Raw genomic sequence first — 144,179 nt, forward strand, 5'->3', positions numbered from 1 at the left:
TCAGCAAAAATTCAACTGGACTGTTATCCCTTCATGAGAGCCTATTGGAGAATTTCCTGTCCCCTTTCTCATTGCCTCCTGCGGTATGGAATGGAGCAAGGATGATCATTGGGCACCCCAAATCTGCAGAGTGTGCCAACTCCCTGGAGCTAATATAATTCTGTTGCCTAAAGTCTTGGCAGAATGGTATCATGGAATTTTTCATTGTTATATTTTGATTATCGTTCCTAGAGTGGATACAGGATATCCATCCCAGTGAGAAGTTATACCCCAGAAGGATGACAAATTCAAAGCTGGAATATGTTTCAGAGGTCAGTTACATTGTGAATGGGAGGCTGAGACCTATGATGTAGGTGACCTTCCCAAAGTCATTCAGCAGGGTAGTGAGAAAACCAGGAGGCGGCATTAAAACCTCTGAATTGTGAGCCGCTCCAAGAGGTTGCCTCTTTGTTCGGCGCTTTTATTCATTTTATAAACTTTTGAAATTTTTAATCAACTTTGGCCTGTAATATGGCCTGTAAGTAACTCTGCAGGATGGCGTGGCACAGTGTACAGTGGTTAGAGAGATGGGGTAGTGGGCCTGGATGAGCTGAGTTTCAGGTTTGGTTCTGCGACTTCTTAGCTCTGTGACTTATAGCAACTTAAAAATCTTCATACATCATTTGTCTGTAAAATGGGGCTTGTGAATGGTTTTATGCACGCTCAGCATGGTGTCTAGGATGTCTGATTTTTTTTTTTTTTAAGCTGGAATTTGTGGAGAGTATCAGACGAATAAGAAAATATCTTTCTAAAACATTTGTGTTGAGGGGTGCCTGGATGACTCAATTGGTTAAGCATCTGCCTTTGGCTCTCAGGTCATCTCCTGAGATTGAGTCCCGCCCTGGGCTCTCTGCTCAGTGGGGAGTCAGCTTCTCTCTCTCCCTCTACCTCTCCCTACCCAGCGTGTGCTCTCTCTCCTGCTCTCTCTTTCTCTCAAATAAAAAAAAAAATAACAAAATCTTTTAAAAAATCAATAAAATATTCACATTGAATAGACACAGCATTTAAAGATCCATTTACCTCCTGGCTAGGTTGTACAGAGAGACGCTGCGTATCTCAAGTGTTGTCTTGAGGGCAAAACAATCTAAAACCAGATATTTCAAGCTCTAGTGCTTTGCATATCTACAAGTACCCACGTTCTTGCATGTTACCTACATCTGTAAATGCCCTTGTGGGATGGAGTTTGAGATGGAGATGGGACCATGTATATGGGAGGCAGAAAGATTGAAGAAATACATTCTGAGGTGAGATGGCCTGTTTTCAAGTCTTATCTCTGCTAATCGCTACCAGTACAGCCTAGAACATCTTACTTAATTCTAAGCCTCAGGTCACCTGTGTAAAAATAAATGCAGCTAGTAATAGAATCCACCTTAGGGGATTATGGCGATAACGAAGTGTTAGTAGGTATAGAGCCTATCACTTGGCACCGGGCACATACTAAGTCCACCCAAAATGGTGACCATCAGTATTCATGTTTCAACTCCTTGATCCTTCAGATATTATAACCACAACCTAAAGACCATCAGGATTTTTGTCAAGGATCACACAGCCAGTTAGTAGTAAAACCAGAGAATTACCCAGATTTCCTGCATAGGAAGGAGATTTAGTATCACTTCTGGCCAGAAAAGAAAATTCAGCCTAAGAATATGGTAGAGTTGATCAACAATCTCAAACAACAATGATCTCTCTCAATTCTAAAGAGTACCACAAAATGTAGGAGTTTTCATGGATAGGAAACGTTTTTTTTTCAAACTTGCATAAGGCCTGAAGAACTCTCTGGGAAGGCCTCAACCTCATGAATTAGAGAAGTAGGCTAAAGGGAGTCCCAAAGATATTAAATAATATTATAGTATAATGGTCCCCTCAGGGGAATCTTGGTTATAAAAGGAAATAAAACATCTCTTGTTGGTAAGAAGATGGGAGTCTCCAGAGAGAAATAGAAGTCAGATTCTGTACAGCCAGGGCTTACAGATTCTTTGTTATGCAGAGTTTCTGAAGAGCAGAGGACAAGAAACACGTTTCAGTTTCTTGTACATCAGAATAGCGGTTGTCCCTGAAGCCAGAAGGTTACATGGTCCATGACACTGCCATCAGACGGAGCTTCATAAGACCGACAGACTTTTCTTGGTTAATGGGACTGCTGCTACCAGGACACTGGGGGCTGTCGTCATAAAGAGTGTGGCCCCGTGGTGTGCTGCAGCCACTCACTCTGTTCTAGCTTCTGGGGGCTGATGGTGCCCATCTCTTCTCCAGTTCATGCTCAGACATCATGTGGGTCACTTGAAGTCAGCCTTGGTGGGAGAACTAAACGTCGTGGACATTGGTTGATGCTACAAATCAGGGGCTCTTCCCCTCAAGCCACTGAGACTATATTTATTGCTCTCTGTACTGAAACCACCCTAGTCAGGTAAGAGAGAGACAGATGGGGAGGGGAAAGAGAGAGAGAGAGAGAGCGCCACTCTGTCTCAATAGGCAGCCTGGCACGATTCATGTGTTCATTTAGAGACGGTTTATTAAAAAGTGCGCTCCCTGAAATGAAATCTGAGCCATCTTTTCAAACTTGAATTCTCCGTGGTTTATGAATCTTATCTAAAACAAAACAGCAAAACAGCAAAAGCAAAATCACATTTGGGACAGCGGTGCTAGCCCGCTAGTAAAGTGTGTAAGAGGCAGAAACAGAAGACACTGTACGGGGGAATATTCTAGCTCTCTACCCTCAGGGAGCCCCGACATCTGCTGGGGGATGTGGATTACAGCTTAAAAAGAGGCTCAGTAAATGACCTGTGGTGTCCCAGGTTCACATAGAGTGTTCTAGACAGAGTCACAGGGGTCATGAGGATGGAGACTAAAATGTCTCCTTCATGATCGACACAAGGCAAGGAAGGACATTGCCAGTTCTGCTTGGGAGCTGAGCTCGGTTCTGCTACACTGGGACAGCCTGGGCCTCCCACCAAGCACAGAGCAGCCAAGGGGAACTGTTGTTTCCTGCAGAGCCCCCGGGCCCCCAGAAGTGGAGAGAACTGAGCCAGCAGGCCAATGCCTTCTGCAGACCCCGATCAAACGGACATGCCATTAAGCTCTTCTTAAAGATAAGGGACAAGGAGAGGCATTACTTTAATGGAAGTTCCCTGTCTGTAAAACAATTCATGAGGAGGGGGGCCCCCTCCACCCCCACTGTCCAATGACAGGAGAGATCTTATGGGCATTATGAGCTCAGGCTCTGGAGAGAGACACACACACATTCAAATCCTGGTCCCTGACTTGCTCTTTATTGACCACACATGGTTGCATAAGCTCTCTGGGCCTCAGTTTCTCCTGCTGTAAAGTGGGTTAGCTAGCTCACTGTGAACTCAGTGAGGCACTGCGTGGGAAGCACTGTGCCGTATACATCCTGCCTTTAGATCAGACCAGAGGTAGCACAGCTTGGGGTGCAGGCAGCTTGTCTGGTGAAGGCCTACCCCATGTCTCAAGGAAAGGATGTTCACCGTGCTTCAAGCTTGAGTCAAGGTAAAAAAAAAAAAAAAAAAAAATCCGATGATAAATCAGAGAAGAGTAGCAAGTAGCTTCTTTTCCTGTGGGGCTCACAGCTGTTGAGTTGAAGAATATTACATTATCTCCAGGGTCGGTGTGTCCTTAATGTCAGATTTCAGGAGGAGATGGACACTTAACAAGTTGGATTGTTCTAGAGCCTCACATCCTGCCTAGGAAAACCATCGTTTGGGGCACCTGGCTGGCTTAGTCAGTGGAGCATGCGACTCTTGACCTCAGGGTCATGAGTTTGAGCTCCACCTTGGTTGTGGAGGTTGCTTAAATAAAACTTTACAAAAGAAGGAAGGAAGGAGAAGGAAGAAGAAGAAGAAGAAGAAGAAGCAGCTCATCCTTCAACTTTCTATGAACTCAGCCCAGGGTGTGGATAACCGAGCGTTGGCCCAGGCAAGAATGAGAAATATACCTTCATCCTCGATTCACTTTGAAGCTTACAGTTTAGAGCTTAAGTAGGATTCTATTTTGACGCCTACCTAAAAGAGTTCACGTGGTGTGCGTGTGTTTTCTCTTTTTAAAATCTTAAAGACCTCATTCCTTGCAGCTTAATGGTGTCCAACATGATTATTCCTTTAAATGTTAACGTGATGTACCTAGCTTAGCCCGCATCATTTCAAACTGGAGAAACACGGACTCACATCTCCGTGTACACGTCTGCGACTGTGGGCTGGTTTGCCATTCTGAGGCCGGTCACTCCCCTCCTTGACGAGGGACAGGAGCGTCGAGCAGAGAGGGCGGAGGGTTGCAGGAACTGGCACGTGCAACTCCCTTCTCTTTCCCCTTCCCATCACCTCCAGCTCGGCTCCTTAGGTTTAGTTCAAGTCCTCAAAGAGCGTGTGACTCAATCAAGCCCTTCCCTTCCACGGGTCCACGGGTCGATTTTCTAAAACAGCCAACACATTATCATGTTAAATATCATAAATCAGTGGAACCGCTTGGACCCAAGGTGAGGAGTGCAGAGCTATAGAATCCATGTGGGAAAAACAAACAAACAAACAAACAAACAAACCCCAAAACCCCACCTCTTTAGCTACATTTGTATGGACCACTGACAAGTATTACGAATCAAAGTAGTGGGGGAGTGGGGGATTTCAAGGTAACAGAGTCTACGGATCCTGATAACGCTGGAGTTGACTTTTTTTTTTTTTTTTTTTTATGGAGGGGAAAAAAAGGAACACTGTAGTCCAACATGGTCTTTTAAATTGAACCATTGTTTCCATTGTATTTGGGAATCCCTGGGCCCCCCCTTTTTTAATACATTAGAGAGAGCAGTTTATAGAAGATGATGATTTTTATTATAAAATATTGATTAACCCCGCCGCCCCCCAACCCAGGCACGACAGAGAGGATTGCTCGCCCGTCTGCCCAGGGTCACAGCCGCAGACTCAGGGAACTCCAAGGCACGTAGGGTGGGATACATTCAGAACCGAATTTTAATTCTATGCTTGCAGAGGGGGAAACACCAGGCGGGAAGGATACAACCGTTCTTGAGGCATTCCCATCATCATTCGCATCCACAGTGAAAAGCAATCCATCTTTTGATCACGGAGGTGATTTCCCGGGTATTATTTTCAACCCATTGTTGAAACAAGTACCCGCTCTCCACATTAACCTGCGGGGAGGAGGTGCACTGCTCCCGCAATTTAAGCCGCATCTTAGAACCTTCCGTGTAATTTACACATTTCAAGTTTGCTAATGGTTTCTTTATATCAAAACTACCGCAGACAGAAGATCTTTCTTTGAATCTTCGCCTTGAAAGAGACTTTGAAAGGAATACGTGAAATCCTCCACAGGTGCTGCTCGAGAGAAAGGCGAGGTTAATCTGTGACTACATTAAACAGAGCTCACTTTGGAAGAGTCCCATCGCAGAAACCTAATGACAAAAAGCAAAGAGGATATCGCATTAAAATTCAAATTTCTTTTTCCTCCAGCGCTCTCAGATGAATGCCAAGAAAATACACTGAACGCCAAAGAGATAGATCCCTGTGTATTGGAGCAATATTACATAACAGGTAATGAAATTTCTCATTTTCCCCGTGTGATAGTCCTGTTCTGTAATAGGCTCACGGGGACCCTGGGGGACAAGGGGGGGATTGAGCGATGTTCTGGTTCCACAGACCTTTCCCGTCAGAGCAGCTTTGTTTAACATTTTGATGCGGCTCTGCTGAGTTAAGAAACCATCCAGGAGGAAAGCAGCCGGAGAAACAACACAATGTTCACGTTGCTTCTGCTCCGTGGCGCGGAGCTCATTCTGTCCATGGGTTGCAATGGGACTGCAGGTGCAGACTCTGGGGTGAGAGGGGTCTGTGACCCGAAGCAGGGCCAGTGAGCCGTGGGGCCAGAGCCCAATCTGATCCGCAGGCTGCCTCGGAAAGCAGAGTTCCCTGGGAACTCAGCCGCACCCGGCCACATCCTCGTGTATGGGGGCCTTCACCCCGTAACACCAGGGTTGAGTCGTTCCAGCCCGCGGGGTGGCTGGGTGGCCTGGAAGGCCCCAGATATTTACGATCTGACCTTTTACAGAAAACATTTGCTGAGATCAGGTCTGTGCTGTCAAAATTACAGACGTGGGGAGGTGTTTCCTCATCACCCATAGTGTAGGGAGTCATGCAGTGGGTTGCTTTTGATGGCATATTCCCAGAGCTTTATTACCCTTTATTGGTGCCAAAGAAAGGAGGGGAGCCTGGCGAAGGAGGTGTTAGATTTAGAGCAGAGCATATCGCTCTAGATGCTTTATCACAGAAAGGGCTCAGGCAGCAAGCAGAAATGGGGATTTAAGGACACATTTGTCTGGGGAGAAAAGTGACATTTAGAGTTTCTTTAAGAAGCCAGTTGATTGTGCTGGGAAAAGAAAGTCCATTTAAATGAGTTAATTCTACTTGCTTTGCCAGGTAAGTGCCCGAATCTTTGATGATTTTATTTATTTTTTTTCTTCTCTAAAGGGCAAATGATAATTTCCCTCCACGAGCTGTGAAATGTGTACCATTGCCTTTGGGTCACTGCCTTTCACATAATACCGTGACTGTGCTTTTTAAAATGGATTTCCCTTTATGTCATGATTAAATGGAATGCTATCTATGAAACACAGGATTGAATCCTACCTTGCTGCTGTTCACTCGCCGAGTGAACTCCGCGCATGCCTGACGTGTGCATATCACTCATTATCTAACATATGCATTATCATACGTATTTATTCCTTTGAGCTCACTGGTTGCTTCTTTCTAATCTCCTCTGCTAGCTACTCCTAGTCTTTCAAAAGTCATAAGGTCGAAATACCCCAGGCTCAATGTCGAAATACTCCGTGGACTTCTCTGTCACCAGTTCCTTTGATGATCTCATCGGGTTGGACATTGAGACTCATTTATTTACCGAGGACTCGCACACGTATGCCTCCCAGCCAGAGCCTCTCTGGCCCTCCACGGCCCCGTAGCCAACTCACGACCCACCATCTCCACTTACACTCAACACATCTCAAACTTAACATCTCCAAAGCTGGAGCTGCCAATGTGATCGTTAATTTTAAATATCAACTTGGATGGGCCTTGGCACCCAGATACGTGGCTAGACATTATGCTGAGTGCGTCTGTGAAAGTGTTTCTGGAGGAGACTAACATTTACATCAGTGGACTTTGAGTAAAGCAGATAGCCCTCCGTATATAATGTGGGTGAGCCTTATCCAGTCAGTGGAAGGCCTGAGAAGAGGGTAAGACTGACCACCCTTGGGTCACCTGGGGGGCTCAGTGGTTGAGCGTCTCCCTTCAGTTCAGGGCATGACCCCAGGGTCCTGGGATCCAGTCCCACATCCAGCTCCCCGCAGGGAGCCTGCTTCTCCCTCTGCCTATGTCTCTGCCTCTCTCTCTGTGTCTCTCATGAATAAATAAATAAAATCTTTAAAAAAAAGAAGAAGACTGATCACCCTTGAACAGAAGGAAATTCTATAGTGGACAGCCTTCAGGCTGGAGCTGTAGCATCGGCTCTTCCCTTAGTCTCCAGCCTGCTGACCCTCCCTACAGATTTTGGGCTTCTTAATCTCCATAATCGTGCAAGTTGATTCCTTAAAATAACTCTGTGTGTGTGTGCGTGTGTGCATCCTTTTTGGCTCTGTTTCACTGGAGAACCCTGTCGAATGTACCAATATTTCCCCTCAAATACCCTGTAGTCTTCACTGATCCAGTTAAGAGCAATTCTCTTCTTCCATCTGTCCAGGTCAAAAAACCCTAGAGGCAGCCTTGAATCTGTGCCTCATAACCAGGCTCCATATTCGCACCCTTCCCTCCATGCACTCTGATCTGACAGTGGCCAGAGCGGGCAAGAGTCAATGAAAACCTTCCAATAGTTTCCCACGGCACGTGGACCCACAGCACGTGTCCTTACCGGGGCGGGCGAGGTCCTCCACCCTCCGATCCCTCTTCCCTCCCAGGCCCCGGCTCTCCTTACCCCCTCTACACACATACACATACTTCGCCCCAGTCTAAATGACTTTCTAGAATATTCCAGACACACTCCCGCCTTTGACTTTGCACTTGGCTGTTCCTACGGCTGAGAATGCTCCTCATCCAAAGAGCCACAGGCCTGGTTCTCTTATCTCCTTCCAGAAATTGCTCAGAGATTACTTTTTCTAAGAGGCCTTCTCTGTCAACCTGATTTAAAATCATTCCCTACCCTGAAATTTGTATTTTCTCTCTCCCTTCCAGGCTTTACATTTCTCTATAGCATTGACCGACCTCTAACATACCATGTAATTCACTCTGTGCTTGTTCTGCATGCATTTAGTATTATGATAAAAATAGATAAATACTAAAATACATAAAATAATAAGGTAGTACTTTGCAGTATATCATGATCCATTTCTGCCGCTCCCCTTTCATTCCTCGCCTCATTCCCTATTGAAAAATTAATCCCATGAAGGCAAGCCTTTGGCCCATTTTGTTCAATTATATCACATTTTCTAGGATAATATCTAGAAAAAAGTAGCTGCTTAGTAAATAATTACTGAATAGACATCTTTAACTACCTATTGTATGTGTGGTTCTTTACTAGGAGGAGTCCTATCTTCCAATCGTTTATAACTTGGTTGTGCCTACCTTAGGTTTTTCTAGAACACGGGGGGCGGTGGGGGGGGAGGAAAGCCTTCCTCTGTGACTGCAGAGAAAGTGATTAGACATGTGCGCAGTGGAAATAATGAAGTGTTAATGTCAGGCAATATTTGATCACACAAGGAAATGCTGGAGTTTGGGGGGGGCGGGTAAAGTGATAGGGGAGGAACCTGGGAAGGGAGATGAGAGTGGACTTGTGTTCTCAAGTACAGGCACAGCTTTCATAGACCCAAAGAGTACTTTCCAGAAGAGGCGTGGGATAGAGTTAGGACTGAGAACCCTGGGCCTGGGTGGTTATCTTTGTACCTAGATCTCGTTTGCCCTGAGCCAGAGGAATTTAGCCCACTTCCTTCACCCCTTGTGTGACAGGTGCAGCAGAAGGCCTGCCGAGCTAGCAAGGGGGAGAGAAGGCAGGCAGACCTGGGGGGTGAGAGGGGGAAGAATGCGTCAGGTTTGACGACTTCCAGCTGCCTGTGATTCAAAGGGGAAGGTGATGTACTTGGTGGGGATGGAGAAGGAGGGAGGAGTCACCTGTTTGCAGCGGGGGTGGGGGGGTAGTCGTGGTCACACGGGAGACCTACTAACTCACAGTGACCGTGCAACAACCGAATCAGCCTTCGAAGCTGATGGCCATGCCGTCTGAGCCCTGGACTTGAGAATTTGAGGGCTCTCCGGTTAGAGGTGCTAGAGCAATGCCAGGAGAAAAGGTAGGAATTCAGGGGAAGGAAAGGAGAAGTCCAGGACACAGCTTTTCGGGCTACACAAAGCCTGTGGTCAGGAGGAGGAAGAGGAGCCAGCAAAGAAAACACAACTGGGCAGTGGAGCAGGTGGAGAAAGAAACGTGAGGAGGGGCACCTGGGAATCCCACTATCGGTGTGTTGGAGCGTTGCGCAGCACTGGGTTTCTAGAGGACGGGAACCCCGATACTCATGGGCCAAGAGCTTTGGGAAGGTGTCTAGGGACACTGCAGAAGAGCTAACCTGGAGGGCTGGCGACTCTTCCTCCGAGGAAGGAGGGAGGGCAGGAGATTATTGTCTCTGTGTTAAGGTCAGAGACTGGCGTCTGCAGGAGAGGAAGTGATTTTGTCATTTGGTGGTAGCAGAGGGACCTGAGCTGACATCTCTAACCCCGCTTAGGAGGACGCTTGGTGCACAGGTGTTGCTCCAAGGCACAGGGCCTGGAGGTGTGATTTTTATCCCGAGTGCTTAGAAAATTAGAGCTGGATCGCCAGGCTGCCAAGGGAGGTCATTGATTTTTCCCATAGTCGGGGGCCTCTCCCCTGCAGCTGGGAGGAAATGGAAACAGCAATCCTCTCATCACTTGGAATCACCGCACATCTCTGGTGGATTTTTCTCAGCAGATGTGGCATTAATGTACATATTCTCACCAGAATGCAAGTCGGAGAGTAAATTTCACTGACATTCTCGACCTCCTTCCCTTCCTCTCTCCAGCAAACCTCCTAAAGTCATTTGCATGCTGGAGCAGGTGGGCTTTGAATGCCGCTCCCACAGTGGGGCTGTGACACCTGAACATTTGTTCAAAATCAGTTTGTACGTGACCCCAGCTGAAAAAAGGGAAGGATCAGGTAGGCATCTATTGTTGTGCTCCAACTTCTCCTTGCCATGCTCCAGATGGACTGGAATTACATCTTATTTCATTCTTGGGATTTTGATTGGCCGTTGACTGCTCTGTCTTCTGTGAGACCCAAGTGGGAGGGACCTTCCCTTGTCCTCTGTGCCCTCACTGAGATTAGACTCAGGGTTTTCCCATATCCCACTCGACCCCCAAATCTGGTCCTATGAATGGAGACAAACAGTGTTGACTTTACTATTGCTTTCAAGAAATTATAACATAAGAATACATGATGCACGAAACTTCCAAAAATTACCTAAAGAAATTCTCTGCCATTTTGTGGCTTGGAATTCTTTTCTTTTTTTCCTTTTTTTTTTTTTAAGACTTTGTTTATTTATTCATGAGAGACACACAGAGAGAGACAGAGACACAGGCAGAGGGAGAAGCAGGTTCCATGTGGGGAGCTCGATGTGGGATTCGATCCCAGGACTCCAGGATCATGTCCTGAGCCAAACGCAGATGCTCAACCACTGAGCCACTCAGGCGTCCCTTAGAATTCCTTTCTTCCACAATTCCTCTTTTGAGCAATCCTTTTCGGAGCTGTGGTAGCTCTAACTCCTTCTTTGATCACACCTTCCCATATTCCTTTTCTTGGTAGAATAATTTGGCTATCTTTGCTTCTCCTATTTGCAACCTCATACTTACCACCTTGCCTAGTCAACAATCCCTTTAGAAAGTTCAGACACAAGTGACCAGTCTTTGTTGCTGAAGTTATATCAGATTTTCACTTACTATCGGAGCACAGGGCAGATAGAGGAATATGGCTCTCATGCTCAGGTGAAAATCACACAATTTTGAGAAAAGCAGTCATAAAAAAATAGTAAATCTATGGATTCTTGCAAAGGATTTTTTTTTTTAGAAGCCAAAACATTTTCCTTTTTTTTTTTTTAAGATTGTATGTATTTATTCACTTCTTTATTTATTTAGAAGGTAAGTGGGGGGAGGGACAGAAGCAGAGGGAATATCCCAAGCAGACTCTGTGCTGAGTGTGGAGACTGACGTGGGGCTTGATCCCACAACCCTGAGATCATGACTGGAGCCAAAATCAAGAGTCGGTCAGTTGACCAACTGGGCCATCTGGGCGCCCCAAAGCATGTTATTTTTAAGACTGTTGGGGAAGACAGATCTGGTGCTAAGGCTCAAGTGTAGGGATCAGTATTTATAAAAATGATGGGGTCTCGCCAGAACGTAGCAAGATTGAGGTATGAAGTAACTCACAAATGCAAATGCACTTTTTAAAGCAACACAGACCAGATGCCTTCTGTAAAACATTCTCCTATGCAGAAGGGCCTGGGGTCTGTAGGAAGCAGAGATCACAGAATGCACAGGTAGCGATCACATCCTTAAGTGACCACATCCGTGATCCACACTCGCCTGCTATGCTGACCTCTGGCTTCCGGTGTGCCCGTGTGTCCATGTGTCATGCCACTGTAGTTGGTCACATCAGTGTTCATGTAGTGGGTGCTTCTGTCCTCTCCCTCAGTTTACCCTCCAAGGTCAGGATGCCACACAGTGATCAATGTGCAAAAGAAGTTTTCATTACGATGGAGAGAAACTGCGGTTATGAATGTGCCTCTCGGGTGGAACCTTGAACTCTTTACTTTAATGCTAGAGTGGTGTTTTTCAATTTGTGGATCATGACATCCATCTATGGAGTTCTAACCCCTTAAAAAAGTGAAATAAATGAAAATAGCAAATATCGGAGTGTCTTGCATGTAAGAAGGAGGTACGGTTTCGTAGAAACTTTCGTGTACAGTGGGTCATGTGTTTTTTACTTACAGGTCGTGGCTGAAAAAATTGGACCAACACTGGATAGAGTATCAATTATGCGTTTCCATAATCTGCAATATATTTTGCCTTGTAAGTATGAAACAGAGGGTTTTTTCAATGCACAAAAAAGACCCTAGCAAGTCATGAAATCAGTGCAGTGGCTCATGACCAGCATTAATAAAAGCAAACAGAAAGTATCAGAGTGCTTTTATGTAACTCTCATAAGACTTTTGTTTCCACCATGCACACGCATGTAAACCCATGAGCCTACTGGGACATGATGTAAAATGTGTTTCTTACTGTGGATCATTGTCAAATGACCCGTAAAGCCACCATGATAGAGTGTTCAGAGCAATAGGCAGTTATACTCAGAGAACAGCCCAGAACTGGCCACGGACACCATTTAATCTCTTCAAGCGAGCTGCAGGGAAGACGGGAAGACCGTATTCAGAAGGGCAGCCAGCACACAAAAGGGTTGAGAACCATTGTTGTAGAGAGAAAGGGAACCTGAGAATCAGAATGACCTTTCTGACTCCACCCTCCCCAGCTGGAGTTGACTGATGAACACGGAGGAGATTCCGACCCCTTTTACTGCAGTGCTAGTGAATGTTGAAATACCCCATGTCATTTTCCGGGGGGTTGACGCTAAGACCGAATTTGGGGTGCAAAATGCACGTGAGGGTCAGCACTTGCAAAGGAGGGGAGGACGGGACAGAGGAGTCCAGGGTAAGGTAGCCCAGCAGAGGCTCGGGGGGTGGGGGGCTCCTACCTGCGGCATAAATGGCAAGTCCTTTCTACCCAGTGCCTGGACTCTGTCATCAGATGCAAGTGTCTGCAGAAGGGGGGCCCCCAGGATGGGGTGCTCTGTGCAGCTGAGGCCAACCCTGAAGGAGCTGGTCCTGGAGGCCGTCTGCTGACCACGCGCCCCAGCAAGTCCCTGCTTGAAGGATGTCTGAGCAACACACTTCCACTGCCAACAAAGCCATGTGGTTGTCTGCCCAATCTCGGTTTGCTTTGATAATCTGGAATGACGTTAGTGAATCTGATTCCCGTTGGTTCTGCTTTTGCTTCCCTGGGACAGTCCTCTCCTTGGACCGGCCATGAGAGGCAGGTAACTGGACAACTCTCTATTTAACTTCTGTACGACTCTTACTCTACAACATACACTGACCTCCTTATTAACTATTGGGAACTTTTAAGTAGCTTCGGATACTTTGACGATAATGCCACTTTGGTATAGCCGGTTAAGAGATTTTGCAAGGTCTTGAAAACCCATTTTTGTAAAAATGCATAAAAGACCAAAAAACTGGAAGTGCTAACTTCTGGTAAGAATATCTGAAAAGAATAGTTGTTCTCATACCCTCGACTGGGTCAAAGTTACAAATCCTGAAGTGTGCCCAAAGTGGCTAATCTTAAGACACAAATGGATACTTAATGAAATAACCTCAGTCTATAATGTCGGGGAAGTAAAAGAAAAAGAAAGACAAAATTCTATTAAACACTGGTGAGGGGGTGTAGCTAGGTGGTGCAAGGTGTAATTAAGGATTTTTAATATTATTTAATCCTTCGAGAATTAAGTTCCTTTCTAGTTTTACTTTCAAATGTGCTTTCAGAAATGCATAAAATGTGGAAGTAGAGCCCTCCTGGAACCAAAATGAATGATTGACTGTTTGAGTGATTCTGGAGGCATACAAAAAAATATCCTTGAGTCCAGAGGAGGGAGATGTTCATTGGGATGTTGGGAATTAGGAAGACCATGTAACATTTGTGATGCTCCTTGGAAAATTGGTAATATGGGGGTTCTCCAGCAGAGATGGCCAGAAAGGGAATGTGTGAGTCAAGTCATCGAGGCAAGAAAGAGTATCATCCACCCAAAATGGTGATACCCTTGCCTCGATGACTTGATGAAGGGCTGCATGGTGAACGATGAGGTTTGGGTGGGCAGAGGGCACGGGAAAGGACACACAGTAGTGAGAATAGAGTCTCGCGGGTCAGCTGGAGTCTTCTCCAGAAGATGCCATTGATGGTGTTCAGAGAGCTTCAGCACAATCAGAGCTATGCTTGCAGCACATTGCTGGGTAGGTAGATCCATTTGAATTATCCAAGAAGAATGACTTCAGGATGGTGGACAATTCAACATCAGGTGAGAAGCCTGGCCTGGGAAAAGCAACAATGTTTTGGAGCAGCTCCAGCAGCACTTAGGAACTTTCTAGAATGTAAATTTGCAGGCCCCACCTCATATCCATAGACTTTATATTTTGGCAGTTGGGGCCCAGGACCCTTTTCAAGCAAAATTTCCAGGTGATTCTGATGCATGGTGGAGTTTGAGATGCTGTGGCCCACCGAGGGTATCAGAGAGGGTCCAGGGTCAGGGTGGAGAGGCCAGTCCAAGCTGGGAGCCTACAGGCACATCTGTTGGGCCAACCCTTAAAGCAGAGTTCCCATGTCATCACCTCAGTGCGTAATCTGGGGCCAGATGAATGCAAGATTCAGGACTCCTAAAGATTGAATAAAAGACCAATAGATAAGAGATCAACCAGGGAACAAAGCAGGGCAGCAAAAACTCACGAAAATGTCAAGAAATATCACCTCGATGAGAACAACGTTCAGTCCCAAGTGCTGGAATATGTTATTCTCTGAAGTTCTACGTAATATTTAAATTCTGAAAAAAAAAAAAAAAATAGAGGGCAAGCCATGTAATATTTTTTTTTCCCCAGAGTCTTGCTGTCAGCTGTGGAAGTAAGTCAGAACCTCTACAAAAACCCAAATCATCTCGAATCAGGGTTCATCATCCCAACACGTCCCTGCACCTTTGCTGATTTATTTATTTTTTTTGTAAATATATTTTTTATTGGTGTTCAGTTTGCCAACATATAAAATAACACCCAGTGCTCATCCCATCAAGTGCCCCCCTCAGTGCCCGTCACCCAGTCACCCCCACCCCCCGCCCTCCTTTGCTGATTTAATGACACTCCCCTGAGGTCCAGTATGGGGACTGCGGACTCCCCGCTGCAGTACTCAATGGCTTGAAACAACAACAACAAAGTATCTGTTATGTTTCTGAGGACGCAATCTCCCAGGCAGGGCTGGGGTGGGGCAGGGCTTGTCGCTGCCTCCCCCTGCTTTAGGCTTCAGCCTTTGGAAGCTGGGGCAGGACACATCTGAAGGCTCGTCTACGTGCCTGGCATCTGGGTTGGGGAGACGCAAGGCATAGCGGCCTCTACGTGGTCTCTGCAGCACGGTGCCTTCGCAGTGGTCTGTTTCTCGGATCGTGGCCCAGGGCTCCCAGGTGTCCCAAGAGAGACAGCAGAAAGTCAGCCACGGAAGTCACAGAGTATCGCTTCCCTGCATTTCCTTCATCATGAGCAGGTCACTGAGGTCTCATATTCACGGAGAAGGAAACTAAACTTCTCCAATGGGACAAGTGTCCAAGGACGTGTGGATAATTTTTAAACCATCCCTTTTCTTTTGTATCTGCCAGCTTCTTATATACTCCCACATTGTGGCATTAATGTCTTCATTGATACGGTCTCCAGCTTCTAGCTTACTGGCCGACCCCTGGTTTCTGGCTCTTGTTCCTGTCTGGTTTGACACTGTTCAGCAGACCTGTTTTATTGAGTTGGCTTTACGACCTCCTTCTCCTGTTCTGAAGAGTGATTTCTGACAGAAATGTCTCTGAGCAGGTGAAGGGATACATCCTGTGACATTTCCTCTCCTCGGAGCTCTCAACAGGTGAACAGTTGAGAAGGGAGGCGGGGGGGGGGGGGGTGTTGGCAACAATCCCACACAAGTTTCTGAGATTATCCAGAAGCTTCTGGCCTCACAGATTGGGGGCCCGAGGCTGGAGCATCTGGAGGGAGAAGCGTGGAGGTGCAGATCTGCTAACGCCCTAGCACCCTGCAGGTGTGTGTGGGTGCTGCTTACGCAGAGGTCCCTACCAGGCTTCCAGAAGGGGCACAGTAGCCCTAGAACTGACTAATCAGTCTCTGCTTGAGGTGATGGAGCTAGTCAGGGTCCAATTTATTCCACACCCACACAAGCTCTTTATTCCTCACACTGTTGATGTAAGTGGACCGAGAACTATTCACATGAAACACATTTAGTGTGGAGCAAGGAGCTCATCAAGTCCAGCTCTCCTGTGATTAGCAGTCCTCGTACCTTAGGTGGGTCTCCCGTAAACAGAACATAAACAGCCCGTTCAAATTAAGAGCTTGTTGGGAACCCACATTACTGTAACTGAGATTGCAGCCGCCTCGGAAAGGAAGTGAAGATTCCATTCTTTCCCTGATGTTCATGAAAGGGCTACTTGGCTGCTGAGATCTCCCCGTGGAGAGAGTCTACTGTATTCTAAATTGTAAGCTGACTTCTACTAACAGACATTGGAACCAATACCCGCGCCCCGTGGTTCAAAAGCAAAGGATGTATTGAGGCAGGTTTGGTGCGGTGCTGCCGGGGAGTCACACCACAGAGACACAAATGGATATTTAAACGGGAAAACAAAAAAACAGGGGCGCCTGGGTGGCTCAGTGGGTTAAGCATCTGATCACAGCTCAGGTTGTGATCCTGGGGTCCCAGGATCGAGCCCTGCATTGGGCTCTCTGCTTGGCGGGGAGCCTGTTTCTCCCCCTCCCGGCTTATTCTCTCTTTCTGTGTGTGTCTCAAATAAATAAATAGAATCTTTTTTTTTTAAAAGATTTTATTTATTTCTTCATGAGAGACACAGAGAGAGGCAGAGACACAGGCAGAGGGAGAAGCAGGCTCCTCACAGGGAGCCCGACATGGGACTCGATCCGGGGACTCCAGGATCACAACCTGAGCCAAAGGCAGACGCTTAACTGCTGAGCCACCCAGGCATCCGAATAAATAAAATATTTTTAAAAATTTTTAAAAATAAAATAAAACAGATAACGTATCCATGTGGAATGTCATCACAGATCAAGACAGAGAAAAGGAAGCTTTTTTTTTTTTGGATTATCACGTAATAACATTTATTTAATGATCTTTTGCATTAAATGCTTGTTTTTGTTTTTTAGATTTTATTTTCATTTGTTTTTATTGAAATTCGATTTGCCAACATATAGTATAATACCCAGTGCTTTAAAACAACCAGCTGTCTTTTTTGGATCTCCTAAGACCGAGCTGGTAGCAGGAGGCGTTTTCAATGGCCCATTGTGGGGGAATGGGGTGGGGGTTGGGGGTGGAGACTGTGCAAATGTTGTGCTCAACCAGTCTGTCCTGGGGTCTGGGCGGCTTTGCTTTTCCTACGTGGACTGTAGGCTGAAAAGTGGCTTATTCATTGATAAACAAAGCCAAGTTTGTGAGCAGGAGATGATTCTGTTCAAAAAGCTAGAGAAGAGGTCAGAACCTACCAGGATTAAACTCACTAGAGACACATGCTGAGGGCTTATTCAGTGGCCCCCGGCCCCTCCTACAGAAGTTCACCTCATTCCCCCCAGATGTGTGAGCCCCGTGCTAGCTTGGCCAAAGGCTGGCTGTGTGGGTGTGGGGAAGAAAGAACCGAAGGTCCCAGGGAGCTGTGCTGTAGAAATCAGCCACAAAAGCTCACCATAGAGCAAAGGACATTGCACACAATTGCACTAAATGTTTTTTGTTTTTTTCTGTTAAAAATATTAGAGACCCCCTTCGCTCAAAAAGCTACTTAATGTCTCAATTCCAGGGAAGGGGAGCTCTTCCTCCCTTCACCTCTCTCCTCTGAAACCCCAGCGGACCTTCAAGCTGCAGGTTCAGAGAGATCTTTTTTTTAAACTTATTCTGTTCGAAGCAGGCCCAGGTTTTCCAGACTGGAACCTAAAATCTAGCCGGGTCCAGTGGGAATGGGGTCGTGCAGTGGATGGAGAGCACAAGTGGCCCTGTGTGCGTCGCCGGGCGGCTCCCTCCATGGACCACATTGCATCTTGCATGTCTCTTCGCACAGTCCAGACCCCCCCCAGTTTCTGCCTCTCCTGTGGTCCTTTTGTCTGTCTGGAGTGAGCTCTGGAAACACCCTGCGGCCTTGTAAGCATGCACGCAGGAGGAACGGCACTCTTTCTCACCAGGGACGGAGGCTGTCTCATGCTGGTTTCCAGAACGTGCCCTCGGTGGTGGTGGTGGTGGTGGTGGTGGTGGGTTGTTGCTGAGCTTCACACCATGGACTGGACCCCCTTCGAACACTGTGCTGTGGACTCCTGGCCACCCTGGCCCTTTGGAGCCACATCTAGGGTGGGACGCTTCCAGCACCAGACCCAGCCTTCAGAGGCTGGCTGTTCCCCTTCTCCAGAGAGCAAACAAGGATGATCAAAGAAAACCACACTTGGGGCTCTTGGTTCCTCTTTTGCCGCTCTACCTATTAGAGGGTGTCTCCTTTCCCAAGAGATGTAATTTATTTATTTTTTAAAGATTTTTAAATTTATTTATTCACAAGAGACACAGAGAGAGAGAGAGGCGGAGACATAGGCAGAGGGAGAATCAGGCTTCCTGAGGGAAGCCCAAAGCGAGACTCGATCCCAGGACCCTGGAATCACCACCTGAGCAGAAGGCAGACACTCATCCACTGAGCCACTCAGGTGTCCCCCAAGAGATGTCGTTGAAAGAGAAAGTCCAAGTCCCACTGCCACTGTCCGAAGGGGCCCCCTCAGACCTGGCTGGGTTGTTTGGGGGCTTGGCCCTAGGGTTCTCACAACACCCTAATATATTAATAGAAACGCCCACAAAGACCACATGTTATTAATGCCCTATGGTGTGTGCACCAACGTCCTCATTTCCTTCCATACTTTCTGCTCAGTCCCTGGGAAGGTTTGAGTGAGCGGTGCGTGGAGGGAGGCGAGGGGGTTCTCACTCCCTGGCCCCAAAGGAATTATAGGGAGGGCTTCTTTTGCTGCAAATCTTATTCTTCCAGCTGGGGGGAAGTAAATCATGCTAGAAATAGTACCTCTTGGATTTCTCAAATACCTTCTTTCAGAATGAACCTATTCCACATCGTTAAAAGGAGGCTACCAGTTACTCTTCATGAGTTGGAAGTGGAGGCTTCAGCTGTTCCCCAGACACCCTCCTCATCATCTTATTTTTGTGTGACACTCCTGCTTACCCTTATTTTGAAGCCCCTCTGTGGCTCCGCCAGAAACTGTGGCTTTTACAGCAGGTTTCTCCGGCAGTGGAGGGGGTCCATAGCTCCCCCAACTGGGTCTAGCTTTCAATTCGCTTCCACTTTCTGACTTGAAGCACTAGATAACCAGCCCCAGCCCATTTGCAATTTTTCGATTCGCCTCGCTGTTGTTGTGGGGTGATCCATCTTGGTTCTTCTGTACTGTCATTTCCACAGCGCTTGTGGGGGAAGAGAAGGAAGGCAAAGATGTGAGCTCAACTTGCCATCTTGAATTGAAACATGGAAAGGTTTTTCAAAAAATAAATATTTGGGGGCCCCATTTCCACACCTGATGGATCTAAATCACCACATGTGCTGCCCAGAAAAAAAAATAACCTAAAAGAAAAAAGAAAAAAAAGTTTCAAAGCCCCCTGGCAATTGGGAAGGAGGCCCTCCCTTGAGCAGTGACTGGACCCCAGACCCAAGGGATCAAGTCCCCTTTCCCTGCTATCGCAGGTCCCACAACAATTTATATTTCCTTTTTGCCCACCAGGACATTTCATTCTTTTGCTCCTTTAAATGTGCTGATCAAATGGCCTGTATTTTGTACCTCATCTTTTCCCTTTAATGAATTCTATTCATTCTTCTTTTCTGTCTTTGATGGAAAACCTTTTTAGGAGCTTTCCTGCCTCCCGAGCTGCCCGCCTACAGGAACTTGCATAGGATGGGCACTCAATAAAATGCTATTAAAATAGCCTTGAATTACATTAGAATTCAGTCGGGTTACATAGACTCACATAGTGGAAGAAGAACAATTTTATCAAATAACTAAAAAGTTATGGAAGACGAAAGAATATACTTGCGTGCTAATTAAAGATAAGAAATTGAATATTTCTTAAAATGGGACCGTGAGAGCACGTTCATTCATTCTCTGTATTTGCCATTTCAACCTCAACTTCGTAGGCCGTCTCTAATTCTCTCCTGCGCCTTTACACCTAGCGCGGTGCCATAGCTCAGCAAGGAGCCACTGTTCCCTGGACTGTGACATCAGTCCAGCTGTGTCTCATGGAGACAATTAACCTAAGGAAAAGTTTATGCGTGGGGACCATGTGCCACCATCCGCTGCATTAGCTGTGTGGAGCCGAATGCCCCAGGATGAGGAGCACAATCCTTTGGATTTCAAATGTGGTAACAAAGACAGAAATAAATTCACAGTCGGTGAAGACAAAGCCATGTTTGTTCAGACGTACGTTTCAATTGCGTCTCCTGGGAGAAGCTTACTTTCTGCAGCAAAACAGAGAAGGCCTCGAAAGGGGGCTCAGGTGAATGAGCCTATATGCTAATTTACTAATTAGCTTCAGGGACTTAAATTTTAGTCACCCTGACTGCAAAGCTCGATGCTTCCCATTGTGCCAGATGCTTTCACAAATCAAACCCTGCAGACAGGAATGATTTTTCTCTTGGGGATGAATTTGATAAGCTGTTATATTACCTTCCACATTGCAACTAACGTCTTGGGGTTCCACAGATCATGTAACTCAGGACTTGCTTTGCCAAGGTAGGGCTAGGGTAGCCAATCAATGCAACTTCAACATGTGGTAAAGACTTACTCGGTTTCCAACTGGAATCTGAAGTCCCAGAGGCAAGAACTTGTCTTAACTATTTTTAAGAACTTGTCTTAACTGTTTAACTACGGCGCTAGCTAGCTGAAGGGCCAGGCAGATAGGAGGTGCAGGAAGAAATACCTGTTAAATCATTGATGAATCATAGATGAACAAATGGGGCAAGCTGGTTGAGTAATATGCTAACCAGAGTTTCTGTCCACAAAAAACTTACAAGCTAGTGCAGAGATTGAAGACTTAGGTGTCTGCAGGGAAGGGAGAAATTAGCCGGGGAGGCGGAGTGACGATATGAAAAATCAATGGTCAGAAATAGTCAGTCTTTCTCTGTTTTCCTCAGATGTGTCGTTGTAAGGTCGCAATACAAATACGTGTGCCAGGGCGCCTGAGTGGCTCAGTTGATTAAGCACCTGCCTTCGGTTCAGGTCATGATCCTGGGGTCCTGGGATCGAGTCCCATGGCAGGCTTCCTGCTCAGCGGAGAGTCTGCTTCTCTCTCCCTCTGTCCCTCTGCTCTGCTTATGCTCTCACACCTGCTCTCTCTCTCTCTCAAATCAATAAAATCTCAAAAGAAAAGAAATATATGTGGTAGCAGAGATTACATTCCCAATTTGAAATTGAAAAATCAAAAGAAACATTTTAATAAGTAATTTATTACACTTTAAAATTCATATTTTATCATGTGTTTTTGTTTAGTAAATCATTATGCTTTGGAGTAGAACATAGAAACCTGACAGTTTTTTTTGGTTTGGTTGGGGTTTTTTTTTGTTTGTTTGTTTTTTGTTTTTTGTTTTTTTCTGGTATAAAGATGACAATGTCAAATCTTGTGTTTTGTGCTCAACCTTAAGCCCTTTTACAGGCAGTGACATTTAGTTTTATTTGGTCTCATAATGAAAAACAGCTGTTCACAAATGTAGGGATTCTAAATGTGGATAGATTCATGCACAGCAATTTTTTTTGTTGTTGTTAAAGTAGCTACTCTCGAGATGTTTGTGACATTCTGCTCTTCTCACATCATCGTGTTTGCTTCCAGTGTAGTGTGGTGCCAGTGTCCATTTGTAGCTTTTATCCAAATGATGAGTCATAAACCAGAGTGATTCGAACAGTCATTTCATAAACTCTAGAACTGAGAGTTTCTTTGCCGTTCGGTCTTCAAATCTACAGTTTTGGAAATGTTTTGCTTTTGTTGCAGTGGATGGATTTCGGGGAAAGAAACTCCTTATGAAGTTACGTGTGAACAACTTTGTAGAGTCCAAAGTGTTTGGGACGGGTCAACGTCAACCTGAAAGGTTAAACCTGTCTTCTCTCTGTGCAGGTGAAATGTGGTGATGTTTTTCCTTGGATTGCGTTAGTATGTCTATTCTTTCCCCAAAATTTAATAAAAATCTCTTTGCCACCAGGACAAAGCCAATTCCTCTGAGCTCCATGTTATGGCACTCTGCCACACATAGTCCAGCAAACATAAAGTGTGTATGGCTTTAGGTGGACGGTGTTCACATTATTACATTTTAAAAGTTTTAGTTCTCCCTGGTGAATGAGTTGACAAATGTCTAAATGCGGTGCCCTAGAAAACTGTTACCATCTTGGATTTAGGTTCTGCAGCAAGTCCAGTGTTGACTGTGGCCATTCCAGAAGCCAGGTCTGCAGTCCAGCTTTCTAATCTGAACCAGTGTACAATAATATTTTCAAAGCTTATCTCAACACAATAAATATGCCTTGTCCTGATATGTGTAGCTATCATAGGAATGATACACTACGTCCAAAAGTTTTTATCAGACTTTGGTCCTGTTGGAATTCCAACTGAAGGCATGAAGAAATACAGCTAACTGGGAGATAGTATCTGTGTTCTCATCAGTTGTAAGAGGAAACAACATAAACAATCTATCTATTTCCTAGCAATTGTCCTCAGCCTTGTTGTCAGCATTCTGGGCAAAATGTTTCTGGTCAGATTTATATTCGTAAGTGCTTATTTCTGTTTTATACACTGGTGTCTGTAGATACTATTATAAACCCACCATATGAAAAGGTTTTGATGCCTGGACAATTAAAAAAATATTTTATTTATTTATTCATGAGAGACACACAGAGAGAAGCAGAGACACAGGCAGAGGGCGAAGCAGGCTCCCTGCAGGGAACGCAATAAGGGACTCGGTCCCAGGACCCCAGGATCACGACCTGAGCCAAAGGCAGGTGCTCAATCACTAGCCACCCAGATGCCCCTGGACAAATTTTTTTCTCACTTAATTATAAAATTGTGTCTCACAGCAACATTACTTAATGTTACTGACATTAAAAAATAAACAAATTGAACTTTTTAAAAATTTTCATTTGGCTTTTTGTTGTTGTTAAATCATACTCCTTCCAGTAAAACTTACCCTGCTTCATGGAAACCAAAATTAAGGCTGTTGCTCACATTTTCCCCTCCTCCCTTGGGATCCAGACTGACCTGGTGTTTGCCCACAAGGCAACTGAGTGGCACGGTGGACCCCTTCTCTGGGGATCTGGGAGTATAATGACTCATCTCTCCATGGCTATTGTCTATTGATCTGATGGCTTCACCATACCTGAATAATGATATAATACTAAACTACACCTTTTTATTTTTAAAGATTTTTATTTATTTATATGAGAGAGAAAGAGAAAGAGAGAGAGAGGCAGAGACATAGGCAGAGGGAGAAGCAGGCTCCATGCAGGGAGCCGATGTGGGACTTGATCCCGGAACTCCAGGATCAGGTTTAGACTGAAGGTGGCACTAAACCACTGAGCCACCTGGGCTGCCCTAAACTACACCTTAAATGCATTTAAATGGGTCTAGACTTCTCATGTAAATGGATACAGAGTCATACCTTAGCAACTAAATGTACCTCCAAGTCTTGAACTCTGTGTAGTTTCAGTTTTATAAATATGTTTTTTAAGACTTATTTTAATTTCCTAAAATGGAAAATTTTAAATTTCATTGTAAAAAATAATTTTGAATGAATATTTTTTCTTTGTTTTGGAATAAATATTTGACACTGATTAATTATAACTTGTACTGTAGAAGAAAAATAACCTTTTGGAAAATATATAATAAAATGTTAATTTGTAAAATGTTTTACATTTTACTCTGCATTTTTAATGAAGATGTGTTTGAATTGTATATAATTGTAAAAAAGTAAAAATAGATCTTATTTTTAATCCTTTAGATCATTGCTGTCTGTAAAACAAATTATGTAAATACTGATTATAACAATTCATAAATGATTTCATTGAAATGAAACCAACAAAACAAATTTGATGAAATAAATGTAAATTTGTATGTAAATTATTTATGTCTTTATTTTATTATTCATCTGAATGTCATGGTTGCATCCACACATATCCACACACGTGTAATGATAATTATTAAATTCAGTTGCCATTGGTATTTTGATGACTTTGCCTCTGATAGAGACCATAGCTTTACTCTTATTTTTAAAATTTGTTGGGATGCCTGGGAGGCTCAGCGGTTGGGTGCCTGCCTTTGGCTCAGGACATGATCCTAGAGTCCAGGGATCGAGTCCCACATCGGGATCCCCGCAGGAAGCCTGCTTCTCCCTCTGTCTGTATCTCTGCCTCTTTCTTTGTGTCTCTCATGAATAAATAAATAAAATCTTTAAAAATAAATAAATAAATAAATAAATAAATAAATAAATAAATAAATAAATAGAATTTGTCATCATGATGGTACAGTGGTTAAAGTAGAAAGATAGAACATAGTCTTCCAAAGTTAGCTTGAATTATGACTTTTGAATATTTAGGCATGTGGTACACATGCCTGCATCGGTGCACCTGCCCTAGGCCCCAAGGGTGTCAGGAGCAGGTTGTCAGATGTACCAACTTTCCTTCTCAACATGAGAAGCCTCCTCCAGCTGTCCATCCATCCACTCCACCAGCAGGCATGCTCCTTCTCTTCAGTCTTCATATGGTGACCCCTGGGTCCCTTGTCTCAATTTCAGAGTCACTTCCATGGGATACTCTTCCCTGGATCCAGGCTCTGTAGGATTACCCTGTTTCATTTTCCTTCTATTTTGTATCGCTACTCAATATTTTCAAATCTATACCTTTGTTTATTTTCTTTCTTTTCTATCACTAGAATATAAAAATTCCCTAGACCAATTAAGTCAGGACTTTGGATGTAGGGCTGAAGGGACAGTATTTTTCTTAAAGTTCTCTAATGTGGGACACCTGGGTGGCTCAGCATTTGAGCGTCTCCCTTTGGCTCAGGGCGTGATCTCGGGGTTCTGGGATCGAGTCCCTAATTGGCCTCCCTGCAGGGAACCTGTGTCTCTCTCTCTGCCTGTGTCTCTGCCTCTCTCTGTCTCTTTCATGAATAAATAAATAAAATCTTTTAAAAAAAAAGTTCTCTAATGTGCGGAGAGGGTTGAGAAGCACTGTCCTGGGGCTACTCTTGCTTGACCACTCAAAGAAACACCAAAAGAAATGTCCAGGGAAGCCTTGTTAGGGAACATGGAAATAAATAAATACATGAAAAGTGACTGAAATACACAGCACCAGGGAAATGGAGATGTAAATCATGGCATATTCATAAAGTATAATAAATGCTCTACATCAGTAAAAATAAATTACCTTGAGCTACATAAATCAAGATGGGATAAATCCCCCAAACACAAGTATGAAAAACAAGTTAGGGAAAGATAGGTGCGGTATACAGCAGTGTTTATTAAAAAGGTAAGAAAGATGCAAACAATGCATCATTTATGGATACACACACTGGCAAGTAGATTCAATTAAAAAAATTCCTAGGATGATTAACATCAATTTCATCAGAGTGGTTATTTCTTGAAAGGAAGACCTATTAGGATCAGGAAAGGGAAAGCAGGGGTTTGATGCTTTGTTTAAATGTCCCATTTAACAGAGTTTATTCTCTATGCTTTTCTGTGTCCTTGAAATAGGCTGTGATTTTTTTTTTTTTATGTTGTGATTTAAAAGCGCTAATTTCCCAGTGTTTTGGGAGGTGCTGCCGAGCTTCGTGATGACTTTTGTGACTCTTTCGGGCTTTTCACGTTTTGTGGCGGCTGTTGTTTTACCTGGCTCCTAATTCCATCTTAATAACTGAGAATACAAAGAAAACGTGAGAACCATCTGGGTCCTCTTAGCACTTCCTTTAATAAAGAAATTTTGTCCCTGCCATCTTGGGTACTGTTGAATCCTATTTAAATACTTCCATTCTCTGGAAAGTTCAAAATATCATTTTGAATCTCTCGCTCAGACCTCACCCAATTAATCCATTGGCCCATCTATTCAATGAGTACTGGTTGAACACACTTAAAAGGTGGAGATGTGGGTAGTATTTTATTCTGGGACTGAGACCCTGGTCCTCAGTCTGTCCCACCTTCAGGTCTGAAATTAAAATTTTTAAAGGTTTTTATTTATTCATTTGAGAGAGAGAGAAAAAGAGAGAGAGGATGAACACAAGCAAAGGGGAGGGGCAAGGGAAAGGGAGAAGCAGACTCTCTGCTGAGCAGGGAACCAGATGGAGGGCTCGATCCCAGGACCCTGAGATCATGACCTGAGCTGAAGGCAGGCGTTTCACCGACTGAGCCCCCCAGGCGCCCCTTGAAATTAAAATATTGTTTCTGTTGTGTCAGTGGCAGGTTTATTTCAAATAACTCAAAGGATTTCACAGTTAGAGTATCTTTCATATTTATCTCCTCACTCATTTCATGACATATGATTTCACGTCCTCAAAGCTCCCCCACCCCACACCGCCAACAGGGCAGTGTGAACAGGAACGTGTGCAGAGCCACACCAGAGTGGACCGCCAAGCAAGGGGTAGTTGGCACTCAGTGCCTCTGCTGAAGCCAAAGCTCTGGCTGTATTGAATCTCCAGAGAGCCTTGGAGATTTGTTATGATTTACAACCATTCAAGTTTCTGAAGGCCCAGGATCATGTCCATCCCTTGTCCGCACACCTGTCCGTCCATTCCATGATTCAGATTTTCATCTACAGGTGACTGTTTCACATGGTGGGTTTACTTGGTATCTATCACCCCACTGACTTGAGACATTTAGATTATTGGATGTTATCTCCTCCTTGTCTAGTTCTCAATCTGCTTAGCTTTCCACTAGCTGTGAGTACATGCTTTCACTGTATTTTTAGCTTTCAGAAATATGTGGAGAAGGAACACTTATTTAAAAAAGAAAAATCACTCAGATCCCAGTTACTCCCCAAATTCTTAATTTCATTCTCCCACCCACCCCGCGAAAGAAGCTCCCCGTCGTGAGCCGTACAAACCTTCCTAAAGAGAGTTCACGTCCTCTTCCCGCAGCTCAGCGAGACACCCGTGTACAAATTAGATGGAACCCGTGAAATTACAGTTCTACGAGGGGCGAGGGATGATTCAAGTCAAAGGCTTACTTTCTATTCACGTGTGAAAGAAACAAAACTTTTCGGGATTAAATTGGCTGGAGGGAAATGTCATGCCAGCATGTGTAAAATGACAAGGGACAGCTGGCTAGAAAGGCATAAATCAGAAACCAGCCTCACCTCCTCGTTGTGGAAATTGCCACCAGAATGCTTATAAATAGCTCTCTCTGTTTCCCAGCTCAGTCAGGAATAGCAGTGGGTATTGGGATGAAAGCCGCCACTGTGGACGGCTCAGAAGCAGGCCCAAAGGCTTCCTAAGAGAAAGCCTGGAGATGGAGCTCTCTGGGCAGGAGGCACCGGGGCTGTCAGGACTTGCGTATTAGGTATGCCTGGGGATGGGGGACCCGCTGGGGCCCGGGGCGAGGGCTCTAGGGTTGTAATGGCTCAGTGTGCAAACTGTAGAGTCTGGTTCCCTGGCAGAGGTATCTTATAGGGAACCCAGAACTCAGAAAAGCAGACTCCCAGACCAGCCCATGAGCCAGGCTGAGCTAGCCCGAGATTTCTTTAGATCCCCAATGATTGGTTTCCTACTTTTGGAGACCTGGTCGGGAGATCTATGCTCATCCCATATTCCAAACTTACAGTGCTAACTTCGGCTCTTGAGTTCGACTGAACCCCGTAACCACTCTTCCTAAAGCTTGAGGGAATGTTTATTTTTAGGTGAGAGACATGGAGTCCCCAGATAGTTCCAATCCACTGGACTTGGTTCTCTTTGATGGGTGAAGCTGTGGCTCACCCATCATTCATTTCCCTATCCCCCTAACTCTGCATTTACAGTGAGTGCTCATTAAATGTTGGTTAAATGGCTTTTGTCTTCTCTGCCGGGCACCTGGGGACATAAGCATGGGTCGGAAAAGGGTGGCTCATGGGCTGGGCTGGGGAAGGAGGTTCTGTGCTGGGTGCACGGTTGGCTCCCTTTGCAGCCATGCTGACTTCAGGGACAAGGAGGGGTACAAACCTCAGGAAGGAGGAGTCAGGGGAAGGCAGGTGAAGGTCACCGCTCTCTGTCTGTGCACCTCATTGATCATAACGCAGCTCCAGCCAATGAAAACCCCAAGAATCCAGAATCTGGGACCCGGCAAAGTCAGAAATCACCCTGTCCCACACTGGAAGTCCCAGGGAAGGACGTGTTCTTTCTGTTTTGTGATGGCTGCAGAACAAAGCAGAGACAAATGACTTCCATGCACGCTGTGGGCTGGTAGGAAGCTGGGAGCCAGGGTTGTGGGCTGCGCGTGGCTCTTTCTGGGCGTCTGCAGTCATTTTCTGGGCGATGCCAGCCCATTTGCTGGGTGAAGGGATAAAGGGAGTGCCCAAGGGGAGGCACAGGGCTCTTCTGCCTCTAATGTCCTCTGGTTGCAATTTATCCTTCCCCTTGTTTCTTGTTGAAGACCTCACAGAAAGGTGGCCCGGGCTGGCACATCCAGGTCGCACCTCCTGCCCTGTGCTGGGGGCTCCCATCCTCCCCTGGCACATCCATTTCATCTTTGGTGTTGGCAACCGCTGAGCAAAAGCAGCTGTCTGCTTTGCTGACTTTCCTTCCTTTGGGCTGCCGACATATGTACTGCTTGCCATTGCTCTGGGGCAAAACGTTTATGTTTGATTAACTCAGTTTTAAAACACACCATCCGTGGAGGCGCTAATTCTACTGGATTTATCTGCCAAGTCAGGAGCTTCCGATGACGAGCGTGGCTGGAAAGTCCGAAGGCTGTGTCCAAAATCCGAGGAGAAGAGAAAAGGCAATTAGATGAGATTTTTATTAGATCTGACCCAAACGGCAGGTTGTCTGTTTAAGGGGTACAGATCATTCTACGGGAGTGCTTTTAAGTGGTGTTATTCAAGGAAGAGACCTCATCTGTATTCAGATTCTGACCAATTATGTTTTCACTCAGTTTATCTTTCTTAGATTTTAAATACTTTTCTCTTAAAAAAAAAAACAACTTTTAAAATGTAGTTTCATAATGTCTCAAGGACTGCTGCTGTGCCTGAAGCCAGAATAGAACACACAGAATACATTTAAATGAATTACAAAGTGTATTATACTCTGAAAATCAGCATTAAAATGCACATTAATTTTTGCGGCTCTTAAATACTTTGGTTGCTGAGGAACTGCCTCCATTCTATAATTGAAATAGCTCTTCAGATGCAATTTAGTTGCTGATTGGTTTTTAAGTATTTTTAAAAGCTAACAGCTCAGATAGAAAAAGGTGGTATACCCTTGAGTTTTAAATAGGAACACAGATGTCATCGTGCCGGGGATGCATTAGGCCGCTGGAAAACCACATGTGTTGCCTACAGAGAAGGGATGCTCCTCCCCGAAGGTTGTCACACCGTTAGCTGTTCAGGAGAACGCAGAGTTGGCTCGATATCAAATATAAGCTCTTAGTTACGAGCTAGTTTCTCCCCTGAGTGAATTTATTAACTCCACTCCCAACTTGCTTCTCCAGCCTTCTGCTCCCCGCCCCAACCCCGTAAGGCTCATTGTCAGTTTCAAGAAATGTCAAGTAGGAAAAGAAGAGGCAAGACCCCAAAGCCAGTCTATGTTGATATTCACTGGCCGGTGGATATCTACAGGTGACAACTGGGAAGAGGTTGAAAGAGAAAGCCCAAGTCAAGCAATGGAATACTCGTGGATTTTATTTTTTGCCTAAGCCACACAGCAAAAAGGATATTACGAGGGGGCTGTGTCCCCATAGCAACACTCAATAACTTCAAGATTGAAAAAAAACTGATCTAGGGATTCTTAGCTGTGTGCCTGCCTCCTTGAGGTGAAGAAGGCTGTTTTGACTTTGTTACAGCAGTGACGGCTTGCGCTAGAGAAAGCATGGGGGTTAAAATTAGTCTCATCCCTAAATTTCTCACTCACTGAGGGATGGTGGGCAGCTCACCCAGGTTCTGGGGCTCTTTCCTCTGTAACAATGGTGTTGCTAATGTGAAAGGAGACATCACGATGGAGCGAGCAAGCCTAGCTAAGAATATCTTTAAAAAAAAAAAAAGGGTCAGGAGGCCATAAGGGAGGAGGATTTGTGCACATCCTCATCGGAGAAACCATGAACTTTTTAAAAACCTTCTGGTCAGCTGCAAGCCCTCAGCCTGGACTTCACTCCATCCTCACCATGACTTCTGGATCAGCAGCAGCCATCACTTTGAAAGGAGCCCATGAGACTCAACAAGTTTCCATCCCTTGTTTGCGCAGTGCCCCAAACAATCCAAATTAACTCAGTTGTGATCCCCATTTGGCAGAGAGGACCTGAGTGAGACCTGCCTTTGTAGCCTTTTGCCTACGTAACTCAGCCTCTGCCCTTGTCTCCCTTAGACCATTAGTAGGATTTTTACCCAAGTCTGTGTCTTCAGAAGTGCAATTATAATTGCCAAAATAAATGCCTGTAGGCGTAAAGGTTCAGTGAATCCTTTCTTGGTCAACACGGATATGTTGTCAGGATGTTATAAAGTTGGCATGTAAAATAATAATGCTTGAAAACCAGAAACTGTACAGTGCATTGCTAGGAGGGAGTTCTGGGGATTAATATGTGGAGGAGGGCTCTGGTGAACTCACAGAAGGGGAGCCTCAAATGCCTCTGGATCCTCTGATGACTGCATCAAATCCGCCCGTAGATAGAGTAAGGCCAAAGGCAGGCCTCCCCAAGATGAGTCACTTTGGCATAGAGATTATTTTGAGTTAAAAGCAATCAAGACCCAGCAGATTCTGGAAAAGCTCTTTCCTGCCCGCTCAACTGCCTAAAAAGACTTTAGGTAGAGGACCTGCTCCAGGAAGAGGGCACTCACCACAGATAACTGCATTATGGTAGGAAGCAGGTGGGGTGGCCCGAAGGAACCTCGCGAGGCCCGTTCCATCAAGGCCCTCTCTTTGTCCCGTGGCTTCTGGGTGGCCCAGCAAACATCAGTTTACCAAACGCTTGCTTCTTTTTCATTTTCCTGGGAATTGCATTCTTTCCCTTTGAAGTCCCAGACCCCTACCCCCTTCTCCTTAGTTCAGGATGGCATCTATGCCTCATTTTGCCTCACTGTGAAATTTCCATGTCTGTGGATTCCCAGTAGGTACACTGTTAAATTGGATTTTCTCCTGTGAACCTGTCTCACGTCAATTTGATTCTTACCCTAGCAAGAAGGACCTAGAGGGGACAAGAATTCTTTTCCCCCTGACCTCAGGAATTGATCCAGATTCAAAGTCAGGTTCACCGTGCTCTCTGAATTCGGTCTCTGAGTTTCAGATCCCAGACAAAAGTCGAGGAGATAAATTGTAAGTTATGGAAGAAACCTGCTGTTTGTACTTCATTCTTACCTATAGCACGTCAGGAGAACAGAGGTAGTGACGACAGCATCTAACTACCATGGTATTATGTGCTCAATTGAATACTCATCAGTTAATTAGCTTCTTCCTAGATATTCATTTTAATCTTCACAAAAACCCTCTAGTTCCTCTATACTATCTAGGAAGATAGTATAAAGATCTCCTTTCATAAACAGGGAAACTGAGTCCTAACGAGGTTAGGCAATGTGCTCAATCTCATATAATAATATCTATTGTACTATATGTGGCAGCGACATATGGTCGGCCATGACTTCTTTAACTTAAAGAACGTTACGTCTCATGGCATAGATTAAGAATTCATCACAAACCATATCTCTCTGTTTCATTCCCATGAGCTATAGTCTCCCCTGAATGCCATGGGTTGTTCAGAAAAGCTATCCAAGTGTGAAGGAGAGAAAGGAGAAGAGATTTCAGGTCATAGATTCCTCTTTCTGCTGTTTGTGATACGCACAGCCATGTCTAGTGTCTTCGCCCTGTGAAAAGGAAGTTACACAAAGAAACGTATCCTAAGTCCATGAAGAGAAAAGAAAACTCACTACGGTTCAGAAACCTGGTGAAGAGACGCAGGAATGGATCACCTTCAAGTGGTGGGATTATCTAATTCTCTTAAACAGATCATTATCTAAATTATACTGACAAAATCTGAATAAAATATGCAGAGACACCAACAGCACCTCCTCCGTCAAAAGCTCAAAGGAAGTTTAAAAAATGAGCACATTATCGTCTATTTTCCTTGAAAATATATTGATGGCACATGGAGAATAAATTTTAAACAATTCCCCTGTTTCTGCATGTGAAATTCTCTCTCTCCCTCTCCAGCTGAAGTCCTGCCAATCAGGTTGCTTTCCCTTTCCTAATCATGCAGGGTCTGTAGGCTTTAGGAAACCAACAAACCAAAGAGTGTGCAAAAAGGGTGGGAATAGAAGGCTGTGGGATCTTTATAAAAAGATCTCCTTTCTGATAGAAATATCTCATCTTTTTTTTTTTTTTTTTAAGACTTATTTATTCACGAGAGATACAGAGAGAGGCAGAGACACAGGCAGGGGGAGAAGCAGGGTCCCTGCAGGGAGCCTGATGCAGAACTTGATCCCAAGACCCCAGGATCACACCCTGAGCCAAAGGCAGACCCTCAACCACTGAGCCACCCAGGCGCCCTTGAAAGATCTCTCCTCTTATGATGGAAGACCCCAAGGCCTTGCTAGACATTTGCCAATATTGGCACCACTACAAGATGTAACACACCCCAGGAAAGTGCTAGACAAAGTGCTATGAGGCTATGATAAGTATTTTTCAGCACTCTGGTCCCTGGCGCTGAGCTCAGGTACCCTCCTTTGGATCTGCCATGTGCTGTCTGCAGCTAACTAGCGGTTGTGTGGAGCCCCTGGAATCCTGCAGAGTCTCAGGCGCTGTTGTTCGTGTCTGTAGCCGTCAGAGCCTAGGGCTGGGGAGACATCTCCAAGAACGGAGTGGGGGTGGGGTGGGGAGATAGAGCAGAACTGACTAGCCCAACCAAGGGAGGGGCCAGGGAGGACCCCCCAAATGCCCAAACATCTGCCGTCAGGATCTGAGCTCAGACAATCCTGGAAGGTCTATTTTCTATGCATGATAGGGCGTTCACGGTTTAACACAGTTTGAAGGGTTTAAAAGCTCAGTGTGTGGCTGGGCTAAAATAGATCTGTGCAGCCAGATTGCCAGCCTGGCATTCAAAAGAGAAAAGAAAGAAGAAAGAAAGAAGAGAGAGGGAAAGGTGCCTACACCGGGGGGGTCCAAATGCAATAAACCCTTGGCCCACCTGCTGCCACATCCAGATGTTTCCAAGGAAGATGCATGCTCTTCATCGTGGGTAACATGCACTAGGACTTGGCTCTCTGGAAATCCAAGAGATTGCTTGTGTTCCTGTCAGTGGTTTCCTTCCTGGCCGGCTCGCTGGTGCCTCCTAGAGACCTTTCCAAAATCATCTGGTGCCTAGTGCCAGGGCCCCATCCCTAGAGACTCGGATTTAATGCGTTTGGGGCTAGCATCTTTTGTTTGTTTGTATTCTTTTTTTTTATTCTAAGATTTTTACTTATTTATTTATTTAGCTATTTGACACACAGAGAGAGAAGGAGGAGGAGCTGGAAAGGGAGAGGGAGAAGCAGGCTTTCTGCTGGGCAAGGAGCCTCATGAAGGGCTCCAAGTCGGGGCTCTGGGATCATGACCTGGGCCGAAACAGACACTTAACCACCTGAGCCACCCAGGCACCCCTGTTTGTAGTTTTTCAAAATTCCTCAGTTGGCTCCAACGTGCAGCCAGCGCTGAGGAATGCTGCTACTGACTTGAAACCATCTTTTTAAAATCTGCCTCCATGACATTTTCTTTGGGAGATGATTAAGGGCCTCTGGTAATTTGAAGGGGGACGTCAAATCCCAGCTTCAAAGGGGCTGGAACAATAGGCTTCCAAAGAGAAACCCTGAGTGTTGCCCAATGTCTTAGGTGCGCATCCCTTGCACCACCCCGCGCACCATCCTGCGCACCTTCCCGCACACCTACCTGGGCACCATCCCACGTACTTACCCTCACACCATCCTGCGCACATACCCGCACACCTACCCCGCAGCTACCCGTGCACCATCCTGCACATCTACCTGTGCACCTTTCCGCACACCTACCTGGGCACCATCCTATGCACTTACCTGCGTGCCATCCCGTGCACCTACCCCATTCTGTGCACCTACCCCTCCCCACCACCAATTTCAGTGAAGCAGAAAGTGGAATGCATCTTCCCATCGCTGTGTGCTGGGCAAGGCAGGACCAGGCAGCATTCCCGGGGAAGCCACCACTGCTGTCGACTCCCACAAACCCATTCGCACCTCCTGTTATCTCGGCCACGTCGGCTGCATTCTGTGAATTGCCGCAACCATATGTGTTTAATGGTTTAATGGGTGCTTAAAATGTCTCTGAGAAGGATTACAGTATGGTTTGGCATTAAAACGAGAAGTTACAGAGTCCAAAGAAAGACAGAGGAGGCACAAATTTGGTAGTATGGAAACAAGGATTTGTCATGAAAGGAATGTCTGTAATTCCTTACGTTCTTGCAAAGTGGCAACCAAGTGCTTTCTGGAATCTCAAAGAGGGCAACTACATGCAGGGAGGGTCTTCTTTCCCTGGACCGTGTGCACGGCTGCCTGTCAGACCAGCCAGGCAAAGGAAGTCTGAAAACAAATTCCAGAGAATAGTGGAAGGACTTTTATCCTTTTATGTTTTGTTTTTTAAAAATACTTTTAGGGCCCCAAATGACAGCATCGTGGAAAAGACAATCAGCGATGAGGTCAAGACATGATATAAATCATCATTTCCTGAATGTGAAGAAATCTTAGAAATTTCTGTGCATGCATTATTTTTTTCTTAGTACCACATACAATAATTGAGTGTCTTATAATCAACTGGTATCTTAGATTTGATGAAACCACAGGGTATCAATTCTCCGCTAGCCACCATACAGGGCGAGCATTGTTTCCTGGTAACTCGGATGTTCTGGGTGTTAGAGACAAACTAGAGTCCATGGCAGGACTGGTGCTTTCCTGGAAAACCAATTTTTAAAGATTCACAATGTAAAAAATGCTGTAAAAACTGAGTAGCGTGTTTCCCCAAATAAGGTAACGGGACCTCCTCAGGCATTATATTCCCCATATATAACATAAAGGCATGGGGAAAAAAAAAAGATTTCCAAAGACCCATTTCCATCACAATTGGAGGCAAGAAAAGGCCCAAATTAAGAGGAATGGGGCCCAAATGAAGAAGGGACAGACACAACTCTAAAAATGTCTTGTTTGGAAGAACCAATCGAAGCCCCCTCCGTTTCTGCTGCGGGGACATGTTCATTGCTTGTTCACTGAGCCAGCTTGGGAGTGAGTGCATGCATCCCCATGCACCCCGATGACCGGAGAGAGGTGATGAGCATGAAGCAGACTCCCTCCATCTTTGAATTTTGGGGGAGTCAGGGGGGGAATTTTATTGCTTCTGTGGGGACATGCAGCAGGCAGTTCTTTTCAAATCAGAATCTTACTTGGAACAGAAATGAGGTCCCTACCTACACAAACAGGCAAGCAAACCATCCCGAGCCCCGTGTTGGTGTCCACTCTTCACCCTCTGCCATCCCCAGAGTAACAGGGATCATCTGACCCATCAGAGAAGTGGGGACGCGGTGATGTTCGTTCTTGATGAATCCCTGGGGAGCAGCATCCAAGGAGGTTCCTGTGCATAAAGGATATGACAGCAGAGCCCGTGAGTACATAAGAAGGCAGCATGATTAAGACTGAGAGAAGGAATCGGCATCCAGTGTTCCTGCCAACAGCAACTCAGTCCCACCAGGCGGAAACAAGTAGCCACCAGGTTCAACGGGATTATGCTGATAAATTGCTCCCGACTTGCCTTGTGTTTGAACAAACAAACAATGAGAAATCTGGATTCCTGGGGAGACCCCAGCTCAGCCCAGTGGTAAATTTAGGTGTTAAGTGAAACCTTTCACTAGAACTAGTAGGGCAGTATGCATTTAATGGCCTTTAAAAAAGATTCTTTTCTTTTCCCTTCAGTAAAGTAGTCTTTTCTTTTTAAAACCGTATTTGTTTATTCATGAGAGACATGGAGAGAGAGGCAGAGACACAGCAGAGGGAGAAGCAGGCTCCATGCAAGGAGCCCGATGTGGGACTCGATCCTGGGACTCCAGGGTCACACCCTGAGCCGAAGGCAGACGCTCAACTACTGAACCATCCAGGCGTCCTGCAAAGTAGTCTTTTCATTTTTGATCACACCACGGTCTTTCTCCTGGGTTTAAAGGAATAAAGGAAGACTTTGTCTTTATGAAATGGCGTCACAGTCCCTGGGGAGGGTTTCCAAAAGGCACAGCCCTGTGCCCAGAAGAGAAGGCTGGTGGAGAGGGCACAGTGACCCGGGCAGCGAGAAGGCTGGCCCCTCAGTTTCCACGCCTCATGCCTTGTGGCTTTCTCCTTGGGGGTCTGGGCCCAGACAAAGGCCCCTCACTGAATGGGTGGCAAGTGTCAATGACTCAAGAGTCAATGACTCAAGTGAGTCAAAACAAAACACATCTTCTAGATTTTTTTTTTTTTCTGCACGGGAGATTGAATTAGCCATAATCCACTCCCATTGTGCTTCATCACCCCATCTACTTTTGCTCCTGCATGATTTGCCCTCAAATCAGCAACGACTATTTTGATCTTCCTGGATATCTTATCATTAAACATTATTGTTACTAATAGAAACAAGGCCAATTGTGGGGAGATGGTTTGCTAATAGTTGTTGCTAACGACATCTTTTAGGCTCTTGGGAAGAGAGAGGGCCAGGGTGGGAGTACCACCTGTGCTTTTATACCTGGACATCATCCTTTAATTCTTTTGTATTCTCTTTCCCCCCTGGAGAAAGCAGTCAAAGGAGCCAATACAATCCATGTACATGCTTTGCTAAAAATGATGCTATTTGTGGGTGTGTGTATCTGCTCTGAGGAGTGGCCGTGTGGGTGCATATTGAAAAGTTTCAAAGAACGTGTGCCAAAGAGGGATTGAGGCAACGGGTGGTGAGTGTCTGTGATTTCTTTACACCAGTATGTGTCTACGGTCGATGCATATTTTAGTAATGAAACATTACTATAAAAACAGAGGGTGGGCCCCCTAAGCAAATTTTAGAGAAACCTTGCCCTTGCTGATTTTGAAACAGGTAATCACCCAGGTGGTGCATTCTGGAAGCCCCAATTCCATGCGGGGCCTGAGTAAGTGGGGACAAATGAGCAGAGACCGTGAACCCCACTCAGTGCTGGACTCTATGACAGCCCCTCGGCGAGCGCACTCGTGAGGCTCATTGTCTAGACGGGGAGATTACGGTTGCTGATTTTTGTATTACGTGTCTGATGGTTCATGTGCTAATTATATCGAGCAGTGAGGACACATCAGAGCGGTTTGCAGATATAGGCTGCAATGTTGGGTGAGGCCTTATCCAATCTTCCACTGACACTTTCTGCATGGAGCAGATACCACCAGATACCTGAACGTAAGAGTGGCAGGTCTTTCGGTCAAAGAAAAAGTCCGGGGGGAGGGGGCATGCAAAGCCCTGAATTTTCTAGTGCAGTTTATCTGATTGGTCTCATCTGGTGTGGCACGAAGTCACTTTAAATCTCTGTTCAAATATCTGTCTCTAAATTATTTTGCAAAGCTGTATTTTGTGTAAGGGATAAGGACAGGCCTTTCTAAGAAAGAGATTCACTCTCAATCTGGACCAAAGATCAATGTTATCAAAGATTGGGACTAAGGCTTTGTAGGGCACCTGGAGATAAGCAGTGGAAAATTGTTTATAAATAAGATATTGATCAGAAGAGTGAGTAGCAACTTGGAGATTGGTCTGGGAAACAGAAAAAGCAATCCCTAACCCAAAAGGCAGGGTAATGGCAGGGCAATTTTTCACCAGTGGAAGTCAGACACATAGATGGAATGCTCTGGCAGAGGGAGAGACGCTCCTTCAGTAGCCTCCCTGCTTCTGCTTACACCCTGCGAAGAGGGAGGCTGAGGGATGAAGACCTGGAAGGAGGCCAGGAGGCCATGGACTGGCCCAACCCACCAAAGCGGCACCTCCCAAGAAACGCACAAGGAGTTGAACTCCCGTGACATTGGCTGACCTGGGTAACAGGTGGCAGCTGACGATCTCCAAAGGATGAAAGAAAATCAGGGGGTTTAAGAATTTCTCTTTAGGGCACTGTCAAGGGTTATGAGACGTAAAGAACTGGGAACAGAGCCAGCTACGTGATGCGTGGGACCCAGTGCAAAATGAAAACGACGCAGGGCCCCTTGTTCAAAAAGCAGAAAAAAGTGTCACTAAAAGCACTAAAATGTAAAGCTGGTTCTCTTCCTCCATGGTCTCTTTCTCTCAACTTCTTTTTTGTTTTGTTTTGTTTTTTAAAGATTTTACTTATTTATTCATGAGAGACGCAGAGAGAGAGAGGCAGAGACACAGGCAGAGAGAAGCAGGCTCCCTGCAAGGAGCCCGATGTGGGACTCGATCCCAGGACCCCGGGATCACGCCCTGGGCCGAAGGCAGATGCTCAACCCCTGAGCCACCCAGGCGTCCCTCTCTCAATTTCTCATGTTTTTTATTCATATTATTATTATTATTTGCTGTTGCATGTTGATCTAAGTAAAGAAAAATTAAAAAATTTAATTTATCAGCCTGAGTTGCAGCGTTCATACTCTGCATGCCAGGTTTAAATGCAAATATCCATGCATTTAATTCACATGCAGAATCAGCAAGGTTACCCAGTTCACCTTTCATAGCTTATAGATTCACATGGGTCTCTTTTTTTTTTTTTTTTTTTTAAATCTTAACCAAACAGCATGAGGTGGGGAGAAAGCAGCCTCTGATGTCTAGGAACTGGATTGCACGCCCGCAGCTTGGTCTCTGTGTCATTGCTGATGATGGAACACCTACACCTAAGCCGTGTGTTCTGTTGGACGTAATCACACAGAATGTGCCCTCGGGCCAGGTCACCGGGCAGCCCACCCGGTGGGCCCACCACGGCCTGCTGGCCCTCTCTTACCCTGTTCCAGCTGCATGCACACCTTCTAGCAACACTACCCACCATTAGCCTAGGATGGGCCACTGAGTGCGAAAGGCAAAGGAGCTCTGGGGCCATCCATCCTTTTCTTGTGTGGCATCGCTGTCCACCTGTGCGGCTGCCCATCCAGGGACCTGCCGTGCGTGGGATCCCTCAGATCCTCTTATTTCTCCGAATGCCGTGCTTTCATTGTGCACTGGAAGCCGAGTTCTTTTGCACACGGAAAGGACGGCCTCTCGGGGCTGTCCGCAGCGTTGCTTGCCCCATCACAGATGCAGCACGCTTGCCTTGCTCTCACGCGGAGTCTCCCTGAAGTCCACTGATTATAGATCACCTGGAATCCTGTGCTCGTGGGGACCCTTGAACGCTCATGTCGGGGGTGGCTCAACAGCCAACGAGAGCCTGTGGGGCGACAACTTTCTGCTTTTGCACTTGCACGTCCCATCGGACCTCCGTCAACAAAACACCAGTTCAAAGACATTGGTAAGAACTCCAGGACGTGACAGCAGCTCAGTACCCGAGCAGGAGGCTCTTCCCCGTGGGCGCCACGCAGAGGCACAAGTTGTCTGCCCAGGAGGCTGGCTCTGCCCGGTTGGACGGAAGGGGGGCCATGGAGATCCTGAGGAGTGCTTAGTGAATTGAACTCAAGTACTTATTCTTAACTTTTTTGTTCCACTTGTCATACCTGAGGCTATCAACCCATCCCATCAGTAACAAAGAACAGTGCCATCCATGGGGGAGGGTCCCGTCTTGTTTGGGGAGATCCCATCTCATCCTACTCCATTGTAAGAATCGCCATCCTAAAAAATTCTTGACTTTATCTTTTAAAGTTCAGCTAAGGGCAGCTTGGGTGGCTCAGTGGTTTAGTGCCTGCCTTTGACCCAGGGCATGATCCTGGAGACCTGGGATCCAGTCACATATCAGGCTCCCTGCAGGGAGCCTGCTTCTCCCTCTGCCTGTGTCTCTCTCTCTCTCTGTGTCTCTCATGAATAAATAAATAAGATTTAAAAAAATAAAATTAAGCTAAGATAACATCTTATTTGGGGGTGTTCTTAAGTGTGGAAGAATTATGATCGTGGTTTGATTTCAAAGCTATGACCAAAGTATCTGTGGGCACCCAACACAGCACATTTCAATTCTTTTAAGCCTTAACATCTACCACTTAATGAGGGTTTGTCCAGAAATCCTAAAGGCCGGGCATTGTTGATGAGCTGTGAATTCAGGGATGAAGCTCCCCGAAACCCTTCCCCATGGGGCTCACCCAACCTAGAGAGAGCCTGCCTCTCCCAAGGAAGGTTTCCGTTCAAGACAGGAGCGGCAAAGCTCTGGCTTATAAGTAAGAGACAGCAAATGTTAGACACCTAACTTGAAAAATAATTTCATTTTTACCAAGGACAGAAAGGAAGATAATATTGACCATAACCTGTGAGATCTGCTCGCCTTTGGCGAACAACGTCGCCCTCCGATCACGTGCTTGGTGTGTTGCCACGATGCTGTGCATCTGAGCTCACTCTTTCTGCCACCTGCTTACAGATTCTGTAACTCCAGGTCAGCGCCTCCCAACAGAAATGTAATGTGAGTCACAAAGGTGATTTTGGATTTTCCAGGAGCCACATTTAAAAAGTGAGAGGGAATAGGTGAATTTCATGTAAATGTTCTATGTAATCCAGGGTACCCTAAATATTATCTTTTCAGCATGTAACTAATATAAAAATCACGAAGGAGATGGGTACCTTTTGTGACATTCTACCTGGTGTGTATTTTCACTCAAGCACAACACAGTCCAGCATGGCATGTTCCAGATGCTCGGAAACTGCACGCGGCCAGCAGCTGCCATAGTGGGCAGAGCCAGTCCACGTTCAGATGTCATATAGCTATGGGGTCTGGATGAAGTGACTGCCATTGTTGGGGGTTCTAGGCCAAGAGAAGTGGTCACTCAGGTTCTGGAACAATGACCTGGATACTCAGTTTTCATACGATTAGCTACACGGCTCTGTAGGCAATGAAATTAAGATTCTTTTTTTTTTTTTAAAAGATTTTATTTATTTATTCATGAGACAGACAGACAGACACACACACACACACACACACACACACACACACAGAGGCAGAGACACAGGAAAAGGGAGAAGCAGGCTCCCTGCAAGGAGCTCGACATAGGACTCTATCTCAGGACCCCAGGGTCACGACCTGAGCCAAAGGCAGACACTCAACCACGAGCCATCCAGGTGCCCCACAAAGTTAAGAGTCTAAGGTAAAGTTTGATCAAGAAAGTCAATGTGTTAACACAAGGTGAATACCTCAGTCGAAGATCAGGGCCAAGGTCCGGGAACCCAAGATGGGTTTGAACAATGGAGGAGACCCAGTAAACCCAGGGAGACAGACCATTTCTTGCCTCATGGACTTGATGGCTCAACCAATCATATATTCTTTGGGGGGGAGATTTTGCTCTTTCCGGGATAGTAATTTTTGTCACCTGCTTGGGCCACTTCACTATGATATTAACCTGGATCTCCCAACCTGGTCATCTTTGAACTGGGGACGGGAATCCCTTGACACTCCCCTAGCTCCACACCCCTTTCCTGACTCCCCAATTCCCAGTATTCTCACAACAGAAATTTGGTAGTGACCAGCACCCAGAAAAGTGTGTGCCCTTTGCGGAGCTGGGGATTTGGAGCCTGCTAAGTCCAGTGCTCCAAGCAGAGAAGTAAAGCCCCATCATGCAATTGCGTCCAATTTCCATTTGAAAATTACTCTGCAGGAAAATGGCACTGAGCCTGCTCTTCTTTTTGCCAGCTGATTCTCTAGGCTTTCAGGGCGGGACTTTTGATGATGCAGGAGAGCCCGGGGTTACGTTGAGAGAGAGAGAGAGAGAGAGAGAGAGAGAGAGAGAATGAGAGAGACTCCAGATAAAACCAGGACATGGTTTACATTTCACAGCTGACAGACACTGCAGCTGAGATGGAAGAGCAGAGGACAGACGGGGGGAAATGGGTTGGATTATTGCATTAACCCACGGAACATTCTGAGCGAAGACTTTCATAGGGTAATCAATAATTCAGATTTAGCCGCTTGTTAGTCTGGCCAGATGACATTTATTTTAATAGGCACTCTCTTGGAGGGGGGGAGTAATGAAATTTTATTTACTGCATCCTTTTTTTTTTTTTTTTTTTTTTTTAGCACACAAATGCCTTTGCTTATTTACCTATAGTTTTGTAGTTCTGCTCCAGCGTCTTAAGTCCTTCTCTGTTGCACAAATTTCAGAAATCCTAAGACCTGGGACTTTTGTGCCTCTGTTAGTCTCCACTCCTTACTCTGCCTCAAACCCAGCTCTGCGCCTGCTTTGTCGGAGGCACTTGGGCTAATTGAATTGTGCCCGACTCGCTTTGCTCCTAGAAATTTATGATTCGCGTTACCTTCATTTTATATTTTTTCTAGGATCAGGTTTTCTCTCTATGAATCTCTGGGCTTTTCCCCCTTTTTTAAATAGGCTTACCTGACATTCGTTGCTAGATTTTAAGGATTCTGAGGTTAAAGATAGGGTCCTTAATTTGCCATTGCTATGTTCTTCCAACTTCTGCAAGCAGTTCTCCCATCTGTTGTTCTTTCTGCAGATAGGAATGGTCTAACCACGGTCTGAGGGCCATATCTGCCCTCCATCTGTTTTTATCAATAAAGCTTTATTGGAACAGAGCCATGCTCATTGGTTTCTGTACTGTATCAGGCTGATCTCACACTGGTATGAGGAACTGTCTAGCCCACCAAGTCTAAAGTGTTTACTCTCTGGCAGTTTCCAAAGTTTGCTGGTCTCTGCTGCAGACTTACATCCCATTGGTCTTCCTTCTATGCCTACCTTAGAATGAGCTCGAAGCTAGAACATTAGGGTGGCAAAGGGGAAGAGGCACACTCATCAAGCAGAGGTGGCTCTGACTCCCGCTGACTCTGCAGGGAATTCCTAAGCCCAGGACCTGGATCTCATCATTCACAGAATGGGAACAGTCCTATCAATCGACCTCACAGAGCCCTTAAGATAATTACCTGAAATAAGTTATTCAAAGAGGCACAGCACGATTTTGGATGGAGAAAATAAAATAATCACCATCAAATGAATGGCTTAATGATAATGACAAGGATAATCATCACCATTAGCAACTGGAGCCTCCTGCACCAAAGGGAACCCTCAAATAGAACTCTTTCTGGAAGTACTTTCCAGAGAAGCCCATCAGAGCAGAGAAAGAGTTGCCATTGAAAGGTTCTGTAGGAAAAACTATTCCTGGGGCCCCAAGCCTCCTTCTCTTCACCACTGCCAGGGGGGAGAGAGGGGAAGGTCCTTACCTTGGTCAAGGCTAATGGCAGCCTCGCCATTCTGAAGCACACTTGATACTTGGTGTAAATAGGCAGTGTTCACACAAAGCAAAATTCATTGTGGCTGTCTCTTTGGACCTTATTCAGTTAGGTGCTACAGCCTTGAGTGTCGCTGGAGGTTTCTTGTCACACTTACCTTTTCCTGCAGAATCATAGTGTGACAACTGGTTGTTTTCACTTCAATCTCTCCAGCCTCAGCAAAGAGAACCAGGTGTACACACTCCACATGCACTAGTTTTGGTTGTCTGTTTTGTGAGTTTTCTTAAAACCCCTTTCTGAATACCCACTGTATTATCTGGGCTCTTCAGAGAAAAAGAACCATTTGGAGATATAAGTCTGTATCTATCTATCATCTATCTATCTATCTATCTATCTATCTATCTATCTATCTATCTATCATCTATCTTTTATCTATCTATCTATCTATCTATCTATCTATCTATCTATCTATCATCTATCATCTTTCTATCCCCAGAGTTTCTATTGATTGGAAAGATTCCTTATTCTGGAGCTATTAAAATGATGATGTAGATGCATAGCAATAGGCATTATTCTTACTTTACTGATAATGAAGAAAGCTCAAAACAAACTGTGGTATGACATGAGCTTTCAGGCTGCTCATGACAATGGAAGCAGCACAGAACAGTGCAAGGGAAAGATGTTGGCCAGTGCCCCAACCTGGCTCTGGTGGTGGTGGTGGCTACTTGGGGCATTTTGTGGGAAGGGTCCTGCAGATCCTTCTGGGGACCCCAGTGGGTGAAGCGTGCACATGCTCCTGTTCTCCATGGTTTGCCAAAGCAGAGAGGGACTCTTTCTCCAAGCCGACAAGTTCTTATTTTCTTCCAACTCAAAGACCTATTTTTTTTCCAGGTAGGTTCTCTTTTCTACTAGTTGTTACTTTCTCACCCATCTGAGGCTCTTTTATGCAAACAAGATATTCAGCAAAATAGTTACTAAATGAATTCGTGAGAATGAATCCCCTTAGGTATTGATCACCACTTAATTAAAAAAAAAAAGATATGTACTTCTTTTCTATCTCAGTGTAGTTATGAGAGGGCATCAAATATTTTAAAAACGCTTTGAGTATTTCAGAGGAAAAATATGTACAATGTATGTGGAATTGTTACTTCTGGTCCCAGGCGGGGGGATGGGGGCAGGGGTATACCTTCTGGCAAGCCTCGGATCCCTAGCATCCGTTTTCTGTTTGTACATCAGTATTTTCTAGAATCTTCACCTTCTCCCTCTTCCTCTTCCATATATTATGAGCTCACCTTCATATCCACCTCACAAATCTCCTTTGATTAGAGAATGAGGACTGTACTGATATATTTCACTTCAAGGTACAGCTCTGTGTGCTGGGAGGTACAGCGGAAACTTTGCAGTGTAGACATTACACTGTGTTCTCTTTCCTCCAGGGAAGCTCTCGAATCTGCAAATTTCCAACCCTTGTAAATGCTGTTCTGTATCTGTAAGATTAGATTGAAAACTGGCAGATATCAGAGGCCATGTTCTCTGAGTGAGCACGGTGCAAAATATTTAATCCCTTATCAATAAATACCTGTTGATTGATTTTATGAGCTGAATCATGCATCTCTATCCTCAATTCATATGCTGAAGTCCTAACTCCCACATGACTGTATGTAGAGACAGGGCTTTTTCAGAGAAGCAATTAAGTTTAAATGAAATCACTGGATGAGGCCCTGATTTGATGGGATTAGTGTCCTTATAAGAAGAGGAAGAAACTCCGGAGTTCTCTCTATCTTTGCACAGAGAATAGGCCATAACAAGAAGGTGGCTGTGTACAAGCCAACGCAAGATGTCTCACTAGACACCAAATCTGTTGGGTCTCTATCTCAGACTTCTGGGCTCCAGAACTCTGAGAAATAAATGTCTGCTATTTAAGACTCCCCACCACCCTGTGGCCTCACATCTGTGGCATTTTGTTGTGGCAGTGCAAGCAGAGTACTATAATTGGCTCATCAATTAATTGAAAGAAATATTTTAGGTTAATTGTGAGTAAAATTCTTCTAAATGCAATGGTGGGTTGAGTTGGTCTTTTCTTAGAAAGCCATAAAATCCCAAAGTCTTGAAAACTGGACAGATTTTACTAAATTTCATAGATCATGAAAGAGCACATAGACAAAATTATATAGAAACTTGGAGAAAAAGATTGTCTAATACATACCTAGACATAGAATGTTGAAAAGGAGTGAACAGAAATCAAAAGGCACAAGATTTATATACATGTGCAAATATGTTCAGCTTCATTAATAAAGATACACAAATAGCATAAGATAGTATCTAGGAATATTTTTAAATAAGCTTTGTAATTTGCTGACAGTTTCATAGAAAAATTGAGAAAACAGTACATAGTTCTCATATATCCTATCTCCAGTTGCCTCTATTACTAACATATTACTACAGTGTAGTATGTTTGTCACAATTAATGGACCAACGGTGATAAGTCACTGTTAACTAAGTTAACTAGTCACTGTTAACTAGCCATTGTTTATTCAGAATATATATACATTTTAAGTTGTATGATTCATAAACTTTAAAGAGTTGATGATCTCCAGTGTCAGTGGAATATAAAAATTAAATGTGTGTACCTTTAACGCAGCAATTGCACTTGCAGGGATTTCTCTGACACCTGCACTGACCCAAGTGCGGCAAGTTCTCTTCAACAACAAAAAACATAAACCACCTAAATGTTGATCATAGCACATGGATACAGTCTTTACAGATAATATTTATGTGTAGATCTACACATAGCATATAAATCTGGGTTCCAAGCTCTATGTTAGCAAAGTGATGTCCACACTCGTTGTTAAATGAAGACAGTGTCAAGGGCAAAGACAAAAACTTCCCCTGACTCTCTTAGGGTCCCTGGCTGTGTCTGAACATTGAACTGACAAAGACAGCTGGATAGGAGAAAAGCATACACATGTATTTAATAAAAGTCTATGTGACATGGAGCCCTCAGAAGGAAATGAGGACCATAAGAAACAGTTTAATCTGAGTGTTTTCATGCATAGTGGACAGTAGTGGAGAGATGGTATAGAGCAAGACCAAGAGCGTGAACTGAGTGTAGTGAAGAAAGGAAATGTAGCAAGGGCTCCATTCATATTCCAGCACCCCAGCATCTCGAAGATAAAGACACCTCTCACATGACAGTCTTTGGACCTGCTTCAGGGGAGAAGGAAGGGAAATATCAGAGTGACCAGGATCCTGCTTCTGCTGTTTACTCAAACTCCTTCAGCTTAAAATACCTCATATGCTGAGGCACCATATTCTGGGTTGGCATGTTCTGAATCCTGTCAATGGCAAGTTGCCAAACAAGCATATAGTATAATTTCATTTGGGTTGGACGAAGTTACATATACATGGGACTATAGGTAATTTCTTCTGTAAGGTGTCCTACCTGTGCCTTCCTAGAAATTGCAGGGCGGTGCAGCATCGCCAAACCCACAGGGCTCCCAAGAATAAACAGGTTGAGGCAAACATTCAAACATTTCATCAGTGACATATTGTAAACAAAGGTAGAAACTCAGACAAAAAGCAGTAGGGCTTTATAGGGTACATAAGGTAAGAAACACAGAAATAGTATAATAAATGTGGCACGTGCTTCTGGAAAAGCTCTGAAACTTGCCTGTGGAAGGGTTGTGGCTCCCTCTTCCTGAGGCGGAGTGAGGGGTTATATGAGATATGCGAGAGGCTGCAGACCTTGTGTGGATGGTGGGTCCCCAATCTGGTGCCCTCGGTTGTCCTTTGGTTGGGTGTGTTTTCTAGACTCCTATGCTGCTTGGCTCAGCTGCATATGCTCGTGGTTTTGCAGATGAAATTGCATATGAGAAAATTGGAAACTTGTGTTAATTTAAGATCATTCTCCAATATCTCAGTTCTACTACATTTTGCATTTTCCAAAGTGCATTTTGAAAAGAAAAGATACAGCAGAACTGACTATATATGAATTTATATACACGGGGTGGAGATGGGGGTAACTCCAAAATCTGCGTGTATTGATCGACTCTGACCATCTTCTGCTCTCCACCTCCAAATATTTGGGGGTGAGTTCCTCCTAAATCTGAAACTGGAGGGTTTGTAGGCGCCCTCTGGAGGCCAGGAATTTCAGCTAGGCCACTCGCCCTGAGCTAGAGCCAGGTACCCAAGGAACGAGTTAGGGAATGTCAGCAGCCAGAGCAGGGTAGGAGGGCAGGCAGCAGAATAGGGGAAGGAGGGCAGGATTGGTCCTGGTAGGAGGGGAGAGGTGTGCCTTGTACCTGGAAAGTGATGACGATACGGAGCCAACCTCACCTGGCTGGTGTTGGAAGCAGTTGGGTGCTCTCTTACAGATCTGCTCAGGGGGCAGCCCTGGATTTGCTTCTGCAAAGGGGGCCCATTCTTGGGGACTTTGTGTGTTAATCCAGGCCTTATTAGTTGGGTGACAGATGAGTGCCCTAGGGCTGCAGAAAGCAAGTCCTTGGTTATAAAAGTGATTGCACACTTTTACTGCCAAGACAAGGTAAATGCTTTAAACCAGGTTATTACATTACCTCTAAAGAAACACTCCCTGTGAATATTGAAAAGGTTTTCCAGTGTGCAGTTCAGATGAGCCCTTTTAACTGTTTGCCACCATGAGCAACTCACTCACGGTCGGTCGGTTGGTTGGTCGGTCAGTTGATACCCAGCATGAGTCTCTAGCTGGGGACCTGTATGCCTTTCCCTAGGGATGCACGCCACCCTTTCCTGCCCGGACCAGGGCAGTTTCTTCAGTGGGCTTCTCATGACACTCTTGTCTCTCCAAAGTCTGTTCTGGGCAGTAGCAGCCAGAGTCACCTCTTCAACATGAAAATCTAACCATGCTCCTTCCTTTAGGAGTTTTCTGTGATTTCTGGAATAATGCTCACTTTCCTTGACTCTACTTCCCTCTCCAACTCATTATCCTCTAACCTGTCCTCACTCCCTGAGCTCCCAGCCACCCTGTGGCTTTTCTGAAACTCAAACACTACAAACTTTTTCTACTTCTGGCCTTTACGCGTTTTCCTCTCTGGCAGTGTTCCTTCTGAGTTCTTCACCGACCAACTGCCCTACCTGCATGCTAACTTATGTCACACCTGCCCCGGGAGGCCTTCCCCAGCACCACCTGCCATTGAAAATTGCTTCCTCTATGTATCTGCTCTTTCATTTATTGTCCGTCTCTCCAACCCCCAGTGCACACACTCAGTGAATGTCCCAGGGGAGCAGGGATCTTATGCAGGTGCCGAGTAAATATTTGTGAAGTCAATGGAAGGAGGCACACCAGATGTTAACAATGGTTAACTTTGGAGGGGGTATCTTTGCTTTTCCACTTGATATTCCTCTGCATTGTTCGTTTGGCAACAGGAACACTTTTTTTTTCTATTTTTTGGGCTGTACGCTTTTGATATTTTGGGTTCAAGATCTCAACCCCAGAGGAGTTCAAGAGCTCATTCTCTAGAAGGGGTTAGACAAACACGGCAGGGTAGCAGAAACAAAAGCAAACTTAGCCACCAAGTGGTGACTCCAGGCAACTGATGGAGACACCACTGGGGCAGAGCAGGAAGGAAGGGCCGGCTCTTGTGGCTGAGTCCAGCTCCATGTGGGCTGCACGGGGGACCTGGACCTGAGCAGTACTGAATGCACCCAGGGGAGTCCATATAGCCAGCACCAGCACAGACCAAACAGGAGACAGAAGCAATAAAGCAAGGTAGAGGGAGTCCACAGAGTCCTCTCATTTAGGGCAGATTCTCATGTTTTCTTTGGAGTAGTCCAAACATTAGCCAGCTATCTCTTTGAATACAAACAGTGCCAAATTTAGTGTCCCTGAAATATCGCTCCTTGACCCACTGACGTTGGTTTGTTATGGTACTTTGTTGTGATACATTATCACAGACAAGGGACACCAATTTTTTTAGATGGAAGATGTCATCTCAGGGAAGCCTGGATATTTGTACAACCATTAATATTTGTTCTTTTCTTCCATCGAAGGGATTTCATTTGTGTGTTGTGTTTACCTTAGTGCAATCAAAATGATGCTATAAGTTATTTTTTTAAGATTTGCTGCCTTTTTAATAAAATGATGATAGTAATATAAACATAATTAACATTAATTGAGTGCTTCCCTCAGGCCCTGTGCTAAGTGCTATGTATATTACCTCTTTAACCCTCACAATTGCTTAATGAGGTAAAAAGTGCTGTACCCTTTTATTTTCTTCACTTTTCTACGAGAAAACGGAGGATGAGAAAGATTTAGGAACTTACTTGATATTTCCAGGGCTTTGAACACTCAGATCAAACTGATGAGGGAAAGCTTAGTCTCCGGGCTCTACTTTTTTGCAAAACTAAACTTTTCAAACTGAAATGGAAGAAAGAGATCTATATGTGCAGATTTAAGTCCTAATTCATGGGATCTCAGACATTTTTTCAATTTGTGGATTTTTTTCCCCATGAAATCAGTTTGTTTTGGAAGGCACTAATCACATGCCAAAAATGCTTCTTGGTCCAGAATGCAACTGATTTGGGACTTTTGTATTGGTTTGATTTGGGCATAATTTTATTAACAATTATTATAGAAGTAATAAGCTCATGATAAAAATACCCAGCAGGTGTAAAAGGGAAAACACTTCCCTTCATTCCAACCCTACTTCCAAGAGGTGACTACCATTAACAATTTCTGGCGTGACCTTCCAGAAATTACTACTCCTTTGCACATATACGTAGATGAATATATACATATCTTTGCAAATAAAACACAAATGGACTTATGGTATAGTTAGTTTTCTACAGCTTGTGTTGTTCATTAAAAACATGCACATGACTTCTGACTCACCAATAAAAACTATATGCATCTGTACATGCAAAAAATTCATCACAATTCATTGATTATAAGAGAACAAACCTGGAAATGACCAAATGTTCATTAGTTAAAGATTAAATTAATTATATTACATAAGATGGATTACCCTGCAGCATTAGACAACTTATATATGCCTTGAATTGAAAGATGCCTTTTTTGTTTCTTATCCTTTATTATAATTCCTAAGTCAGGTAATGGGAAATACACACATTTCCCCACCACTACCTTGCCAAAAAGAGACCTGCTTATCACCTATATTTCTGAGGCCACGGTTAGGGTTATTGCTAGAAATCTGTCTCTTAAACAATAACTCAGAAAATTTCCTTTGCCAACTGCAAAATAAACATCTCTCTAGGTGCCTGTAATGCACAAATACTTGTTTTTCTATGTGCTTCCATGGAGAGCAAAAACATGGAAGCATTAGTTAGGAAGGTGTTTACTTGCTCGGCTCCAGCTCTTTTTCCAGTGCCTTTCTCACTATTCTGTAACATAAATTAAAAATATGAATAAAACAAAACATAATAATAAAGACACTCAAGTAAACTCTGATCTAAAAAAAAACTTGATAAATTATTCAGCGAGTGGGTATCTTCTCAAAGTTTTGAAGAGGTTGTAAAATTTTATTTCTATAAATGCAGCACTGGAGGGAGGTTTTAAAAGTTTGACAGTATTCTCCAGGTATTCTTTACAGGAAAGACTGTCTGGGCATTAAAGCCCCTTCACCATGTTGCCACGAGTGTGGCTTCCCAGTCTTGATGTTCCCTGATGTTCTCAGCTTTGTTCCTAAAGTTCCACCTTCAGCCACAGCTTGTCAACTATTACTTCAGATGTAATGAATGAAAGGTAGGAGTTTCTGACAACACTTCTGGGTTATTATGTAAATTTATCTCCCTTGGAGTGTTTTTCTTGATCATATAATTATTTTGGCATCATTGGAGCCAGGCATGTATTTAAAATACTGTAAAATAAAATAAAATAAAATAAAATAAAATAAAATAAAATAAAATAAAATACTGTTTAACTTGCTCAGTTCAGGGTGCTGGGCATTAACTGATGGCAGGGACCTGAAGCCTCTGCTAACTTTAGTTATTGAGTTATTGAACATTTTGGAAGGTCCACAGAGTCACCAGTGAGAAGCCAGGAGGACCAGGATGTCTGGGAAGAGTGCGTGTTGGAGATTGGAGAGTGTTTCAATACTTTAGCAGACGTTACAGCTGTTTTGGCAGATAGCCTTGATTATGCAACAAGGAAAAAAGACTGATGAGGTCAGAAAACAAACAAACAAACAAACAGTAATTGGAGCATTGAAAATTTTCAATTGGGCAAGCATTTATTGAGCAACTACTGCATGCCAGACACAGCTAGAACTCTATGGACTGGACATAGGGTGATAGCAATGACTCAGATGAGCACCATCTTGCCTGCCTGATGCCTGTGGTCTAGAGAGAAAGGAAATGCAGTACAAATGGAGAGATTTATTTTACTGGGACTCCTTAGTCTGAAAGAGGGAAAATCTGAAGGAGAAGTTTTTTCTTGCATGATGGGGAAGGACCAGCTACCATCCATAGCGATTAAGGAAATAAATCCCCTCGAGAGACATTGCTGTTATAATGAGGGCCCTGGCCCAGGCTGCTGAGTTAGCTTGGGGGGTGCCCCATGGGACAGGTTGGGCCTCCCCACCCCCCGTTTCCAGGGTGGGCCACTGCCCTCAGACAGCGGGGAGGCCATCTTGCAGCCAGGGCCTTGCAATTTTGTCCCTTCTCCCTTGCTCTGTGTAAAGGAAGCACAGTTTCTGAGGCATTTGTACCCAAACCATGGACAGGGCTGAATAGTCCTAATATCCGATGCAGTGACTGGAGACGAGCTTCCTGACGGAGGTGTCTCAGAGGAGTTTCCAAAGGCCCTGACCGACCCCTCAGCCCTTGTGCAGCAGCAGGTGAAGACTCGGTCGGAGGACCCCTGGCCTCAGCAAGGGACCTTCTGGGTTTTGTGTGGCGCCCGGATGGAGTACACATAGCAAATACCCATTGAGTAAACAGGCCGTGTTGCAGAGAAAATATCAGACTGTCTTCCTCCTCGTGGCCGCTCCCTGATGTGTCACTTTGTGAAAGCTGCTTGTTTTGTGGAAACAAACACATTTTGGCTCCTTTTTGGCTCAGCACAGCCAGTGGAAAAGCCAACTTGAATCCCATTCTACTTCATGAATCATCCCTGCGATCTGCCAGCCGCATTCTGGCTGAGGACACTTGTTTTAGGAGAAAGAGGTGTGGGGTGGAAAGGAAGCATGTTGATTCTCAGATCCTAGGCCATTTGTAGTGTTGTCGGAAACACAATGTTTTGACTGAAGAGCTGATCACATCTGAGATGGGTGTCAGCAAGACAAGATAAATATTGAACTTAGTGGTGGAATTTAATAGAACCAGAGCTTCAAGGATGAGCCACTTCAAGTTATGTTGCTATAAAATTGCTCTTCCCCCAAAGCTCCTTTAAATAACAGAGATATGGAATCAGTCTAGAAATTTCCACTGTTTACTAATGAAGATGTATAAAATATGTGCTTCGTATGTGGATGGTTTTAAACTAGATATGAAATCCTGCTGGCCACTTGGGCATCTCATAGATGGGAAGAGGAGAAGTATACAACATGCAACTTGAGCTGAATGTCATGAATGCCAAGATACATTTTGGGAACTTATTATTCTGAAAATGTATGTTTTTCTCTACTTAAGAAGCATATTTTATTGAAATTATAATATGTGTGACTATTTAAGAGTTCAGTATGACTACTTTTAGCTTCACAGTACTGGGATTTTATTAGAATGGTAGAAAATATGAGAATTGACTTCTCTGATGGACTGCCATAAATATAATGGCCTTCTTCAATTCTTTGGCTGGTCTACCTGGTACATGTGACCATACAGGTGCCGTGTTCTTATGCCCACCTTTGTAGTTCCAGTGCAGAGCATGGGCCTGGCATGTAGTTGACTCTCAAAACATTTTTTGTTGGATGAGTGAATGGATGCATAAACAAAAAAACAAAAGCGTGAATCTGACACTAAGAAAGAGGTTCTAGGTTTGATAGGTTTGCTTGCTTTATGTTGTCTCCCCACGATCTAGAGAGATTTAGCCTTTGGGTTCAAAGATCCAAGTATTTCAAATTAGGAAACCTTATGGAGGTATTAGTTTTCTATTGCCACACAATACATCATTACCAATGCAGCAGCTTACAGCAACACAATGTGTTAGCTCACAGTTCTGTGGTCACATGCGCAGCATGGCTCACTTGGGTTCTCTGTTTTCAGAGGCTGAAATCAGGGGTGGTGTCCCAAGAGAGCCCTCACTGGAAACTAGAGTCTTTGTCTCAGCCCGTGTGGTTGTGGCAAAATCCAGTTACTTGTGGTTGTAAGACTGAGGTCCCTGTTTATTTGTTAGCTGTCACCTCCTACTTCCAAGCAATAAGAAAGTCCTTCTCCGATTGACTTACTTCACTCAGCATAATATGTCACCTGACTTTGATCAGCCTTAAAATCCAGCTTATTAAATACACACACACACACACACACATACATATACACACACTCACACCAGAAAACATTGGCCTACAATGTTTTATGTGGGACTTGGATTCAGCTCAGAGTCTGTACTTAATTCTGTCATCATGTCTTTACTGATTGGGGAGCTATCTTCCTCTGTATTGTTATTTGCCCCCATGCAAGACCCCATGCATGGTTCACCTCCTTTACAAAGCCTTCTTGGATTACTGAGCCATGGTGGGCTCTTCCTCTTTTATGGGTGCTGCCTTTGGTACAGTTTGTCTTCAGATAACTTATTAGACAACTTAAAGTTCTTTGTGTAATTTAGTTCACAGATGATGTTACAAATGCCTAAGGAAAGCTAGGCCATTAGTGTCACCAATTAGTAACCTGGAATCTTCCTTAGAGATCGCTTGTCTAAATCTATATGTTTAAGATGCAGAAAGAGTCACAAATGCGTTACAAGGTTCATCCAAGTCCTATAGATAGAGCTCTCCTTTATGTCTTCTATGGCCTTTAATAGTGATTCAATAATGATTTTAGAAAGAAGAAAATGTGATATGGAGGAAAGGAAAGAGAAAAGGAAGAAGGAAGAATGTTGTTTTTTTCTTCTCTAGATTTTCTATTTGTGTCTCCTATGTGAGGAACCATGTAAGTGGTAGCTCTTCCTTCCTGCATTGTTCCCCTGGAATTATGTTTCTCAAATGTGTACTCTGAATTGTTCCAGGATTCATATACCAGTGGGAGCATACCACAGGGCTCTGAGGGCATTGTGCAAAGATGTTGCATATGCGCAAGGCACTTTAAAGCTTTTTTACATCATAAATTAATGCAGAATTTGTATTCTTTGTAAAATATGTCTCCTTAAATTAAAAATATAGAACAAACAAGAAGGCTAGTATTTTCCCTCACCATGTCAAGTAAACACCATGGGGATGGGGCCAAGTTTTCTTCCATGACCTCGCCTATTCCCAGACAGAACCATTGACACAAACAGATCTGCTGTGGGTGTTCTGACTTATAGTCTTTCAGTTAGGGTGCTTTATGTATGGAATTTTTCAGATCAAGTTTTATGTGAGCAGTGGTTTCAATATCTATAAGAGATTAAAGACTATTATGTAGGCCAATGTTTTCTGGTGTGTGTGTGTGTGTGTATGTGTGTGTGTGTGTGTATTTAATAAGCTGGAGTTTAAGGCTGATCAAAGTCAGGTGACATATTATGCTGAGTGAAGTAAGTCAATCGGAGAAGGACAAATAGTGTATGTTCTCATTCATTTGGGGGATATAAATAATAGTGAAAGGGAATATAAGGGAAGGGAGAAGAAATGTGAGGGAAATATCAGAAAGGGAGACAGAACATAAAGACTCCTAACTCTGGGAAATGAACTAGGAGTGGTGGAAGGGGAGGAGGGCGGGGGGTGAGGGTGAATGGGTGACGGGCACTGAGGGGGGCACTTGACGGGATGAGCACTGGGTGTTATTCTGTATGTTGGTAAATTGAACACCAATAAAAAATAAATTTATTATTAAAAAAAAGTCAGGTGACATAACTGGAGTAAGTGGGGAAAAAGCATGTAAAACACAGAGATTCTGGTTGACACAATAGAGGTAACACACAAGCTCATCTGCTCTCTCCCAACAGTTCTCTATAGTGATGTGATCACACGTTCACGGGTGCGTGTGCACACACACACATGGATGCATTCAACAGGAGAAAAGAAGATAGAATCACAATTTTGGAAAGAAATTGAAGAGTAACTGGCTTAGCAAAATGAAAAATAAAAGCTTAAACTCAAACAGGCAGTTGGGGGAGCTTCTAAACAAGCGTATTCAGGTTCTTGGAACCACAGAAAAAATTCAGGGTCTGGAGGCATCACAAAATGATGGAGGCTCAGAACAGGAGGATTTAATGGAATTCTGAATGAGAAATTAGACTCTTCAGACCCCCTGCCCTGTCAAGCTCAGTTTAGTGACTGCCCTTCTGCTATCCTGACATTAGCAATCTATTGGGGGTAACTGTGACCCAAAATGACTTTAGATGTGAGGATACCAGACACCATACTGAAAACAGGAGGATTGAGAGTCTGAACACATAGAGTTGAATTCAAAGCTCTGAATTCTTTCCCACTATTGTCCAGAAGTTTATTACTCAGAGTTATATCCCCCCAACCCTCAAATAAGAGATTGGTGGATTCCATCTGGAAAATTCAGGCTAAAAGAAGTAACTGATTGATGGCCATCTCTCCATGAGTGTCCACTGAAGGCACCCACAATGACATGTATCCAGTGACATGGAATAAAATGCTTCCAAGGAGCATTTTAGTGCCACACTCTTAAATATGAAGAGGCACCCATGAATCACCATTTCGTGAAAATATTGACTATAGAAGACAGAATAACGACCAACAAAGAAACTTTGAGAAAACAGAGACAGGCCAGTGGGACATTCCAACAGCAAAAACAAACCTTGGAAATTAGAAATATAAAAGCAAAAATAAAATTTAAACTACAAGCTGGAAAAAGTAACATTGAGGAAGTGTCTAAAGTCCAAAGGAGAGTGGGATGGAACTAGGAAATATGAAACAAGGTGGGAAGATCAGGGGATCAGTCTGGCAGGTAAAATACTGTATGTAAGACTTTCAAAAATAGAAAAAAGGGTAGAAAATCTTTCAAGAGCTAATGAAAGACAAAAACACCAGAACTGGAAGACATGAGTGTTTAGATGGGAAGGACTGCCAAGGCCATGACCTACAGCTCCAGGTGGAGGAGCGGGAGAGGTACAAACACCTGGGCAACGAAATGGTTTTGAGGACAACAATTCAGAAAAGCCTTCACAATTCTGAGGGAAAATGACATATTTTATATACAGCTGAAATGTCTACCAAGTGTAAAAGTAAAAAAAAAGAAGTGTTATAGTGATTCAAGGTTTTGAATGATTATCTCCCACATATCACCTCTCAGAGAGCTTGGGTTTACACTTCGGGTGTACAAAGATTTGCAAATGAATTAGTGACGATCACATAAGAAGCCAAGTAAATTGAAGCCATGAGATAATTATTAACTTCAGCGAAGCTAAAATGTTTTTGAAGGAATATTTATACATTCATAATATTTATTTATCTGCCCCAAACCATGACATCTCTATTTTGGGAGAATAATGACAGTGGAGTATATGTATGCATACATATGTGTACGTGCATGTATGCATGTGTATGTGTGCATGAGTGTGCATGCATGTGTATACGTGCATGTGGGTGTGTGTGCGTGCATGTGCCTACGTGTGCGCACACACACTTGGTAGACAGGGCATGGCACTTAGGAGGGCAGGGCCTTCATATCCAGGATAGAAAGCCAAAATCTAAATCTCAAATACATCAGCACGTAGAAATATACAGGGAAATACCAAAATAAATTGCTAAAAGAGTATGAGTGTTAGCTTCTGGCAAACAGAAATTAGGACATAAAGTAGGATATAGCAAAGAATTTTATTTTATTATAAACCTTATAGGTCCCCATGGCTATGTAACCTAAAGATTTTGACAAAAAAAATAAAAATTAAGAGCAGAAATATAAGGTTTCAGATTAAAAAAAAATATTGTTCATTGAACATACTGGCTGCCCCCCCCCCCCCCCCCATTGATGTTTCCTGTTTGCTATAGAATCGGCCACATAAGTGTTTGCCCTTCTGGTCCTTTATAAGTCTGTGTCAGGCGCGGAGTGACATCTTAACTGCCTCGTAGGGAGACGATATGGGAAAGAGATTACACGGGAGTCTCGCTGATACCAGTATTGATGGACCCAATAGTGTGGGGTTTTCTGCATGGACACTAGACTTACTCTTTCTCTTCGGGGATTATCTTACTGCGCCTGGACAGGAGATCCTTTCAGATTGCTTCTGCTTTAGAAATAAATTGGGATCCGGGCTATTTTCTTGGCCTGACTGATTCAACGCCAGGTTTACCCTCTGGTCTACTTTTGTAAGCCTCCCACGTTTCCAGTTTTTCTTGTGACATCTAAGCTCTCCAGGCACAGTGCCTTTTGCTCATAAATCCCTATTCTTTTGCTATTAGCTTAAAATTCTCTCTTTCCTCTTTCATATGCTGTTTTATTTCCTTACTTTCCTTCCTTCTTGTCATTTCTTCCCTTTTACCCCTCCTTATACCTTTGTCTCTTTTTTCACCCACCTGCCTCCATCAGGATGGAGTTTTTAAAATTAGTTTTGCAGAGTGTTCTGATCATTAATTTATCATATTCCTAAATACTTACTCCAACAGAAGCTATTCTTGTAGGATGGGTTCTAGTCCATATATTTTATATTTTTATGATATCCAATATAAAGAAACAATTAATTTTTTAGTGGTGAGAGCTGCAATAAGTATTTGCTTTTCCCCCCCACCATATCTGTACATTTCATTTCTTCTCATCTTCTCTAATAGCTGGGCTGGCTTCATGGTCCTAGAACAGAAGATAGCCCTAAATATTCCAGTGCAAGCACCTTTTTTTTTAAATAAACAGCAGAAAAGGTGACAAGTTGCCTATGATTTCCTTTCAATTAAGTACCAAGCAAGCCCCATGACAGTTCTCTAGATTTCAGTCAATATAAACAAAAAAGAAAAAGAAAGAAAAGGAGAGCTTTCTAGTACCGTTTTTGTTTTTTTAGGGAGACTGATTAAAGCTATGACATTATATAAAGATCTCAAAGGCCTTTGGACGATGCAGGAATTGAAACAAGCCAGTGCAGTGCATGAAGCCCCCGCTAAAATCCATGGCAACTGGGACAACATGAACAGCTCTACTGTCCCTGACTCGGGGAGTCGGGAGGGAAGTACAATGTGTTAACCAGGGGATCCCCTATTGATAGGGCTGAAGGGGTGGATGTGGGCAGGTATGAAGACGTCAGACAGGACTGCATCTCAGTGAGTGACACATTATCAGAGCCACCTGTGTCACCATCTGGAACTCGGGCCTGAGACATAGTGACCCATTCTGGAGAAGTCAAGGAGGGATATTGAGTTAACACTTGGCTTGGCCCTAGATACAGGCCCTGAGAGGGACGCTGTGGGGGACGAGGAGGAGAACTTGGGCAGAGCATCAGGGCAGAGCATTTAGGCAGCTGTGGATATAAGAAGAAGGTGGTCTTTACTTGGAAAATCATCTTTAGGCAGCTGTACTCCAGGTAACCTTGAGTCCTGGGGAGAATAATTTGCATGCACCAAGGAGAGGGCTTCTCTAGACTTATGGGGGCCAGGGAAGGTTCATCTTAGGGCACCCTGGAGGCCAGGTGGGAGAGTTCCGGCACCTGGTTCTGGGGTGGTGGGGAAAGTTTTGGCTTCTAGCAGGTGTGGAGGCTACAGAGGTGCTTCCCACTCACTTAGGCTTAGCTGAGGATGGTGAGCAGAGCCAAGCCTGCACTGGGGTGAAGGAGGGTGTGAGGGGGCGGGAAAGGGAAGTGGAAACTTTGCCTTCCTCAATTTCAGGGCCTTGGGGATGACAGAGAAAAGTGGTTGAAGCCAAGGTTGAGGATTTGAAGAAGTAATTATCCCTGTTTTCATCACTGTCGTTGGAAGCGCCCTGATGTACTCAAAGTAATTCATGATGGTTGATGCTGATGATTCCTGGCACAATCCCACTGGACTTTAGGTTGTGGTATTCTGGCCAACGTGCAGCAAACTGTGCCAGGCACATCCCAGAAAGCTGGCCTCCTAGGCCAAGTTTACAAGAGACAGACCTCTCATCTCCCCTTCCTGGCTGCTCGGGGTAAGCATCGGAATCTGATCTGCTGCCAGCAACCTGATTCCAGGCAGAGAAAAGATGTCCATGATCTCATAGGCACAGTTAGTGGCACACAGGTATTTCCAGACATTTCCACACACCTCCTCGCCCACACACAAGAGAGTATAACTTTACTACGTATCTACGAGTCAGATATCCCCAGATTTCAACTAGAGCTCTGGAACATGGCTCCAATCTAAATTGAGGAAATAAAGGCCATGCACTAAAGTCATTATACTTTGTACCTAAGTTGTTCACACAGAGCCATTGACTGTAACTCAGTAAATGCTTAACAAACTAGCTCTTGTACCCACAGAAGAATAGAACACTCTGTTGAATGTAGACCCAAACAATGGGGAATGCAAAGCAATATTTGAATTAATGTAGCGTGGCAGGTTGTATAATATAAATATATGCAATTAAGAAAACTTTAAAGGTTTTCAGGATGCTTCATTTTTTACAGGTAAAGAGAAAAGTAGATAATACGTTTATGCTTATCCTTCTATCAAATACAGTTCAGTTTTTAAAAGTTTGTGTGCTAAATGGATGAGCTTCTCTTACCTGGAAAATTTCATTATGTGTGAAGCTTTGTTTCCCAAGATGACAAAATGAAGTGTTGCCAGATATATTCTGATTACTTGGTTTTCCTTTAAACTGCTTCTTATATTCCCATCTATTCTAAGTCTTTGCCCTGCACAAGAATTTTCTCCATTTCATCTTTTTTCTTGGTTAAAAGCAAAATCATCAATAACTTTAGATGAAAACTGTTTGTGGTAGCACGCTGAGATAATCTGGCTTGAAGGCTCTGATTGATTTGAGTCTGAAGAGAAATGCAAACTGCATCAATTGTGTCTCCTCTTTCTCTGGAGCGAGTGTCCAAGCGCCTCCTTAGAGCCTCCAGCTTTTCTTCTGGCACCTGTTGTTTCACACAATTTTATAAGCTGTCTTCTTCTAATAGTTGAAATTATATTTCTGCAGTGCTCCCACAAGCAATCAAAGCAATGCTGCGGCTCAGTCCCAAAGCCTGGGCCTCATCAGAACTGTGTCCAGTACCGAGATGTGATACGGGATGGTTATTACTTTCTCTCTAGTCTGACAGCTGCAGAGAATCTCCATAAAAGGCAAGTGCAGATGCCAAGCGGTGGAACTCTAGAAATAGCCACATGTAATTTAAAAATTTTATTGCAGATAATGTGACCCTACTAAAACTTTGCTTTCTGATGGTGCCTCGACTTCCAGACGCTTGGGCTCTAGGATAAAAGGGTTATTTGGTCTTTTTCTGCAGGTCAAGCTCTCACCAGGCATAGGTCACACTTTTGTTGTAAGATCTGGCTGTCCTCATGGAAACATGTTCACCCTTTAAGCATTAGGGTCTCCACTTAATCTTTATTTTATTGTGTTCCCACATAGCACCATATGATATCATGAAAATACAGAGAACTCAGCAAGCAGAGCTCTAACAACAAAATTGACTCGTGTGTGTGTGTGTGTGTGTGTGTGCACACGCACACACATGTGTGTATAAAGGATGTCAAGGGGTACGAAAAGGGCAGAAAAGGTAATTTGATGCCATGGAAAATGAATTAAAATTCTGGATGCTTCTCAGTTACTCTTAGGAATTCATTCTGAGCTTCAAGATTTAAAGAAATTCTCCAAAGCTTAGTGAAATAAATTTCAACTGTATTGATTCTGAGATCATCTTCTTGTTGGAGGGTAGATCTAAAATGAGGTTATTCCTGGGGCAATTCTAGTTAAACGTGTGAAGTTAGCCATTAGTTTGTGGTGTCCCAGACATGTGTCCCAGACATGTTTATCTGAGCAAGGTCCTTCACTGCTCATGGGACTGGGTCCCTGCCTCCCTGCCTCTCAGGCAGGAATGTTCTCCAACCTGCTTTCTTCTGCTCATTCCCTGTCAAAAACCTAACAGTAGGAGGGAGGGTAAAGTGTCTGATCACAAAGAAATGTCAATGACTAAATATCATTTGGAACCTCCCTACACCCACCCCTGGGTATTTCCAATTTCTTAGGGCTCAGAACTTAAGCCTAGGAGGTCAAAATTTGTTGTGGAATTTTGGACAAAAACCAGCAGTTGATTGAGTGATTTCTTTTAATGATGTTGTTGACATCATTCAGCATGTTTTGCTAACTTAATGTGGATTTCCATGACTATGGTAGTTTACTTTGGATGTGAGGGGTTTAGATATTGGGGTTGATTTTAGATATTGGGGTTCTTTGGCATATTTTCTTTCCAATTTTTAGAGACTATCACTTCCTCTATAACCTCAATAATATAAATTTAGCCGAGGTTTTGAAGTGAATACTTGTGTCCACATCCCCTGCCGATTTCATGTGTTGGAGCCCTACCCCTCGATGTGATGGTATTGGAGGTGGGACCTTTGGAAGCCAATTAGGTTAAGACAGTGTTATGAGAGTGATGGGATTAGTGTCCTTATAAGAAAAGGAAGACCAGGACTTATTCCCTCTGTGCTCTAAAAGCATGGGGAGGAGGCAGCTGTCTGCAAGCCAGGAAGAGAGCTCTCACCAAGGTCCGAATCTTCTACCATTTTGATCTTAGACTTCTCAGGCTTCAGAGCTGTGAGAGTTTAAATTTCTGTTGTTTAAGCCACCCAGCCAGTATTATTTTGTGATAGTAGCCCGGGCTGACTACCACAGCTGACCTACCGGGCCTACTTACCTCAATTCTGAATAGGTTTCCCCACAGGAACAAAACCCTGTAATCTGGTGAGCTGAGGAGACTTGGCACATGATCTATCATGCTTGATAATGCTACGAAGATGAAACTAGGTGTGACAGAGGAGGTAATCCAATTCATAAATAGGAACAATTGGAAAGAGTATTGTTAAAGGTCACAGTAGAGGGCAGTCCTGGTGGCTCAGTGGTTTAGTGCTGCCTTTGGCCTAAAGTGTGATCCTGGAGACCCGGGATCGAGTCCCACGTTGGGCTCCCTGCGTGGAGCCTGCTTTGCCCTCTGCCTGTGTCTCTGCCTCTCTCTGTGTGTCTCCCATGAATAAATAAATAAATAAATAAATCTTTTTTAAAAAAAAGGTCATGGTAGCATACATGTAACATAAAATTTGCCGTCTTAATCACGTTTAAATGAAGAGTTGGGCGGCATGAAGTGTATTCATATTGTTTGCTATCATTGCCACCAACCATATGCAGGACACTCTTCATCTTACAAAACTGAAGCTCAGTACCAATGAAATAATAACTCCTCATTCCTCTTGCCTGGTCCCGGGCAACCATCATTCCTTCTGTCAATGAATCTGATTAGTCTAGGTACCTCATAGCAGTGGCATCATACAGTATTGGTGTTTTTATGACTATCTTGTTTAATTAACATAGGTCTTCAAGGTTCATCCACGTTGTGCATGTGTCAGAATTTTCTTCCTTTTAAAAGACAATATTCCATCATCTGTATATACAGCATTTTGTTTATTCATACATCTATCCACAATACTCGGGCTATTGCCACCTTATGGCTCTTGTGAATAGTGCTGCTATGGACAGGGATACACAGACATACCTTTGAGACTGTGCTTTCAATTAGTTTGACTATATATGCAAAAGTGGAACTGCTGGATCACAGAGTAATTCTTTTCTGTATTTTTTGAGCAGAAAAGAGCATTTGAAAGTCCTTTTCAGATCACAGACAACGGCACTGCAGGTGTACTTGTCTGTCTGGTCTCTGGGCATAGCTCTGTGGCTGACAGCAAGCCTCCTTTCTGCATGATGGCAGAAAGGTGAGTAGAGGCCGGACATAGTGATTATTCTAAAAAGAACTGAGAGCCACAGAATCATGGACAAATAAAGTTAAGATGGTACTTCTACAGTTTGTTTGATTGACCTGTTCTTCCACAATTGTCCGTACTTAACAATAGCATTCTTTTTACCCAAAGTCACACAACTAGAGAATGAAGAAGCAGGGCTCAAGCGTGAACATCTTGTTTCTGGTAGTGTCTGTCTTTCGTGATGCGGTTTCTTTATTCTTAGGGTTATAGAATTGGAGGATGTTGACTTAGAGACCAGCTAACACAGTGGTTTTCAAGCTTTTAAAAGTGGAGACATCCTTTGTTCAAATACAAATTTACACAAAGATGCCAGGGTATCTTACATACAGATGCAAGGCATCTTGACTCTTCCTTTATCCAAACCTGGGGAGAGCCCTACAGGTCTCCAAGGAGGAGTTTGAAACTCTCAGCTCAACGTTTTCATCTTGCAATGAAGGAGAAAGGGCTTGTGGGCCAGGGGAGTGGGTTGAGGTTATTTCTCCAAAACTACTAGAATATTGTGGGCAAACTTGACCTAGGGCGTACCCTTCCAGGGGTTCATTCCTTAGCACTCTCACCACTATGCAATGCTACCTAAGATTCAGTCATCCTTGCTTTGATCTAAATCTTAAAGAAAGGAGAATGCCACTCACTGAGCTTTTAATTGCTAGTCATAAGGTAAAAACTATATTTTCCAGAGAATCTGGTTTCACACTGTTGAAAATCTCTAGTGAACACAGGGGACATTACATTTTCTTAGACTTTTGAAAAACTGGCATTTTAAAAATATTTAATAGTGATATTGTTGTGTATATTTAAAAGACAGACAGAGAAACGATGGAAACTACTTTCCCATCACCCTGTCACTAGAGCTGCTAGAACTGGGCAAACCGAGGTCCCCTCAATGCTCTCACTTACAGCAGCAAGAGGACACCATGCTTGAAATTCTCAACATGCAACTATCAGCTCCCATGTCTTCCTATAGCAAGGGAAGATTCAGATGCCTTCATGTGATGCTTCCACTTCAGGGTCCTTCTCTGGGTAGATACTGAGAATGAAAAGTCAGTTAATCCTTTTGGGAAGAGTTTATCTTTCTGTTAGTTTTGCTGGTCTTGATTTGTCCACTCACTGTCATTCTTCCAGACAGAATGATGACCCCAGTAGAATTCTGAAAGTTCTTATAATCAAATATCCCTGAAGCCTGCACATCCCAGAACATTAAGAAGTATTAAAATAATAGGTCTCTGTGACTTTCCCTCTAGGCAAAAACCGAGCATTCTTTTCATTTAAGAAATAAAAAGAAATATTGCCCCTGAAGTTAGGATTAGGGTTAGGGATGCCTGTAGGGATGCATAGATGGGGAGAAATGAGGCCTCTCTGCTGCGGTACACTGCTTCTCGCTCCCTCTCTCACAAGGCTTTCCCCCTACTGAGGCAGCAATCCAAGCAATGAATAGGTTCTCAGAGTTAATGGTTGTACCCATCCATCTGCTACTTTCTCTACAGATTAGAGTTTAGTGCAGAACATTATGGTGAAGAAGGGTTGTCTTTCTTTCTCTATGGGCTTTTATTTCATTTTTTATGTGAGTAAAAGGCTTTTAGTTCTCCATGAGTCTTTGGGATTTGCTTCCTCCTTTTCTCTTCTCCATTCTCCCATGGGTGGGTGGGACACTGAGAAGGTGACCAGGGCGGGGTCACAGTAAGGAAGACAATCATCCTACTTCCTAGATCCTTGAACCTAATTCCTTTATTCTCAGCCTAAAAGCTAAGACGCCAGCTGCTTTCTTTGAGGATGCTTAATGAGTTCCCTATAGTCACTGGGGGGTGTGAACAAAATCAGTAGTGTTTACAAGTAATGTCTTTTAGGATGCAAAATATTACAGATGTGATAGGGCTGGAAAGCTCTGAGTCTTTCTTTGTTGGTTCTTATCCCCGTGGCTTATCACATTCCTTTAACTCAATGAAGTAGGAAAAACAAAACAAAACAGCTACAAACAATTAAACAATTAATTAGCAAGTGCCTGATCTGAACTAGTCATTGTGTGAGCTGCTAGGGGTACAGTGGTAAACGATACACACTCAGAATTTGCCTTCATAGGTCTTATGTCTATCAGGGAAACAGAAAATGAAAAAGTAATTTCATCGGACATTAGGGACAATTTATAAAGGGAGAAAGATTAGGAAAGTGGGTGCTCCTTGCCTTTTGTGGGCCACAAATGATAATCAGAAATACACTTTAAAATCTAAAGTACGAAACATCAAAGGCTTCATACGAGAATACAGATGATGAGGAATCCAGGTGGGAACCGGGGCTATCATTGGTTATAATCTTCCTAAATTAAACACGTTGTAAGAACACATGTTGGGATCAGGAAAAAAGTCACCGTGGCAATGCATGATGCAAAAGGATAGGCCTACAAGAAACCATGCTGCTCTCTTGAAAGAGAAATGCTTAATACCACAGGTGCTTTGAGAGTTCTCCTTGAAAAGCATGCATACTTAGAAATTAAAAGTGCTTTAGGAATTCCAATTCTTCAAATGGGCAACGTTTTTCAATGCTGTTATTCTATCAAAATCCAGACAATGGTGAAGTGAAATGATTCTGTCCTTTAAAAAACAAAAAACAAAAAACAAAAAACAAAGACAACAACATGCATTATAGATCTTGACAATTAGAAAAGATCCTGTAAATGATGCCTTTTTAATTCTCTCGAAGTGTCTGGCTCTGTTATACTACTTCCCTCTCCCCATTGTTTGATATTAAGATTTCTAAGATGAATAACAACTGTAGCTAACATGAAAATTATCTTCTATGTGCCAGGTACTGTGCTAAGCCATTCACATGCCTCATCTTAGCTGATGCACACCAAACCTCTTTTCTCTCTTTTATAGATAAAGTATCACACACAAAGGGTTTCATCATTTGCAGAGAAGTGATGGAGTGGGTATATGTCTGATTTCAGAGCTGGTATCATACTATTACATGATATGTCCTTTCCTATCTAATTAATTTGATTTTAGTCTTTCTGTTAAAAAGTTTCAGCATACCTGATAGAAATTCAACAGAGAGGGAAAAACATAAGAATCAAGCCCAATATGCTTTAAAGCACCAAGGAACTTTAGAAGTTGGTGCTAAGTCCCACCATTAAGAAGATGAGTGAAATATGGTGGCCTTACCCAGTGTCAACCTGCAGTATCGCCCTGAGGATTCAGTCTCCAGACCTAACTCTAAGCTATAAAGGTGCCAGCCATTATTTTTTCCCCTGGCTGATGAAAAGCTGAGAAAGGGAAAGGAAGCTCTGAGCAAAAGTGCTTAGAAGAGGAAATAAAAGGTGGTAGGGTGACAGAGACTCAGCAGAGGCTGGGTAATTTGTGTGAAGGGGACCTCTTGATAGACCCTTCCTTTTGTTAGCTCTATTGAGGTATAATTGATAAAATTATAATATATGATGAACCTATAATATATGTAAAGCATATAATATGATGATTTGACATATGCATACTTTATGAAAGGATTCTCACCATCAAGTTAATTAACACATCCATCACATCACGTATTTACTTTTGTGTGTGTGCGCACGAGAACACTTAAGCTCTACTCTCTTGGCACATTTCAATGATACAATGTATTGTTGTCAGCCATAACCACCATGTTATACATTAGATCCTCAGACTTTATTCACTTTATAACTGACAGTCTGTATCCTTTTACCAACATCTCCCCATTTCCCCCACCCTCAGCCCTTGGCAGCCACTTTTCTATTCTTTGTTTCCCTGAGTTTGACGTTTTTTTTTTTTTTAAAGATTCTATATATAGGTGATACCATGCAATATTTGTCTTTCTCTGTCTGACTTATTTCACTTAGCATAATGCCTTCCAGTTTCATACATATTATCACAAATGACAGGATTTCCTTCGTTTTTAAGGCTGAATGATATTCCATTTTGTGCATATCTATGTAGTTTTATATCTACCATATCTTGGTCCATCTATTTATCTCTTTCACATTGTCTTTATCTTTTAATCCATGAATGAACACTTAAGTTGTCTCCATACCTTGGATATTGTGAATAATGCAGCAATCAACATGGGAGTACAGATACCTCCTTGAGATACTGATTTCACTTCCTTTGGATATATACCCAAATGTAGGATTGCTGGATCATATAGTAATTGTATTTCTAATTTCTTGAGGAACCTCCATATTGTTTTCCTCAGTGGATGTACCAACTTATTCTTACACCAACAGTGTACAATGCTTCCCTTGTCTCTATGTCCTCTCTAGCTTTTTTGTCCCTTATCTTTTTGATAATAGATAATAGACATCCTAACAGGTGTGAGGTGATGCCTCACTGTGGTTTTGATTTGCATTTCCCTGATGATTAGGGATGCTGGATACCTTTTCCTGTACCAGTTTGCCATCTCTATGTCTTCTTTGGAAAAACATCTATTCAAGACTTTTGTCCATTTTCTGATTGAGTTTGTATGTGTGCGTGTGTGTGCATGTTTTGTCTGTTTGTTTTGCTATTGAGATGTAGGAGTTTCTCACAGATTTTGGATATTAACCACTTAAAGAATACATGGATTAAAATTCTTTTCTCCCATTCCATGGGTTGCCTTATTGTTTCGTTGATGGTTTCCTTCATTGTGTATCTGTTTAGCTTAATGTAGATCCTCATCTATTGTCTACTTTTGCTTTTGTCACCTGTGCTTTTGGTGTCAAATCCAAAATATCATTGCCAAGATCAGTGTCAAAGAGCTTGTTTTCCTGTTTTGTTCTAGGAGTTTTCTGATGTCAGGTCTTATGTTTAAGTATTTATTCCATTTTGAGGTGAATGTTTTGTATTATGTTACGATAGTGGTCTAGTTTCATTCTTCTACATGTGGATCTCTAGTTTTCTCAATATCCGTTTATTGAAGAGACTGTCCTTTCCCTATTGTATATTCTTGGCTTTGTCAAAACTTAATTGAACATATATGCATGGGTTTATTTCTGGACTCTCTGTTCTGTTCCATTGATCAGTATGTCTGTTTTTATGCTAATACCATACTATCTTAATTACTATAGATTTGTAATATAATTTGAAATCAGGAAGTCATGATGCCTGCAGTTTTTCTCTTCTTGCTCAAGGTTCTTTGGTTTTTCAGGGTATTTTGTGATTCCATACAAATTTTGTTTGTTTTTTTTTCTACATCTGTGGACAATGGCACAGAAATTTTGATAGAGATTACACTGAATTGTAGACTGCTTTGGATAGTACGGACATCAGTTTTTAATTTAATTTCCATAATTGTTATTGGTCTATTCACACTATTTCTTCACAATTTAGCCTTGGTAGGTTGTATTTTTCCAGGAATTTATTCACTCCTAAGTTGTCTAGTTTATTGGCATGGCATATATCTGTTCATAGTTACTTCTTAGGATTCTTAGTATTTCTGTGTTATCAGTTGCTAGCTTTCTTTTTAAAAGATTTTTATTTATTCATTCATGAGAGACACACACACACACACACAGAGAGAGAGAGAGAGAGAGAGAGGCAGAGACACAAGCAGAGGGAGAAGCAGACTCCAAGTAGGGAGCCTGATGTGGGACTCGATCCTGGGACTCCAGGATCACGCCCTGAGCTGAAGGCAGGCACTAAACCGCTGAACCACCCAGGGATTCCCCCAGTTGCTAACTTTCATTTTTATTTTATTTAAGTCTTCTTAGTTAATTTAGCTGAAGTTTTGAGATGCCTGGATGGCTCAGCGGTTGAGCATCTGCCTTCAGCTCAGGTCCTGATCCCGGGATCCAGGATAGAGTCACTCATTGGGCTCCTTGTGGGGAGCCTTCTTTTCCCTGCCTGTGTCTCTGCCTCTTTCTCTCTGTGTCTCCCATGAATAAATAAATAAAATATTTTTTAAAATTTAGCTTAAATTTTGTGTTTTTTTTTATCTTTTCAATAAACAAATTTTCAGTGTCATCAGTCTTTTCCATGTCTTTCTAGTCTCTGTATCATTTATTTCCACTCTGATCTTTGTTATTTCTTTCCTTCTACTAACTTTGGACTTAATTTATTTGTCTTTTTCTAGTTCCTTGAAGTGCCAAGTTAGGTTGTTATTTGAGATCTTTCTTTTTTCTTAATGTAGGTGTTTATTACTATAAACTTCCCTCTTAGAACTTATTTTGCTGCATCCCATAAGTTTTGACATGTGATGTTTTTATTTTTATTTGATGTTAAATATCAAGATATTTTTAAACTTCCCTTTTGATTTACTCTTTGATCCATTGGTTGTTCAGAGTGTGTTTTTTAATCTCTACATATTTTACTTTATTTTTTAAGATTTTATTTATTTGTCTGAGAGAGAGGAGTGAGAGAGAGAGAGAGAGAGAGAGAGCATGAACAGAGATGAAGGGTAGAGGGAGAAGGAGAAGCAGACTCTGCTGAGCAGGGAGCCCAATGTGGGGCTTGATTCCTGAACCCTGAGATTATGACCTGAGCTGAAGGGAGATGCCTAACTGACTGAGCCACCCAGGTGCCTCCACATATTTTAGATGGATCACTTTTTATAGGAAAACTTAGGAGAAATTAGGAACAAGCTTAACAAAACAGTAATAACATTACCAGATTGCCTCCATCAGGAAATTTTAAGATGGAAAATTGTTTCATCTATCAATCTCATTTTATTCTAAGAAAGAGGTATAGCAGACTCTGTTTACCTCATTTTATAATTGGAGAGAAGTCTTGCTGGAAGTGAATGAAGCTGTTATGTGTTAAACTGTGTCTCTCTCCTCTTCCCTACAAATTCATATATTGAAATTATAATCCTTAGCACCTCAGATGTGACTGTATTTGGAGATAGTGTCTTCAAAGAGGTAATTAAGTTAAAATGAGGTCATTAGGGTGGACCCTAATTCCAATATCACTGGTGTCCTTATAATTCCTCTGGACATAGACATGAACAAAGGGAGGACAATGTGAAGACACAAGGAGAAGATCACCATCTATAAGCCAAAGAGAGCCTTGAAACAGACACTTCCCTCATAGCCTTCCTAAGGAACAACACCTTGATCTCAGACTTTTTTTTTTAAAGCTGTGGGAAGGTAAATTTCTATTTTTGAACCCATCCAGTTTGTGCTACTTTGTTATGACAGCACCAGCAAGCTGAAATGTGATACTTAGCATACTTTGTCCCTCAAATTCCTGCTTGTGATTGTTTTTCTACATCTGAACTGTGCAATATGGTAACCATTAGCTACATATGTCTATATAAATTAATTAAGTAAAATTATAATACAGTTGCACTAGTCATAGTTCATGTGCTTGCCAGTGACTGCTGTATTGGACAATGAAGAATCTTACTCTGTCACCACAGAAACTTGTTTTCAGCAATGCTGATTGAGATTAACCCTAATTTAATCTCCTAGTATAACACAAAGACAAGATACAGACTTTAGGACCAAATTGAATATTGAGCATACTTTTGAGACTTAAACTGAAAGAATTGTGTACCAGGTTTGGTTTAGCCTCACCATGAGTAATTGAAAAAGAGAGGTGGTGTGTGTGTGTGTGTGTGTGTGTGTGTGTAAGAGGGTCATCCCTTTATGAAGTCACATTTCACCTTGAACTGAATTTCTAAGCCTCCATGTTTTCTAGCTGTTGTTTCTGATTCTACACCTTCAATATTCCAATTTAAGTCTTAGTGTGATTCATTTCTTTAGGTGTGCCAATTCCTGCAATATATTGCAAAAATTTTAACTTCCCTTAAGAATGCAACTAAACCCTACATTCTAATGGTGGGAGAACAACTGAACCTCTGTTTTAAATGAATAGTGAAAAATTGGATATGAAAAGGATCAGAGATTTCCCAAGCAGTGGTTTCTTGGACAAATGCATGTGTGTTCATGCTCTTAAGTGAATTACGGGTCAGTGAGGAAGAAATATTAAGCAAATTAGAACAAAATGTGAAGAGGAGTTGGGTAGTGGGGAAAGAGAGAATTCCAGGTGGGAATTGCACTGGTGAATTAATTATCTCAGGAAACACATAACATTTAAGTGAATTTCCTGAAGTCTTAAGGAAGAGAACACCTCTCTTGAATTCCCAGAAAGAAATTTGAGTCAAGCTGAGACTAAGATGTGAACAGGACCCATCCACTTTTAAAGATTTACAATAAATTAAACAATTCGAAAGGAAAAAGAAGGACACATGAGAAATTAACATGAAGAAGTAGTTATGGCTTCTCCTTGATTTATTGGAAGGCAGGATTGTCTTCTCAAGTACGGTTTTGCCTAGCAACTAAAGGTCAGTGTAATCAACAGGTTAGGTATGACTCACATTGAGGCAAGAGTTGTGGAGGGATTGAGAAAGGAGAGGTTGCCCCTTACTCATAGAGTAGACTTGGCCTCACATGGATGTATGTGAAATGGGAAATCCCAGTAGTTCAGACTGTGCCCTCCTCAGCTCTTTCAGACATCTCATTATAAGCACCTGATGGTGGAGGCTACTGATCCTAAAAACAGTGCAGTACTGGAAAGGTTTAGCAACTGGTTCTCATAGGCAGAGGGAGGATAAGCCCTAATTTGCAATTTCCATATTATAAATGTCCTCACCATAGCTGACTTCAACCTGTCCACATGGAATCACTGAAGATGGGGTTGGGAAGTATGTTCTGGCACCAAGTCTCTGACACCAATCGGAGGTCCTAAGATTCAATTCAATTCTGACACTCCACAGAGTTATTGCAGACCCCACAGATGAAGGGCAAATTCCTTCACAAGGCTGTCCTGACTTCAGACACTAGCCACAAATTTCAGGCATTCTCCAAGTCACCCACCCTTCTGCCTAGACGACTACAAATATGGGGCTTCCCACAATCTCCTCCAGTTTGATAATTTGTTAGAATGGCACACTGAACTCAGGAGACCACTGGGGAAATGATTACCATTTCATTATCAAGGATATAAATGAATAGTCAAATGACCAGGTACATAGGACAAGATCTGGTACAGTCTCGAGTGCAAGAGTCCTTTTCCTATAAAGATGCCACCTTCCTGTATGTTGATATGCTGCCCTACCAGGAAGCTCCCCTGAGCCTCAGAATCCAGAGTTCTATATGGGGGTTCCTTATACAGGTATGATCGGTTAAATCACTCTTCCCCTGAGGTCAGAGGAGTGGCTGAAAATGCCAACCTCCTATCCACATTTGGTCTTTCTAGTGTGGCCAGACCTAGCTTGAAGCTATATAAGGGCTCATTGTGAGTCATCTCATTCTCACAGACTCAGGTATGTTGTCAAGGGGCTTGTTAGAAGTAGAAGAGATACTCCTATTATTAAAAAAATTCCAAGAGATTTTGGAGCTCTGTGCCAGGACTTAGGGACAAATGCCAGCTATCGTCCTTCTATCACAGAAAGAGATGTGCATGGCATACTCTTGTGTGAGTTGGCTCCAGCACACCACTGTTGCTTGGCTCTGGATTTTCCTAAAGAGACTTAAAAAATACTACTATCTGGGTCTCAGCCTCAGAGGTTTTGCTTTAATTAGTGTGGGGACCAACCTGGCACTGAAATTGTAGAGGTTCCCAGGATATTCTAACATGCAACAATGCCTGATTCCTACAGATTGTCATTCTCTCATAAAGCCTCCCACCACACCCTGCAGGATAGAAACTCAAAGAGGGGGGAAGTGGAATTAACCCCTTTCTGGTCTTCTGAGGGGGAAGGGCTGTCCCGGCACAATTTGGGGCCAAGCCTCATGTTCCTGCCTGGGATCTGTGAAGCCTGGCATTGTTTGGTGCCCTCAAGCACCATTTCAGGGCATGGGAACCCTGGCACAAAGTTTGAAGTATCTTCTACATCATCATGATCATCATCATCATCATCATCACCATCAAGTTAAGCACGTTCAAACCTGAACAGGTCCCAAGAGTGAAATGGAACCCTAACCCAAAGCTTTCACACGGATGCTACACGGGCAAGCTTTTCTGAGTGAGTTATGCTCCTTTTGGGGCATGTAACTAAATGGATTATCATTAACTATATGATGTTTTATGGTCTACATCATTTGTTTAGCGAGGTATTTCCATGAGTTCCTTCTTCCTGTTCTTTCAGCTCTTTGTCTACCTGTCACCGTATTCAGTAAGGCCGCCCCTGACCTCATTTTCTCCAATACGTTGGTTATTGTGGGAAATGTTTCACACATGCTTCCTTATTACTGCCTGCCTCTCTGTGCCAGGAGGAAAGCCCAGGGAGAACCATACAATTAGCAGCAGGTCTTCATGGGGGGAGGGAAGGCTCTGATTGAGATAAGACTTCAGGGTCCAAGTTTGTCATTTTGTCAACCAGTCATTCCCAGGGAGCTTAAAGCCCTTGCAAGTGTGTGCTAGGCTCTACCAGAGTCTAGTCTCAGAGGGGAGCATGTAGTTTGTAAGGTATGGTGTTGAGGGCGGAATTCCTCGGGCCCATCTGTGCTCCTTTATTCTCCAGGAAGAGAGAGCGGGGCAGATGGAATGGCTTCACAGATGGAACTGCAAGTTCAAAAGTATTCATCCTGATTAGGAGCTCCAAAAACTAGAAACATTTACAGATAAAAGCTTATGTGTTTCTCTGAGATGGCAAGCAGTCATCTTCCCCAAATCACTATCCAGAGGTGATTCTGAAGATCCCACTACTGATCTGCCATGACCTTTCATGCATGCATACACTGGTGAAAGCCTAGGTGTGTCCAGCCACGACTTGGTGAGGACCCCCAGGGAGCTTGCCCTCCTCCAGACACTGGTGAGCTGAGCATTAGACAAGTGAATACTGAAAGACTTCGATTAAATGTTAGTGGTCTCACAAAAGTGGAATTTAGGATTTTGTAGGATTACACTTTAAAACACATCTTCTAACCTTGGGATTAGAGACATTTTTGTTGAAAAAGTAACATCATAAGCTGAAATTTGAAAGATGAATAGAATTTGCATTGATACAGTTTTTCAAGAAATTATGAAGCTTGATTCTCTGGCTGATGGACATGTTGCCCATGAAGGTACAGAAGCTACAGAAGAGCATGAAGAACCTTTTTTTTTTTTTTTTTTTTTTAATCTTGCTTAACCAAAAGGGAAGAATTGGTTGGAATAATGTTTACTTGTTGAATGGATCTGTGCTAGGACTATGAAGAGGTTTCTATGTTTTTACCCTAAGAAATGTTATTGGCAATATTATTTTCATTATTATCTGCACTCATTAACTCTAGCTGATATTTCAGGGCCTGTTTGTTGGTTGATAAAATCTTAGAATACGGTATGATTCTCCCATCTTAAGGTCTTGGAAAAAACACGGCTTTTAAGAAAAAACATCATACAACATGACAAAGGACGAGATCATGCTCCCTTGCTAACCCCAGGTATGGGCTAAGTGTGGAGAAGGACACAAATGACCCTGGAAGCTCCATAATTCAACATAGTTTCTCACTAAAAAATGTTATTTGATCTTCAAGCCACAGGATTTGGGCCAAGACAAGCCTACCTCGTAGACCTAGCTAGAAAGCCAGAGGAGACAAAAGCTCGAGAGTGATAAGGATGCTTTGGCTGCACTGGCCAGTGTGTGACTTGGGCTATCACAAATCTCTTTTAAAGTTGTCCATGAATTCTGCTTTGGAAAAGAAGAAGAAAAAAAAAAACCAAGAATAAGGAGAAATAAGAAGAAGAAGAAGAAGAAGAAGAAGAAGAAGAAGAAGAAGAAGAAGAAGAAGAAGAAGAAGAAGGAAGAAGAAGAAGAAGAAGAAGAAGAAGAAGAAGAAGAAGAAGAAGAGAAGAAGAAGAAGAAGAAGAAGAAGAAGAAGAAGAAGAAGAAGAAGAAGAAGAAGAAGGAGGAGGAGGAGGGAAGGAAGAAGAAGACGAAGACTAAGACAACGACAAAGACAAAGAATAAGAAGAAGACAATGAAGAAGATGAAGACAAAGATGAAGATGAAGACAAAGATGAAGATGAAGACAAAGAAGAAGAGAAGAAGAAAAGAAGAAGAAGAAGAAGAAGAAGAAGAAGAAGAAGAAGAAGAAGAAGAAGAAGAAGAAGAAGAAGAAGAAGAAGAAGAAGAAGAAGAAGAAGAAGAAGGAGAAGAGGAAGAAGAGGAGAAAGGAAAAGAAAAGGGGAAAAACATTCATGTGCCAAGGCCGATCTATGAGAACTCAGAGCTATAGATGAACTGACAACTGCATCAGATACTTAATCTAAATAAGAGTGAACCAAGCAAGGTTGGTTGACAATTCTCCCCATGATGCTATTGCAGGGGCCAGAGAGTGAAGGAACACAGAGGAAGAGGGGAGCAGGTACCTCATGGGCGAAAATGAAGGGAGTGAGTCTACGCAAGGGGCTCAGGGGGTCATGGAGCTGTCTTCTGTAAAAGCACTCACAATGGGGGCAGCCATTCTAATAGCTGATAGCATGCCAGAGACAACTGTGCTGCTCGATGAGGGCAGAGAGAAATACTGGAACCCTCAAGGTAGGCGTGTGTAGAATCCCGACCAAAAGGATACACGCAATGCCGTCATTCTAGGGGTGGGAGCTTCTGGGTTTATCTGACCACGTTCCCACTTCATAGGTGAAATTACAACTAGCCCTCAAGTATTTCAGACTCATGGTTAACCCCATACTTGCCATATGAAACTTGCCTGACCATTCGGCCAGTGGTTAAGAGTTCAGTTTTGATACAAAAACTGTAGGGGAAAGAGGTAGTATTAGTTAACATTTCTATGGCACTTATCATGTGCCAGGCATGGTTCTAAGAGCCTTATGTTAATTCACTTCCTACCACCTTCTAATATTAAGAGGGAAGGGTTGCTGTGCCTTCTGTCTTACAGCTGACAAGACTGGCACATCATCTCCTCAAGGTCACACAGCTTAGAGGATATGAACGTGGGCAATCTGGTGTCAGGGTCCAACTGCTAACCACTTTGCTCCCGCCTCTTTTCAATGCAGCAGAACCTGATCAACCATATTGGTAGTGTTTTCATGAGAATATTAATGGACAGGTCTGTGCAGCAGTGACTCAAGTGAAAGAATTGGAGCTTACTGGAAACTTTAACCCATTATGATAACAGTAAGAATAGATCTAGATTGACATATGTGCATATGCCTTGCATGTCTGTGTAGAATGGGCTTGATAACTCAAAACCAATCTAAATTCTAAACAATCCAGAATATTCTAATTCTGGTACACTAAGTGTCATCCACCAGATGAGGGAAAAAAAAATAAAAACCTTTAGAATGACAGATTCCTTTACTTGTTACTTTTACTTGGCCTCAGTTCTATCAATAACTTGATAGAACTTTACCCTATATAGTAGCTCTGCTGAAAAGCAGTTCTGTGAAGGGATGACCATGCATATTGATGGGAGCAGGTTTCTTGGCCTTGTGTCTCAGCGCCTTCCTGTATGCCACCCTTCCCCTTCTTTCACTTACTTAACTCATCTTCACCTTTTAGAACTCGGACAGAAATTTCCTCCTCTGGGAATCCTCCCAGCCTTCTCTCATCAAGGCTGAGGTAAAGGTCAGTCCTGGATAGTGTCTCTTGTTATCTTTGGATACTCTCTTGCAGAGAACTTCTCATGTGCACTTGGGGGTTTGGTCACACTAGTAGATTGGTAGCTCTTAATGGGAACTGCAGGAAAAAGACCTGGTGTATGGCAGGTGTTCAATAAATACTTGCTGAGTAAATGTGCTAGTTTATGTGGAGGATATAACATTAATGTGCTCTGTACTCAGAAGCCACCTGATAATGTTGGGTGATGAGATTACCAGTAAGTATTTCTGTTTACCTTTTCTTTTCCATTTCTTTCCTCTTCCTCTATCCTTCCTTCTTTCCTCCCTCTGGCTCTCTCCTTCCACATTCCCTTCATCATTTCTCTTTCTCTTCTTTGTTACATCTGGTTGCTTTTTTTGCAATGAACATTTATTTAGCAATGAATATTTTTCACTTTTATAACCAAATAAAACAACCAAAGTGTCCCCACTTTATCATTTGAAAAAGAAACATTTGAAAAAGAAACAGATGAACCATGTTATATTCTAAAACCGAGCCACTAATATTTACATGATTCTCTTGATTTTTGAGGTTTCTGACTAGGACTGATGAGTTGATTTGGCAGAGACAGAGAGGTGGATCCTCAAACATCTATTTCAGTTTTCAACTCATTTGGTGTTTTGCCTGGAATTCTGTGTCCACCTGTAGCTTTGAGTGACCTTCACTCCAACTCTTTTGACTCTCTAGGTCTGACTGGCTGTGCTCGGATTCCTCAGACATAGAAGTAGGCACTCTTATTTCAAGACTGTCATTCTATACATTCTTTTCACACAGTATTAAATGATATGTAGTAACCATCCCAGTTATTCTATTTTTCATCATGCTTGAGAACTACGTGGTGAGAGAAGGGTTTTCTCTTTTGTGAGAGAAGTGCACAGCAGAGGTTGCTTCTCTGAAAGAACACATTATTTCATGGGTCATTAGCTATATGGGTCAACCCATCCCTGACTGTTGCAGGGCACTGCCACCATCAATGCCATGGAGCCCTTACAAAGAGCCTAGGACATGCCTCCTCTTTGGGAGCCAATAAGTAGAAATAGCAACAACCATTGACAGCCAGAAACGCTACTGAGGAACAGAACAAACAAACAGACTAATTATTTTGAGTGTTTCCTACATCTTCAGCAATGGTAGGCAATTTCTCTCATCTTATGTAATGTATCCTCTTGGCTTTTCTTGAGATAGAATTGTCTTAAATTTTTCCCTGTGAAAATAACTCAAATACAAAGGAGTTAAGAATTTAATCTGCATAAAGTCATACGGCTAGCCAGTGAGAAACTGAGTTTGAAACAAAGTAATCACCCTCTTGAAACTCTGATGGATCATGTTGTAAGAGCCGATCAACTTCCCAAATAGGGGAGCCCCTGTCCTAATACTAACACAGCAAAAGACTGGTTGTGGGGTGTTGAGATACCTCTCTTTAGTTTTGATTCTTTTACACGTGAGGTATAAAGAAGAAAAAAAGTATTAGGAAAAGTGGATCCAGCTCCTCTGGTTGCCACGGAGATAAACTACTTACCTACGACCACAAAACCTTTCATGGAGGAAAAACCGTAATTGAGATTTCTAACTTCCAAGAATTGTATTCAAGGAGGATTGACTTCCACTTGTTCACAATCTGTTTTTGAAAAAAAATGTGGGTGGCACAGATACTGTACTCATTTCCTGGTGTAGAAAATCCGAGTAGCAAGAACTATTTAAATCTTAGAGCTTTGTTTCAGGATCCTTAATAGAGGCAAATTTCCATTTCCTAGGAGGTGTGTACATTGTGTGTATGAGTGTATGCGTGTGTGTGTGTGAGAGAGAATGGCCGAGACAAAGGGTTCTCTAGAAGCTATCTGAAGTGCCAGTCTACAGAATTAAACATAAAACATAGGACTAAAGAGAAAAAAAAATTAGTTTGTCTCTAAAACCATTCTTTAAATAAGAATGAATTTGAATCAGAAGAAAAACAAAATTGCCATCCCTGGAAATACCATCTGCACCACTTATGAAGCTTTGGGACACAGCTAGTGAAAATATGTATAGATTTACAGACTCAGAGCTGCTACATAAGCAGGAAAATGTGAGAGAGCCGAGTGCTTACCTGGACTCCTATTCTGGGACTTTGGCCTTCATATGAGAGTGGATTTAGAGTAGCTGCAGTCTGTACTCAAACAAAATCCAGAACATGGGGCCTGGAGTGAAGTTACACGTGGAAATAGGTCGCCTTAATACAGCATTAACTGCAGGGGTGGAGATGTGACCCAAGTAGGCACAGGAGGAGGGGCCTGCTAATGGAGAGAGGAGCCAGGGAAGGCATCTGGCCTGTGGATAGAGAATGGACTTGTGGAGCTTCTCCGCTGTGCTGGCCAGTAAACCTGAAGTTGTGCTATGCTACCTAAGCATCGGTCCATGGGCAGGCACTTGCTGAGCGCAGCAGGGAAACTGGAGAACACCAACCCCTTTCTTTTACAGAAGAGGAAGCAGGATAGACAGGGAGTCAGGATAGACAATGCATGTGAATACACTCAGGAAATGAGAGCTGAGACCACACCTCATGTGGGTTGCTTCTTGGCTATTTTGATAAAAATAGCTGTCGACTGGTACATCATGTTCGCCCCACCTTCATGGCTGACTATTATTATTTTTTATTTCATTATTTGAAGTAAATTAATTTATAATCGAAAGAAGTAGGTAGGGTGATTTCAACAAATCATAAAACTCCTTGAAATCAAGGGGCCACTATTTGTACACTTAGCACTGTTTAATAATTATTTGTTGAAAAATAATCAGTGAACTGATCTCAGTATCAGGTACTGATTGTAGACAATAAAAACGATGATAATTTAGTTGATGTACATTCTGTATATTATGTATTTCCGAATATGTTGATAAACTGAGGAAGGGAATGGGAAAACATTTTCTAAGTTGGAAAATACATTGATGTGGAAAAGTCACAATGAGACTTGTGGTTTTCGGAGGGAAGAGGTTCACAGGCTTATCCATGTTAGGCAGGTTGAGGAGTTTCTCCATGATAGTCAGAGTGGTGAAAAATTTGCATATAGATGAATAAGAATAATAAGGGGGAAGGGAAGACAGGATGATGGGATAAGAGATTCGGTTAAAAACTCAGAAGAAAAAAAAACTCAGAAGAGTTTCTTATGAAAAGAAAAGATCTATGACCATAGAACAGGGTTTTCTCCTCTTCTGGAAAAGCAAACAAAAGCAGCTAGGAGAATTTTTAAAATCCTGCAACTTCAATTGTCCATGGAACTTAGAAGTCAGCTAATCTTTAGGTGTCACAATATCTACAGGACTTCCAAAAGCCCAAGATTAGGCAGCAGCAGATGAGAGGAAATGAAAATAAGAAGCTCAGTGGCTGGAGAGTGGAACCATGAGAAGCAAATTTTAAAAAGAGCCACCCGAAATACTATTACAGATAGTCAGTGTAAGAGCTATATCTCTTGTTTGCAACAATGGGTGTGTTGTACCAGAATGAGGACAGCTGATGGAAGAAAGCATGATGGGTTCAGTCTGGTTCAGATATGCAGAGGAGAAATGGAAATACAAACTCACATGGAAAGACCGTAGTCAGAGAGCAGTCAGTTTTTGTGGCAATGAAGAAATAAGCCCTCTGTTGTAAAGCCTAGATAATAACCCGGTTCCATTTCCACTTCTAGACAGCTGGTCTAGAAGCTTCGGGGGACAGCTAAGTCACAAAAAGTCAACTTTTCAATGATTAGTAATAAAAAAAGTATTGTGAATAAAAGTGTGGAAAAGATCTTCGGAGCTTTCCAACTGATGTAGAGTATTCATCACAAAGATGGTGCCACTGAGCCAAAAATATAATGACCAATCACTTTACCGTGATTTTAAAGAGTTTAATGATGCAATTGCTTCTAAGAAGGAAGAACACAAAGAAGAAACTTGAGAACTTGGGAGGGAATACAGTGAAGCAACTGTAGGTTATAAAACATGGGAGAACTCAGATAAGAAATAGAAGAGAAACACAAAAGCATTCTAGAAATGGAAGGAAGTCTGAAGATCACAAGAGAGAAGACTGAATAGATCCTAAGGAAACTAAAGAAATTCCTAAAGAAATAAGAAAAACTGAATAAAATAAAATAGTAACAAATATTTTAATGCATTAGAGAGAGGATGACAGTTACAAATGATAAGCCAAATAGAGCTAACAAAGAGGAATTGAATAGAACAAATATGCAAAGATATAATTACATTTATAATTTATGCAAAGATAGGAAGGTATAAAACTCCATAATGAGTGGGCATACTGTGAGCCAGAAAATATGGCTAAAAACTCATTTATGCTGACATACTCAGCATAAACTTTGGGTAGCCAGCAAAATATGGTCACTAAGAAAGGGTAAGAAATAGTATTGGCTTCAGAGATCATAAGACTATGGAGCCACACTTAGGAGACATATAAGGAAATAAATTGTGAGTCAGGGGTTTATATTAGGCCAATCTCTTTTTCTCCTATAAGGAATACAGAACACCAATTTTGAACATGCCAAAATTCAGATCACAGTGTTTCCATGCACCTGTGTTGAGGTAGCCAAAGGATGAACTTTACTTAGGTAAGGCATGGCAGTGAAAGGTCTCACAGCTTATGCATGAGTATGTCTAACTCTAGAGATAAGACAAGCATGGAAGGTCAGTGGGATAGGATAAATGTAACCGTTCTGTGCCCAGACCAAGTCCACATGCTGTGACTGACCAGCATGGGAGGGGTAGAGGGAGAGTGTGGGAGAAGTAGAGTGGAGCTGCTGACAGCCTTGTCTGTGTCAGTTGCCAACCAGAAAGATCACTTGAAACAGTGCAATAGGAAATAGAAGCAGTAGCATACGTAAAAGTTCATGGTTAATTGCTTAGAAGGATGATATTGGGGTGCCTAGGTGTCTCAGTTGGTTAAGCTTCTGCCTTCAGCTCAGGTTATGATCTCAGGGACCTGGGATTTAGTCTTGCATGGGGCTCCCTGCTCAGTGGAGACTCTGCTTCTTCCTCTTCCTCTCTCATGTTTCTCATGTTTCTCTCTCTCTTTCTCTCTCTCTCTCTTTCTCTCTCTCTCTCTCTCATCCTCTCAAATAAATAAATAAAATCTTAAAAAAATAAAGAAGGGTGACATAATTAACTGCAATTGGGTCTTGAAGAGTGGAGAGGAGATAGTCATTAAGGACTATATAGAGTTCTCCTGGTGATATACAAAATTGCAATTATAAAGGTTATGAAGCATTGAACCAACTACAAAATGATTAAATCTCTGTCCATGATGAAAGTGCTACTCTCCCGGTGAGGTAAATAGACCATGTATTATAAGATCTTGACAAACTCAAAGACATAAAATAATAGGTGGAACTAAAGCCAAATGCATCTATCATATTAATAAATATAAAAGAGTTCAACTTACCTATTAATAAAAAAGATTTTAGGTTGGATCATAAAAGCAACTCAACTCTATGCTAGACTAAAGTGACACTCCTAAGAATAATGCTGCAGAAAGCATGGACATGAAAGTATGGATAGAGAGTCAACTGTGCTTCAACTGGGAAAAAAAGCCAGAGTAGTGATAGATTAATTACATGTAAATGAAATAGGAGGCAGGATCACAAGCCTTCATATCAGAAGAGATGGGATTCAGGCCAGAAGAAGAGAAAGAAGGACACCTTAAAATGCCAAATTGTACAATCTCAGTATATTATTTTATAGCAGCTACGTTCATGAAACAGATGAAAAGAGATACAAAGAAATGTAAACAGAAGCAAACAGTGTTAAAAAATCTTAATCAGTCTCAAACAAGGCAAATAAGTGCAAACAAAATGATGAAAATGGAAGCTTTAAATAATATTATCTATTGACTGATATATATCTGTCTATGCTGAAAATAGAGAATAAATACTTGTTTAAAATGACTCTGGCCTCTCTCATGAAAATACACTAGACATTGAGTCACAAAAAATCCTAAATAAATCCACTAGACTACCAAGAATATGAGCAATATTTTCTGATCATAGTGCAGTAAGACTAGTAGTTAATAAAACTAGATAACTAGAAGGTCTTTAAACCTGAGAATATTTTTTTAAAAATCATATCTCTTCAATAATTCCTGGATAAAGGGGAGATACAAATGAAAATGATAAAATGTCTAGATATGCTCTAATATGCTTGACATTAGCCATGTGTGGCTGCTTAATATTAAATTAAATTAAATTAAAAACTGAGTTCCTCTCTCATACACACTAGTCACATTTCAAGAGCTTAATAGCTGCAGGTGGCTGGTAGCTCTCATACTAGACAGCACAGATATAGAAAGTCCTATTGGATGGGGCTGGTCTGAGATAAAACTAACAAAAACACATATGAGAACGTATGGAGTGTAACTAAGGCACATGATAAAATCTTTATAATATTAAAAACCATGTCAACAATGATGGAAGACAAACACTTCGTATCTTACTCAAAAAATTTAAAAAGGTCCTAAACTCTAGGCTTTAGAACAGACAAATCCTATTAAAGGCTCACAAAGAATTCAATGAGTTAGAAGACAGAAAAGCAGTAGCACGAATAAGTAAATTCGAAAATGGTTTTTACGAAAAATTGATAAATTGCTGAATAAAACCCCAAAAGAAAACTACCCATTGGGGGCCTGGGGGGCTCAGTTGGTTAAATTTTTTTAAGATTTTATTTATTTATTCATGAGAGACAGAGAGAGAGAGAGAGAGAGAGAGAGAGAGAGAGGCAGAGACACAGGCAGAGGGAGAAGCAGGCTCTATGCAGGGAGCCTGATGAGGACTCAATCCCAGGTCTTTAGGATCACGCCCTGGACTGAAGGTGGTGCTAAACCGCTGAGCCACCCAGGCTCCCTGGCTCAGTTGGTTAATTAAGTGTCTGCCTTCAGGTCAGATCATGATCCCTGGGTCCTATGATCAAGTCTCACATCAGGCTCCATGCTCAGCCCCTTTCCTGCTTGTGCTCTCTCTCACTCTTTCCCTCTCTCATGCTCTCTGTCTCTCAAAATAAAAAATAAAATCTTTTAAAAAATTAAAAAAAAAAGAAAACTACCCTTACCTTTATAAAGGGCAAAGATTCAATATAAAAAAATAAGAAACAGAAGAGGGAACAAAGGAACACAGAAAATTAGAAGAATAATATGAGACCATGTTATTCATGGAATAACTCTGGAAATTATTTGAATAACCTGGAGGAAGTGGATACTTTTTCCAGGAAAATGTAACCTGCCAAAGCTGACACCAGACAAAATAGAGAAAAAAACCTAAAATGGCTTATTTCCATAGAACAAATCAGAGACATGACAAAGAGCCAGACAGCTTCAGAGGGAAATTCTACCAAAATTAAAGAACAGATCATTTCAAGGTTATAGAAATGCTTGCAGAGCATTAAAAAACTCTTCCAATTATTTTTTAAAGTGAATATAATATTAATACCAAAATATGATGAAATTTTGTAAAATCCCATTTATAAACTTTACTTATGAATAGCAGTTTCAAAACCACAAATAAAATATTAATAAACAGAATTCAGCAACACATGAAAAGAATTATAATCAGAGTAGGCTAGAAATTCAATGGTGATTCAACAGTAAGTCTAATATAATTTGTCACACTAGTAGAGAATTCATATGATTACCTACCTAGCTTCACAAAGGGCATTTAAAAAATTCAATAACCATTTTGATGCAAATAATAAAATAATAAAATTGATATACGGGGACAGTAACATGACAAAAATCTGTGTATCTCAATTCAAAAGCCAACATTAGAAGCGTTCCATTGAATACCCAAATCAAATCAAGGATGCTCATTAATATTGTTATTTAATATTTCGCTGTAGAATTAAATATGGAATTTGACAAAAGAAAAAGATTTAAAAATGGAAAAGACAATGGAAGATCGCCATTATATGCAGAAGACAAGAAAACTGAATATTTGGCAAATGAAGGTGAACCAGTTAGTCCATTTTGAAAATCATAAGAGATTTACTAAAATAAAATATAAAATTATTATATAGAAATCAGTGGCTTTCATCTATATTAACAGTAACCAGTGAGCAGGTATAATGAAAGCAAAGACCCCTTTTGCCCCAGCAACCCAAGGATAAAAAAAAGAATTACGTTAACACAAAATGGGCAAGATACAGGTGAAGAAAATCCTGCAACATGAATAAAGGACTGTCTTCGTCCATTGGGCTGTAACAGAACACCATGGCCTGGATCACTTGTCGACACAAATTTATTTCTAATGGTTTGGAGGCTGGAAGTCCAAGATGAAGACACCAGCACACTCCATGTCTAGTGAGGACTTGCCTCCTGGTTCACAGATGGCCACTGTCTTACTGTACATGAGGAAGGGGCAGGGGACCTCCCTGGGCCTCCCAAAAGCACTCATCTACTCATGGGGCCTCTGCTCTTCTGACCAAGTCAGCTCTCTTCTGACCAAGTTCTCACCTCCAAATGCACCACATTGGGGGTTAGAGTTTTAACATAAGACTTCTGGGAGGACGCAAACATGTCAGTGTACAGCAAGATGTGGAAGACATCCTTGGGCCAGAAATTACCCTTCCATTCATCCCTCAGATGTCTTGGCAGATGCTGAAAAGACAAATTACAAGATTTTTAATTATCGCACTGACTATAATTACAGAAGATTGGAAATACCCAAAATATCTATTCATGGCAAAGTGGTTATAAAAACCTGGGGTATACTTTGATGTACTCGAATCAATGGCTTTATGCAGGACTTCATCCCAGGAGGGATAACCAGGAGATGGGAACTTTCTAGATGTTGTTGCAGGAAGATCTCCAAGCTGTAGTGTTATCTGGAGTAGCAAGACGAAGAAGCATATGAATAGAGTTCCTCTTCTGGTGTCAAAGAGGAAGAAAATAAGGATATATATTTGTCTTTATTTGTATGCATCCCTACTCTGCAGGAATACGTCAAATATTCATGACCGTGGTGGCCCGGAGACAGGTAGTGGGCATCTGTCATTACCCTGTATCCCTTTTGACATATTTTTAATTTTTTAAAACTGTGTATGTCAACTACTTCTTCAAAACAAATATAGCAGCAATGTCCACAACAGCCAAACTGTGGAAGGAGCCTCGGTGTCCATCGAAAGATGAATGGATCAAGAAGCTGTGGTCTGTGTATACAGTGGAATATTCCTCAGCCATTAGAAACGACAAATACCCACCATTTGCTTCGACATGGATGGAACTGGAGGGGATTATGCTGAGTGAAATAAGTCAATCGGAGAAGAACAAACATTATATGGTCTCATTCATTTGGGGAATATAAATAATAGTGAAAGGGAATAGTGGAAAAGGGAGAAGAAATGGGTAGGAAATATCAGAAAGGGAGACAGAACATAAAGACTCCTAACTCAAAAAAAAAAAAAAAAAACAACAAACAACAAACAAACAAACAAACAAAAAAGACTCCTAACTCTGGGAAACAAACTAGGGGTGGTGGAAGGGGAGAAGGGCGGGGGGTGGGGGTGACTGGGTGGTGGACACTGAGGAGGGCACTTGACAGGATGAGCACTGGGTGCTATTCTATATGTTGGCAAATTGAACACCAATAAAAAATAAATTTATAAAATAAATAAAATAAAATAAAATTAAAAAACAAACAAATATAAACTATTTGGGACAAACACCCACCCTCAGAGCTCAGAGAAGGGGACAGGTCCTGAGACACTGTGGACCTGGCTTGCAGGGAAGAGTACTGGCTCTGGTTCCCTGGCTCGTTCAAGGGGGTGCCAGGATTGAACAAATGTCCGGGACGGTTGCGGGAAGCCTCACAGGGTGGACTCAGTTTCCTTCCCTCCATGCTCCATTTGTTCCTGCTGCCCTGCAGGGCTCTCCAGAGACAACAGTGTTAACGGTGGAAAGACAAGCTCTGGAGCATGCACATCAGCTGTTTTTCTTGGGAAAGACCACAGTGTGATGTGATGTCCTTGAACCTTTGACATGTGATGACACATAACAACCTCCGTGGTGCATTTCTATTAGGCGAAGCAACCTGTCCTGGGGCAAGTGCGCTCCCTGGCCCGTCTGCTGTGCATCAATTATCTTTATTTAAGATGTGGGGAGACAGACCTCCTTGGACATCTGCACTTACGTGACAATGGGCCACGGTGGATTGGCTCAGCTTGCTCTTGTTCTTTCAGCTTCTGGGCAAGGGCGAGAGCTCAGCGGCAGCCGTCGCAGGCCAGGGCCGCAACTTTTAGCATCTGTGAGCCCAAAGTTTTTAAAAGGATATGACTTGCTTCTGTCCTTCCCTCCGCCTGAACATTAGTTTCATTTAGAAGAGCAAATATTCCAACACGTGCCAGGCCAGCACCACGTCCTTGCTTTGCACAGGAGCACGCACCCACCACCTGCCTGGCGCCAAGCCCAGGGCTGCAAAGAACAGAGTGTGCCAAGGGGAGAAGAAATCCGGCTCAGGGCCACCGCTGTCTCAGAAGATTGCTGCCACCTATAGGCGTCCGTTGGCATCGGTGCGTGTGCGATGTCCGTGGAGGATGAGAAAACCCAGAGAGGAGCAGAGGGAATCAGAGGCAGGAGGGATGAGCACATGAAGTCAGGGGCCAAAGCGAGAGCCAAGAGAGGCATCCCCTCCGCCTGAGACACAGCTCCTTCCCTCCTTTGTCCTGGCTTTCTCCAGCCCCTCAGTTAGAACCTTACAGCACCCAAGGGCCTTCCAGTGAAACAAAGCAATCCCCTTCAACAGACCTCTGTCAGAGAAAGGAGGGAAAAAAAAAAAAAAAAACAGAACAAAAAGAAGGAGAAAAAAAAAAAGATCTCACACTTTGGCTAGAATCCTCTGGCTCTGACAACTCTGCCTTTACCAAGGGAGCACATAGACACGGCCCTGGGCTGGTCAGCCAGCCTTGGTCTGAGCTGTGCTCATCCTTAATGCTATTGCAGCAGAGAACTTGCTCTTTTTCAGGGAGTCCTTAAAAAGTATTTTTGTTATGGGTTATGTCACTTGTGTGTTATCTTATACATCCTAGAGTCATGAACTCTGAGGTCGAGGGGACGTTTTAAAGTAATCCAGTTGACATTTTAACCCACCATCCATCCTGCAAAATCCCAGACAGGGAGTTATCCACGCCTGACTGTGATAGTCAACTTTATGGGTCACGGATTCCTCAGATATTGGGTGTAATGTTACCCTGGGTGTTTTGTGAGGCTGTTTTTTCAGATGAGATTTAACATTTGAGTCAAGCCCTACTATGGGTGGGTCTCATTCAATCAGCTGAAGCCCTGAACGGGACAAAAAGGCTGATCCCAAACCCAGTGAAAGTGTGTCCTTCTTGCCTAATGGGTTTCAAACTGTGATATTAGCTTTTCTCCACTTTCAGACTCAAATCGAAAGACTGGCTCTTGCAGGGTCTTGCATCTGCTGGGTTTTGAACTGTGGAACCACACGGTCAACTCTCCGGAATCTCCAGCTTGCAGACTCACCCTGCAGATCCGGGGTCTTGCCAGATCCCATAATTATGTGAGCCCATTCCTTACAATAAATCTCTATCTCAATCTGTTCTGTTTCTCCAGAGGACCCAGACTAATATATTGTGTTAAAGAGCCTTCAGTGACCAGGACAATACATCCTAAGTGAACCCAAGACCAAGGAGTAAGTCCCTGACAGATCTTGGTTTCAGAACTTTTTACCTTGTCTGTATTCATCCATCCATCCTTCCACGCGCCTATTCACTTAGCAAACATTTATTGAACACAGTCAACAACCATTTTGGGGTACTACACACTTTACCTAAAAGAAACACTTTGCAGTGAGCCTCATGTTGACAAATCCAATTATGCTCAAAATGTCAGCAGCATGCAATACAGGGGCTCCTGCCTTGGAGGACACTGCGTCTGCTGGGCTTCCTCCCACCACATTCACTAGCCTCCCTCTTGTCTTCGCTGGGTCTTTCTCACGTAGAGGAGACACCTGTTAGTAACAGCTGGACTCTGATGCCATCACCTTCTTTTCTCCATCTACACCCCAACCCCAGGTGTGCTCATTCTTGGCTGGAAATGCTTCCCAACGTTGACTCTCAGACTCTACTTTCACCCTAAACTCACCATGGTGCTCCAGATTTGCATATTCAGCTGCCTACTGTCTAGATAACTGCCTGACTTCGATCAGTGTGTTCCCAGCAGAGCTCTGGGTTCTGTCCCTCCACTCTATCCATCCCCTGTCCAGCATTCCTTCTCTCCATCCAGTGTGGACCACCATGGTCTCAGCAGCATAAGCCAAAAAAGAAATTCCCAAATACAGACTTCCCTCCATAATCCCTGTACCAACTTCTTCATACTGAACCTGGTCTTGTCCCACGTGAACTCCTGCTGGCACAACCCATGGGGTTGCTCAACTTGGGCTCTTGCTAAACTCTAACCCAACTTAGTATAGCCACTTGAGGCTAGACCTTCCACCCTATTCCAGTCATTTCCCATTGTATTTAAAATAAAATCTAAAATAATAATAAATCAAATCAAATCAAATCTGTATCCTAACCACATCACTCTATGATCATGGGCTTTCCTTTCTTTTCAAAGTTGCTTTGGACCTCATGCTGCCTCCTCACTGACCCTCCAGCCATACCTGTCTCTGGATATTCTTCAGAGAGGCTCGGCACTCCTGCCCTGGGGTCTTTGACCTTCTATTCCCTGGACTTAGCACACTCTTCTCCCAGCTCTTCCCTGAGCTGGCCTCTCATTGTTCAGGACTCAGTTCCCTCATCCTTCCCTGCTACCTACTTGTCATTGATCAGATTGTCCTATTTATTTCCTTCACTTTTTATTTTCTGAAAAATAAATATTTTTATTTACTAGTACCCTTCCCCACCTCTCTATGGGAACATAAGCCCAATTATTTTTCAATTATTTCATAAAACAAAATAGATGTTTGATAAATATTTACTGAATGGACACAAATGACTCCATCTCAATACTGAAACATTCCTTTTCTATATCCCCAAGAGTACACAGCAAAAGACATAGAATCTAGTACGGAGTCCCCAGTCAACACTGTCTCTCACTGAGCTCTTTTGAAGTCCTTCATTTTTCCAGAAGCCCTCCTGTTTTGTGTCATGACATTGCCTCTTCATTTGATTTGCTGCATGTCCCATGATGAAAGAAAGAAATTTACCCTTAAATAGTGCAAATTAGTCCTTTCAGTTAAATTAGGGTGAAATCACAGAGCACAGTCTATTTAGTAACATTTCACTCCAAGGGACAATAAATACCAAATCTAATCACATGGCTAGAGTGGTTTGTTGGTGATCCAAGCCATGTTTATTCTTTAAATGAACTTACAAACCATCAGTGCTTCTAACTGAAGTCAGCACTCACTTGTGGCTTCAATTGTCTTCATATTTGTTCCTTCAGAAACCAAGGAAATCTCACTTGTTTTTTTCTGACCCAGAAATCTTGCTTAATCACCTCATTTTGATATCCAGTCATTAATGCGTGCTATGAAGTGACTATTCTCTATTCTCTTCTGCTCTCTTTGCAGAAATTGCAGATCTTTTCTGTATAAAAGGAGCACAGGGAAAAGACCCTTACAACATGGTTTGGCATTTCGTGAACATGTTATCTTGCATACTTGAACTTGATTTCCTCACAGGTGACTAAGTGTGGGTCATGACATCTCTCCTCCATATTGTTAAGGAGCAAATGAAATGATATATGGAAATGCATTTTGGAATCTAATATAAAGACCAAATTCAAATGGCTAACTGTCGTTATGTTTTACCTATAATAGGACATTTTAAAAAATGACATTGTGGTATGGTTGATAAATCATTGGACCAGGAAACCTTAAGCATGGTACTGGCCTTCAAACATCACTGAGTCATTGTGTCTTGACCTTGAAAATGAAGGATTTGGATGAACTCATCTTACAGGTCTTTCCAACTCTAATATATAAAGCTTTGCTATGGTAAATTAGGATTCAGATATTAAAATGTGGTAAAAGTGTTTTCTCTCTTCTCATAAATCTATCTATATTTTATTTAGAAGAGAAACTATCTATACTCTATGAAAACTCACAGAATTGAAATGCTGAGTTACTGTGTTTACCAGCAAATATTTATTTAGAATCCAGAATATGCCAGGTACAGTAATATGATTCAAACGTTTATAATCTTGTATGACTTAAAAAGCACTTTTGTGTTACATGCTCTTTCAGGATCATGTCAAATGACTCTGATGGAAGGAGGACAAAGATCACCAGGCCCATTTCACAGATGGGGAAGTGGGAGGTGAAACAAGTGATCCTGCTGAGTTTCTCAGATCTAGCAAGTGGAAGGGCAAGTCTGATCACAGACTTTTGGACTTAAGAACTTGTTTCTTCTGCCTTGGATGGACAGTTGTGTGACACAGCTGCTGTTATCAAAATGGCAGCCTTCTAAGATGGCTCTAGGAATCTGGCAGATAAAGCTGCTAGAAATAGGATAGGGTTACAAAATCACAGCCCTCCCATGTACCAAGAAAGTGTCGTGTCTTTATTTTTTGAAGCTGCACCTAGGAGCTTTCACTTTCTTTCATTTGGCATGATTCAGTGATTTCAGCAATGTCTTCAGATTGTTGAACTTAGTTGTTTGGGAACTCCATTTTATCTCTCTATTTGGCCCTAAGACAGTGACTGGGGCTTGAGGGAAGCTGCGGAGGGAAGAGAGCTTTGATCCAGCATGGTCTTTGAGTGTGTGCTGGGCTTTGCCCTCTGAGCTGTCCATGTCCCTTTCAGGGTAAGCTGATGGTATCTGCTCTGATGTCTGCAGCTGACAAATGTGTGCACTCACCTTTTCTCCTTCAGCCAATGCAGGGTGGCTCTTCCCTCCCAAGTGTACTTCCTCTCAAATCATATGGGCCTTAGAGACTCTTTGGGGTCCAGATTACATCCTTCTTCACCTGCAGTCAAGGCCAGTGTCATTGCCTGCTCGATCCAGTTTCCCTACAGGGGGCAGTTTTGTCTGCCAGGGTTATTTGCAGGATCCATCTTGAGACATTTTTGGTTGTCACAGTTTTTCATGGAAAGGAATATGCTACAAGCACCTAATTCATAAAGGTCAAGGATGCTACTACACATCCTATAATGCATGGACAGCAGCCATGACAAAGAATTATCTGGCCACCAATATCAACAGTGCCAAGATTAAGAAAGCCTGATCTATCCACATCTAGAAATCTGCTCTGGTGCTAACTATCACTTGAGCTAAATTAAGTAAGCAAACCCTTCGAGTGAAATCACTTCCCTTCTATCTTTCTCTCCCCTTCTTTTTATTGAGGTATAACAGACATATGATATTATATTCATGCCAGGTGTATGACATAATTCCAGGTGTATGACATATTTGTACATATTGCAAAATGATCATCACAATAAGTCTAAGTATCTATTATGAAAAGATTTTTTTCTTGTGATGAGAACTTTGAAGATTTACTTCCTTAGCAACTTTCAAATAAGTAATAGAGTATCATCAACAATGGTCACCAGGGTGTACATTACATCTTCAAGACCTATTTTTTTTAATAACTGCAAGTCTGTAGCTTTTCTTCCCCTTCATCCATTCCCCCTTTCTCAACCACCAATCTGTTCTCTATACTATGAGCTGGGTTGGGTGGTTTTTTTTTTTTTTTTTTTTTTTTAATATTATTCTTTTTTTTTTTTTTTAATTTTATTTATTTATGATAGTCACACACACAGAGAGAAGGAGAGACAGAGGCAGAGACACAGGCAGAGGGAGAAGCAGGCTCCATGCACCGGGAGCCTGATGTGGGATTCGATCCCGGGTCTCCAAGATCGCGCCCTGGGCCAAAGGCAGGCGCCAAACCGCTGCGCCACCCAGGGATCCCTGGTTGGGTGGTTTTTAATTTTTTTCCAGATTTCACATACAAGGGAGATTATACATTATTTGTCTTTCTCTGACTTATTTCACTTGAATAATGCCTTCAAGATCTACCTGTGTTGTTGCAAATGGCCGAATTTCATTCTTTTATGGCTGATTAATATTACACTGTGTGTGTGTGTGTGTGTATATATATATATATATATATGACCAGGTTTCCTGGTCCAATGACCTATAACCATACCACAATGTCATTTTTAAAAATGTCCTATTATAGGTAAAACATAACAACAGTTAGCCATTTGCATTTGGTCTTTATATTAGATTCCAAAGTGCATTTCCATATATATATATTTATATTTATATGTGTGTGTATATATATACATTTATACACACATACATATATATTCACATGTACATCTCTTTATCCATTTATTCATCAATGGACACCTGGGCTGCCTCCATATTTTGGCTATTGCAGATAAAGCTGCAGTAAATATAGGGGTGTATATATCTGTTCAAGTTAGTATTTTTGCTTTTGTTTTTGTTTGGTGTTTTTATTTTTGGATAAATACCCAGAAGTGGAATTCTTGGATCATATAGTAATTGTATTTTTAGTTTTTTGAGGAACCTCCATATTGTTTTCCATAGTAGCTGTTCCAATTTACATTCCCATCAACCATGTACAAGGGTTCCCTTTTATCTATATCTTCAACACTTGTTAGTTCCTGTCTTTTTGGTACTAGCCAGAGATGTGAAGAGATATCTGGTTGTGGTTTTTTGTTCTGCATTTCCCTGCAGTGATGTTGAGCATCTTTCCATGTGTCTATTGGCCATTTGCATACCTTCTTCAGAAAATGACTATTCATTTACTCTGCCCATTTTATTTATTTATTCATTTATTTAAATTTCTTTCTATTGGAGTTCAATTTGCCAACATATAGCATAACACCCAGTGCTCATCCCATCATACTCTGCCCATTTTAAATCATATTTTGTTTCTGTTACTGAGTTGTAGGAGTTTTTCCTATATTTTATATGTTAACCCCTTATCAGAGATATGATCTTCAAATACTTTCTTCCTTTCAGTAGGCACCTTTTCATTTTGATGATGGTTTCCTTGTTGTGCAGAAACTTTTTCTCTCTCTTTCAAAATCCTCAGAACTTAAGTCCTAAGCAGGATGAATTCAGTTTAGTTTTTAGTCTGCTTAGTTTAATCCAAAAACAGCTTGGTATTTGTCTTCTTGTTTGACACAAACATTCTTTCTAAGGGCATTGAATCTGAGGAGATGGCTTTATAAATGGATGGGTTTCTAAATGTAATAATAATAATACTAGCTAACTTTTAAAGAAGACTACTTCCACGCACTCCTTTATATTATCCCCATTTTATGGTGGGGGAGGTGGGAATGGAGGAGTAGAGTATAATTCCTCCACTGAGATAATAAATGACAGAGTGAGACCTAAAATGTAGGTCAATTCAACAATGGAGGCTAGATTGCTAACCTTCATGCTTTATTGGTCTTTAACATACAGTGCTAATTTCTTTATAATTTTTTCCCATGGTATTGGTCTGATAAGCCTTTTATTTTTTATTTTATTTTATTTTTTTTACTTAAGAAAGTATGGGGCTGAAGCCGAGGCACAGCTGTGCTGCACCGAGCAGGACTTCTTGTATATAAAATGAAAATGATTTTGCAACAACTGGAAAAAAAAGATTATAAACAGATAAAAGTGTCTGGATCACTTTCAGTGTACTGATTTATGACTAGTTGTATCATCCCTTTGAGAAAGAATACTATAGGATGATTCATATTTGGCATAAAGTATGCTGCCTCAAGCTGAGGAAACTGGCAGGTTCTCACCTTCTCATATAAATATGTCAGAGTACCACACTGTCATGTGTTAGGTTTTCCAAAGACTGCAGGTGGGAGCGTCTTATCCTAGAATGCTGACTTTCTAGGTTTGCCTTATCTGATCATCTATAACAACAACAACAACAACAACAACAAAGAGTTGTTTTTTAGGCCATTTGAGGATTTCAGAGCCTACTTCTAGGAGCCATTCATTTTGTAGGATTGGGAGTCCCTTTACTACTGGTTACTGGTTTGCTCTGTGTGGGGCTTGGTATCGAGGGACTCTTCTAGTGCACAGGATGTGTGTCATCTTCCTTTCTTTACAAACATGAACAACAATGTTCACCTCTGCTGTTGGCACAAAACCAAACTGAGCTCTGCTGGTTTAAGTGAGTCCCTATTCAGGTCCTTAATCCCAGACCTCTCCCTTAAGGGAAGAGATAAAGTCTATCAGCCAGAAAAAAGGCACTCCTAGATGCAAAATATTAATTGGTCTCCATTTGTCTTTCTGGAGACCACTGGAGATAGTTAGATTATGGCTTTGATAGAGACTGACCCCAGGAACTGACCCCTCGGGAACTCAGAGGGTCCTACCAAATGATATTGACTAGGTCCTGTGGCATAATTGGAGCTGTGATAAGGAGTAAAAAGAGCTGTGTGTGTGTGTGTGTGTGTGTGTGTGTGTGTGTGTGTTGGGGGCAGCAGCCGGGGCAGTCAGATGAAATCTGGAGAAAAGATAAAAATAAGGAACTGAAAAAAAATATTTAAGATTCCGTATCATTCCTTATTAAACTTTTTTGAAGAACGCAGGAGTGTGGTTCATCAACCTCTCTTTCTCTTAATTTTTTTTTTTTTTTTTTTTTTTTACCTCCCAAGCACAGTGAGAGACAGTCCTCTACTCCAAGGGAAACCAGTTCAATTTATTGCTATTTCATGGAAGCAGCTTGATCCACCAGGGACGAACCAGAGAGGCTTTTGTTTGAAATTAATGGCGGATGTCCGCCCCTTAAAAGCCTGTCATTTAAATGAACAAAGAGGCAATTGCTTCCTGACAGCAGTGGTGGGAAAGTGGAAACATTGGCTTGATGTTTGACCCACAAATCTCCACTCATCTACTTACTCCATTTTATCCCTTGACCTGTCCTTTTAATCATTTCACCTCCTTTCTGCAAAGAATTACTGCTGTCTCTCACACACGCGGTGACCTTCCTGCCTGATGATTTCAAGTACCCTTTTGACAAGAAGAGGTCACTCACTATTGCTCATCCATCCTTTCAGTGATAAATCCTATGGGCTCTTCCCTTGGGTAGACTAACAGGTGAAGAGAGATTAGGGCAAAGTGTTGGGCTGGTCACTGTCCAGATAAGGAGAAATCTGTGCCTTTCACTTCACCACCTGAAGGCCAAGTCCAGGATGGCAACTGCCCACCTCCCACACTGCTCAGATAAAAGTACAATCCCTATGTCATACTAAAGAGTGAACATTGCTCTGAATATGTGAAGGACCATCCTGGCTGTGCAGTATACCATCGCTAAAGAGTATTCCTTTGTGGCGTTATGTTTGAGGGGAGAAGGGGACTTTCTTGTTTTCCACTTGTCCCAAGTTTGAAAAGACAAGAGAAAAGCGAGGTGTCCATGATTTCTGTTGGACTCCCTCAGAGATGCCATAGCCCAAGACATGGCTGCCTCTCCCCTCAGTCCTAGGAAGTCACGCTGATTGAGGTAGTCTTGCTCTGCTAGCTCTCTAAACAGAGATCGTCTCTTTCTCTGGAGCATGCCGTCGGGTTTATTTCCCCCAAGATGTGTATGATTAGGCATCGGAGTGATTCAGTGCAGGGGACAAGAGTGTGCACCCTGCTGCCAGGTTGAATGGTTTGCATCATGTTTCTGACACTTGCCAGCTATGGAAACTTGAGAAAACTTAAGCCTCAGTTACTTTATCTGTGAAATGGTGAGGGTAATTTTAACATGGTAGTGTTGTGTGAGGGCTAGATTAGCCCATGGGCTCAGCATAGTGCTTGGCACAGATTAAAACCTTTATTAGAATTATTACTGCTTCTAACTACTACTATTCCCAGCATGCACTCTGTGGGGTTTAAGTCTGAGGAGTTACCAATGGTGTCCTACTTTGCAAAATGCCTACCTGCCACTCTGGGAGGCCTAACCAGGAGGGTTTCTGGAGGCAGAGTCACAGGCCTGTGATGCGGGAGCATGGGACATACAAGGACCGACAGGTGGACAGTCTGCTGGGATCCGGGCAGAGCATGGCCATGCTGACATTAAGGTCACGGTAAGGACTTTTGTCTTTATCCGAAGAGCAATTAAACTAACAAAGTTTTTAGGGGAGGAAATTTTGTGATCAAATTTGTAATTTGGGAAGACTACTCTTGCTACTCTTGAGAACAGGTTGGGTGGCACCAGAGTTAAAGAAGGTGAGAGACTGGTAAACTACTATACAGCAGTCCAGGCAAGACATGAAGGAGCTGGGACTGGAGTTGGAGTGGAGGAAATAGAAGTAATTTGTAGTAAAAATCAAGAGGACGTGTTTATGAATAGAGGGGTAGGGGTTGATGAAAAGGATGGTATCACTTATAATTCCTAGTTTTGACAGAGCGATTGGATGGTTGGTAGGGCCGTACATTGTGTTCATTTTGAGATGCTTTTGAGATAGCACGAACAGAAATGTTAACTCTACTATTGGATATGCAAATCTAGAGCCCAAGGGAAAGTCTGGGGCTGAATTAGCAGTCATTAGGTGGCAATATGTTTTTACAAAGTTGCAGAGAGGTATAATAGTAGCAAAACAGGTGAGACATTCTAAGAGAGTATCTTAAGGTCAAAGATTTTTGAGCATGTACAAATGTTGATGGGAAATGGAGGGAACATATACATATTCAGGAGGAAAAAGGAAGAATAAAGTATGTAAAGTATGTAATATATCTGTGTTTTTAAAGAATATGTATACCTGTCATATTTTAGAAAAAGATTTCAAAATAGCTTATTATATTTCAAAATAAAAACAAAAAACAAAAAAGCAATTGTGATTCATTTTTATAATACTGAAATCTGATACAAGAAAATTGCAATTCAGGTGTCTGGGGTGAGTTGGTCCATCAGGATGACCAAAAGCAACAAAACCCTCGAATCCAGGCCAGCACCTGATTTTGTAAATGAAATTTTATTGGAATACAGACATGCCTATTCCTTTACATATTGTCAATGGCTACTTTCCCACTACAACGATGGAGCTGAACTGAGATTGTGTGGCCTGCAAAGCCTACAGTATTTTCTATCTGCCCCTTTCCAGGAAAAGTATGCCCATCCCCCATCCCTGCTCTGGCAGGGCCTGACCATCTCACCAGGCAAGAAATCTGGAGGGAGTACCAGCTCCCAGATTGATGAGAAAAGGGATCAACAATGCCATAAAGAACTAGATCCTTCTGGTCTCTGGACTTTCTCATTCTCAGAGTATGCGTTTTGTTCTGAGGCTGGGTCCTGTTGTGGTTGCAAGCCGGCTGGGGCAGCATGCCTTCATATTAAGTAAGAGAGACAATGAAAGCTTATCACCAGTCATGGAAGCATTTCCCCCCTTAGTCTGATTGGACCTACTTAGGTGGAATACTCATCTGGATTGATTAGGGTCACAAACAGAAATGGATATAGTAGCAAGGTGGTTTGGAAAGAAATAAACATTATCATTATTATTATATGATTATGATTGTAGTTTTGGCTCTTAGGAAGCTCTAAACAAATTTATTGCTCAAATGTAGAAACCAGTGATAGTAGTTCCTGTTCATTGGTTGTCTGTCTAGCATCCACTTTTGCTCCTAAGAGAATCCCAGTTTTCTTGCGGTGTGCCCTCTGCCCTTGCATAGCTGCATTCTTCAGAGGAAGGTGACAAGAGTCTCACCTCCCACCCGCCACACCACCCTGCTACTCTATCCATATAATGTTTATTATATGACAAAAGAAGACATCTGATTCTATCATTCTTCCTAAGTTTTTCTGCAAAACCATCCCTATTCTAGCAGCTCCAACAGTATGTCTTAGGGACCCAGACTGAAAGGGGATAGAGAGTGAGAGAGGATCCCCCAAACCGTCCTTTCATGATCTGTGCTGAGCAAGGACAAAAGCAGGATAGGACAGAGGGCCTATGGGGAGAGAGAAAGAGGGAAAGCGGAGGGCAGGGAAAGAGATCTGCAGACAGAACATATTCAAAGATGCCAAGAAGTGAAGGAGAAGCAGCCAAGGAAAGGACACACTGGAGTTGGGATGGAAGAAAGCAGAGAAAGCCGTAGCCTGGGAGAGGAAGGGACGGGGAAGAACAGCATTTGGGGGACCCTGGCAATAATCTGTGTAACAAGAGGGAACGTTCAAATGAGCTGTAAATGTCGGGTAGGGCGAAAAACAAGGTTGGTATCCTTAGTCCTGTCACATCCTTCCCAGGCTCCCATTCATCCCTTCACTGAGAAGATTCCATGAGGATGTTCTCTAGTATTGCTTTAGAAACATAAAAATCACCTTCTCAAGCTTGGACTTCTGTTTCTAAATTCTCACTTCATTTCCACAGGTGTGGCATGTTTCTCCTTGTGGGCACGCTTGTTGGAAGAGCTTTCGAAGCAGGGCCTCACAGGTTTTGTCCATCATGCTTTCTGGGTGGTTTAGAACAACCATCATTTCTCCTTTGAAAAAAATTCTTTCCTTTCTTCTTTCCGCTTTTTAATGCACAAGATAAAGACAACCAAATTGCCACCCAGTAGAGTCCTGTGCAAGCCTTTGTGAGAAAAAGAGGGATTTGGAGAGACTTGGGATGTATGGTCTCCGCAAACTGGACTTGCTCAATGGGTGGCTTTAGGAGGGGTTTCTCTCTCAGGCTCCCCACATGCTGACTCCCTGGGTATATCACAAGATAACATTTGTAATACTAAGCGAGTGCCTTCCATAAACCTTGCATTTTATATATTCTATGTAATTTAATCCCCAGGACAACTGTGCAAAGGCAGTTTACTAACCCATGTTACACATGAAGATTGGGGTTCACAGAAGTGAATCCCCCAAACTCACAGAACTGGAAATTGAATTCAGGGCTCATTAGCTTACAAAGAAGACTGGCCCTCTTTCCATGATCCCCTTTGTCACTTTCTTACATAAGATGCGTATTTCAGCCAAGTTAACTGTATATCAACATTTAAATACACAGTTGATAACGCCAAGGGGAGTTTGTTATTTTAAGGATTTCTGGCAGAGTTCTTTTCTGTGTAAGCACTGTCCTTTTAAATTTATCTTGTATGTATACTTAGATTTTTCTATGTTGATTTTACAAATACACAACCAATCTATTAATTGCCGTCCCTGTTCTGATTTGCCTATAACTGAACATGTATTTCCTAAAGTTGTCTCTTTTTAGCGCTAAAACAAAAATATTAAAAGAATCTGCCCTGTCTCATCCTTAATTAACTGGAATAGCCACTTCTGCTCACTGCTCACCTTTTACCCAGACCCAAACGGGGAAAAGCAGAAAGGGGTTGTTCTATCCCCTTTACAAAGAGATCAATACATCATACAGAAGTTTATTACTAGCCTTCTTGGGCAGTTTTACAAATAATAATTAATAATTTTGCCTAAAATAATATTTTGGCTGCAACCCTTTACATGTGCAAATGCCTTTGCAAAATTCACGAAGATGTTAAGTCTTTTTTTTTTTTTAATGTTAAGTCTTTATTTCAAGAACAGGTAAGAATGATGGATTCATAACTGGCTAATCTTTTTGCAAGTCCTGTGTATAAAGTGCTGCAGCCTTAGACATAGAATGTTAAAATCTACCATAAATACATTATTAATATGTAAGAAAAACTCTTTTAACAGCTGCATGTCATTTTATTGTTACAATAGCCTTACGAATGTGACATTAATAAAATCGATGCCATAATACAGCTCCTAAATTGGTTGTTACTGGTAATGAGGGAATAATTTGGAAGTAAATAGTCCCTGGCAAAACTGAAGATGGTTATTTATTTCAGAGTTGATTAATTAATAATTGTTCATTAACTAGTGCTAAAGGCCTCACGTTTTGTTTGCCTCTTCACCAAAAGATATTGGTGCTTTATTTTGGTGCCAGTGCTAATGGTTAATTACTACTCTGGGACCCTGGAATTTGACTGGGGCACAAAAGTTTGCTAGCAGCTTGCTTTGCTAAAGGCTTCACAGGAGAAGAAGAAGAAAAAAAAAAAAGCCCTCCAGACCCATGAGTCTCACTTCCAAGCTCTTGTGCTTTATGCACAATGTTTCGGCCCTGAGGCTAAGGTTTGGAAAGCTGCACAAGAAAACTATTCATAGCTGAAGCTTTGGGGAATGTTTTCATGGGCTGAGTCTTAAATAAACTGAAGTTGTTTTAATTGACTGCACTACCAGCCTGCTTCCAGGAGGAATTTCACCAGGGTGTGGTTAATACCTCATTCGCTGGGTTTGTTGGTGAATATTTTGACTACTGGGACCTAATTGCATCTCAGATCTTGAAATAGTTGCAAACAAAGCATGACATTTTCAAATGGTTTGGGAAAGAAACGAATTTCCTTAGCTGTTTTTTGTTGTTCCTGGCCAGAACTGGAGAGGATGGCATTTCTGCTGAAGAGCACACAAACTCACTGATTTATTGCTTGACAGTTGACGAAAGTAGATATTTGCATGTTTGGTGCCTGATGATAGCAGGCTTCGAAATTTTTCCAGGGCACAAAGTGTCCGAGTTACTTTTAAATTTCTTTGCATGAAGAAGTGTTTTGTTTTGGCTGCATTTTTTTAAGTCTAAAAATACACAGCCTTTGCCATGTCGAGAGTTCCAAATTTAATTAATCTCATTCTTACACATAATATAGGTATTTAGAAAAATTAACACTAAGCACTTTGTGGCCATTGCAATGGGTTTCTTCTGATAGGCTGACTTGCTAGTTAAAATAAAACTTCAAATCCCTCATGCTGGAAGGACACACAGGGGCATTTGTTTAATTCTTTGATCCAGAACTAAATCCAGGTAATCAAACAGTGGCTTGTCTATCCTATTCTGAAAGGTTTCCAGGAAGGAATACTCCATCGCCTGGCAACCTACTGCAGTGTGGAATGGGAAGTCCTGAAGCATGTCTTACTCAGCGCCTTCTTGCTGCATCAGAAGTTTTGCTCTCTGTGGATACTGAGAACTGATGGATATAGTCTATTTACAAGAACCTTTCAGATTCCTGAAGATAGTTATTAAATTTCTCTTCAACTTTCTTCCCACTAAGCTAATTAACTCGGTTCTTTGAACCTTCCCTTGTAAGACTTCACAGAGCTGTCATGGCTTATATACACAGCAATTCTTAGTTCCAGTGCTCAAGTTACGTCCAGGATGCTTATTAGGTGTTTGGCCAGGAGACATTTGAAAGGTCTCAAGGAGTTCCACCTAAAGGTGTTCTCCTGTGATGACTTTATAAATCCCTATGATCCACCAGGTGTTGAGATCTAACCTATACACCTCCCACCACACGAAGCTGTCAGGCTTCTCTATGTTACAGTAGATGGCTGTCCCCTTCGCGGAGTTTAAATATTGTGGAGGAGATTACATCGACATGAAGTCACTTCGGCCCAAATTTACTACCCTGTCATCATTGATGTGAGTGGCTCTTCCTAAGGCAGCTTTCCTTCAAAATGGATTTATCAAGGAGAGTCCACTGGTTGGAGGAATAGGCGAAATCATTCATGTCAGGAGGACCTGAAAGAGGGAGAAGTCTGACTGCAATGTGGGGCCTAGGGGTGGGATTATGGGGTGCAGGAACCCAGGAATGGTTCCCCTCTGGGATTTGGTTCCCATCCACAAGTACAGACTCAAAAAGTGAGGTTTCGGTCACATCAGCAATGCCTGTCTTCATAATGTTCCACATAGCACCTGGTCCCTCCATGCTACCCTTTATTTTACTTACTAAGAACAACCCAGCAGTTGCATTAGCATCATAAACTCATATCTCTGTCATTACACAAACATTGCATGTTTATTTGAAATTAATGAGAAAAAGCTGATTAGCTAAAAAAAAAAATGAAGAGAAAAAGGATCATCGCAATCTTACCCAGGTAAAACTGCTGATAGTAACTTATTATATTTTATACCTTTTTATTGTGAACATTTGCACAGAAGTAAGATCACAGCATGCAGTTTTACAAGCATTTTTAAATTTATAAGATACTAAGCATGTATTTCAATATTGGCAAATACGATTTCCATTTTTTTTAGTGGCTGAATGGCCCTTTAGCATATGAATATAATTTACTTAACCTCTATGCTATTGTTGGACAGTTTATTTTCAATATTAACTATGAAAAACTATACTTAGATGAACACTTTTAAGGCTAAAACTTTGTACATTTGTCTAGTCAAGTCCTAGAAAGGAGTGGAAAAATAACAGAACAGGGCAGCTCCGGTGGCCCAGCCGTTTACGCCGCCTTCAGCCCAGGGCGTGATCCTGGAGACCAAGGATCGAATCCCACATTGGGCTCCCTGCATGGAGCCTGCTTCTCCCTCTGCCTGTGTCTCTGCCTCTCTCTCTCTCTGTCTCTCTGTCTCTTATGAATAAATAAATAAAATCTTAAAAAAAAGAAAATAACAGAACAGTACACGTTGTTACAGCTGTCACTAAAGATTGCACCATTACCCTATGGAAGGGTTTCGTCCATTGATTATCTGATGAGCTGTGTCCTTTATTCATTTCCTCATCAACTCTTGGAAATTCTTACATTTTTTTTTGGCAGGTTAATAGTCTAAAAATGATACGTCATTTTTGTTCTTTAAAATCAACTTTATTAAAGTATAAATTATATAGAGCATAATAAAATGTACTCACTTTACATGCACGGTTTCAGAGGTTTTTGACATATAATCACCATCCACATGAGATACATATTATTTCCATCATTCCATAAAGTTCACTCACGTCCCTTTGTGCTGCCAGTCCTAGATAATCACTGATCTGTTTGCGATTGCTAGAGACTCCTTTTGCTTATTCTATAATTTCATATGTATAGAATCACATTATCTATACTCGAGTCTGGCTTCATTTGCTCGGCATAACATTTTTGAGATTAATTTTCTTATATTGTAATTTTTCCTTTTTATTTATAACTGGCTAGTATTGCAATATGCAGATAAACTATATATATATTTACATATATTACTATTTATATGGTAGTTACCTTTAGACATTTTTTTGAGATTTAGCTATTATTAGTAAGTTTTGATGAACATCTGTATCGAAGTCTTTTTGTAGACATATGTTTTCATTTCTCTTGGGTCAATACCTAGGTATGAAATCACTGGGTCATGTAATAAATGCATGTTCAACTTTATCAGAAAATGTGAAGCAGTTTTCCAAGGTTGTACAATTTATATGAGCCACCACAATGTATGAGAGTTCCAGTTGCTCTACATCCTTGCCAATAGTTGACATTATTACCCTTTTAAATTTTAGCTGTTCCAATGGATGTGCAGTGGTATGTCATTGTGGTTTCAATTTTCATTTGCTGATGACTAGGGACACTTGGCATCTCTTCATGTGCTTATGGCCATTCACATATTTTCTTTTATTTATTTACTTTTTAAAAAAAATTTCTTTTACAGATTGTATTTATTTATTCATGAGAGACACACAGAGAGAGAAGCAGAGACACAGGGAGAGGGAGAAGCAGGCTCCCTGCAGGGAACCCGATGTGGGACTCGATCCCGGGTCTCCAGGATCACGCCCTGGGCTGAAGGCAGCACCAAACTGCTGAGCCACCCGAGTTGTCCACATACTTTCTTTTATGAAGTGTCAGATTAAATGCTGCCCAGTTCTTAACTGGATTATTATTGAATTGGTAAAATCCATTATATACACTGGATACAAATGTGTGTCATATATATATTATATAAAAAACAGAAGATATATACATACTATTTATATATATAATATACTATATTTTCTCATTTTCTTCTAGCTTGTGGTTTTTGTTTTCATTTTTATCTCTTAATGATGTATTCCGAAGAGCAGAAAGTTTTCATCTTGATTGGAATCCAAAGTGCCAATTTTTTCCCCATTATGGTTAAATGCTTTTTGTTTCACTTAAGAAATTGTTGCCTACAAGAAAGTTGTAAAGTTTATCAGTTATGTTTCTTTTTGAGCTTTTCCAGCATTAGCAAATATATTTGGTCTGTGATCCATTTTGAGATAATTTTGTAAATGATGTAAGAATTGAGGCTTTTGTTTGTTTGTTTGTTTGTTTGTTTTTGCACCATTTATAAAAGGTTGCCCTCCCCCCAATCATATGACCTGGGCTCTTTGGTCAAATGAATGAATTAGCTAGACGTGTGTGGTTCTATTTCTGGATTCTGCATTCAGTTCCATTGGCCTACATGACTATCCTAATGCTAATGCCACATTTGCTTGATTACTAGAGTTTATTTTTTATTTTTTATTTTTTGATAATACTCAAATTAAGAAATATAAGCCCTCCTTTTTCAAAATTATTTTGGTATCCTACATTCTCTGTATTCCCTATATACATTTTAACACTAGTTTGTCAATTTTTACAAGAAAACTTGTAAGGACTGCATTAGGATGGCTTTGAATAAATGGATACATTTTGAGGTCATTGATATCTTAATAATACTGAGTCTTCCAATCCATGAAGATAGTTTATCTCTCTCTAATTTCTGTAGCAATGTTTTGTGGTTTCACGTCTTACGCATATTTTATTAAATTATTTTATTTTTTATGCCATTGCAAGTAGTATTATTTTAAAAATTCTTTTTTTCCAATTGTTCATTACTGGTGTATAGAAATGCAATCGATTTTTATATTTTGACCTTGGATTTTGTAAGCTTTCTCAATCTTATTATATTTCTGTAGTTATTTTTATACATCTCTTCAGATTAGCTAGATACATAATTCTGCAAATAAAAACAGTTTGATTTCTTCTTTTCTAAATTGTTTTCCTTTTATTTATTTTTCAGATCTTATTGGACAAGAGCACCCCTACACCCAGCACAATGTTGAGTAGAAATTGGAAAAGAAGACACCCTTTCTTTGTTTCTGATCATAGGAAAGAAGCATTTAGGCTTTCACCAATAAAGATGGTGTGAGTTGCTAAAGATGATGTGAATTGTAGGGTTTTTTTTGTTGTTGTTGTTTGTTTGTTTTGTTTTGTTTTGTTTTTAAGATTTTACTTACTTGAAAGAGAGGGAGACAGAGAACATGAGCAAAGGGAGAGGCAAAAAGGAGAGGGGCAAAGGGAGAGGGACAAGCAGACTCCACATTGAGCAGGGATCCCAACATGGGGCTCCATCCCAGAACCCTGGGATCATGACCAAAGGCAGACATTTAACTAACTGAGCCACCCAGGCACCCCTGTAGGTTTTTCATAGATACCCCATATTAGTTTAAAAAAGTGCTTTTTATTTCTAGTTTTCTATAGGATTTTACTAAACCTAGATATTAACATTTTGTCTTATTTTTTATACATCTTTTGGGATAATCATATAATTTTCCCCCTCTCTCCTCATCCTAGTAACAAGATAAACTATAAGGAAATGTAAGTAAAGTGTTGTAAGGATCTCACATTTTACAGGAAGTGATGTAATATTATTTGGAGGTAGACTATGAGAGGATAACAATGCATAGCATAATCCTTCAAACAACCACTAAAGCAAAACAAACTAAGACAAGGCAAAACTAGTGACAGTGCTAAAATCCCAATTGTAGAGATAACAGAAAAACATTTTTAAAAAATTCTCAGTTGGGGTGCCTTTGTGGTGTAGCCAGCTAAGCTTCCAATTCTTGGTTTTGGCTGGGGTTTGATCCTGGAATCTAAGCCCTGCTTCAGGCTCTGTGCTCAGCAGAGTCTGCTTGGGTTTTTTCTCTCCCTCTGCCCCTGTGCCCCTTGCCCCCTGTCTCTCAAATAAAGAAATAAAAAAGAAAGAAAGAAGAAAGAAAGAAAGAAAGAAAGAAAGAAAGAAAGAAAGAAAGAAAGAACCTCAATCAAAAAAAAAATGCAAGTGATGCTGAAGATTCAAATCTATACAAGTGGTGAGAAAGGCCCAGTTTTGAGAGATATTTCTGAGGCTGAAGTAGCAATACTTAAATCCCCACAAAGGCAAGGACTACAGAGAAATCAAGGATTTTTCCCTTGTCCATCTAATCTCTAGGCTTTAAGAAGGACCTCATTTTAATTTGAAGTTGCAGTGGAGACAAGCACAGGCTTTCTCAGGGCAAGGTGTGTCCTTGTGTATGTTTCATCACCACCTATAAGATATATAATGAGTTCCAAGTTTCGTTCATTGTATAAACATGACCAGACCCACACCTGCCCTTTTAGGACTTTATAATCTAGTGGGGAAAAAACATTTAAAGCTTACATTTTTATGGTAATGTGCTGTACCCAAGAAAAATCCTTCTCTTCTGTAGTAAAGATCTTTTGAGGTGTACTCAGTCCTTAGGTCTTAGTGTTTCTTGGATGGGCAGCCCAATTTCAATGTCATATGAAAACATTTCTCTCTAGTGGCCTCAGCTTTCTTTCCTCATACCTCTCTCACTAGCCTCATAATTGAGGACTTTAATTTATTCACCACACAATGTCTTTGCCCTCCTGCCATCTGTAATTTATGCCTTACACACTCTGCTGCCTGGTATTATTTAATTCTGCTTTAAAAAATGACAAGAGTTTTGTGAGCCAGTTGGTAGGAATCACCCCATTAAAAATATTGTTATGCATAACGGTGTTTAGAAGAAATTCCCAGCAGTGAATTTCAGTTTTGTAAGATAATGTTCTTTTTAACACTACCCAGCTGGTGGTTACAGTTATCATTAATATTATAAAATAAAGATAACAGGAGCCCCAGGGAAAGAAGTATGACCTCTCAGGAGAATGCTAGAGTTTCTTATCCAGGTCCGCACAATCTATTCAGACAAACAAAAGGGAGCAGTAACAACACCGGGGTGGGAACAGGACATGGGTTTTCACCCCAGAGCAGCATCCCTGAAGTGCTAAAATGTGCAGTCAATATTGGACCACCACTGACCTTTCTTTTCTTCAATATCTTTTTTCAACAGGGCATACATTGATCATGAAGACATTAAGAGTGTCCTAGAAGTGCAGAGACATGGTAAGTCTTATTTTTTCTTCTCTTTGAAGATCTCACAGCCAACATTCTAATCTTTATCCTCCTGATTATATTGTCTTTCTTGGGTAGTACTGAATAGAGAAAGAGATGGAGGACACGACCTAACTGATGACCAGAACCAATTCTTCTTCTTTTTGGACATACATTCAGTCCACACTACCCATTTCTCTGCTCTGTAACTAAGTTCTGGCCAATAGAAAGCAAAAGATGTGCTCTGTTTCTGGGCTGGGCCCATAAACCCTGCCAATGTTTGATATTCTCTACACTTTTTCCTTTCACCAGCTTGACTCAACTACTCATTGGAAGTCTTACTGAAGACAACCTAGTCACAAGATTGAAGAAGCTCAGGGATGCTTGGGTGACTCAGTTGGTTAAACGTCTGCCTTCAGCTCAGATTATGATCCTGGGGTCCTGAGATTGAGCCCTGTATTGGGTTTCCTGCTCAGTGGTGAGCCTGCTTCTCCCTCTGCCCCTCCCCTCTGCTCATGCTCTCTCTCACTTTCTCTTTCTCTTGAATAAATAAATAAAATCTTAAAAAGATTAAAGAAGCCCAAGTACCTAGATCAATACTTAGAGAAGAGCCACTGTTAGTGGCTGAATTGTGTTCCCCCAAATGCATTTGTTGAAATTATAACCCCTAATTTCTCAGAATGTGACCTTATTTGGAGATAAAGTCTTTACATAGGCAGTCAAGTTTAAGTGAGGTCATTAGAATTGGCCCTAACCTCATATGACTGATGTCCTTATGAAAAGAGGAAATTGGACACAGGCACCGAGGAAGAACACAGGGAGAAAACGGCCATCTACAAGCCTAGGAGAAAAAGCCTGGGACAGATCCTTCCTTGCAGCCCTCAGAAGGAGCCAACTTTACTGATATATTTGGGCTTCTAGACTCCTTAACAACAAGACAATAAACTTCTCCTGTTTAAGTCACCCAGTTTATAGTGTTTGGTTACAGCAGTTCTAATATCAATGACAAGCTGCCCACCTACCACTGGTGCCATTTTGGAATTCACAGAAATAAACATTCTATTTTCTGTGATCTACTCTACACCTTGAGTTTTTGTTGGAAAAAACAGTTTTATCTTAATTAATGGATGGGGAAGAATACATTGAATGTCATTGTCAGCATCTTACACTTGGTTTTGTCCTAATCTCTTCCACAAAAAAAAAAAAAAAAAAAAGCCCATGGAAGTCTTATGGGGATTGTCTTGAAGGACGGTGTGAAAAGGATGAGCATAGTAGAGTAGGGAGTTTGGTATAAGAGTGGACCCAGGCCAATACTGAGGCTGGGAGAGCAGCCGTAAGCACAAATCTGAGTTATTTCCAGAGCTGGTAGGTAGAGGAGTGAAGAGGAGAGCCCTGAGGCGATCTATGAAGGGTGTGCACTGATGGTCCCATTTCAAGAGAGCCACATGTGCCTGACAAGCTTGAGAACTTGAAGGGCGTTCTCCAGCCAGGACATTAAACTTTTCATGGTTTATAAAGTGTCCATTGATGAAACTCTGTGTTTCATCAAATACTTATAGCCATCCTAGAAGGGAGTCAAGACTAAAAAGGTATTAGGCAAAATCTGTCCAAAAACCTTCATGTTGGCAGAGCAAGGAATCTGTGTGGGGTACAGAGATGTGTGGTGGCCCTGATCTAAGGGTTGAAACTCAAGTGGGATGATGGTGGCGTCCACACAGAAGTATAGTCCACATGAAGGGTTGACACATGAGCAGAATACAGATGATGTCTGCAAGTATCAGAGCTGGTGTTGACTGGGGCAGTAAACCAAGAGGGAGGAGGGCCCAGGGAGCTTCTGTGGGCTCACATAGGGTGAGGGAGGCATCTGTATAAGGTGGACCAGAAGCATAGGAGACATGTTAATGTGCTGGGGTTTTGGTCAAATAAATAAGTATATTACTGATAGTGGAAACCAGCTTTCTCCTTACCAGAGAAGGGAGTTGAAAATATAGACAAAAACATTTTAAAAACTATATTTTCCCCTGTGATATAGATTAAATTTGTAGGTCTTGGTGTGAGCATATGATTTTCAATATACTGTCTAGAAATAGCTATAGAAATAAACATAGATGTACCTGTGGGAATGTGCAATGAGCCTACCCAGTGTCCATATAGTGTTTCTAAATACCATTAACTACTAACAGGGTCTAGGGTTCCTTAGAGAAACAGCAGACTCAGATTCAGAAGTGGGAAAGGCCAAGATGAGTCTGGAATATCTTGTCGCACCAAAAAGTAATGAAGTAATCACAGAATGATTACTTCACACATCAAAGGAAAAAAGCATGTAGCTTGATAGGGCTCCTACCTGGTTAAATCAGGAACAATTAGAATATCAAAATCAAGAATGATTTTAAAGTATTATACCCCATTGAATAAAATAGGAAGCTTTGAATTCATATCCATATGAATAGATGAAAAAATTAGAAGTTTTATAAGAGGAGGATATTTACATAGTCTCCAAACTATTTCTCCACAAAATCCCTAATAGTTATGAAGGGAACATGCCATCAAAGAGGAGAAACCATCCTAGCCATGGTGACTGAAGTTAACAACATCCATAATGGGACCATCAAAGTAGTACACTCCCATAAGATACAGTTGGAAGGGCACAGCACCACTTTTGTAACAATGCTGTCACAGACCTGAATCTAATCATGAAGAAACATGAGAGAAACCCAAACTAGGGGCTGCTCTGTAAAATGAGTGGCCTATAATAATCAAAGGTGTCCAGGTCCTGAAAATCAAAAAAGGCCTTTGAAACTGTTCCAGATTGAAGGAAATGAATGACATGACAACGGAAAGGAACGTGTGACTTAGAACTGGATCCTGGTGCTCAAAATGATGTTTTTGAAAAAACAGGTGAAGCTGAAGGCATCCGATTGAGGTGGCTGTATTGCAGATTTTGCCCTTGTTTGTGGGAAATACACACTAAAGTGTTGGGTTGATGGAGTACCAACCCTACTTGACACCATGGTGACAACTTTCTCTCAAATGGCCCAGGGAAAAGAAAAGTTCTTTGTATTGGATTGACACCTTGTTTCTAAGTTTGAGATTGTTCCAAAATAAAAGTGTTTTAAGTTATCAGATTTATTTTACAGATGAAGAAACAAACCCTGAAATGCTTGAGGTGACCAAGTCAGTGTGTGATAACTCCAAGCCAGGAGCCTTGCTTCACTGTGACATTTGCATTGGACTTCGAGGGACTAAGAGCCAAGTAAATTGTTTTCTGAGGACATAAACCAAGATCTAACAGTCCACTCCGCATGGTAGCTGTGTACCCTGATCACAGCGCTGAATTATTCTAAGCTTCTTTTTGTTTTTCCTCTTTTATAGTCATCTAAGGAATCGTTCAGTGCCAATGTTCTATGAGCCTATGTTGGAAAAAGCAAGTGATACCAACCAATAATAATTTGGGGCTGGAAGGTTTGGGAACATTTTTGCTTTCATTACAATTTCTGCCAGGTCCATAAAATAGAGAAGCTGTTATGTTATAGAGCAGTGTATCTCTTTTTATTGAAAGCTATGAGTGGTCTGCAGGTGGGAGTTGGGAATGGTGGTTAAATTATTCATCATGACAGAAATAATTATCTTCATACAAGAGACAGAAGCCCAAATGCCTTTTAGGAAGTCAACTTGAGAAATGCTCCCCAGTGATAATGAAAGTAATAAGATGTGTCCCAGGCCCTCTTCACAAGCTCTGATTTTTTTTTTCAACACTTGCAAAAAGTGCCCTGTGCTGACAAATGTCTGATTAACAAAATTAAGAAGAGGTTTGGCTGCGGCATTAATCCCTCCCCGAGGCCTTTTAGCTTCTGCATTTCTAGGTTGATTAGCTTTTCAGGTCAGATTTTTCTTCCTCCGGCTCATTCTTTATCATTTGTGGTCGAGCCAATATGATGGTAAGTCTGCCACGATGGGGCGAGAGCCAAGTAACTGTCTCCTTCAGAGGAGGTTCTGCTACCCTAACAATTATGATCCCATTACATCTGAAATACAGAATAAAAAGCACCATTGACACCTTGTCACCTTTCTCTTCTAAGGTTCATAGTTTGCTTCAAAATGGAAATATACCAAAATGGCAAAAATGTTTTCATTCAAACCTGAATGTGACTTGAATAGAGCCCAAGGGTCTTTTTCTTGTTTCATAGTTAATTGGTGCATTTTGGCAGTGGGAACAATAGAGGTGGATGGGATGTCTATCATAGGATGGGGTGTCTCTCCATAAAGACATGGGAAGCCCAAGTAATGTCACGGAAACCTTGGGAGACAGGCAAGGAGGTTATTACTGTTACCGTTATTATTTTGTCATTGAGCAAATGAAAGCTTGGAATTCCTAAATGACTTTCCCTAAGCTGGAGAGCAATAAGTTGCAGAATTAATGTTGAGTATTTGGACTCACAAATGCCAATCACTGACTTGAGCACCAGCTAGGAATTGAATTGCTTCATTAAATACACATATTGGGTTATACATGACGGGGCTATGAAGTACAACTCAGCTGAGGAATTGTGCAAACCATGATTATCCCTGTACTCAACCATTAGCATTGTTGGATACATATATTTAAGGCCAAATTATATATTTATATATAAAATTAGCTTTAAAGTTAATCCAAAGGAGCAAAATACATTTATTTTTCTGACCTGGCGGGAAGACATCTGACACAGCCCCCAATAGTATTTTGGCTTTGGCAGGTAATGAAAGAGGAGGGAAGAGGGGAAAATGGTTGTATATAAGAATTTCAATTAAAACATTGATATCCAGAAGAAAATGACATATAAAAAATAAAATGTTGAAGGTTTGGAGAAATTAAGTAGAGCCAACACAAAGCAAGCAAAAATTGGGCCTATTCATATTTTTAACTTAACATGTAAAAATATATTTGCATTAATAATGCCAAAAAGTTGGGACACCTGGGTAGCTCAACAGTTGAGCATCTGCCTTCGGCTCAGGTCTGATCCTGGCTCCAGGAATTGAATCTTTCATCAGGTTCCCCGCAGGGAGCCTGCTTCTCCCTCTGCCTGTGTCTCTGCCTCTCTCTGTGTCTCTCATGAATAAATAAATAAAATCTTTAAAAAAATAATGCCAAAAAGTTAAGAAGGATCACAAAGGGGCTGAATGTGTCTGCTAACCTGATCTCTCCTCAAACTTTACATCCCACTTTGCCCTGGGACCCTGGGTGAGTCTTCTCACCATTTAGAGCTTCCATTTTCCCACTTTAGAGTGGAGAGTTGACCTAACTGATCTCTAAGTGACCTAGAATTTCTTATTCTAGAGCTCCATGGTGTATAATGGAATACATTTTATGAGAAAGCCAAGAGTGGAGACTGACAAAGGAAAAATATCCATTGTTTCCAAACTACCAATAGCAAGAAATAATGAAAACAACCACCTGAAATGAGTCCCAGGGCCTGTTATTTATAAACAGCAAATCCAGGGAAAAGTCTTGTGTCTAGGATGATAATCACCTAGATGTTTGAAACCTTTGGAAACTACACTCCCGATTCTTTCTCCCAGCTTGGTCATTTTCCCTCTTTGGGAGGCAGAGATTCTTCTCATAACCATTTCTGTGTTCTCATGAATATTACAGGAACATTCTTGGGTCTCCCATTTAAAAAGGAAATATAAATATTTAGATATTACATAGAAGTGCCTGAAGTGTGGATATATAGAAAAGTTTCCAGGTGTGGCTTGTCATAGTTTATAAATCTAATAGGAATAAAAAAATTAAAAAATTATTTAGGCAATACTGTTCAGCTGATTTTTTTTTTTACTGCCAACTTTGTCTTTTTTGGTTTATTGTGAAAACAGGCAAATAGAGAAATCATAGAAATCATAGAAGTATTTCAACTGTGTAGAGAAAAAGGAATGCAGAGATTATCCTTAGCATTCTGGGCCCAGGACCCAACTGCCCCTCCCACACTACTGGATTCTTGAAAAGTAACTATGTATTAATGAGACCAGAGTGATAGGGAAGCTGACACTTCATCTTCATCCTGTCCAATGATCTCCAGATCATTGAATCCATAAGATGTGCAATTTGATCGAAGTTTCCATGGCATTGACCCAGATATTCTGGTTCATAAAAATACTAAATCCTTTAATGAAACACAGAATTGAGTTAATACGATTTATGTCACCCATCGCCCAGTGGGCTGATGCTTTGTAGTGATTTGATTAAAGGAAGATTATAAAATGGCTGCAATCCTTACTCATTTGCATTTGGTTCAAAGAAAATGACCCAAATGGAACTAAATAGACATTTAAGTATAAGAAAAAGATTTTTTTTCTTTTTATTAAGCAGGAACATGAAACAACTTGCCAGTGATTTGCACGACATTATTTTAGGACTAGAAAGTGAATTTGGCATGAAAAAAGAAAGCCAAACAGATCATGTTAATTACGTTTCCTCCGAACAAGAAAATTTAATAATCTCCATCCCGCTGCCCCCGCCCCAATACATAAATCTCAAATTTGGTACTTGAAATTTTTCCTGTCTTCTGATGTCGGGTGGTACATAGTTTACACTCATGTTGGGGTTTATTTTCCTCTTTCAGAGGAAGAAAAAAGAATAGAAACCAGCACTTGTGTGGTGTCCTTAGATATTTGTTTTATTGTTACTCTCATTTTACAGATAAAGAAGTTGAAGCTGAGTGTGTCAAATGTTAATACTAGGAAGAAACAGCACAAATTTAAATCCACATCCATCTGCCTCCAAAGCCTACCCCTCTCTACCTCACCAGGCTTCTTTTTCTCCTTCTCTTTGTATCTTGAGCAAAGAATACTTCATTTAACTAATATATTCTGCAATTCCAGAAATGATGCATTTACCAGAAAATGCTAATCTTGTTAATAGTCTATATACTACTTCCTTGGACATGATTATGGGCTTACTAATATCTTTCCCTATAAAACAGTGATATATGTTTCCCTCAGGTCGAGCTAGGTATAATTTTCATGTGACTATGTAATTTCACGTGTGCAATGAGAGCAAACATCCAGAGAGTCTATGAAAATTACACCATGTTTATTGCAAATTGCTGAAATGAACAGATGACTGGTTCCTAGTGATTATTTACAGGATGCCTACAGGTCTCTGTACATTTACTTACTTAACCAAGATTTCAGATGTGCGAAAAACAGCTGGTGCAAGAATCCTGAGAAATTATAGAAGAGACACTCACAAAATATTCGAGCAAAGATCACGGGTTACAAGACCGATGGGAGATACCATGCTGATGAAGAATAGGGAATACAGAAGAAAAAGAAGAATAACTGGGCTTGAGAACAAATCATGTAAGTGCTCTAGGTATGACCAGTCAACAAGCTGTAATCAAAATGGAACAACAACCCATAAGAAATCGAAGTCAAAACTGGGCCCTGCTATGAGTTGGGTATTATTCATCTGAATCAAATATGAGCTTTTTCCCTAGTCAAAAGAAAGCAATTTGCTGAAAAGAAATGTAAATCTTTTGAAAAGCTACCAGCAACTTTTAGGGACAGACATTTGATACAATTTTCTGGCATCTTCCAAAAGATGTCTATTTACTTATAGGCATCTATGTGTCTTTTCAGCAGTTCAGCCACTGGACTTCTACAAGTATTTTATCCAGGAGAGATGATATTACTAATTGTGTTTATAATGTACTAACAAAACATGAATAACATAGAAATGCTCATATTTCATTAATAATTATTAAGCTCTGCTGTAATGGTGTATAGTATGATGAATTCTGCTGGTATTGTAATAAATTCCTTTTCAAAGCCCAGTGTTGCTGAGGGCAGTTCACAAATGAGTTCTAGAATGAAAGACTCCTAAGTCTGGGAAACGAACTAGGGGTGGTGGAAGGGAAGGTGGGCGGGGGGTGGGAGTGACTGGGTGACGGGCACTAAGGTGGGCACTTGACGGGATGAGCACTGGTGTTATTCTATATGTCAGCAAATTGAACACCAATAAAAAATAAATTTATAAAAAAAAACCAAATTAGTTCTAGACTGTTCAGCATAGTATCCTTGGAGCCAAATTCAGCGTCTGGCATAGAGGAAGTACTCAATGATTATTTGCTGAATGAATGAAAGAGTAAGGCTAAAATGTGGCAAAGCCTAACATTGTTAGCTTATAATATTAAAAGAAGAAAGGGCAAGATGTTCACAAATAAGCCTCAGTCTTGATACTTATGTAGAGCGCCTGAGGTTTGGACAGGGAAACTCTGCTTCCTTAAAGGAAGGGGTAAGTTCTGAGGAGGCAGTTGGGAAGGTGAGGAGAGACACTGTTGTGTGCGTGGATTCCCATATTAGAAGGTGGCCACGGGACCCGTGGGCAATGCTGTCTTATGTACAAAGGTTTGTATCACAACACTTTGCTCATAATTCCCCCAGTGCCTGTTAAAATTACAAATAGCTTTGGATAAACTTACGTTTTGGCAATATCACTGGAAAATGATGACGAAGTATAAATCAATGATATTTAAGGCTTACATATGTCACCAAATTAAAGGTCTTTCATGTGCAATAAACTCTAGGTCCAATAACGTCATAGTGGATGCTCTTAATAAAGCTTTTATGAAGACCATAGCTGCTTTAAATGACTTAGTAACTGTCTCAAAGGTCCCTGAAATGTTTATATGAAGTTAGCAAGAGCCTGCCATTTTACAACACACTGAGAGAGAAATGCTAATAGATAAATATCATGTTCTATAAACAGGATGTGAAAATGCAATGGCACACACATCACAAAGTGTTTTGAGAAATAGGAAATGTGTGTCTGATTATTGGGTAATGGCCATGTAGCCACGGAAGCCGAAGATCTCCCTTTGGATCTTGGCTGTCTCCTCACAGAGACTTCCAGTTCTTTAGCTGCCTCAGCAAGGCTGCCTTGGGGCAGACTCTTCCCATGGAGAGAATCTAAGGCAAGTAAAATCCAAGTGTTTAACTCTGTTCACGAAGCTGGGAGAATATTGTGTCTAAGCCTTTGTGCCCATCTGAGAACCATCATGCTCTTAGGTATTTAATGACGGCAGGGAAACAGGGCTTTGTGAGAATACAGAAGAGGGGTAGTGGCCTCGAGTCAGCAGAAGTGAGTGGATAAAAGATTAAGGGCAATTTAGAGTTCATGTTTTCCTTGTTTTATTTTATTTTGAAAAGAACACTTGAGATGGTGTTTGCCCCTTTAACACCTGTTTACCTGTACATGAGTGTTGACTACAGGTACCAGCTTGTGCAGCTGATCCCTAGAGCTTATTTATCTTGTTTCACTTCATTTTCCTTGATGGTAGTTTCTTATGTCCCCCTCCTCCCAGACCCTGGCTACCACCAGTTCACTCTGTAGTTCTGTGAATTTGACTATTTTAGATACTTCATTTAAGTGGAGTCATGTAGTGTATGACTTTCTGTGACTGGCTTATTTCACTTACCATGATATCCTCAAAGTCCATCCATGTTGTAGCATATTATAGAATTTCCTTCTCTTTGAAGGTCTCACGTATTATATGCCACATTTTCTTTATCCATTCGTTTATTGATGGACAAGCAGGATCTTTCCACAGTGCTGGTGAGCAGTGCTGCAATGTACACAGGAGTGCTCATATCTCTTTGAGATCTTGATTTCAACTATTTGGATGAATACCTAGAAGTGGGATTGCTGGATCATAGGGTAATATTATTTTTAATGTTTTGAGGAATGTGGCTGTACCATTTTGCATTCCCACCAACACGGTGCGAGGATTCCATGTGTTTTTCTTCTTTATTTAGCTATAATGGTTCTAGGAAAATTAACACAGATTATATCCCCTGTTCTATGACCTGTGAATGTCTTCTGGAAAGTATGACCTTGAAACACCATTCAATGGCGGGTAGGAATGATTTTTTCCCCCAGGGAGGCCGAAAGGGACCAGTGATAGAGGAAATAATGGATGTTCCTTTCCATTTATACATGAAAAGTGTGCAGTTGTCAATCAAAGATTGCTCACTGCATTAATAACAAGCCTTATGTATTTTCTGATGTGTGCATGAGGGGAGGACAGAGAGCAGACTATATCCAAAGAAATGCACAATCTTCAGCAGTTGACTGTCTGTCTTTGGCTCAGGGCGTGATCCCGGGGCTCTGGGATCGAGTCCCTCATTGGGCTTCATGTGGGAAGCATGCTTCTCCCTCTGCCTGTGTCTCTGCCTCTCTCTCAGTATCTCTCATGAATAAATAAATAAAATCTTTAAAAAAATAAAATAAAAAACATAAAAAATAACAAAGAAATGCACAATCTGGCATCATTGTGAACATAGAAGGTGGAGCAGAGGCCTGGGGTAGAGTGGGCCACACCACAAGGAGCCGGGAGGCCGGAAGGTGAAAACACTGCCCCCTGTCCACAGAGAAAGTTGGGCAGTGCTCCTTACTGACCTGCTATTCAACAAATCCCTTCAAGTTTATGGACCTATCCGGGCTGAGTGTGTCAACCTCCTGTTCTGTTTGATTAGAAATGTATTCACGAGAAAGAGAACTCAGCATTTTGCATTGCCTCCATTGGTGGCTATCCTAAAGGGAGAGCCCGTCATCCCACTGTAAGAGAGATGGTGTGCCACCAAGTGTCTGCATAATCAATGGATGTGAGCAGAAATAGGGAAGGCCTCATGCCCATCCGTGAAATTGTTCTGTGCTTGTTCAACATGCAGCTCTGGTCTCTATGGCAGGATGCTGCAGGTTAAGACTTTCATTGACAGAAAGGAAGCTGTAAGCAAATCCAAATGAGTCTCTTCTGCGGGTAATACTGGTTCATGATAAAATACGTGGTATCACTTAGCTACTTCCATGACTAGCTTCCCACCATGAAAGGGAATTTGATTTTGGACTAAAATCAGCAAACCCCACAAAACACACAACGTCTAAGAATCTTCAGTTGGTGAAACACACATACACAAGCCACATGCATCCTTGTGGTGCATCAGGGAGAGAATGCTCGTGTGGAGATGGGGAACCAGGTCCTGGTCCTAGCAGACTCCTTTTCCACCCCTGAGGAACCCTCATCTGTGGAATCAAGCATGCAGCCAACCCAAACCACTGAGTTTTGTGCATCTGGATATACCGGTAATCTGCATGTTTCCAATTTATTGTACTGATGTACTGAGCAAAGTTCCCATGTGTATGTGTTATTCATTTGTAAAGACCCCAAATGAATCCCATGGAATCCAACTCATGAAAACCAGTTATTTAACCGGTGCTAGCAGCTAATGGGAAAGTAGTCCATAGAGGAAGTGCTGGGGGCCCCTGAGAGGTTCAGGAGCCATAGGAGCCCGATGCTGACTGCCCATCACACCCCTACAGTCACCTGCCCACTGCCTCAAGGACAGAAGTAGCCCAGAGAGTGGAGACACCTGCCAGCTAGCCCCCATCCCTGCTGGGCATTCTTCAGTGAGTGGTCCAGACGGGATTGATGCAGACTCTCTGAGGAGGCTGACGAATGGGTCTGTAGGGAGGATGAAATCTAAAGACAGAGTTTTTCTTCCCTTCCCTTGCACCTTGAGAGTGCGGGTTGAATTACTTTCTGAGTTGATTCACTGCCTCCGAGAAGCTGGTTAAAGGGCCCTCTGTCTAAATGTTTGTTTGATGTCCTTATAGCTGCAGAAGGACTGTAAGGAAGGACCCAGGGCTGCAGATACATTTCTCCCCATCCAAGAGCACATACGTCATTGTCGATGACATGACACCATGCCCATTTGCTTGCGGAGGCACCCCGTCTTGTCTGTCGAAACCTACAACATTCTCCGTGGCTGGCCCATCAGTATTTTATCTGTGATATATGGGCCACCTTTCTAATTATGTTCTTCGAGAAAAAACACGCATCCAACCCATAACACTGACAGGATGTTGTCCTGCTCCGAAGAGCAGAGCGCTCGCTGCTGTTTGCTGGCAGATCCCAGCACAGGCTGGCTGCACCTGGCAGCGTGGGAGGCCAACCCCTGTGCGTCTGGGCACAGCAGCTCCTAGAGGAGGACCAAGGCTCCCGCGCTGGCCCGGCTCTGCGGGGCTGGGGGCCAGGAGGCAAAAGACCTGGTTTCCAATCCTATCTCCGCTGCAAGGAAATGGTGTCACCTTCCCTCTGTCAGCCTTGGTGTCTAGCTCGAGGAATGATGGTATTATTATGGACTTTCCAGATTTTCTAGGAAGATAAAAAGAGAAATGACAATCTGAAAACCATGTGGAAGCTGGAAACACAGAGTCGGAACCCTTTTATCACTATTTTATCTTCCCGATTTGCATTTAGCACTCTGATGGCTAATGTGATACTGTATTCATCATGTTTTAGAATTTTCCTGTATTTTAGCATGCTTTGACATCTTGGGGCCTTGTGGACTCGGGGAGGGACTGCCCCTCCCTCATCTAGCTAGCTTCTAGAGGAGAACAGGCTTGCTCAAGAGTATGACTTTGATATGCAAACCAACCAAATGCAAGTCCAAATCCCCACCTGCCTCCTTTCCTGAGGCTGCTGCAGCTGGGGACACTATTCCTCTGCCCTAAATTCAAGCACCTACCTACACCCCAGAGCCAGTTGAAATTATGCAAATGATCCAATCCTAAACCTGCTCAGCTTGCTTACTCAGCCTTGTCCAGTCCTTCCTGTGAAATAAAGAAAGGTGCCCATGCCTCCCTCCCACTCCCTCCGCCTCCTGACTGACCCTGGTGCTTCCCTGGGGGTGAGGAACCGTAAGGGATGGTATAGGGGGGAGGGTCCCTGTGTGGTGTGCTGAGCCTTCTCTGTTTAGGGATCTGTGACTATAAACTTCTTCCTTTCTGAGAGTCATTTCCATATCTGTATGTCTTAACATATCAGATAAAAACAGACCCCAGGTATATTTTAAAACAAGTGCCCCGACAAATACATTTTTGTAATGAAGGAATTTATGGAAGACAAAAGATAATGGCTGTGAGTTTGGCAAAGCTGCTTCACCCTCTAAACTACAGGGTTGGGGCAGGTGCAGGTCAGGGCTTGCTCTCTGCTGCTGTTGAAATCACCTGGGGCCTTTGAGAAACAGCAGGTTTCTGGGCTCCTTCTCAAAGCAGGCACATTAGTGCCTCTTGGGATGTGTGTGTGTGTCTGTGTGTGTGTGTGTGTGTGTGTGTGTCAGGGGGATGCTTTCATGAAAGCCTCCCATGAGTTTCATGCTCAGCTAGAACTACTAGTGTGTCACCTGTGAATTTTTCTCAAGCCTTAAAATATTTTCCTAAATAAACTCTGGGGAATCCTGCAGGGTAAAAAAAAAAAAAGCAATTGAGAAAGACGGATTTAGTATAGAAAACTTTGAAAAACTAGATCCTGCAGACAAATCCTTCTTGATGTAAAAAGTATATATTTGCTATACTTTTGAAATGAAGTGGGTGGGGTGCCCAAGGTTTTTTCCCCCGATCTGCGCTGATTAGGAAGCCACCACACCCATTCAGGGAAGACGGGGACATACCATAATATGGCCTTTTGGGCTTTCATTTCAGCTCCGAGCTGTTGATGGAAGGCTCAGCTTTGGGGACGTGTAATTCAGTGTCTTGTATCTGGCCCCAGGGGTTGCTGAGATAGTTTATGTAATGATTTCACTTGTGAGGGAAAAATTAATTGCATTCTTCTCACCAGTTGCTCAGTGCTAGAGCTTCATTGGAAAAAGCCAGAATTCCCCTTAGGAAACCCAGTTTTAAGTTAATATATAGTAATGCTGTACATGGTCCTATTAATCTAGAGGCAGGTGGAGCTGGAGACAGAAATCCGCAGACTGCAGGCTGGAGAGGTTGGCTCTTGTGTGGCTGGTCCTTGGGCCATCTGTGCCATCTTGGCCACACCCTACTTCGCGTACCTTCCCTCTATGTGAAACTGGAGCAATCATAGATGCCTCTTGGGCGCAAATAATACAAATGAATGAGATAATGTCTTTGGAGAGATTTGAATTCCTTGGAGAGCATTACCATGGAAAACACACACACACACACACACACACCCTCATATACTTTGCCTCTTCCTATACCTTATCAGTCTAACAAATGGGAAAGTATAACAAAAAAAAATCATCATTTGACCCCAATCCATTATCTTTCAAGAAAAAAAGTCATTTCTCCTCCACAGAGCTGCAGGGAGAGTCACTGCTCATGTCCCTGGCAGGTTGCAATTGGAAAAGGAAGTTGTGTCCTGTAGCCAATGCAGCTAGGACTCCATGTGTTCTGTGGGAATGACCCCATCTGGGGCTCAGAGTAGACCTCAAACATGTTTTCAAATGTTTGGACTCTATCAAATCCCTGTTGTGTATTCTTTTCCCAACTAATCGCTGTGGTGTTTAATTGTTAAAGCCATGTGTGTTTCAAGGGAAATTGAATCCATATGTTTCTGATTCATTTGCACTGAGCTCATCAAATTGTTGTTTTGTAAGAGCTGTTTGCTGTCCAGGAAAAATCCCCAAGTGCCTCCTCATACACTGATCTATGCTTTTCAACATCTTTAAAACAGGAAGCAAAACCTGCTGTCAATAGTGCTAGGATCACCTCCTCCTCCACCATAGCCTTTTAATGAGCAAAGTTTCCCTTCATGCTTGGGAGCCAGACAAGAAGATAATCTTACAGGAGGGCTTACCAAAGTAGGTTTCATAGAAACAACAGGGTGGGATTAAACAAAGCAGAGCAAGTTTCTTTTAGCACATTTTCAAGATTTTTAATAGGAATATATGCAAGGATAAAAAGTTTTCCTAAATTTGTTCATTCAACAAATATTTAGCCAGCACTTACTGTGTACCAAGACATAACATTCGGTGCCAGGCATATTGCCTCAGAAAGGTAGTCTGTCTTCAGGATGCATTTATTCTATGGGGAATTTCCCAAACTTATTTAGGTCATGGAAACCAGTGCTCTGACCACCATTCTCCAGCAAACACTAGTGTGTAGTGGGGACAAAATGTAAGTCCAGCTAATCTGAGGGCCCCTGAGCCTATGCTCAGATTAGAAAATATGATACCAATCTGCAATTCTTTGTCTTAGGATATGTTCTTGGGGAGTTGGGGTGGGGGGGAGAAGCAACAATTAAACCAGGCCAGGTTATGGTAAGTGCTATGAAGACACTAGTGGAGCTATGGGTGGATGAGAGCAATTTTCTATTTCATAAAGGAAGTGACATTTGAGTAGTGTGTTAGTAAGGGTTCTCCAGAGAAATATAGCCAATATATATGTGGAGAGACAGACAGAGAGAGAGATTGATTATAGGAACATGTTTACGAGGATGTGGAGGCCAAGCAGTCCCACAGTCTGCCATCTGCAAGCTGAATGAGAGGGGAACTCATGGGAAGATCTGGGAAGGGGGAAGGGAGTGAAGATGTCATTGCATTGGCAAATTTGTCTTTGCGATGAAATCACAACTCAGTATGTACAAGACAACTGAATGACAGTTATCAGAGAAACTGGAAAGTATCTATGGCTATTATATCAGCCCAGACATGGGAGGTGAGCATTTAAATGTGCACTAGCTCTGTGCACATGGGTCCAGTAGGATGAAGATGAGGAGTGGGGGAGTCAGCTTGAGGAGAGAAACGGAGGGCCAGGTGTGTTCCCTCCATCACTCCTGATGAAAGGTGTCACAAATTCCCAATGAAGAAATTAACTGTATTACGAGGCCCTCGTGTGTGTGTGTGCCTGTGTGTGTGCCCTCTGGTATTTTAGGGACTTTTTCTTCCTGCATAGAACCTTCCTGATCAGGAACTGCCTTTTCCCACCTGGTGGCCTTTTGCCACTGTGAGACAGGGACTGTCCAGTCTGAGAACACCATGCCCCTGGTCCCAATGACTTGTGCTACTCTCCTAGGCTTTCCCATACTCTTCTATCCACTTCACAATGCCCATATCCCATATCTGCCTGGGGAGATCCTGCTTTTATTTTCAAGAACTGGACAACATGTACCTCCTTATGAAGTCATTCCTGATTTTCTCCAATTAACTGTGGTCTACCATATTTAAGATGGGCCTTTGGCTTTTTGGAAGCTACATTAATAATAAAGTCAGAGAAATTGGAAAACAAGTCCTTCCATCAAAGGATGCATAATTATATCAGGATCATAGAAGAGATATAGGCTAATTATTGACAGGTGATCTATAACTTGGATCAGGGGTGCCTGGCTGGCTCAGTCCATAGACCATGTGACTCTTGATCTTGGGGTGGTGAGTTAAGTCCCCATGTTGGGTATAGAGCTTAGTTTTTAAAAAGTTAAAAAAAAAAAAAGAAGAAAAAGAGGCAATCTGTATATCAGGCAGTATGCCATCTTTTCCTACATCCATTTCAGTGAATTTTACCTGCCAACCAGAGTCATAGAGATTTCTGGATTCCACTATGAACAGTATATCAATGTGGCCTTGGCATTTCAGGGTCCTCTTGGAACAACTCATTTCACTCCTCCTTCTTAATTCTAGAATTCAAAAAATAAACCAAATGGAGCAAGGAGGCAGAGCAGAAGTCTGTTAACTTGGACCCATGGCCAGAGAAAGAAGCAGGAAGCTCCACCCCCTATTTCTCTGACCTGAGTACTTTGGTGTCATATTCTCTCAATGGACACAATTTCCAAAAATAAATATGAATGCTGATAGGTGAGGGCTGATGGCTTACCCAGCTATGGGCTGTCTGAGCCAACTGTCCTGCTCAGTGGGGAGAGGCATGATGAGGACAGAGGATGGTGGGCAGAGGGCATTTCTTAGGCAGAAGGACAGAGAAAGACCAATGGCTTAGCCATTTTATGGACCTTTTATCCTTTCTCTGTTATCAAAAGCAAGGAATCTATTTTGCTCATAGATCCATCTTTCCAAGTTTATATCACTTGGAATGTGGGAAGATTCTGTTTAATTTACTCACAATGCTCACTTCCTAATTGCTTCAACTCCTTTAGCTCAAGAAAACACAAATCTGAAATAGTCTTACAACCAACTTGCTGAAAAGCACAATCTCTCCCATGCAGTTACTCAAAACCACACCTGATAAACATTTTAAGCTTAACTCTCATTGTGTCAAGGCAAGATGATCATGGCCGCATTCTTTTATGTATACATAATATATATGTAATATTTATATATTATATATATTATAAATATTTATTGGAGTTCGATCTGCCAACATAGAGTATAACACCAAATGCTCCCCTCAGTGCCCATCACCCAGTCACCCCATCACCCAACCCCCCGCAAGGCAGCATTCTTTAAACAATAGCCCTTGCACAGACTTTTGTTCCTCTTTTCTGACTGAGCACATTCTGTCTCGTTATTATTTGTGTGTTTATCATACTTTTACTACTAAATCAGGTTTCTTAACAATTGAGAATTCACAGTCTATCCTGTCTTGACCCTGGCCAGCACCAATGCCCCGGTTCTGGCCCGCAATAATAGCTGGTTAACATTTACTGAATTTCCTTTAGGTGCGAGGCATTGTTCTGGGCACTCTACCTGTATCAGCATATTCAGTCTTCACCTTGACCCTGAAGAGAGATGTACTTACCATCCCCAGTTCACAGAGGAGAAAAATGAGAAGTGTATGTACCTTGTCTACCCAAGTGGGGAAAAAAAGGAGAAAGAAAATAGTTTTGACTCAAACAATTTGATTTCACAACCCATTTTCTAAGGTAATGTGCAATATTGCTTCTCTGGTAGGTACTTCTTTAAAGAAATTTTTGTTGAATAAGTATTATTGAATGGGCTAAATTGCATTAAGAGAGGAGAGCTTTTTCAATAGATACCAATAATTTACCCGTGAAGGAATTTTGCCTGGCCTACAGAGAGAATAAATCAGCACTATTTTTAACACGGCCTTCATACTTTATTTGTGCTGGTTAAGCCAGTGGATATTGCATATTTATACTATTTATTTTAAGACAAATTGTCAAACATTTCTTCTGTGTCAGATGTCAGCTTCACTCTGATTGTATTTTTGCCTATTTTATTCTATTTTACTTTACTTATATATATGTATTATATATAAGTAAAGTAAAATACATATAATATATTCTTATATATATTATATATAATTCTTATATATAATATATAATTCTTATATATATAATTCTATATATATGTGTGTGTGTGTGTGTATATATATATATATATATATATATATATATATTCTTTCTTAAGGGAGCTAGAAATGTTTAACCAGCAAAGAGTTAAAGATGCCCCAGATGACAGTAGCCAGATGATAAAAGAGCTAATCCACCCAGAGAAACCTGCTCTAAACTGAGCTTTAATAATTGATTTAATAATGGATGATAGAGATGTGGACACAAAGAGTGTGAATATGTTTTTGTTGATTTTTCCACTTGCTCTGATGTACTGTTTGATAGCTAGTATGACAAATTGCATAGATGCCCTAGTGACGGTAAAAGCAGAAAGAAACGCCATTTTGACAATGCTGACAATTACCAAATCCTGTCATGTGGGGCCTATCGCAAGTAACACAACCCCATGAAAATACAAATTTTATCTGTGCACTATTTGAACTCCAGGATTTCACCCCATCATTAAACACACTCAACTGTGCCAACTGAGCCATTTGCAATTCTGATAAGAATCAGAGCAGAAGATAGCCTGGACCAAAGGGATAGACCCTGCCTCCATTTTCACTGAGTAGTTGGCCTATGTGAGACCTCTGCTCTTTCATCTTGCCAGGAGCTCAGCTAGGATAGCCCAGTCCACAGTTCATCTGACCTGAACATACATTGAAAGGAAATCAGTAGACCAGAAAGCCTTGTTCCAGGGCTACAGGGAAGGCTGATGATGAGGTTGTGCATCTACTTACCTGGCAAATAGGAAGAGATAAGAGTCCTGTTCTCAGGGAAGAGACATGCTCTCTTCTTACCAGGGATGTGGCTTCTAATTTAAGCAGGTTTAAAATTTCCAATGGTGATTGTAATCCTCTAAGAGATGTGATTTGAAAGACAGTCCAAATTCTTAACACATATCGTTTTATAAATGGGCATCCGTGTTTCAAAGCTTCTTTACAAAAATACTCAGGGCATCTTTCCCATAACTGGTGATTTCAGTATAGCATTCGATTTTAGAAACCCCAATTCACTATATACATTTCGGAATTCACAGATCCTTACACAGTGAAAAGGAAATAAACTCTGACTTTAAGCGTATTTTGTAAATAAGGCTGAGCTTTCCAGACATATTTTGCAAATAAGGCTGAGTGTTCTAGACCTTCTTAGGTACACAATTTCCAATTCCAGGCTTGCTTGGGACAAGTCACCATAATGGAATAGACCAGACCCAGACCGTCTCTCAGAGTTCAATGACAATTCAGAAAGCAGGATACCTCGCCACCTGGAATTTAAGAGACTCATTTTTTTTAATCTCCACATAATATGCACAGCACTAAAATCTGCATGATATTAGATTTATCTGAATAATAAAATCATGAGTGATTATAATGAACAATGAATAATAGTTACCATTAATAATTACAGTTATTACTAAATTGATTTTATCACTGCCCACCTCACATTTACACCTAATATAAAAATATGATAAGGTTAGGTTTCAAGAGGCAAGTAATAATGATAATAACATAGTAAAATCCTTGAAGGATCTCATTATATCGTACTGTAGATATCCTGCTGCTCAAATAATAGCCACCATATGCATATTAACATTGAGCACACCATTGTCTTGAATCTAGAGATAGTCTAATACAAAGATGCTAGTTCTGTTCCCCTACCAGAATTCTAAAAGTATTTTCCTGTTTTTGAAATAATAATTAAAATCTCATTTGGAGATCTAGCTCATATAGCTATATATACAAAGGAACCTACTGCAACAAAATCGTTGTGATAGCCCTCCCCCCTTAAAAAAAGAAAAAGGAAGAAGAAAGATAAAGAAAAAAAGAAAAGAGGGGCACCTGGGTGGCTCAGTCGGTTAAGCATCTGCCTTCCTCTCAGGTCATGATCCTGGGGTCCTGGGATAGAGCCCCATGCTGGGCTCCCTGCTCAGCAGGAGGTCTGCTTCTCCCTCTCCCTTCGCCTAATACTCTGCCTATTTGTGATTTCTTTCTCCCTCTTTCTCTCAATCTGTCAAATAAATAACTGAATAAAATCTTTAAAAAGAAAAACAGAAAAGAAAGTGTGAGCAAAGCAAAGACACATGTTCATTAATAGGTGACAAGTTGAGCAAATGACAGTACATTTGTACTTTAGGACAGTGTACTTGTTCGAAAGGACAGAATTGACTGAAAAGGATGTATATTTTAGTTTTAAGTGAAAGATTAGGAAGCTTCATAGTAAGTGGCATGTGATATGTCCCATTGTTTTGAAAATGATTAAAAGACAGAAAGGAACATAAGATTGAAGGGAAGGGGAGGGAAAGGGGACTGTCAGGGGAAGGAAGAGGGAGGGATGGGGAAGAGGCAGGAAGGAAGTGGGTATAGGGAGGAGGTGGCCTACGTGTTCACATGAGCATGGAAAAATGCATGGAAGGACATCTGGAAGGACATTGGGAAAGCTGTTAACATTGCTCCAGAGATGGAATTTGAGGAGGGAGAGGAGTGAATCATCCCTTTTTTCTTTTTAAAATAAACTTCTGCTTTGTTTTACTCATTGCAGCAATTTTTTACTATTTTTGTGATATTTAAGGATTTTAAAGATGTAAAAAGAAACCCAGAAACAAACAATAACAGTGATGAACACATTTATCTGAATTTCCTACAGTCATTTCTGAAGCATGAGGACGGACGTGATGTGACTTATTTTCATGTGCATCCTTCACAGATACATATCACAAAACAATACCCATCACCAAACAGACCAGTGATGCAGAACAACAGAAAAGAAAAATATTTCCGTCAGAGACAATTAGTTTCTATTTATTGAATATCTTGTTTTAAATGAGGAGTATTTTTAATACTTAATATTTATATAATTCTTCACTGTTTAGGAAGTGCTTCATATGCACCATTTGATGTAATCCTCAGAGCAAAAACCTTAAGTTTCCTTCAGAGGAAAGAGTAAGTGCCTATGACCCTCCCTGAGTTCTACTATCAATAAAAATTAAACTTTGATTTGAATCTGTTCGATTTAGAAGTGTGAGATGCTGTTCCTACAGAGGAGAAGATAGACTTCATATAGGAATTCCACAAGAAGTGTGTGAAGGATGCAGGATAAAATGTACAGAACACCATAATGAGTAAATCCTATAAATAATAAAAGTAATAATAACACATAGTTCATCTTTGGTCTAAGTAAGTAAAAGCCAAGTGTTTTCAGTTGTTCTGGAGGCTTTATAAAATGATGAGAGTTAAAGTGTTGGGCTCATAAGGCAAACGTCATCATCGACCGGGTTGTAAAAACCTGCCAGTGTCTTTAATACAGTTTGATACAAATGACATTTCTGGATTCAGGGCTATAGTATGAATACATTGCTCTAGGCTGTGGTGGCTCATTTTTCCAATTATGGTGGACTCTTTCAGGAAAAACAGAAACATTTTAGGTAGGAAAATGGCAATAGAGTGGTTGGTTCTGTTAGAATTAGAAAATACATCACTCTAGTTCTTTTATGTTGGGGAAAGAAAGAAAAATGTATTATAACACTTTCTACTGTTATTGGTGGTCATGCCTCACATTTGCAATGATGGGAATGGGTAGATTGAAGTTTGTTGTAATGTGATTTTGTTGCAGGTAAAAAGAGATTGGAAAAGGATGCCTGGATGTTAGTTATTCAGCAGTCATAAAGTCAAAAGACCCATTTTCCTGACTCATTGCACCCATGCTGTGTTTCCCCTGATCAGTGTGCTCCAAGTGGTCTTGTTAACAGCTTCATTCCCACAGCCCAGGAATGGGACACAGAATGTTCTGGCTAGAAACCCCTTTTCTATCACTTTGACTTCTGATGTTAGGTATAGAAGGCAGTGGTCTACACTGGTGACTTTCCAATATGGTGCAGACAAATAGTGACTCAGGTAGATCTTGTCAGAGTGTGCTGAGGTTCCAAGTCATGATATATGGTCTTCTCAATGACATGTGCATGTCAAATATCTTTAAGTGGAAATGACCTAACTTTGGGAAAAGGAGGTTAGAAAAATCTCCTTGGTGCTCTCTACCCCAATTTAAATCACTTCCAAATCACAACCACCTTGGTTTGGTCATAACTAAAAGTCACAAACTTTTAGTTTCATTGTCATAAGGAGAGTCCATGACGACTCTCTTTGGTTGGTTTTCAAATAAAGAATGTTCCAACAACCTAGATCAGGAAAATAGAGTCAAATTATTACCTGTGTTTCTGACTTATACAGTGATTTACAGCAGCAGTTCTCAAAGTAGGAGCCATACACCAGCAGCATTCGTATCACCTGGGAACTTGATGGAAATGCACCATGGCAGTTCCCTTTCAGGACTTTCTGAATCTGAACAAGTAGTTTCTAGATTTAGATTTTCAACCCTGTGTCCTCTGAAAAATATTTGTTATTTAAAGTGAGCAAGTTATTTGAAATGCTTTGAGACTATATGAAAACTTCAAACAAATAGATATTCTTATTGAGGAAAGGATTTTATTCTATTTTATTTTAAAGATTTATTTATTTATTTGAGACAGAGCATGAGCACATGGGGGTGGGGGAGCAGCAAAGGGAGAGAAAAGAATCTCCAAGCAGATTCCTCACTAAGTGTGGAGACCAAGGCAGGGCTCGATCCCAGGACCCCAAGATCATGTCTTGAGCTGAAATCAAGAGCCAGTCACTCAACCCACTGAACCACCCAGGTGCCCCAGGATTTTTATTTTTTAATGACTGATCTTTTGTTTCATGTAGAAATGGAAATCTTCAACGCTAGTCCAAGATTTCCACTTTCTAGCAAAATACCATGTCTACTCTTAATCTGAAGTCTAAGCTATAGAAACTTAGAAAACAGAGAAGTATCATGAAAACATGATTGATCGAGGCCTTTGATAATATATGTTGGTAAAATCCATGATCTGAACTCATCTGAGAAAGAGCAAAGTTAAATGAATTCATTCCCTGGTGAGAACTAATAAAACACAATGCACACAGGGGCATTTTATATAAGACAATCAACATATGTAAGTGACTTGAATGTTTAAACCATTTCACCTTCCTGCTGGTGATTATAAAGTGTCTTTTATCATTGTAGTCATTAAGGAATTCCATTGTGTTTCTAGCAGATTGTGGCCCAAGGCAGGCTCACTGAATGAAGGTTTCCTAGTCAGCTTTTGGCTAGTTTTTTAACTTTCCCATTTTTCCTGGGGTCTCTCCTATAAAAAGCATAATCGATCCATTGGTCACACCAGCACATGTTTACACAAGGTTTTTAAATGTGCATGTTATTAGGTCAGCACACAGAAGATAAAGGATGTCCAGCTACAATGTTCAGACAAGGGGGTTCCATAGTCCGTCTGCCCCAAACCCTCCCCACCCCGGAAAGGGACCCGCCTTGAAGTGCAGTCGATTCTGCATTTATCAGCTGATTCTTTTTAAAGAAGGTTTTTCCTTACATTGAAATAAAATCTCTTTTTATTGGAACTTTTACCCCAAGGGTCTAGCTCTTTCTTTCTCAAACAAGAAAGGCAAAAAAGAGAACATTCTTACATCAATTTTACAACACAGGATGTGTCTCAGGGAGGCCACAAAGCTGGTAGTGATAGATCTGGAGTTAATCCAAGCCTGTCTAACTCCAAAGGCCCTACTTAAGGATGCCACCCCATTCCAGGTCAGCATTACAGAGCCTCAGCTCTGGGCAAGGGCGTATGGGCCAAGTCAGTCAGTGAGAGCTGTGGTCCAGCCAGCCCTCTGATGGAGGATTGCTTCAGCCAAAATGAAGGAGAATGTGTTTCTAACTTACATTGTCTACCTCAGGTGTGGGCCTGCAGGACGTTGTGGGCTCAGAAGGAAAAATGTATCTGATGCACATGGACATGGCACATGGGGACATGGTGTTTCCAGCAGCCTGACCCATTTCTTATAATCTTAGCAATGACTTACTTTGGTATAGAATGTTCCAGAATCATTCTTTTTTCATGATCCACCTGAATATTTTCCCAAGAGTAATGGCAAAGTTATACATACATCTATAGTCTGATTTCTACACTGACTCCCAAACTTCTTTTGATATATATCAAAACATATCCCTTTCAAGACCTCCAGCATGTCTGCTATGTACATGGTTACTCAAAAGACTGGTAATTGTATTCATTCACAACCATCCTCAAGTTTTCCTACTACCCTGGGGAAGAGTAGCTGAGCTTAAAGATGAAATTTTTTCTGAAACAACTCTTAAAGTATCCTCACCCTTTCTCATTTATAGATCGATGGTCATAATTGGAAAACCAGAAAGAAAAATGAGCGCATATGCTTTTCCCCTGCTGTATATAAGTATTTTGTCATAGCTGCAAATAAGTAACCTATCCAGCCCTTGCTCTGCTTCCCACACAAACCAGATGTATAAACCATTTTGGTGGTTGTTGTTGCCTTTTGCATTTTTCTGCAAACCTCTGCCCATCTGACACTAGTCCTTTAGATTATATAGCACTCTTCCACAAGAGTCGCTGATCAGGTGTCTTGCCTTTCATGTTTGACATCACCCACTGGTAGGCCTTCTGTGAAACCCGTTATGGTCCTTTTGTAATTCTACTGCTTCTTTTTATTGGGATTATTTGGATCTTAGGTATGGTGTATGCATGATAAACCATGGACCTGAGCCCTTCCTATTACCTCTTTGCCATTCCTTAATATTTTCATGACCGCACCTTGGTCAAAGGGATATTGTGGTACAAATAGAGAAATATGTGAAGACTTAGAATTGTTTTATACTTTTTGCTTACTACTTAAGGAAATTGATCTTAAGGAAATATTAGTGACTAGATGGAATGATACTTAACAATGCAAAGCTGCTTATCCTAATGATACTTAAACTAGCCAAACCTTAGAAACAGTTTACATGTTTCGCAACTGAGTACACATTGAACATACTACCATAGATCCATCTAACTGAGTTCACCAGAGAAATAAGATGACATTGTACAAGGTTTGCTCTGATCAAAGAAATCACACTGATTTGTCAGAAAAGACCATTCCCTACCCCTGCTCCCGACTTTATATTCTATGAAGAAGTTGTGGAGACACTTATACTGAGGACTGAAATCACACAAAAAAGTCCTCAGAACAATTTTTTATAGAAAAATATACTTTGCAAATTATGTTTATTATCTTGTCATAACATTTAAAAAATAATCTCATAGAACAAAGAAAGAATGGGAATGAGCCCATTCTGTTTGGGAAATGAGACTCTCCCTGGTATTTTTTTCTTTTTTTCTTTTTTTCTTTTTGGCTTTCTGCATTTTCCAAATTGTGTTCAAGGAGTATGAATTACTTAAATAAGGGAAAGACAAATCTTATTTAACAATAATAAATAAATACACGTTGTGAAGGCATTTTTTATACTAACTCTTGATGAAAGTGGGGAGCTTGGTCGCAAATCTTCATTCAGGGAAAGCATTTCTGTGAAAGTTAAATTAAAATAAACTAAGCTGTTTACATTCTAATGTTCTGCTTGGCACGTGTATCAAATGTTGATGCTGACTGGTTCCTTAGATGGTCTCTCAAATACCATTGATCTCAACTGTGTTTTTGACATGGCTTGAATAGCAGTGTGAGATTTAGCTCTTAGATTATCACCAGAGAGCAGAGATTCTCTCTTAGTAGAAAAGGTGATCAACATACACTCAACCACAGATGGTCAAGAAGCTGTGTACACACGAAGCCACGAAATCTGAGAGCTGCTGATTTACATGATTTTCCAAACTGGGGTTACTCCATCTCTATTAAGCAATAGGCTACATGAAAGGAAGTTGTTTCTGAGCCAAACTTTTTTTAATTGGCCCCAAAGCCCAGCTGAGTACTCAGTTGAGTCTCCAAAAGAAGGTTGCAAAAGAAGGTTCTCTGCAAAAGAAGGTTGGGAAGAAAACTTTTTTGGTCTGGACATTTTAAAGAACATGATGCCCTTTAAATCAAGTATTTGTCTACTTATTAATTCTGGAAGAACACTTTTGTCTCATGAAAACAGAAGCTATTGCTTACCTATAATTGTCAATTATCCTGTTCTGTTGAGAATCAATTGACGGTAGCCCACACCATCATACCTAGTTGCAGTGAAACCTCTAAAAGTGTGCATTGATATGACACTACTTCAGCATTTAATATACACTTCAGAAATGCTCTTGATATACACAACAATTTGGACGAATCTCAAGGAAATTATACTGATTTCGAAAACCAATCTCAAAAGGTTACATGTTATGTGATTCCATTATAGAACAGTCTCAAAATGACAAAATTATAGAGATAAGGAACACATTAGTGGTTGCCAGGGGTTAGAGATGGGGAACAGGGTTGTGGGGAGGTTTGTGGTAATGGAACTGCTCTGTATCTTGATTGTGGTGGTAGTTACAAGAATCTATTCATATGATAACATTGCATAGGAACACACACACACACACACACACACACACACACACATGAACATATGACCCTAGTGAAATTTGAATGAAGTCTGTAAACTGTACCAATGTCAATCTCCTGCTTGGGGGTTCATGCTATGGCTATCTAAGTATAAGATGTCAGACCATGGTGAAGGGTACATAGAACCCTTGTACTATTTTACAAATTACTGTGAATCCATAATCATTTCAAAATAAAATACTAAGACAACAAAACAATGCAATCACTATGAGAAGCCCAGAAATATCAGGAAAGTCTAGATTTTGTTTTCACTATCTTTCACAGAGAAATTTTCTCCCAGGTGCTAAAAACTCTAACCTCTAGGTACACAGCTTCTTTGGGAGATGATAGGTCCCCACATCTCAGAGTTGAATATTGAGTAAGTACTCCAGGGAGCTGGAGACACCTTGTACCCAGAGACCACACCAGCAAGTCAATCATGACACCCTTCTAGTAGATCTTTCTATCTTTGATTCTTTTCAACTCCTACCTATTTTATGCAAAACTACTAAATAGCCCTCCTTTTCTGGACCAAATAAAGCTCTTGTAAAGAGCCAACTGATTTATAGGTAAAAGAATCTCCCTGGTAGGTATTCAGAGATCACTTATTTATTAAATAATTAGCCTCACTCTCCCACTTATACTGCAATGATGTCTGTCTGGTGTGACTCCGCGAGGTCAATGGTCTTGTCTGTTTTGCTCCATGCTGTACCCTCAGCAGGCTCGACACATCATAACATCATTACAGATTGCTGTTAAAATAATTACTGAATGAGTTATGTGTATTTATGTAATTGGCATTCGAATGTTTGTGGAATTGAATTGATAAGTGTGATAGGGATAAAATTCATTAATATGTTAGTCTGCAAAGTGTCTTATTCTATCTTGCATCCTTCTTCTTTCACCAGACCCTGAAGAGAATTCCCTCAAACTGCTTATGTTCTCCAATAAGAGAGTGTGACCTTTGCCAGGCCAGCTGTAAGATGTTTTGTGATGAGAAAGGGGAGAGAAGGAGAGGAGATAAAGAGATAGAGACAGAGACAGAGAGAGAAGGTGAGAAGAGAGGAAGTGGTTGAAGAGCGGAGGTAAGGGAAAGGGCAGTAAACAGGAAGGACCAGGGGTCCTGAGAAAGAAGAGTGCTGTGTTTTAGAGGGCAGATGCTAGAGGACTTAGGGCTAGACCAGAGCTGACCTTGACTCTGGCAAGGGAGTTTGGTGTGTAATAAGTAAACTAGGAGGGTTCAGAGTAGCTTCTACTAGATTCCTTTCCTGCGGGTATGCTTCTGGGATTTCTTTCTTAATCCTCAAAACATAAAACAGTTGTCAGGCTCATTCTAAGTGAAAACCTTATTTTTATATTTCTAGATCACAGGGAACTCTTCAGAATTCCAAACTCAGTTGATAGCCATTTCCCACTTTGGGGAAGGTTCTTTTATGGCACATACTAAGTACCTTTTGCATGAACAATTTTATTCCTGTTCCATTTATTCTGTGGGAAACCGTGCTGAGTCTCAAGGGTCGCCTTATTCCCTACACTGTGTGGCTAGTGTACTTTCTCACTACTGGGTCTCTTCCTCATTCCTTTGTGGGTTTTGAAAGCTCCTGGCTTGCTTTTGGTGTCCCTGATAGATGGTCATACTTCTCCTCTGTTCCTCCCCACCTCTGGAGCAGATATGAACTCAGCTGTTGCTATTTTCAGTCTTGTTACTTAAAAACACTCTGCTTTAAACACACACACACACACACACACACACACACACACACACACACACCTACTCTGCTTTTCATCCAAAAGCTTTCATCCAAAATCTTCATTTTAGTCAGTTCAGTTTTCTTCCCATCCTTTGTCTCTTGTTTGATAGCATCATATTTCCTTATATTTTGAACACAAGTAGAGGCTGTCTAAAATATGTTTATTTTTTTCTGCAAATAAGTGTGGGTGCCTGAGTGGCTCAGTCAGTTAAGCATCTGCCTTTGAATCAGGTCATGATCTCGAGGCCCTGGGATGGAGCCCCGCACTGGGATCCCTGCTCAGTGGGAAGTTTGCATCTCCCTCTCCCTCTGCCCTACCTCCATCCCCCCTCACTCTACTCATATCTTCTCTCTCAAATAATTAAATAAAATCTGAAAAGAAGGAAGAAGAAATCAATCAATCAATCAATCACTGGTCATCTAGCCCTGCTGATGGGTAATCCCTGGGAGGCAGACCCAAGTGGGCCTCCCTGGAAGCATCCCACAATGCTGTGGGAGCTGGCTGTCCATGGTGGGCTCTCTTTCCCCTACCGGAGGAACATAGGTCTGGGGGACTCCCAGCATGGAGCTGGCAGTGATGGCTTGAGGACAGGCAATGTCGTTAGGATGGAGCTGCTCCTTGGGTCCTCTTCATGCTGTCTTCTCAGTTTCTGTGGTCCATGGGTGTGTGTTAGCCTCATCTGTGGTTCTAGGATTTTCACAAAGGCAAAGTCTGTAGTTAGTCTTTCTGTGAGGGGGTTGGTGTTGGGCACTTGCTGTTCCATCATCTTGCTGACATATGACTGAATCTTTTCCAAATTATATTCTAGTTGAGGCATTAAATTCAGTTTACCTCTTAATTTCTAGTGTTTGTTAACATAATCTTAGATTTTACAACAGTCAACAAACACCTAACATTTGTTGTCTCTGGTTTAAATGACATAACTAATAGCAGCTGGTCTTTCCTTTTTTTTTTTTTTTTTTATAAATTTATTTTTTATTGGTGTTCAAACAGCTGGTCTTTCCTGACTCATCTTTCCTATTCTTCTGCTCTTACTTTTACCTGATCTCTTGTGTGGTTGAAGCACACCTTCAATTACTTGTACTCTAAGAAGAGAACATGTATGTCATGTTTTCTGAATGCTTGTATGTTTGAGAACATCTGTCTTCTAAATTTACTCATGAACAACCCTTTGTCAGCCCATGAAATCCTTGGGTCACAGTGTTTTACCTAAAAACTCCATGTGTGTTGCTTTGCTGAGTTCTGACATTTGGTGTCATGGGTGAAGAACTTCATCACCAGGCATGTTTTTGTATCTTCATTAAAAATTTTAAGGGATCCCTGGGTGGCGCAGCGGTTTGGTGCCTGCCTTTGGCCCAGGGCGCGATCCTGGAGACCCGGGATCGAATCCCACATCGGGCTCCCGGTGCATGGGGCCTGCTTCTCCCTCCGCCTGTGTCTCTGCCTCTCTCTCTCTCTCTCTGTGACTATCATAAATTAAAAAAAAAATTTTTTTTTAAATCTTTCTGTATTCTGTACTTTTTACCCTAGTTCTAAGTCTTTACCCAGAAGTCTATAGGTGGGCATAATGTGTACTTATGTCTTTATTAATTTTTGTGAGTAAGGTCGGTCTTTGAAGGCAATATACTCAGACCTTCAGAAAAATTTTTACTTGCTCTCTTTTTGATGAATGCTTTTGTTCTAGTTTCTCCTTCAGATATGGTAATTTTATATATGCTTCTGTTGACTACTTTTCCTATTTTTTGGTTTTCTAGCAATTTTAGTTTCTGTCCAGATATGGCATGTGGTAAGGTAAGGATGGGGAGAACACTCTCCTTTTCACCTCAAAATGGTAGTCGACAATCCAGGTTTCATGTTTCCATAGGGTTCTGGAACTCTGAGTCACTGACAAGTGTGGCACACTGACAGGGCATCTTCCCGTCTTTTCTGCAGGAAATTCTGGTTCATGATCTGGGCAAATTTCCCCCATTCTATGTCCTGTTCACTTAGCCATTGTGTTCATAGCCTGAATTGGGAGAGAGCCCTTATTTTAATTCTTTCTCAACTCTTAGATAAATTTTTACATTTTTAAAGGAATAATTTATATACAGTAAATTTAACCTTTTAATAGTACAATTCTAGGAGTTTGGTAATTATGGAGAATTGTGTTATCACCACCACAATCAAGATATAGGATAATTCCAACATTCAAAAAATTTCCTCTTGTCCCCATTTAACCCAATCCCCTGGCCCTAGATCTTGGTAACTATTGATGTGATTTTTAATCACTGCAGCTTTGCCCCTTGAAGATCATGTAAATGGAATCATACAACACATAGCCTTTCTCTGTCTGGCCTCTTTCACTTAGCACGATGCATTTAGATTTTTTCACGTTATTACTTGTATTAGAGTTTGTTCCTCTTTAATGCTAATTCCATTTCATATTGTAGATGGATCATAATTTGTTTATCCATTTGTCTGTTGATGGACACTTGGATCATTTCCCATTTGGGGGCTATTATAAGCAAACATGCTATAACTTTTCATACACAGGTCTTTATGTGGACATATGTTTCATTTATCTTAGGTAAATATTTAGAATGGGATTTCTAGGTTAGATGATTAATTTTATAAGAAGCTGCCAGAATGTTTTCTGAAGTGGCTGCACCATTTTGCATTCTGGCCAGAGGTATAAAAAAGTTCTAGTTTCTCTACATTCTCATCAGAACTCGATATTATCAGATTTTGAAATTTTAGCTATTCTATTAAATACATAATTGTATTTCATTGTGGTTGATACTTGCATTTCCCTAACAAATCAATGCTGTTGAGCATCTTATTTGCCATCTTATTTGTATCTTCTTCAGTGAAATGTCTATTTAAAACTTTTGCCTATTTTTATTGGATTGATGGCTTTATTCTTCCATTTTAAGAGTTCCTTGTAATAGTATTCTGAACACAGCCTTTTTAAAAAATATTTTTATTTATTTGAGAGAGAGAAAGAGCACACACATAGGAGCAGGGGGTGGGGAGGAGCACAGGGAAAAGCAGAATCCACACTGAGCAGGAAGCCTGATGTGGAGCTCAATCCCGGGACTCTGGGATCAGGACCTGAGCCAAAGGTAGTCACTTAACCAACTGAGCCACCCAGGCACCCCTGAACACAAGCCTTTTATCAGATATTTTTCGCAAAGATTTTCTCCCAGTGTGTGTCTTACATTTTTTACTTTTATAACAGTGTATTTCAAAGAGAAAAAGCTTTTTATTTGATGAAGACCAATTTGCCTCTTGCTCTTTTTATGGCTTTTTCTTTTTGTGTCCTAAGATATCTTTGCCAAGATCACAAAGATTTGTTCCCATGTTTTCTTCTAGAAGTTTTATTGTTTTAGGTTTTACATTTAAGTGATCCATTTCAAGTTCAGTTTTTTATATGGTGTAAGGTACATTTTGGCTTCATTTCTTGTTGCATGTGGGTGAACAATTGTCCCAATGTCATTTATTGAAAGGTCTATCCTTTCGCCATTGAATGCTACCATTGTCAGAAATCAATTAGCCATGTATGTGTGTAGGTCTACTTCTGGAACCTCTATTCAAATTCATTAATTTATGTCTCTTCTTTCACAAATACCACATTGCCTGGATTTCTGCAGCTCTTTTGTAAATCTTGAAATTAGATGGCCCAAGTCTTCCAATTTTGTCCTGTTTTCAAAATTGTTTTAGTTATTATCAGTCTTTTGCTTTTCTCTATAAATTTTAGAATCAGCTCATCAATTACCACCCCAAAAAAGGTGGCTTCTAAGAATATGATTGAGATTGTATGAATCTATTGATCTGTTTGGGGAATATTGACATATAAGCAATATTCAGGCTTTCCACCCATGAATACGATAGATCTTGCTATATTTATTTAGGTCTTCTTTGATTTTTTTCATTAATGTTTCATATTTTTCAGCACACAAATCTTACATCTATTTTCTTAAGCTTATGTTTTTTATGCTGTTTCAAATAGTAACGTCCTTAAACTTTCACGTAGTAGCCATTCTTTGCTAGGATACGGAAATACAGTTGACTTCTGTACATGAAGTACTATTTTTAATCTGACAGTTTACCCCCAAAATGCTAGCATCTCTATAGCAAGCTTCTCCCTCTCTAAATGTTCTGCCTAGGTAACTCAAAGTGTTAAAATAAGAATAATTCAGTCAGTCAACCTATTAGGTTATTTCAATGCTCCTGGATTCCCTTAACATTTCTCTGAATTGGCTGGTAGTTTTGTTATTACCAGTTCATAATCCATGTAATCCATGATATTTTGTGTGTGTCTCAGAGATATGCTCAGGCAGGTGTTTTTGTTTTTAAGATTTTAGTTATTTATTAACAAGAAACACTGAGAGAGAGAGACAGAGACACAGGCAGAGGGAGAAGCAGGCTCCATGCAGGGAGCCCGAGGCAGGACTTGATCCCGGGACTCCAGGATCATGCCCTGGGCTGGAGGCGGCACTACACCGCTGAGCCACTGGAGCTGCCCTGCTCAGGCAGTTTTAACAATTTTTTAGAAACCCAGTTACATCTTGATTAACAAAGACATTTCACCTAACTCTGAAGAAGTTGTTAGTGACAACAGGCCCAATGAGGTTAATTTATCTTACAGGGCTTGTGCTTAAGTCTTTTCTTCTGCACTGTCAGCAAAGGGCCTAATGAAGTATTTACTTCATGTAAAATAAAGGAAATTATCACTAACTGCACTTAGGGACTAAGAGTTAACATTATGCCATCAATCGTGTCTTGGTCTTCATTCTTCTCCCTTGAGTAGTGTAACAAATGGATGTTTATGGGGGGAGATTTTTAATTCATAAAGCTATTGAAATAAAATGTTAATGTTCTAAATTTCAGGAATTAGTTTGTCATAAAAAGAAACACATAACAATACAGAAATATGCCAGAATATAAAAATATAAGAATGCAGTTAATTTTTGGACTACTAATCTTACTGGTGAAAATGACTTTAAAAGAGCTCCAAGAACCCCCCATCCTTCCAAGCCAAATCAATTTTAAAATCCTCATTTTAGGACTTTTTCCTGCAGCTAGCCAGTAAACGTTCTTGATACTTTAGAGAAAGGAATGTTCAATTTCAGGTAAGGTAGGCTATCCCATTTTCAAACAACTAAAATTATTAGTTATTTATGCTATTTTAGAAAACTGCCTCTCTTATTACCAGTTCAGGTTCATGTAGAGTTGGCTCAGTGCCAATGGGAATAGGTCCCTAAAATGTCTGAAGACAAATCTGAAGACAGCTACTATGCCTCACACCTAAGTCTTCAGTATCTTAGAGCATCCAGATATTATTAATCATCTACCTAACTCATTCCTTTAACAAATAGCCTACTGCCTGCTAGGATTAGACCCCAAGAATAGGAGAGCAAACAAAATTGACAAAGTCCCTTTCCTATGACTTAGGATTCTACTTGAAGGACATAATCTTTAAACAGAAAAACAAATCAAAATATGAGAGGATTGAGCACTATGGAGAAAAATAAAGCAAGTGAAGGGCAATAGCTTATGGGAATTGTAGGCTGGGGTGGCTCAGAGGTTATCAAACATTTTGGTCTCAAGACTCCTTTATACCCATAAAAATTATGGAGATCTCCAAAGAACTTCTGTTTATGTGAGCTATTATTGACATTTATCATAAAAGGTTTTAAATATTTTTTAGTTCACTTCTTAAAAATAGTAATAAACCTGTACAGTTTCATCTACCCTATTTTAAAAACTACAGTTAAGAGAACTGATGTGCTACAGTTTAATATGCAGTGGAATTCTTTACTTCCCATTTGTCATGCAAATACTAAAAAGATATGTACTTAAAGATCAAGATTTAATAAAGTAAATCTTACTGCTTCATCAGGGCATTCTTTTTTTTTTTTTGAGAGAGAGAGAGAGAGAGAGAGAGAGGAAGAAGGAGAGGGAGAGGGAGTGCAGGGATGGGGAAGGCCAGAAGGAGAGGGAGAGAGAGAATCTTAACCAAACTCCATCCCTCGGTAAGGAGCCCAGTGTGGGGCTTGATCTCACTACCCTGAGATCATGACCTGAGGGGAAATCAAGAGTCGAACACTCAACTGACTGAGCCACCCACACGCCCTCATCAGGACATTCTTGAGTGGTATTATAGACTTCTGTTTCTTTATTTATGTACTTACTAACTTCAGTATACAGTGGTAAAGTATAAAAAGACTACCAGATAGTTTGGTGCCACTATTTGATTTTTGTGAGGGCTAACAGTTATACTCACCATTACTTTTGCACCATCAGTGCAAATATCAAAGCAGTGAAAATGCCAAATAATGTCTCAGTCTTAATAAGAAAATAGTTCAGGGCAGCCCAGGTGGCTCAGCAGTTCAGCATTGCCTGCAGCCCAGGGCATGATCCTGGGGACTGGGGATCAAGTCCCACATTGGGCTCCCTGGGCTCCCTGCAGGGAGCCTGCTTCTCCCTCTGCCTGTGTCTCTGCCTCTCTCTCTCTCTCTCTCTCTCTCTCTCTCTCTGTGTGTGTGTGTGTCATGAATAAATAAATAAAATCTTAAAAAAAAAAAAAAGAAAGAAAATAGTTCAGACCTTGTGAACTCCCAGTGGCCCTTGGAACATACTTTAAGAAACACTATCATAAAATAAAGTTTGATAATTTCTGTCATAGTTCAAGACTTGAATTTACCTCATTGCTACCTCAATTTTCAGAGAAATTAAATTGTCAATAAGACAAGCCATATATTTATTAGATGCTCTGCTTCCAGCAGAAGGATATGTCTAGCAAACCCAGAGAGTAGAAATTCCTTCCTATTACTAGCTCTTATTTCTCTGGTGGGTTTGTGATGCAGGGTTTGTGTATTAGGAAAACATTACCCAAAACCTCAATGTTGAAACTACATGTGCTATTTCTCTCTGTGTTTAGCCTCAACCAAATGCTTCCCACACTGTTGATGGCTTCAGACTGGTGTATTTTTCCCAAGTTGTACATTTCCTTGACTTATAGTTCTTTTCCTCTGCATCTTACATTAATTTTTTTGAGAGAGTTGTGTTTTGCATTGCTCTTTCTTACTCATATATTGGTGTTACCAACTTTCTTGCTTAAACAAATATGGCTGTATCTATCCACTTGGGTTAAATTCCAAAATTCTCTTTTTTTTTTTTGTTACCTATATTTGACATATCTGCAAATTTAAGAGTCAGCTTCAATCCTTTTCCCTTTTTATTTTCTAGAGAATTACTAAAAACCTCCACTGGTGTTCTTCTTTCTGTGATGTCTTCCCTAGAATCTCATGTTTCCTTAGTCAGGTAATAAAGAACTTGACAGGGAGTCAAGGACTTTCCAGTAATCAAGTCCTGCCATCACTAGAATTAATGACACAAATATCTTCTCTGTATCTTATTTCCACATTTGTAAAGCACACAGATTGAGCTAGATGATCTCTGAAGTCCTTTCTAACTCTGTGATTTCTTGTTTTCTAGAAGTAGATTTTCTGTTCCATTTCTCTACTAAACAGAAGCTGAGTTGGGTGGGGATGGGATTCAGATGGTTTCCAATGTATCTTTAGTAAACCCTTCTTACTAGGTAGTGTGTGCTCCCCTGGAAATGCTAATGGAGGGTTTCCCTTTAACTGGAATAAGTCATTTCCCTTATAAGAATAGAATATAGAATATAGAATATAGAATATAGAATATAGAATATAGAATATAGAATAGAACAGGACTGAATGAGTTGCCACCCCCATACTCTTGGATAATAACTCAGATGGAAGATTATAGCTACTTTCTTGCTAGGGCCTTTGCACTAATTCCTTCTGTGATTGCAAAATAGACATTAAAGTGGATGTACAGAGGTTACCAACTTAAAAAGTTTCCCATCTATGTAATGATAGCTGTACAATATGTAACACCAACTGCATTCAGACCAGTCTCTCTTTGGGGGATGCCAACCTGTGTGGCATTTCATATCACTTTGATTCTCACATGAGCTGACTTGGTCCAAGTTTCCAACCTTATTTTAGGTGAATAGTGAAGCCAAATATCAAC

General features: G+C 41.6%; 1 long non-coding RNA gene across 1 annotated transcript; it reads left to right on the top strand.

Annotated features, from left to right (window-relative positions):
• Positions 1 to 27,400: 27,400 nt before the first annotated feature.
• LOC121496504 lies at positions 27,401 to 108,287 on the top strand. The gene is made up of 4 exons (XR_005989257.1): positions 27,401 to 27,510; positions 105,728 to 105,852; positions 107,823 to 107,875; positions 108,176 to 108,287. It is a non-coding gene; the product is annotated as an uncharacterized LOC121496504 (long non-coding RNA).
• Positions 108,288 to 144,179: the final 35,892 nt, after the last annotated feature.

The sequence above is a fragment of the Vulpes lagopus genome, chromosome 8 (genome assembly GCF_018345385.1).
Source record: "Vulpes lagopus strain Blue_001 chromosome 8, ASM1834538v1, whole genome shotgun sequence".
Taxonomy (NCBI): domain Eukaryota; kingdom Metazoa; phylum Chordata; class Mammalia; order Carnivora; family Canidae; genus Vulpes; species Vulpes lagopus.